Below are 144,179 nucleotides of genomic sequence, written 5' to 3'. Positions count from 1 at the left end.
GTGTTGTAAATCCATAAATTTACCGTGAGAGATCTATTACAATAAAGAGTAAGCCATTGACTTTGTATTATATATATACATTAAGCATCAAGGTGATCCTTTGAGACTTGGTCTAAATAACAGGTGTTAAAATAAATAAATATTGTCTGATTAATTATTATTTTAATTGTGATTTGTAAGTGATTTACAAACTCAGTCTAATTCGCATCGTAACAGTTATTTCTCATGGAATTTTTGGCCATGTAATTTGCGTCTCAACCACTAACGAACCTGTTATATTTCAACCGGCCTCCTGAGACGTGGTATTACGCGAAAGGTATTTTGGGCACTATGCCTGAGACATCGTTTGTTCCCTTAGAATTTCCTAAGTGAAGATATACTGATTTATCACAACGTATACTGTGTAAAATTTACTATATACTGATTTATCACAACAAATGTTGTGTTATTTTTACGATATACTGATCTATCTAATATGCATTGTATTATATTTACGTTGTACTGAATTATCACAACATATGCTTTATATTTACGATATAATGACTTATCACAACATACACTGTGTTGTGTTTATTATAAGCGCTTTCAAGACGCTGAAGCGGACAAACATAATAATCGCTGTAACAAGCAACACATGTTAGTTGAAGACACTCACTACAGTAATGATAAATTTAGTCTCGTTCATTATAATATGTACAACCTCTGACATGTTACGATATCTACTGTTTTAGGTACTCACTAACTTGGCCGGTTTTGTCTGTTTAATTGTTTTTGAATTTCGCGCAAAGCTACACAAGGGCTATCTGCGCGAGCCGCCCCTAATTTTGCAGTGTAAGACTAGAGGGAAGGCAACTAGTCATCACCACCCACCGCCACTTCTAGGGCTACTCTTTTACTGACATTATAACGCCCCCACGGCTGAAAGGGCGAGCATGTTTGGTGCAACGGGGAAATTGGTAGGTTTGGTTGTCTTGTTTAGAACCTAAAGTTGCACAGTGAACTACCCGCGTTATGCTGGTGGACAGGGATCGAACCCAAATTATTGTTTTACAAGCCCTCAACGTTAGCGTTGTGGCATTTGGGGGGAAGGTTATTTTGGTTTTTGTTACCGCGTTATGCTGGTGGACAGAGATCGAACCCAAATTATTGTTTTACAAGCCCTCAACGTTAGCGTTGTGGCATTTGGGGGAAAGGTTATTTTGGTTTTTGTTACCGCGTTATGCTGGTGGACAGAGATCGAACCCAAATTATTGTTTTACAAGCCCTCAACGTTAGCGTTGTGGCATTTGGGGGAAAGGTTATTTTGGTTTTTGTTACCGCGTTATGCTGGTGGACAGGGATCGAACCCAAATTATTGTTTTACAAGCCCTCAACGTTAGCGTTGTGGCATTTGGGGGGAAGGTTATTTTGGTTTTTGTTACATAACATTAAAAGTAGATCGATGATAAGTGACAAAATCTGTCTCATATCTGAGTTTTACTGATCTTCATAATCTGTCTCATATCTGAGTTTTACTGCTCTTCATAATTTGACTTGTTTTAAAGATTTATTATTACAAAGTTCTCTCCAAACTTTTCACCATATAGAAATGGACCTCTAGTACGAATTATAATAATATAAAAAACACCACTTCAAACTGTGAGTTGTATTTGACAAGTGCAGTGAACCAGAACCCTGCAGGGATCAGAGAAAAAAAAACCCAAAAAAGCTGCTGGGTGGTCATCATTATCTAGGATTTCTTCAGTTTCAAGTCTTGTTCCTGTGGCAACGACAATATTTATCTCTCCCCAAGACGAAACGATCTTTGAAAGTACCTGGTCCTTTACTTTCATTCAGCCATTTTTGAAGAGTTCAAAGAAGATATATTGTGTTGTACACCAGACTAAACGACAAGAAAACTATAATTTCCCGTAGAAGCAGTACATACTTCTCAGATGTGGGTGGTCGTTCTCTGGAAGTACGACTTATCTTTACTGGCGCCGGCCACAGATTTCTCCTTTTATTTTAATGCATGTACACCTGCTGCAATTGATACGAAAATTGTGAACCTTTTCAAAATTTACTTCGACCATCAAAAAAATAAACATTGTAGTGTCTGTTATATCATTAGAAACGATAGGAAACTAATGATGAGAATTTTGTTCAAGTTATATATATCTTTTTAGTATTGTCTCAGTTTCTATAAACTGGTAAATAAGATAAAATATAAATATAATTAGTGTTAGCAAATGTATGAACACCTAAATGTAGCTTATGTGAATAAATGGATGAAATAAATCAAAATATAACCAGAGTGCGTAAATGAGTCAACGTCTAAATACAGCGCATGGAAACAAATGTATGGAAAAATAACTAGTGCGAATATAGTTATGAAAAAAGCTAACTATAACCAGTGTCAGTAAATGTATCAACATCGAAATACAAACGTGTGAACAAACGTATCAATACGCAAATATAACTAGTGTAAACAAATGTGTCAAAATCTTAATATAACTAGTAGGGATAGTTTATCAAAATATAAATATAATTGCTGTGAACAAATGTGTAAAAAATATTAACGTTACTCGTGTGAACAAATATATCACGTAATTCTAAGAACGTGTTTATGGGACTTGTTTAATATAATTACAAATGTTTATTTCATTCATGATAAACAACCTGGCGTACCACGCTGAGACAGCGGTAAGTTTACGGGTTTACAGCGCTAAAATCAGAGGTTCGATGGACTCAGCAAATAACCTTATGTAGCTGTGATATAAGAAACTCACACACACCACAGTTAGCAATATTTCAGCACCTGAATTTTCTCCTTAGAGTAGAATTCAATGAATTTTTGTTTCATGTGTAAATGTTATTACTTTTTGAAATGATAATATCTAAAAATGGACCTTCAACAAGACTATCCGTCATCTTTATTTTGCGTGTAAATTGTAAACAAAAAAAAAAAAAAGTTTACCACACAAAACGACACAGAAAGGTCTAACAGTTAACTCAGTGAACTAAATCTACGAAGAAATGAAACACCTTAGGGCTAAACACAATATGAGTTACAATAAATTCCTTTCTCAATTACAAAAATAAAGAAATGTTCAGCCTAAATGCCTGAAAGAATCAATCTTGTGTGGATCTAGAACGACGCCATAACAATGCCTGGAGAAAGAGATTAGTAAACTATTTTAAAAATATACCGTGTGTTTAAATAAATCAAAAGAATGATTTTAAACAAAGTAAACAACATCCAGATAAAAGTAAACTCTTCCACAAAACTTATGAGAAGAAATAATATTATTCTGAGGCAAATGAACAAGTCAGGTATTAATCTGTTACCCTTGTTTTAAATACTCTTAACACAAAGTTAAACTCTTAATCATATATTGTGTTAATAATATGGAAAGGTTCAATGTGTGTGTCGTACTCATAAAACAATTAATTACCGACTTCAAAAACAGCAAGGAGTTTGCAGTACTATCGTTCTAAAGTTTTGTTCTACATATATTAAAGCATTAAGAGATACTTCAAACTCTTATTTGGACACTGACGAGGATGGTCAATCTAGAGTAATAACGATTACAGAGGTCAAATATCTGATAAGCTTTAAGCTACTCTTTGAAATCATTGACTATTTTGACTAAAATTTGTCCCCCGTTTGAACAGTGGTAAGTCTTTGGATTTACAAATGCTAAAATCAGGGTTCGATTCCCCTTAGTGAACACAGTAGCTAGGTCGACATGGCTTTCTGTTATAAGAAATAACGACATCATTAAAATTTAACAATCATTATACAAGAAAAGTGAAACCTATAATGATTAAATTGCATTGGATCGCCATCTAGAGGCCATCACTATTAACAAAATTGTTCACCATGCTCCCGATAATGAGACACGACATACGACAAAATTAGGAGAGTTAATTTAATTTTAAATCCATGTACTATGCTAACAATGCAAAGAGTAGTCTTCGCTGGTGTAATAATAATATTAACAATGAAACTAACATTAATAAATTACTTACGAACTGAATCAAAACCAGATCCTCACTCCTAAGTTTCGCATCATAAGTCACCAATATACTGGGTTTGAATAATACGTATAAGGGTTTGTATACGCCATTCTCTATAATTAATATATCTGAAGCCCAGGTGAGCATTTATCCTTTTAAATCGTTAAACCTCTCATAAACGGATCACTCTTTTATATATAGTTGTGAGGCAACTTTTAGATTTGTAATCGGCATTACCTCCAGAGAAATAAAGTTTTAAATTATTGTACATATATGTAAGTGGATTTTATTTATCAGTCGCAAAAATAAAAGCAAGAGAAGAGAGTTTTTATAACAGGTTGGATATTTAACATTTCTTTCTTGGTAATTGCAAGTGGATGTTACTTGTCGAAGAAGGACCAGTCTCGATTGGGTTGAAAAATATATTTGTAATTCACTGGTTACTTAATGGATTGGACCGAATGTGAACTAATGGATAACGTTTCAGGCTGGAAAACCAAAAGTTTTGGATCCGAAACATGGCATAAGAAAACACAATCAGCAATTTTAGCTACAGATGAGTTATGAGGGTGACAGTCATTCCTGTCAGTGGGTACTGCCGACCGTTTGTCTGCAGAAGTTTCTTATTCTGTTTAACTCATTTTGTGCCTAAAATGTCTTTCAGGTTAAACAGACCTTAATGGATTTATTTTATTTATTATATGATTGTTTTACTGATCCAAAAGAAGCATGAGATTGAAAGTTCCCTGGTAGGTCAAAAGTAAGATTACGGACTTAAAACTTTAAAATTCGGAGTTCGATTTCATGAGGTAGCACAGAATGCAGCAAAATGTGGCTTTGCTCTAAAAGTAACAAACAATCAAAATATTAGTTTGATAGATTTACATTTTCTTTATTTCACACACCAACGATTACTGACAGAAATATTCATATCTAACACTAGCCGCTAATGAGCAACAAGAAAATACATTATCCAGACCCGTGGTGGGCAGAGCACAGATAGCCCATTGTGTAGCTTTGTGCTTGATTCAAAACAACAACATTATCTAGACAATACAATGACCGTATCGTTCTCCATTATCAGGAAGACATATCACCGTTCTTAACCTAATATACACAGAACAATCACTGATTGATAATGAAAAAATACAATGCTAAACACACGTAGATCTATAACTTCTCTTTTGCTGAATATAATATACATTTTCTTACATTAGAAATATATAATTTTTTGTTTTGAATTTCGCGTAAAGTTACACGAAGGCTAGCCGTCCCTATTTTTTCCTTACAGTGTAAGACATAACGAACCTATGCAAGGCAACTTCATCATCCATAAGATCTTTGTTTGTTTTGATCACCACCCACCGCCAACTCTTGGACTACTTTTTTATCACCAACGAATAGTGGAATTGACCGTAAGATTATAATACCCTCACCTGACTTAACCCACCTGACCATGTCGGGTCTAGAAATACATGAACCTTAAGCCTTCAAACATATAAAAGTGTTATATGTATATAATAATAATTCAGACGTAGAAAAATGCTTTGATTAAACACGTAATATATTATTCATTATGCAAAATTTAAAATAAATATTTTTTTGCAAGTAGAGGTGTTACTAAAAATGTTAGATATAAGTGTAGATGTTTTATATTACTGAAATAGTGTTAAAAGGTGAAAAGGTAAATATTTTTCTCTCAAATGAATATCAAATGCTCTACAAGTGTAGAAACTATAATAAAAATGGTACTGTTGTTTATATAAAAATGAAAATAAATGTGGAAAATGTAAATATAAATATAAATGAACATGTATTTCATGTTCGAGTGTTTGTGATAAGGATATGTTTTCATTGGAGTTTATAGGTTGCGTATATTTATAATAGATTATTATTTTAGAGGATTTAAAATATAAGTTAATTATAATGAATATTAGAAAAAATAATAGAAAACACAGAACGTACAAATTTTGATAATTTCTCTCAAGAAAAATAGTTGCGTGGTTGTTTAAATATTTTACCTCAAATAGATTCGATTCTTATATAAGTAAACATACAAAAGTAACTTATACATCTAATCATTATATCGTATGAATTGCATTAAAAATTACAATATTGCATAATGTGTGTCAAAATAAAATATATGAAGCAGTAAGTAAACATATAAAAATAAATTATGAAATAATACAAAAAAATAAAATATACCAACTGACAAAATATAATGAAAAGGAAAGTATTAATTAATTATTGTTTGTTGGAAAACACGTTATTAAAATAAATGAAGAATCTAAAATAAAAATAAAGTAATAATAAAAAGAAATAAAACTAGATTTACTTGAGAAGTTTTAAATTTATACAATTAGTATTAATAATAAGATATATAAGAAGGATTAAAAGGTATTTAGAGTATTATTATTATGTTGAGAAATGTAAAGTATGAGTATGTAGTAGAAATATAAAAATCAGTTTTCTTATGTATAATACAAGAGAAATAAACATTATTTTTAATTTTGAGATGAAACGTTTGTTCATAGAAATAATCAATCGATGACACATTCTACTGTAGAAAGTAAGTTTAATAAGTATTTTATACGTTTCAGTGAATATCTGTTCGTAAAGAACATTTAACTGTAGATGAATGAAATATGTAACTAATTCTTATCGTAAAATTATTAATATATCCAACAATGCATAATGAAGTTAAAATAACATTAAACAGTTGAAAATAATTCTGGTATTGATAACTGAAATATTGAAGTTATAAATAAGTAAACAGATTATATCGATTGACCATTAGTATATATTTACTTTTTTTTTTTACAATTTGGAATCTTTCTTACAAAATTAATATAGCTCAAGCAATTCCTTTATGTAAAATTGGAGATAAAAATTGTAAAATTATCACCAGTACCATTGTCACTTGTTTTATCAAAAAGTTCTTAAATTACGATTATCACCAGTACCATTGTCACTTGTTTTATCAAAAAGTTCTTAAATTACGATTATCACCAGTACCATTGTCACTTGTTTTATCAAAAAGTTCTTAAATTACGATTAGTTTCGTTTATATATAGAAAAATACGGTTCACTAATTGAAACCCAAATCTGTTTTTAAGAAAATTTATATATTGAAGATGCTGTGTTACATTTTAGTCAAAAATTGTAAATTTTTAGTTGATAGTAAATAATTTGTTACCGTATTGTTTTATACTAATAACGATTTTGAAAACAGTTTCACCCAACATATTAAAATGTTAGAAAATAAATGGGTTTGAGGTATAGCTTTAAAATGATTTGAAGTTGTTTAGAAAATAAAATATAGTATGTATATTACAAGGGCATTTAGAAAAATTCACAAGTTATATATGGTGTTAGATGATATTTATAAATGATTTCTGCAAGCTAAGATCATATGTAAATATAACTCTTATTGTCTTTTGATGACATTAATGTAGCATATAATTCAGATACAGAAAAAAGATACGATTGCTTTAATAGAAAATAATATAAGATGGTTTAAATCAAGCAGAATATATTTAAATATTTCAAAAGCAAAATACATATATTATAAAGTAAAGAATAACTAAACCAAATATTTCCTTCTTATTAAAAGCCATGGTAGAAATTGTTATGACGTAAATAATTATAAGTAATTATTAATCGAAGAAATAAACAGTTATATGTATTTGAAACTTTATATATTGATAAAACATAAATTCGAAAATACATGCAAAAAACATAAGTAAGAGTTACATTGTGCATTTTTTCATTAAAATATATGTTGATATGAAAATATTAAAAATTATACGTTATTTTTGGGTTCATTCGATGTCACTATATGAAATAATGATTTAGGAATGAACATATTCTTTATGTATACAGAAAGTGTTTAGGGAAAAGTCTGTAAAACTTGATTATATAAAATTGAAATACTTTCTAAAAATGACATCAATAAAAACAGTTTATTGAATATTATTTCAATAAGACACCTATCTATTTATATACATATATGCGTGTTTAAACTTTAAAATCATAAAGTTAAATGCAGTACACCCTTGGAAATAAACAGTGTGTTTTCTTATAACAAAGCCACAGCGGGCTATCTGCTGAATCTAACAAGCGGAATCGAACACCTTATTTTACTATTGTAAGTCCGTAGACTTACCGCTGTATTAGCGGTAGCCCAAGAGTTGGCGGTGGGTGGTGATGACTAGCTGCCTTCCCTTTAGTCTAAATTAGGGACGGTTCGCGAAGATAGGCCTTGAGTAGCTTTGTGCGAAATTCAAAAACAAACAGTAACGATTTGTAAACAGTTCTTACTATTAAACAAAATATTAACTGAAGTTGAAATTTTCATACTCAATTTTAACGAAACGAATTTTCTTAAAACTTTTTTTTCTGATTCATTATAGCAGGAACACAAACTGTGCTTATTCTGTTTACTATATATGTAAATTCATTTATTGTGATTAGCACTGGAATATGTAAAATAAGTATAATCAGTAAATATAACTATGGGAGAACATTCAGTAATGTTGGTACTGACGTTGTTACTATGGAAGAACATTCAGTAATGTTAGTACTGAAGTTGTTACTATGGGAGAACATTCAGTAATGTTGGTACTGACGTTGTTACTATGGAAGAACATTCAGTAATGTTGGTACTGAAGTTGTTACTATGGAAGAGCATTCAGTAATGTTGGTATGGAAGTTGGTACTATGGAAGAGCATTCAGTAATGTTGGTACAAAAGTTGTTACTATGGGTGAACATTCAGTAATGTTGGTATGGAAGTTGTTACTATGGAAGAGCATTCAGTAATGTTGGTACTGAAGTTGTTACTATGGGTGAACATTCAATAATGTTGGTATGGAAGTTGTTACTATGGAAGAGCATTCAGTAATGTTGGTATGGAAGTTGGTACTAAAATTTGATACTGTGTATTCAGTGCGATTTGTTTGACTGATAATTTGTATAGATGGTCATATACTCTCAGATTTTCTTTCTCTCCTGTCACATGTTACAGTTTATAATTTTTATATCTCCTCTGTAATATTATGTTTCTATGTTCGATGGCTGGAAAATCCTGTAAGTTTTCAAGAAAGGCATGCAAATAACGATAATAAGACAAAAAACTTAAAGAAGGTTTTTGAGTCAGAAAGTCGAGCTTATTTATTCAATCTTGTTGAATTAGGTCTTTGATATAACCAAACAACCAAAAACGACAACTTTGATTTTTTTTTTTTTGCACTCAGATCTTTATTAATTAATTAGTCACCAATATGTTTTAAACTGTTTAGCACAGTAGAGTGTCTTTTTAATACACATGAAATAAAATGTAATTCTCCTAAAATATTTTATTTCTGCTATTATTTTATTTCTCAATAAAAGTATGTATGACTGTATTTCGCTCAAAGTCTATAAAACTTTCCTTGCAACTCCAATCTACTGTTGTCTACATTGCTACAAACACATGTTAAAGGAATAGTAGAGACTCGTCTTTCTTCCCGAGAGACATTAGATTTAGTTGAGTGTAAACCTAGCCTGTGTTTTGATCGATGGGAAGTACATTTCAGAGTGTGCACAGACGAACAGCGATCCTCTAACAAGTAACAGTCATAAAAGAATTGTATTTAAGGTTTTTAGGCTCCACACATTAAATACATTCTAAGGTTTCTTTTATTTATTTCTCAACAGTGTCATACGAACCAGATGATTTTTTCTTCAAGCAGACAAAACCTTCAAAAATGGCCTTGTCAACACAATTCATAAAACATGCGGTTTATCACGTGCAACAATTTTCCCAGAGAATGATCAGAGGCACAGCACCAGCTGCGAAGGCCGGTCGCACGTGCATAGAGAAGCGGTTTCTTTTCACAGAGGTTTAAGTTGCAATCTATGAAGATCATGGCCATGATCGAGCAACCCGGAGTAGTTTAGTTTGGGATTCTCCCCTCCATACTAGTTACGCCAGTATCAGAACTAATCCTAACTTTGAGGTCTGCTGATTCCTTTGACGTTGGCGAACGTGACTTGTCCTTTTCACTTCTCACAATACCTCGAAGCTTATCCTAACAACCAAATCATTTTCCTACGTGACAAAAGGTTTAATTTTATCGTAGCAGCAAATTACGTGTAGATGCGTGGACATTACATAGCACCAGTGGAAGTCAGTTATTAAATATCCAATTTGGTCATCCTCAGAAGAGTAGAAAATAATGTGCCATATTGAGAGAAATGCATCATGGGAGTGGTGTTACCTCTTTATATTAAATATTATTTAACAACTTTTTTCGACGCAAAATGTGAATAGGTTCAGATGGTACAAATGTGTTCTGATCGAAGATTTAGAATTTTGAAGATGGAAATATTTTTTAATGACACCGAAAAACAAAGAAATATGGATCAATTTAAAGAACCAATACCATCCAGTAAGAGATTTACAACTAGTCGTAACATAGCCGTAGTAAGTAAAGAGCAACGTTTACTAATAGATAAGAATCCACAGATTCATAACTAAGAAATATCTCCTTTAAGAAAAGCAACCAAGTTTCGTGTACACAAGTTGTTTCTGTGACATATCTAGGGAAAAAAAAAAAAAGACCAGCTGTAGAAAACCGTGTAAAAGATACTTAGCTGTGGGGAGGATATCAATAAGTGATAACATCTAACGAAATATAACCACATCTTTTTTTTCATCTAAGTGGTACATTTCAAACGTTCTGAGATATATTTTATAAGGACTCCATGGTCATCGCTGGATACTGTGCCATGATCAAGTTTTGAATTAGAAAAGTATATACAAAAGTGAACGTGAACTATGATTACTATCAGACTAAGAATGTAGTCTGTTTTTATCATGCAAAAATACCAACGAGGCTAATAGAAGAGTGGTTCACCGAGGGCTTTCATTCATACTTTCCGTTTACTGGTCCCATACATCAAGTACCTGAAGAATGGAATCGGTGTTCATGCTGTTTTATATGAATTCACGTCGGTGAAATTGTCGAAAGCAGAACGTATAGATTTATGTGCACATGGACTGTTGAAACTGACACTAGGAAACTATTATCCTCATATACTAGATGGATTATAGAAAGCATGGAGGGAGAAGTGATGTGCTTTTGATGTGACAGCCATAGAACATAGCCATTTGCAGGGCGGTTGTTAAGATACATGGTCGTCAAATAGAGCGTGACCAGATGTGGCGACATGGACTTTAATATACTCAACTCTTTGTATAATGTTCTTAAATACTCGTAATTTGCTTTCATGAGAACATCTTTTGAAATTAGCGCTGTCTATACTATATTAGCATTATTTAGTAGATTATTTGTAAGGTGAGAAATGTATCAATGTAATACCAATTAAGTTTTTAACATAAAATAAATATTTTTAATGTTTCTTTCAAGTTTTAAGTGTCAACTCTTCATCAGGGCAATACATTTAGAGGTAGCCATTCGTATACACTGTAAGTTCCGCCCAAATATTTTGTTTACCGCTTGTTGCTTGTTTATTAATGCATAAAAAAATATAATAAATAAAATCCTTAATAAATATTTTATTTTCTAAACTATGTAGAAATACAATAATATTACTACAATGAACACTACGTTAGAATTCAAGTTAAACCATCATTTGCCACGATTATAGGCCATCATGACCAGTTAGTTAGACCGCTCGACTCGTAATCTGAGGGTCGCGAGTTCGAATCCCCGTCGCATCAAACATGCTCGCCCTTTCAGCCGCGGGGGTGTTATAATGTGATTGTCAATCATATTATTCGTTGGTAAAAGAGTAGCCCAAGAGTTGGCGATGTGTGGTGATAACTCGCTGCCCTCCCTCTAGTTTTATACTCCTAGATTAGGGATCGCTAGCGCAAACAGCTCTCGTGTAGCTTTGCGCGAAATTCAAAAAAAAAAAAAAAGGTTTACCATATTATCATATTACAGTTTTAGTAGCGTCTTTCGTATACTCCGTTGGAGATAGTTGAATCCATGCCAAATGTTAAGAGAAGCAGTAAAAATGAATATACCATAACATTTGATTTATGTTATATGTTTATTCAGTCGTCTTTCTCTTTGTTCTATCATTAATGTTAGCCGGCTGAAGTTCGTTCGCTTTTGTTTGCCACGGTTGATAAGCGGTAATTATAAATTTTTAGAACGTCCAGTCATTGTTATAGGTCGTTGGTAAGCCACATTCCGAATGCTGTGTTCAGTTTTGGATTCCTTAGCTTAAAAGACGTATAACATTAATGGAAAATGTTACGAAAAAAGATTCTAGAATGATATCTGCGATAGAAAAATTGTCATATGTGGATAAGTTGAAATCTTTCAAATTGTTTCTTCTTGAAAACAAAAGAAAAGTCAGAGGGGATCTGATTAAGATGTTTCACATCTTTAAGGGAATTTACATTACTGAAGCATCATACTTTTCCATACTTTAGAATAAGAATAATAAAATTAGGGGATAAGTGAAGACGTTAGCAGGGTAAGAGTCATCTTCAACTAAAAGAACTTTATTTTTCTAAAAGAGTGGATGGCTATTGGCATGGTTTGCCTTCAGATGTTGTAGATGGGTACAGTTAATTTAAGTGCGTTTAAGAGAAGGCTTGATAAATATGTGAGTGATATGGACTATATTTTATTGTTTTTTTATTTTATTTTATTTTACAATTTCGTACAACGGTTGGAACAGCCCAGATGGACCAACACGTCCTTTGTTCTCCTTGAATTAGATTTGTATGTATTTGATAATAAAGCTTTTTCTTTTTAGTTGTGCATTTATTGTAATCTCGTTTTAAAAACTCAGAAAGATGTTTTCTTTTATCACTGCTTTCGAATTCTAATCATGACAGGGGTTTAGAAATTACATGACATGTCACATGAAATGTGCTGCAATCATGACAGGGGTTTAGAAATCACATGACATGTCACGTGAAATGTGCTGCAAGTTAGTGTGTGCAAAAGTGGATGACAGGATTTGCTGATTAAATGATTAACCATTGCATAAGAGAGCACAACAGGGATCTGAGCTTTGTGTTAAAAATAGCCAAATTCATACGAAATGAATAAAAGTAGATATAAGATAAGTAGGTTATGTGACTTAAGTAGCATAACTTAAAACCACTTTTAAAATGATGTACTATTCGCATCTTGTTATTGTAAGATTAAAAATAAAGAATAATCCGCAAAATTATCATTAGGCTGATATTTCATGTCCACTGGAAATAATTGTTTTAATAATTTATTTAAAAAGAACATTATTCTAATTTCTTCAAAAACTGAAACAAATGTTACTTTATTGTGTTAAGTGGGAAAAAAAAATCACTTGTTTCTGTTTTCTGAGCAACTGTTCCAAGCTCATAAACTTAACTTTTCTTATTCTAAAGTACTATATACCGTTTCATGTAATACAACTTTATATAACTCTTAAATACCATAAGTTCAACAAATAGTAGTTCGTTACTGGAGGTCGACAACAAGTGAAATAAATACCTCCGAACGAAATGTGTTCATTCACTTGAGGGTGAAGGAATCAGTAGTAGCTGCTTGAGTGTATAAACTTGTTATATTACGCACAGTCTGAGTTAAGAACACAAAGTTGAGTTCCCTACATCAAGGCCGTTGCAGTGCTTTAAGCAAGTTAATCTAAAAAAGCATTCCTTAATAAAAAGTAAACGAGTTGTCATCCAGTCTGGCTGCCAAGATGTGGTTAGTGGTGGTAGGACAAAGTACCTCACGTGTGTGTGAGTGTCTTTGGCTCTGCAAACGATTTTAAGTTATTCGTATCGAAACAATATCTTCTGTCTAAAAGCCGTGATAATGAACTTTGCAGAAAATACGAGTTGAGTCTTTGATAAAACTAAATATTTTTAAACTCATGGTAAAGTACCTTGAATTAATGGAAGAGTTGCACCCAATAAATCTACAGTGTTTTCCAGTTTCAAATATATATTTTATAATATTGACAACAACATTGCTGATTGCAAACGAAACAGAAAAAAAAATGAATATTTTTTGCTTTAACGAAAAATGTTTTTGTTTAAATGCACTGAGAGTTTTGTGCTTAAATGTATGATTTCTCAATGGAAATCAGCTCTTCCATTAAAAAACTTTCAGCGTGTTTGTGAGTCCGTTGATGGGATAACTGTAAGTCTACCGAGTCAGAACTCAAAATTCCAAGGTTCGATCTCTTCTCTGAAAAAACTAAGCTGTGTTTCTAAACGTAAAACCAAGTAAATGAGAAACAGATTAAGGGAGCAACCATATATTGAGTATTCCTTTACCCTCAAAACTAAAATATATGGATAACGTCTTCTAAAATACGGATCACAACAGACCAAAGGGTTAATGACCATTCAATATCATTTTACTGAAACTATATATTAATATTAACATTTTATTAAACATTAAAGCCATTTTTTACCGTAATGGTAGCTCTTAGTAATTTCTAATGCACCATCATAATTTAAGAGAAAAGGGATTTTGTATTGAATAGTTTTAAAATAATTTAAAAGAGGATCAAAGTGAAATTCCAAAACTCCATGATATCGATGTCATGAAATACTTAATTAACAGTTTAGCTCAAAACCTAAATAGAAACTTCCCACATGGTGCAATCATGCTATTTTTTATAAGCATAAACAATTTGCATTGGGTAACCAAAAACTTACAGTGAAGACAAACATAAGAAGACGACCAGACTTACGCAGAATTTATTCCTCCCACTGTGATATAGGTAAAAATCAGAATACTACACTTTGTAACGTTAATTATCATTTTATTATTTTGTAACTTAACATTATTAAAATTTAGAGCCAAAATAAAAAAAAAAAGTAGTGAGAAAACCATAGTTACGATATCTTTGGCTCATGTTTGGAGCCTTCACTTAAAACTTGAATAACAAAAAACTCTTCAATGTTATCAATCAGGAAAAGAATTGCTTAAGACTGGTGATAGGAAATGACACTGTAAGATAGTTATTCAGACCGAAGGAAGAAGACAATGTCCCTGAGGGAGAAACAGAGATAAAAACTAGTAAAAAGAGCAGATGTCGTTAGACAGCTTTGGTGGTCCTTTCCTTCCCCCACGATAGTATTTTTTTCTAAAACATTCCGTCAACTGACTACAGTAAGATCTGAGTCACCAACATTTTACTTTGTAATAAATAAAACGCTCCTCAAGAGGGTTCAATGTGCATTACAAATATCATTTTTGTTTGTATTGAGAAGAAATGCAACGTTCGCAATTTCTCTCTTTTTCATTTTCGTGTAAACATGTTGGATGTGACTGAGTGACATTTTTAGCACAATTCTTTCAATTTAGGAACAGACCCATATTTATCAGTTTATGTTGGCGTTTGTAAATCATTAGAAATAAAATAAAAACTCCTTATCATCGGAAGTTTGAAATATAGCTTTTGCTTGTAATAAACATGCCTAACATGTATGGAAACTATTGATTTTTATTTGCTTATGATTATCCATGAACAGTTTCAAAAGCTACATAGAGTTATTTGTTAGATAACTGACGAAATAGTTACTGGTATGTATGTTTCCATATGAAATATCTATTAAAAATTAATCTTCATATATACCATGCATATTTTGTATAAAAAGTTTATGAATTAGGCTTAGTAATACTTACAGTAAGATTGTGGTGATCGGCTCTCAATTGTTATCAGATTAGTATCTCAGTAATTAATCAATTACAAATTAGAATTAAGTGATAGTATAGGATATTAACTATGGCGAGAATTAGGCTTAAGGGTTTGTAGCAATTTCTTAATTTTAAATTGTGAAAAACACATGAAGAAATACCTAGTAGAATTTCTTGTCATCTTTAAGATACGCTTGGTGATACTAATTGCTTATGGCAGGTGGGACACACAGCGAACATAGAGCTGGAAATAAATCAAATATATATTTTTGACGTCCAAATGATATATGTAGATAAAGACATGTGGTAGTTAGCCGTGAGGCCAAAGCATACTGTGTATTATTAATTAGAGCGATAGTTTAGTAACATTCTACTTTCTGTAGCTCGGACTGTGGTACCCCAAACTAAAATATATTTTACACTGATGTGTGATACCAGACCTTTACTTCACATACCAAATTTCAGGACAATCGATAAAGAAACACAAGATATAAAATTTCCAATTTGATTGAATTTCTTCGACTGAAACTACTTGATAAAGACACATACTTAACTGTTATGGATTTTTTTTTCAAATTTGATACACTGACAGACCTTTACAATCTACAATTGTTTCAGATTTGATCTAAATATAAGCCACACCTACAAAGTAATTAAACAAAAATTGTTCAGTTTGACCAAATTTGTGTGCACGCTTTCGCGGAATGTCACGTGAGTTATCAGTCTGAAATTTTTATTACAGTTTCACCTTAGAGTAAAGACTAGTTTAGAGCAGCAAAAGAACAGTGAAAGGACGTGTAGATACGTAAGTTTTGATTAGGCCTAATAAACTAGATAAGCAGTTTCAAGCTCACATTGTAAAATTGTAACTAATTCTATAATTTTTATTTCATTCCTATAAATCACAAGCTCAATCGTTTTTTAACTGCGTCTATTTTTCACACCTAAGGTGTTTTTGATTATATATATATCTAATCGAGTTTTAAAAATAATGATAATAGTCTGGTTAAAGTTGTCAACCCATTTGTAAAAACAAAACAGAAAGCTTTAGTTCTCTCCCCAACTGCAAATAAACCCTACACGAAGCAGTTTCGCTTTTCCAGATAGTAAAATATAAAATAAAAAGTGAAACAAAAAGGGAATTTGTGTGTGAGGGTTTCTCCCAATTAACGTCTCTCTTCACCACCACCCCGACCCAAACCATTCAAAAAATCGATAAAGGAAGTTTGGCAAAGAAGAGACAGAAAATACGAAAAATAAAACAGGAAAGAAATAGAAATGGTTACTTTGGCTGGTTATTACAGTTCTAACATGACAGGAGTCTTTGTTCACGGTTTGGGGAAGGAGGAATTTGGCGCTACTTTTGGTAGCGTTTGATGATTTGTTTCCTGCTAGTAAGAATCTTCTTGGTTGTAAGCGGATATTCACTATTTGTGGTTCACAGATGTCCAGGCAATGGGTAGTAATAACCTTATCTTAAATAGTCACTTAGGGTCAGTAAAGGAGATTAAAATTATTGTGGCTTTTAACTTATTTGAGACGTCACGTGATATAAGTCGCATACTAACAATAAAAGGGGCATTTTTTATTTAGGTGTGTGTATTTTATAATAATGATTCTTTAATTCTCTCTTTTATGTACGTTTTTTATTTAACTAACCTCTTTATGTATTCATAACTTATTTTATGACTGAGTATATTTTAGGCGTTCGTTTGTATGTAATGGTTATTTTAAGTATTTATTAAATCTATATAAATATGCATTCACAATTCTCTCAGTTAATTTGTGTATTTCTTCATTATTGGCCAGGTGGTTGAGGCGCTTGCCTCATAATCCGAGGGTCTCGGGTTCGAATCACCGTCACTCCAAACATGCTTACTGTTTCAGCCGTGGGGGAGCGTTAAAATGTGACGGTCAATCCCACTATTCGTTGGTAAAAGAGTAGCCCAAGAGTTGGTGGTGGGTGTTGATGACTAGCTGCCTTCCCGCTAGTTTTAGACTGCTAAATTATGGACGGCTAGCGCAGATAGCCCTCGAGTAGCTTTGCATGAAATTTAACAACAAACAATTTTTCATTATAGTTAAGACTTGCATAATAAATCCTTTATTTTCATTCTAGGTGTCTCTATGGTAACTATTTCGATATTTTCCTTATTATTTTAAGCTGTTTTGCAATATTTCCTGGATAGGATAAATTTATATGATTTGGCTTTCATGCTTTTTTTTTAGTATCTCGTTTATCCTTCCTGTGTGCATACTTTATGTTTGATGTCGTGTGTCGGATGTCAGTCGGTGCATGTTTATTTTCCTGTGTTATTTCTATGTATTTCTATTTGAATGTGTTGTTGTCGTTTGTTGTTACTTTTTTTCCCTTTTCAGTTGTGACTTTTACGTTACAGTGGATTAAAGTAATGTATTTAAAGAAGTGGTTTTGTTCATTCTAATTATTTAACTACATAATCAGTTAACGTATGTCTACCAAGTACATGCGGTGGATGAGTAAGACTATTTGTATTGCTTTTCCGTCAATAGAAATCATATATGGGTCTGTTATGGGGTGAGAGCTTCTCGCACTAAGTCAATTTTTTTAGATGTAAAATTGTCTTTATATCAATTAAACATGAAGTTTAAGCAAATGACTGCCTAAAGTCGCTGTGTTTGTTTGTTTTTGAATTTCGCACAAAGCTACTTGAGGGCTATCTGTGCTAGCCGTCCCTAATTTAGCAGTGTAAGACTAGAGGGAAGGCAACTAATCATCACCACACACCGCCAACTCTTGGGCTACTCTTTTACCAACGAATAGTGGGATTGACCGTCACATTATAACGCCCCCACGGGTGAAAGGGCGAGCATGTTTGGCGCGACGGGGATGCGAACCCGTGACCCTCAGATTACGAGTCGCACACCTTAACACGCTTAGCCATGCCGGGCCAAGTCGCTGTGTCTCCTCACACCACAGAAATTTTGTGTGGACACTGAAAAAATAAGGTGTCAGATGATACAGAGATGTTTCAAGCGTATACTTCAGACAAATGCATAATTTGTTTCTTCGAAGTTAAGCACAAAGCAACACAATGGGATGTCGTGCACTTCCCACCAGGGGTATCGAAACACGGTTCCTAGAGTTATAACTCTGAAGACATTGATAGAGCGGATTTGTTTGTTCAAAGATGTCATTTGGGGAATCATGAAAGAATGTCTAAAATGACAATTTCTATGAAACATTTCTAGTCAGGAAAGAATAACATATATACATAAACAATTTAGGCCTTTCAGCTAAATTGGGGGTTCATAAAAGGTTGGTCTCCCACCCAAGCTTTTTGTGAAATGACGCTACTGCACTTATTTGTTTGCTGTTGAGTACAAAGTTACACAGCGAGAAGCGCTTTTCTCCTTCTAAACAAAGTAGGCCATCCAGTTTAGTTATATGAAAACAATTTTAGAAAATCCTGAATGTGTGAGAAAAGGCGACTGGATTTTACTAATATTTCTCACGTAATGTAAAAGTTTAGAAAATAAAATAAAACCACTTTTCAGTGCTGATTTAATGCAACTCCGAAATAACTCCGTGCAGATTTCATCAAAACTTGTTTACTGACTAGAACTTGAACCCGTGTTACAATAGCGTCATTTATAAGGAGAAATGACTGTCACAAAGTACGAGTTCATGGCTAAACTAACATAGAGAAGCGTTGACGTTCTTACTTTTCACACGTCCTTGTTGACTCTTCAATATTGTCATAGCTAGGTTTGTTTGTTTGTTGTTTTTTTCAGGCGTTTCTACTAAATCATTTGAATAAGCAGTTTAAAAGTAAAAAAAAACAGGTAATTATCTCTTGACACAAATCTCTGCATCACTTATTTATTTTATTTATTAATATTAATTTTGTCAGTGGGTTGTGAGGTACAAGAAGTTAAACTAAACCAAGAAGTAAGCAGGTGTTATTGGTATTCTTCAATCCTGGCAGATGAATTACCTGATACTAGATTCCAAGTCTGGATCATAGTAATGTGTTTTTCGATATATAACTATAAATTTTAATAAGAGAAAAAAGCAACAGAAACGTCATTGTTCCAGAGGAACAAAACGAATTTAGAGTAATAACACACCATAACATGTACTCTTCAGTTACTATGAAAAGAAAATATTACACCTTCCTTACAAATTATGGAGAGAAAAAAATGTTTCAAAGGTTTTTGCTTATAAGAAATCAACTAATATTTCTTACGTATCATACCTGAAAATATATTCAAACATATTGTGTTTTTTTATTTTTACACACTCTACTACAAATAATATTTCAGAATTGTGAAATAATTTGAAACACAACAACAAACGCGTCATGGAATTGAAAATAACGAAATCGTCTCAGTCAAAATTACATCACAAGAAACGACTATGTAAAAAACAAATGTTGTTAATACGAGCATGTGCTACATAGAAAAACAATGTAGGGTCTTATCGGTCTCTGAGTTATGAACCCTTTTGATGGTAAAGCCGAACTAACACGCTCGATAACAAGCCAGACATGGAGCAAAAGGAATAGATAGGGTGAGGGTGAAACGCAAATAATTGATTACACTAGGCTTAATCGTCACTATGGGAGAAGTGGAAAAGCAGGATCGGTCAGATATAATCACATACTTTTGACCCTAATTAAATAAAGATGTGAAAGGGCCAGCATAAGAGCTCAGGATATTTAAAGTCAAGATTATCAGATGAGCCAGAATTACGGAATTATCAGCAGGCTGAAAGAAATGGCTCCTGGTAAATATTTCTACAGCCTAGCTTTCGCAGTGTTGAATTTTAGTTTCTGACTTGTTATTGTGAGCATGAACCACCTGGTAACAAGTCTGGAAATTTAGGGTATGATGAGAACAGATTCTATTTCCAGCGTCCTAGAAACATTCGACCATACTTAGCGTCAAGGATTTTTGTTACTTTTTTTTTAACCTGTTAATGGAAAAATTAATAGAAATATAACCAGTAAAATGAGAAGTCATACAATATGGCAATAACAATTTTAATGATGTTTCTGGCGGAAAAAAGTTGTTACTTGGAAAATAAAACGACTATCAATGGGAAAACGAAACTTCTGACAAAGGCTGCCTTTATTATAACATACGTTGAAGAAAGTACTTATCATACAGTTAAATACAGTGAAATGTTAGTGCAGCCTCAGGTAAACGTTTAATATACTGTATATAATCGTAAGGTTGAGTTTGGCTTTCAGTGTTTTATCAAAGAATACTGTACGTAATGTCTTTGTTTACAATTTGAAACATTGCGATAAGAAAGTCGTGTTGTAGCGCATTAACGAATTGGGAAGATAAACTAGTTAGAAAGATAATCCATTCAAATTATTTTAGTTTTTCAAGGCTTCGACGGTGCTGTGGATTTGGATTGTGTAAAGCTTCGCCAAATGATTAGTTTAGAGAACCTTCTGTTCGACACAGTACATTAACTGTGACAGTTTCACTAAACGCTTCAAATCAGCCATCCCACTTTCCCCCCACTCGAATTTTAAAGGTATCACATTCGCCTATTTTACCTTCCCCAACTTAAAAGGTAACACGTGTGGTTAGTTTACCTCACAACATTAAATGTACCAAACACGGTTATTTTATCCCGCTCTCCTAACTTTAAAGGTATCACATGCAGATTATTAGGCTTATTAGTATATATTGTGGTAACATTAATGACAACTTAAAGAAATATGTCAACAGTTTTGCTTCGTTGAGTTTCGTGTATTTCAAAGATGTGTGTGTGCGTTTTCTTATAACAAAGCCACTTCTTGCTATCAGCTAAGTCCGCCGAGGAGAATCGAACGCCTGATTTTAGCGTTGCAGATCCTTAAACTTACTGCTGTACCAGCGGGAAATTTCGAAGATTGTTAAAATAACTCATGAAATGTACGTTATTAGTTTTGACAAACGTTGTGTCCCTTGGTTATACAGCTGTAACGTTAAGGATTTACAAAGATAAAACATGGAGATTCGATTCCCTGCAGTAGACACAGTAAATAGCTCAATGTGGTTTTGCTACAGAACAAACAACTGTTGTTTTAAACTTGATACACATTTCAAGTACATTATTTCTCTTGAAAAAAACATAAACAAATATAAGTTGTGTTTGAAAATGAAAATATATTACTAAAAGACGACTAGGAATCGAAGTCTGGAGTTCGAATCTCGAACATATTCACTCTTTTATCCTTTCACAACGGTAAATCCCCCTTTTCATTGGTAAAGAACATCAACAAAACTAACAGTGTACTTACTGCCTGACTAGCTAACTACCTTTTATGTAGATTACATTATCTAAATTAGGCATGATTAATGCAAATAGCCCTCGAGCAGCTTCGCGTGAAATTAAACAAGACAAAGTGAAGACACGTACATGAATTATTGGTTTCAAAAACACTCGAATTTTTTTTTGTCGTAAACAACGCTCGTTAAAGCGTAAAATTTCAAACTGGGTATATTTTATAGAAAGTATTTGTTTCAGTGTTAAGTGTTACATAACATGCAGAATAATGTCATTTAGTTAGTACTTGTTTCAGTGTTAAGTGTTATACAATGTACACAATAACGTCATTTGTCAGGCTATTGCATTTAAAATGTCGGACTTTTAAAAGAAATCTTAAACAAGTACATCGTTTCATTGTTTGATTTATTTACTCAAAATCAGCTCCTTCAGACTGAATACACTTCTGCCAACGAGTTGTAAATTTATAAACGTTATCTTTAAATAATTGGACGACCTTTGATGCAATGAAATCTTCGTAGACACTTTCAATTTACCTTTGGTTTGCGAACGTTTTTTTTTCCTTTAAAAAAATCTAGAAGTTTTAAAAAGTGATATTCTGTAGAGGAAAGATCTGGTGGATGAGGTAAAGTTTCATAAAGTCCGTTTAGTTTTTGAGCAGTAACGCGTGAGAAATGAGGTTGAGTTTTGCCATGAAGCAGTATGGGTCCACTGATACTAACTATTGCTGGATGTTGTCGTGACAACTTTTGATACATAATTTCAAGTTCACAACAATATTTCTCTGCTGTGATCGTTTCTTCTGGGTTTAAGAATGAATAATTGATCACATCTGTTGAGCACCACCAAACACTGACCATAAGCATCTTAGGGTAAAAAACTGACTTGGGTGTTTCTTCACAGTTAAGCCAATGTCCAGGTCGTCGTATCGTCGTGAAGAATTCATTTTTCATTATAGGTGGTAATTCTATGGAGAAAAGGGTAATTTTTTATTGCGAATAAGGAGTGATGAACAAATTTCAACTCGTCTTGATAGATGGTTTTAAGTCAATTCGTGAGGTATCCATTTAGCAAGCTTTTTACCCTTACCAATTGCATCAAAATGTCTGAAAGTTATTGAATAATGAAGAGTAACCTTTTTCAGCAAGTTCTCTCACGGTTTGGTGGGTATCTGATTCAACTGAGGACTTCAATTCTTCATCATTAACGACTGTCTAAGGGTGGCCCCCAGGCTAATTGTCGAGGCTTGTTTCACCAGAGCGAAACCAACGCTGTGCTGTGCGCTCATTAGCTGTGCCATCACCAAATACGTGATTGATAATACGAGCTACTGTCACCACATTGTGACCAAGCTTGAAATCGAAGAAGAAAATTACACGAATATCGATTTTATCCATGGTGACAAAAATCAGTATAAATATGATTTAGTTTCTGAAATACGAAAAATAAAGTGAACTTAAAATAAACCACACAACATACTATATTATTCTGACAAATTTAGGATAATACTTTTCTTTCATCCACTAAAAATCAAATTTAAAAATTTGTGCATTAAAATCCAAACATTTCACGTGCAATAACCTCATACCTAGTACTTGTTTTTATGTAAAGTGTTATACAACATACTGTCTGTCGTAATCTTGGATATGGGCCTGAGGTAGTGCACTATTAATCGATTTATTTTAGAGTTAATAATAAGTTGTAATTAAACTACTTCGAACACAATGCAATGCTGTCGAGTGGTGATGTTAGTGTGTGTATTAACGCGTATTAATACCGGTAAATGTAGGTTTGAACGATTTTTGAGAGGAATTAGTTCCACTTAAAAGTTTTGGTTAGAGTATAAACTGGTTTTGTAGTATATGCTGCGTGAAACAATGTGATATATTTTCATTCTTAAACCTCATTTTACTGGCATTAATTATTTTGTCATTGTGTGTTCCCCGATGAGACAGCTAATAATTTAGAACATTACCATCTGAGGTTCGATTCTCGACGGTGGACACAGCAGATAATTCAATGTGGCTTTGCTCTGAACGAAATTTTATCATTGTGACACCGTGTAACAGTTTTCAGCTTTCTTTCTTTTCAAGTATAAACATAATACGTATCTAAACCTACCTATATGAATAAGTTGATTTTTTATTTCTTTTTCCCAATGAAAGGAAATAAGTTTACATTTCGCATGAAAACAGCATGAATAGCTATAGAATTGTTTATTTTCTTAACTGAATAATCAGATTTATTGGCGCGTGAAAGATGATATATTATTTTACTTACCAACGATTACAGCTGTTTCATCATTTTTGTTTTATCATAGTAACATTTACAGTATGTGAAGTTAAAGATATATTACCTTTATATGTATGTATAGTTACGTATTTAGTATTTTCAACCTGGACTACATTTTACTTTACTAAACAGCCTGGTTACAGTTTATTTTTTTGTTTGTTTTTTGAATTTCGCAAACGCTATCTGTGCTAGCCGTCCCTAATTTAGCAGTGTGAGACTAGAGGGAAGACAGCTAGTCATCACTACCCACCGCCAACTTTTGGGCTACTCTTTTACCAACGAATAGTGGGATTGACCGTAACACTATAACGCCCCCACGGCTGAAAAAGCGAGCATGTTTGGTGCGACCTGGATTCGAACTCGCGACCCTCGTATTACGAGTTGAACGCCTTAACCCACCTGGCCATGCCGGGCCTCACAATATTAGTATTCAATGTGCATGCATAAGCAACAAATTAGATTAAGAATCAAACACCTGCAGCTTAAGATATAATTTTCAAACAACAAATAGTTGATTAATAGTTAAAGCTAAATAATTTCTTCCGATTATCTTTTTTAGTATAGTTAAGATTATTTTCAGATGTATTAAATTATTCATTACTTGTTGAGTTAGATTTACAAAGCAAATACGCCGTCTTATAAATGGTAAAACATTGTTTACGATCTTATGAAATGTCTTCGTGAAAGATGAGGTATTTATTATTATGGGATTCAAAACCTTTTAGGACTAATACACGTAAATCAGTTTAAAAAAATAAAAGCAAAAATAAATAATATCAGAAAATATTCTTATTATTAACTTTAGCCATTGATACTTAAGGCATGTTTAGTTTTGTCCTGTTATGAGTTTGTCAGGCCAAACATTTTGTGTAAAATTCTTACAAAGAATAACCCTGCTGCACTGAAGGCCCCATTGTGATTTACAGGGTCCCAAATGTACAGTTCAATCCTCTTCACTATCTCCAATGGTTTCCATGACATACTTCCATGTGGACAGTAATTGAAAGGAGACCATATTAGGACACCAGCACGTTGATGCATAATTCCCATGTGCACGTTTTTGACCACTCGCTCGTGAGTGTCTGTTTCAAACATGGCGCTCCTGCAATCCATAGGAAGGAAGCTTCGATGTCAGATTTAAGTTAAATGACTCTGAAATCATATTCTTACACCCCGTCATGTTTGATTGACCGCCGAGCGCGTTCTAGCCTCCTCCCCGTAGTAGGGAGCTGCCCTATAGAGAAAAAGATAGATCACTTGTCAAGTCTGAACCTGCTAGATCCAACACCGCTGGTAGAGTTCGTACACGAACAAAGAAATTCTCAAACATACAATGAGATCTAATACAGGTTAAAACATTACTCTGTACACGTGTGTATACGCAATATCTTCTTTTATATGATAAATATAAAACTATAGGATCTTGAAATGCTAGAGTTACCTGTTATACTTTTATTGAATCGAAATTTAAAGTCTTAGGAATTAGTAGTGAGATAATAATATTATACTCACTACCTTGAATTAAAATGTGTCGAATCTCACGTTTATGACGGATATTTTGTAATCTTTGAAATGTAAAGAATTTTAAAATTGTACTTAAACATGTTAATATTCTATTGTATAACAGTTGACAATGAAACAAGTACTGACTAAATAAAGTTATTCTGTATATTGTATAACAGTTGACACTTATACAACTACTAACTAAATAACGTTATTCTGTATATTGTATAACAGTTGACATTGAAACACTTATTAACTAAATAACGTTATTCTGTATATTGTATAAACAGTTGACATTGAAACAAGTAACATCTAAAATTGGTATTCTGTATATTATATAACAGTTGACTCTGAACAAGTAATAACTAAAAAACGTTATTTTCTATATTGTATAACAGTTTACAACGAAACAAGTAATATCTAAATAACGTTATTCTGTATATTATATAATAGTTAACCCTGAAACAAGTAATATGTAAGTAACGTTTCTCTGTATATTGTATGACAGTTGACACTGAAACAAATAATATCAAAATATCTCTCTTCAGTGCATTGTATAACAGTTGACATTAAAACAAGTACACTCTAAATAACATTATTCTGTATATTATATAACAGTTGACATTGAAACAAGTAATATCTAAATAACGTTATTCTGTATATTGTATATCAGTTGACACTGAAACAAGTACTATCTAAATATCGTTATTTTATACATTGTATCACAGTTGACACTGAAGCAAATAATATTTAAATATTGCTATTCTGTATATTATATAAAAGTTAACACTGAAACAAGTAATATCTAAATATTTCTGTTCTGTATATTGTATAACAGTTAACACTGAAACAAGTAATATCTAAATATCTTTCTTCTGTGCATTGTATAACAGTTGACATTAAAACAAGTAATATCTAAATAACGTGATTCTGTATATTTTATAACACCTGACACTGAAACAAGTAATATCTAAATAACGTTATTCTGTATATTGTATAACAGTTGACACTGAAACAAGTATTAACTAAATAACGTTATTCTATATATTGGATAACAGTTGTCTCTGAAACAAATACTAACTAACTAACGTTATTCTGTATATTGTGTAACAGTTGACACTGATACAAGTACTAACTAAATAACATTATTCTGTATATTGTATAACAGTTGACACTGAAACAAGTACTACCTAAAAAACGTTATTCTGTATATTATATAACAGTTGACACTGAAATAAGTAATATCTAAATATTGCTATTCTGTATATTATATAACAGTTAATAGTGAAACAAGTAATATCTAAATAACGTTATTCTGTATATTGTATAACAGTTGACACTAAAACAAGTAATATCTAGCTAACGGGATTCTGTATATTTTATAACACCTGACACTAATACAAAATAATATCTAAATAACGTTATTCTGTATATTGTGTAACAGTTGACACTGAAACAAGTACAAACTAAATAACATTTTTCTGTATATTGTATAATATTTGAGACTGAAACAAGTAATATCTGAATAACGTAATTCAGTATACTGTATAACAGTTACACTGAAATAAGTAATATCTAAATATCGCTATTCTGTACATTGTATAACACTTGACACTGAAACACGTACTAACTAAATAACATTATTCTGTATATTGTGTAACTGTTGACACTGAAACAAGTACTATCTAAATATCGTTATGCTGCATATTGTATAACAGTTGATACTCAAACAAGTAATATCTAAATAACATTATTCTGTATTTTGTATAACAGTTGACACTGAAACAAGTATTATCTAAATAACGTTCTTCTCTATATTGTATAACAGTTGACACTGAAACAAGTACTAACTGAATAACTTTATTCTGTGTATTGTACAACTGTTGTCATAAAACAAGTACTTATTAAATAACACGATACTGTATATTGTGTGACAGTTAACTCTGAAACAAGTAATATGTAAATAACGTTATTCTGCATATTGCATAACAGTTGACACTGAAACAAGTAATATCTAAATATCTCTATTCTGTACATTGTATAACAGTTGACACTAAAGCATGTACTAACTAAATAACGTTATTCTGTATATTGTATAAAAGTTGACACTGAAACAAGTAATAACTAAATAACGTTATTTTGTATATTGTATAACAGTTTACAATGAAACAAGTAATATCTAAATAACGTTATTCTGTATATTATATAATAGTTAACCCTGAAACAAGTAATATGTAAGTAACGTTTCTCTGTATATTGTATGACAGTTGACACTGAAACAAATAATATCAAAATATCTCTCTTCTGTGCATTGTATAACAGTTGACATTAAAACAAGTACAAACTAAATAACATTATTCTGTATATTATATAACAGTTGACATTGAAACAAGTAATATCTAAATAACGTTATTTTATACATTGTATCACAGTTGACACTGAAGCAAATAATATTTAAATATTGCTATTCTGTATATTATATAAAAGTTAACACTGAAACAAGTAATATCTAAATTACGTTATTCTGTAAGTTGTACAACAGTTAACACTGAAACAAATAATATTTAAATAACGTTATTCAGTATATTGTATAACAGTTGACACTGAAATAAGTAATATCTAAATATCGCTATTCTGTACATTGTATAACACTTGACACTGAAACAAGTACTAACTAAATAACATTATTCTGTATATTGCATAACAGTGGACACTTAAACAAGTACTAACTAAATAACGTTATTCTGTATAGTGTGTAACAGTTGACACTGAAACAAGTAATATCTAAATAACATTATTCTGTATTTTGTATAAGAGTTGACACTGAAACAAGTATTATCTAAATAACGTTCTTCTCTATATTGTATAACAGTTGACACTGAAACAAGTAATAACTAAATAACATTATTCTGTATATTGTATAACAGTTGACACTGAAACAAGTACTATTTAAATATCGTTATTTTGGATATTGTATAACAATGGACACTGAAACAAGTACTAACTAAATAACGTTATTCTGTGTATTGTATAACAGTTATTGTACAACTGTTGACAATAAAACAAGTACTACCTAAATAACATGATTCTGTATATTGTGTAACAGTTCACACTGAAACAAGTAATATCTAAAAAACGTTATTCTGTATATTATATAACAGTTAACACTGAAACAAGTAATATGTAAATAACGTTATTATGTATATTGTACAACAGTTGACGCTGAAACATGTATTAACTAAATAACATTATTCTGTATATTGCATACCAGTTGACACTGAAACAATTACTAACTAAATAACGTTATTTTGTATATTGTATAACAGTTTACAATGAAACAAGTAATATCTAAATAACGTTATTCTGTATATTATATACAGTTAACACTGAAACAAGTAATATGTAAATAACGTTATTCTGCATATTGCATAACAGTTGACACTGAAACAAGTAATATCTAAATATCTCTATTCTGTATATTGTATAAAAGTTGATACTGAAACAAGTAACATCTAAAATTGGTATTCTGTATATTATATAACAGTTGACTCTGAATAAGTAATAACTAAAAAACGTTTTTTTGTATATTGTATAACAGTTTACAATGAAACAAGTAATATCTAAATAACGTTATTCTGTATATTATATAATAGTTAACCCTGAAACAAGTAATATGTAAGTAACGTTTCTCTGTATATTGTATAACAGTTGACACTGAAACAAGTACTAACTGAATAACTTTATTCTGTGTATTGTATAACAGTTATTGTACAACTGTTGACATAAAACAAGTACTTATTAAATAACACGATACTGTATATTGTGTGACAGTTGACAATGAAACAAGTAATATCTAAATAACGTTATTCTGTATATTATATACAGTTAACACTGAAACAAGTAATATGTAAATAACGTTATTCTGCATATTGCATAACAGTTGACACTGAAACAAATAATGTCTAAATATCTCTCTTCTGTGCATTGTATAACTGTTGACATTAAAACAAATACTAACTAAATAACATTATTCTGTATATTATATAACAGTTGACACTGAAACAAGTAATATCTAAAAAACGTTATTCTGTATATTTTATATCAGTTGACACTGAAACAAGTACTATCTAAATCTCGTTATTTTGTATATTGTATATCAGTTGACACTGAAGCAAGTAATATCTAAATATCCTGTTCTGTATATTGTATAACAGTTAACACTGAAACAAGTAATATCTAAATAACGTTATTGTGTATATTGTATAACACCTGACACTGAAACAAGTAATATCTAAATAACGTTATTCTGTATATTGTATAACAGTTGACACTGAAACAAGTATTAACTAAATAACGTTATTCTATATATTGGATAAGAGTTGTCTCTGAAACAAATACTAAGTAAATAACGTTATTTTTTATATTGTATAACAGTTGACTTTGAAACAAGTTATATCTAAATAACGTTATTCTATATATTGTATAACAGTTGACACTGAAACAAATATTATCTAAATATCTCTCTTCTGTGCATTGTATAACAGTTGACATTAAAACAAGTACTAACTAAAGAACATGATTCTGTATATGGTGTAACAGTTGACATTGAAACAAGTAATATCTAAAGAACGTTATTCTGTATCTTATATAACAGTTAACACTGAAACAAGTAATATCTTAATGACGTTATTCTGTATATTGTATAACAGTTGACACTGAAACAAGTACTCTGTAAATATCGTTATTTAATATGTTGTATGATAATTGTTATAAATTATAATTATAATTTATCTTTGATTTATTATGTTACGTACGTTAAGTATTATGATTTCAAATGGTCGAACATTTTAATTTTAATTATAAGTGAATTCAGTCTTAGTATGCATCAAATTTTTGATATTGTCCAACAAAATTAATACATAAATTTTCTTTGGTAACACAAAATATTTTAATACACAAACAACAATTCAATTTATGAGAACGGTTATCCCAAATAGCTAATTACAAATAATGGTTTTTTATATATAACAGTTTTGTAAACTTACAAACAACACTGAGGCTTTTATCAAGTCTGAAACTGAATCTTTTATCGACGGTTCACGAGACGCGAATTAATTCAACGTTGATACACATGTGCAAATTTTCGTGATTGCGAAGCAAACAAGCTGCATTACACAGTTACTGATACATATTTGTTTGATACTCACAACGAAAGGAAGCTCAGATTTGCTACACGATATCACTATTAAAAAAGTTTGTTCAGAACAAAGCCACATTGGATTATCTGCTGTGTCCACTATGAAGAATCGGACCCACGATTTTAGCGTTTTAAATCTGTTTACTTAATACTGTCCTCTCTGGAACACACAATTATAAAATATTAAATTAAAATTAGTAAAATGAGGTTAAAAAATGAAAATATATCACATCGTTTCACGTAGTATCTACTAAAAACATGTTCATATTGTAACAAAAATCTTCAGGTAGAACTAATTTCTCTCATGTCAGTCTCATCTGCCAAATTTCTAATAACCTATAGAGATTAATCCGCTGAAAAATTACAATCCTAAGATTAGCTTCGGATGTGAAGATTACACATCATGGTTGTATGTGGGTGGAGGTAAACTACTCAACCAACATAACTTTAATTTGGTAAGTTTTCAAGGATCATAATTAAGCAGAAGACTGAAAGCTAGAGACGAGCCGTGGATGTACGTGAATAGAGTTGGACTAGTCAACCAGCGTAATTTTTCTTTTTATGACTTTTCAGGATCAAGTTTTATGAGAAGAGTAAGGTTAAAGACGAATTGTGGTTGTAAGTGTGTATAAATTGACTATTCAACCAGCGTAAGTGTCCTTTTGTGACTATTCAGAGATCAGATTCAAGTAGAAGAGTAAAATATGGAGACGAATCGTATTTGTTTGTGTGTAGTGATGGACTGTTCAACCAACATAACTAGTTTTACAAGTTTAGAGAGATCAGGATTTATGAGAAGAATAATGCCACATGTGTGGATGATAAAGAACTGTTTGGTGAATTTGAAGATTTGGGTTGTGGATTTGTGTTATTAGTTCTTAATTTACTGAACGATAAAAGAAATGTTTGACCTAATAAGTTTAGGCTTAGTGAAAGTCTAACATCACTGTGAGCCGCGTTCGATTCCCTTTAACCTAACCCTTTCTTACAGTTCGAAACAAATTAGATGAGAGATTACTAATGGTAAAACCTGCATTACCTTTCATTGCAAACTATTGCCCGACACCGAACTAAGTATTAATAATCTGAAAAGGCTAATAGAAAAATTGCATAGTTTCGACAATTAAAAAGTGCTCTTCTTATTGGCTGATGAATAACTTGAACGTTGCTAAAGCGCCAACTATTTAAATAAATAATTAATATCGAGTTTGTCTTTTTATGTAGTTATTGTATATTTATATATCAACATATGTTTATTTATAATCGTTTAGAAACTATAACAAAAGTAAACATGACTTCTGTAAGCATATTGATCATGGTTTGTGTTCTCGTACATGTATGTGGTTAGATGACGCTTTAATACAAAGCAAGAGATTGTTCGTGTTCTCATACCTAAGAATTGACATAAAATTATATAGTTGTTTCAGATTATTGAATTTTCCTTATTTTTGTTTCTGATGGTCTAATTATTCATATATTGTTCTTTAGTAAATAATCTTCAAATACGCTAAAGTTTGCGATAACGTTAAGAAATACATAACAAGAAGTTACTCTACTCTTTTAATAAATGTTTAAACGTATCCAAACTTAGTGGTCAAGTAATGTGCGGAAAAACTAATTCACCATCGTAAACAAAAATACATGTTACTCTTGAAAAATATTATTCAGGTGTTTTGCGAAAACCTATAACAACGGTAATAATTTTTTTGGGGGGGAATATAAGTGCTAATTTGCAAACCTAGAATATTTAATAATAGTTTAAAGAGAAATTTTTGATTTTTGTTATTTGAAACGATTTACAGTCAAACAATTGCAAGGTTTGAATACTCGTACAGCAAAATATTTTTTAGTAATACCGTATTTTTGTAACAAAGCCCCGAAACATGACAGTTGTATAACACGTTGCTTATTGAATCTGCGATATATTGATGTTTAAGAATGTTTTATTACATTTTTTTATTGGGTTTAACAATAAAACATAAAAATAATGTGAATTGAACAACTTTATTTTTTTTTGCAGAATACATAAACCTTTCATTAACCTTAACATTGTACTCGAACACACAGTATGCATAAAAATGAAGTTTTGAATTAATGTTTGAAAATTTAAATATCTTAACATGTCTTAAATACAGTACACTGAAATTAATATGTGATGTACAAAACAAAACATTCACCCCCGAAACTGTTAGATACCGTGAACATAGTTTCTTCACAATGATATGCTAGGATACTTACTTTATTACAGTTCTGTTTGTAAGTATATGTTTTATTAAACAAATATAAAGTAGTCTTAACTTGTAAAGTTTATTAAACGAACTGTGACACCATCAGTATGTCAATATTTTTTCCAGGTTTTTACTTAACGGTGTACGTTGTAATACAAAACTAACAAGTAAACGGATATCCTGCACTTCTCTGAACTTTCGAGCACAGAAAGCATACAGACCTGTTACTTATTGATGAACATGGTATATATTTATATAGTGTTTATTCAATAAACACGTCTCTTGAAGTTCCTTCATCATTCACGCATAATACGAGCTCCATGTGGTGCTTCTTTTAGTACATAGCTACGTAATGAGCTGTCTTCGCTAGGTACACCGTGGGGAATCAAACTCCGGATTCTAAAGCTTTAAACTTATCACTGACCAACAGAGAGACTTCTCTATTGTTGTATTGTAGGAATTACAAGTTTCATTTATGTTAGAAAAACTCGTCTTCAAGAAATAATATCAGCATGTTTTCCTTACTCCATTAAGTATTTCTTCCTTAGTACTTTAAATTATTAAAAACAACAACTAATAAACCAAAGTCATGATAACCTAATGAGATGCTTACTGCGATTAACACAAAGCTAAGATCACAAACATATTGTTGTTTAATGTACTTTACCAGTTTCTTTAGTTGTTGATTTCGATATAGAATTGACAGCCATGATTTTTATTATGCACTTAAAAATATTTGGAAAGATTTTATTTTTGTTACAACGAGTAATTAATTAATTAATGTTCGTGTGATTTAATTGTAAAATTTTTATTTTAGATTAAGTATTTCATTCTCATACTAATTTTTCTTATAACATGTATATCTTTCAATTAGATTATAGACCTCTTAAAACTCTCAATATCAAAACATTATTTTACCTCAACTGGAGTATTAATGTAACAAAATATTGATCGATATTCCATTTCAAGCCAAGAGTTAGAAAAGCACTCTTTTTTTTTTTGACAAATTGTAAAGTGGTTTACAATTTTTTCAATCGAACACAGTAAATATCTTATATTTATTCGTGCAAAGTTTCGTCATTATTGTTTAAGCAATTTCGAACATGTTTAAGATCATTCTTCGATTTATTTGAATGTATATTTGTTTATCACACAGATTCATTAATTATATACTAATGTTGGTTCTCGACCCAAGGCTTATGATCATCTCTGAAAACAGTGTCCATCAAAGGAAACTTGGAATATTTCAAGCCATTCTAAATTCATGCAGAAAAAAACAACAACTCTAATTTTAAATAATATAAAAGAGAGTTGATATAAACAAGGGTACGAATAACTATGAAGTAAAATAAATTCTAACTATAAAACACAAGTACTTGCATCTTGGCAATTATTTTAAAATCATAAACAGCCAATAAAACACTTAATGTTTTAAAATAATCCTGCATCACCAATGGTGATATTGTTATAGCAGATTGACGAATGATTGGTTGAGCCTCAGAAACACGTCCAGCGTATGGCTAAAGTCGCAGGTTTTTTTTTGTCGGTATATTGTCGACTAGGTTGAAACAAGTAATATAATTTAAATCGCTACATGCTAGTCTCGTTCAAAAAAGGCCCATCTATGATAATGACGTCTCTGTTTCCGTGACTTGTGTTTTTTTAGTTCATAGTTTTCTGGACGTTTGGAACACTTCCCACCAATGGCGTCATAAGGTCCATATTTGCAATCTGGTGCGTGGCAATATCCCTCCAGAACACATCTAATAAAGAAACAAAACACTGAGCTGTTTCAGCTATAACAGTAAGAAAATAACGGTTGTTTTTCTTCTGAAGTTTTATATACGTACAGATTCAATAAGTAAGCAAAACATTTCAGTTACAACTTCAAATGGCCCTGCATGGCCAGTTGGCTAGGGCGCTCGAGTTGTAATATGAAAGTCGCGGTCAATCCCACTATTGTTTGATAAAAGAGTAACCTAAGAGTAGTTGGCGGTGGGTGGTGATAAATAGCTACCTTCCATATAGTCTTATACTGTTAAATTAGGAAGTGATAGCGCAGATAGCCCTCGTGTAGTTTTACACAAATTAAAATAAACAACAACTTCAGAATTTGATGTGTTCGAAACGTAAAATGACCCGACATGGCCAGGTAGTTAAAGCACTCGACTCGTAAGCCGAGGGTCGCGGGTTCGAATTCACGTCACACCAACCATGCTCGCCTTTCTCCCGTGTGTTCGTGATAACGTTACGGTCAAACCCACTATTCGTTGGTAAAAGAGTATCCAAAGAGTTGGCGGTCGGTGGTGGTGACTAGCTGCCTTTCCTCTAGTCTTACACTGCTAAATTAGGGACGGCTAGCGCAGATAGCCCTCGAGTAGCTTTGCGCGAAATCCAAAACAAACCAAACAAACAAACAGAAACGTAAAATTCAGCACAATATGACATAGATTCGATAAATTATTATACGGCTTTTTTTAAAATTATATTCTGAGAAATACGTTGCTAACTGTAATCAGTGATGACGAGAAACCCACTTGTTGAGAAATTTATATGCAAAAACGGCTCGTTTGGGTTGAGAAAATATATTACGTAGAAGAGCGAACAACGTTTCGACCTTCTTCGGTCATCGTCAGGTTCACAAAGAAAGAGGTAACTGACCGGAAGCTGACCACATATTTGAAAATTTCGACACACAGTTACACAACCCCCCTTTCAAACATGTGGTCAGCTTCCGGTCAGTTACCTCTTTCTTTGTGAACCTGACGATGACCCAAGAAGGTCGAAACGTTGTTCGCTCTTCTACGTAATATATTTTCTCAACCCAAACGAGCCGTTTTTGCATATAAACGTTGCTAACTGATTCCTTTAGACACGCCAATGGGCAAGGAACTACATTATTAGCCTATTAATCCTTCCTTCATAAAAAAAACACTTCACAAACAATCTGCTTTAGTGACAGAACATTCGTCATCATCTCTAAACATCCTTGAAAGGAGTTTTAATGTGAAAAGCTGTGGTTTGGTAGCGCTTGACAGAAAATTTGCCATTGTTTCTCAAATAGCATTGTGCCTTAGATTTGCCCACCGATGGTACAATTGTATGTTTTCGGAATTATATCGATAGAAACCTGATTTCGATATCTGTGGAGGGCAGAGCACTGATAACCCATCGTGTAGCTTTGTGCTCAACTAAAAACATAAGCCTTTTTGATTATGAGATGTTTATCAGCAACACTTACCAATCGATGAACTAAAACTTACTGGAAAAAATTCTTCGATTACCTTAGAGTTTAAATCGCATGCAACAAGGCACCTTTCACTTGTTGAAAAATAACTTAAGAGTAATAAACAGAAAAGAATTGTAAGATTGGTCGTAAGATATAATCATCCGGGTACTTAGTGCCATGAAAGAACTCTGTGTCATTAAATTCAAATAGTTCGTTTTTTTAATTTCACCCATAGCTACGACGGCTATCTGCGCTAGCCGTCCCTAATTTAGTACTGTAAGACCAGGGGAAAAACAGTTAGTCAATACCACCCACCGCCAACTCTTGGGGTACTCTTTTTACCAACAGACAGTGGGATTATAACGTCTCAAGAAGTGAAAGAGCGAGCATGTTTGGTTTGACGGGGATTCGAACCCACAACCCTCATATTGCGAATGGAATGCTTTATCCGTCTGGCTATGCCGGGCCATTCGTATATCTCCTCCCCAATATCAGTTTCTTATAGAACCCTGTTAACTTAAGCTCTGTATTACGCTTAGAAAAAGACGATTCTGCTTCAACCTGAATTTCAGGATGATTGTTTATAGTTGTTTTTTTTAATTTCGTGCATAGCTAGCCGTCCCTAATTTACGAGTGTAAGACTAGAGGAAAGGCAGCTAGTCATCACCACCCACCGCCAATTCTTGGACTACTCTTTTACCAACGAATAGTGGAATTGACCGTCACATTATAATACCCCAACGGCTGAAAAGGCGAGAATTTTTGGTGCGAATGGGATTCGAACCCGCGACCCTCGGATTACGACTCGAGTGTTTTAACCACTTGGCCATGCCGGTTCGGTTCAGGATGAAGTTCGTGGACAACTGCTTGGAGCTACATATGCTATTTGTCTTCGATTGTGAAGAGACAGATTGGAAGGGAGGTAGCTACACATCAGCACCCACGCCCATTATATGGGTTACTATTGTTAGATTGAATTGTAATATTTAACTATCATTTTATATAGTGTATCTACAGTCTATAACTGCGGAGTGTGTTCCGTGGTAACGGAATGCGAACCGCAAATCTTTAGATTCACAGTCCGAGCACGCTAATAGATCACGTACTGTTCCAGTAGAAAACGACAACTTCTTTTAAGAATGTTAACACGTTTAAAAATGTTTGTTAAAAATCTTCACAAAATCTTTAAACTGAAATAACATAGTACTGTTTACAAAACATAAATTATTTACAGTTAAAAAGAGCACAAAACAACAATCCACCATAATTTCAAGCATTCAACAAAGCCTACGAAAGAGACATTACATCTAAGTTGGGTTAAAAAACGAATTCTTTACCGTTTTTCTGTGTCATCAAGAGGGTCTCGGCCTCTCTTGATTCTCAGACAGGGTTTTTGATGGTCAAAACAATCGCAGCTACATCTTCCATCAGGATACATTCGCTTGTAGAACGGAAAGGGACAGTCCTTACACCTGGTAGGGAAAAAAAGTGGGAACAAAGATAGGCCTTGGGAAAGTATAGTCTAAGAAAAAGACACTTTCAGCTAAGCCTGTTTTCTAAGAACTCCATTTTTATTAGTATAGTTACTGATTACTTTAATAAAGATATAATCAAACCCTCACGTACATTTCCAGTGAAAGTCGTGTTCGTGTTGTGAGGAGAGTATTTTTAGTTAAAACTGTGTTATGTGATAAATACATTGTTTTTGTGCGCATAGCATAGTTATTTTTCTGTCTGAATATTGAATATCCAAAGTGTGAACTTGTTATGGATTTTTGTTTGTGGTGCCGTTCAGTAGTCAGCGATGCATGATATTTATTATTCTGGTTGCATACGGAGATACATACATATGTACACGCTACGTCCGTTATAGTAAATTATGATTTAGAAATCAGCACACTGGATCAAACATAAAAGTTGTCAAGGTTTCTAAAAAAGATTCAAAACTCGAGCGCTTTTAAACAGTTTGTTATTATTCTTCAGGAGCATAAATGTAAAAATAAGATTGAACTGGTTCTTATTATTTACCTGCAAAATGAAGAGCAACTCTTCTGTTAAAAAGAAAAAAAACTCCTTTGTATATTGAAGATCCGTTGAGCATGTTCTTGGCATCATTATATGTTCTTATTTAAACTTTGCTGTAACAAATGTGAACTTTAATTGACGCCTGGTATGCACACCAGTCTCGTAAACATAGTGTCTACTTGCACATGCAAACATCTAATTTAGTCTTGGAACGAGGGTTTTAATATTGCATTGGACCAGAATTGACATACCCTACTTATAAATATTAAAATATATAAGATTTATTTAAAATTATATATTTTTAGGTTATCAGTTTCTTTTGAAATTTAGCATGCTTGTTGTTGAGGATTATATTCATCTTACCTAGGGTTTGCAAATTTATGCAAATATGATTCCTTGCGTAACAAGTCTTTATGAAATATTGCCCCAAACTGCATAAAGCAAAGGCCTAGTTTTTATAGATTACGAATGACGTTTGTAGTAGAAATAATGCCGGATTATGAATTTATTTTACTGGTGCTGACATTGGCAAGGATTTGTAAACTGTTAAAAGCCAATTAACTGAAAATGAAACATACAGAATCGTCCAACTGCTACAAGAGGGCTGTACTCAGACTTAGGAAGCACAGATCATAAGGGAGTATCACAAACTGTGGAAAGTAAATAGTGGTGGAGATACAAGGCCACAAGAGGATACATTAGAAAGCCAGATCATGGTCACAGAAGGGGCACAGGTCTAGTAAACGAGCAATATCTACAGAATTTGGCCCTTAGAAACAGCACCAGCAGCAACAGAAGCTTCTAGAACCACCTTCAGCAACTCATTTGAATGCATGTATTGAGATCATTGGCTAGGAACTGATTTTATAAGACTGGGCGCAAATCTAGGATACGAGTTAGAGCTGCTGCACTAACTTCAGGGAACGAAAAGGATGGACCCTTTAGTAATGGACTCCTGTACTGAACACGAGTGAGAACAGGTTTAGTGTAGTTTTAACTGGTTGACGTGTGAAGGCACGGAGATTTGAAGGAGAGAGATATTCGGCCTTTTTACATTGCCCATTATGATGCCTTTATGGCATTTCAACTATGATGTGAGGTGGCACTTCCCTGCAGGTGCATATAAACTTCCAAGTGGTGTATGTGGGGTTCCTGAGAGCAAGATGTCATGTTGACGACAATCTTCTACTCATTGTTTACCCCTTTTGGTGGAGCTATTGAAGATGAGTTCCTGTATCAGGATAAAGGAATAAAGAAACTGGACTGGACTACTAAATCACAGACCTAAATCTGATTGAACATGTGTGGGATTTGCTAGGCGTAAGAATTAATACAGAATTATTCTGTATTAGAATACAGAAAACTGTATTCTACAACTGTCCAAGATCTTAGAGCTGCCCTCATCCAAGAGTGGACTATGCTGACTTACCAAGTCATCCAAAATGTCATCAGCAGTATGGAGAAAGAGTGCAAAGAAATAATGAACACAGGAAGACTTATAAGTTACAAAATGCTCATTTTATTAAGCTTGTTAATCATATAACGTTTTATTTTATTTTATGTTTGTGCAGCAAAACATTGGTATTTTTCATTATTTTGTGTTTTGTGCATGACTTTTTAGGCTTGCTTAACGTGATGTTTTAGGACAACGTGAGACCTATTGGTACATTTAGGCTCCTTCTCTCTCTAAACTAAAGTAAAATTATTAATAAATGTGTTTTTTTTATCTCAACGCCAGCTCTTATAATTCATATTCTATTCAAGTCTTCTCTCAAACTCTCTTAGATTTACTGCTTCTACAATCACTCTGTTACAAAAATGAAACAGTCTTAGCTGAAGATGACTTCTACCTTTTCTAAATGTATTATTGTTTACGCTAGTCCTACTGTCTTCACTGTGAAAAAGGATGATGTATCAATACTTTTATAAGATCCTTCCAACTCTTATTTTTCAAGAAAAAATCAAGTTGAGAAATTTCAATCTTTTTTCGTATGTCAACATTTCCACCACAGGTACCACTTTAGTAACCCTTCTCTTAACCTTTCTAACAATTCAATGTCATTCCTAACGACTGAACATAATATTCCAAATGTGGCATAACCAGCCAATGAAATTATAACCTGTTCAGATTTGTATTAAATATTTCTGTAGATACAACCAAAAGACTTATTTGCCATACCACTAGCAACAGCTTGGTATTGTTTACGTGTGACATTTTTAGTAAACAAACTTCACATTTTGAAAAACAACGGTCGTCCGCTGATTTTGTGAATCATGTTTGTCTTGTTAAAGTAACTACGCCATTGGCTTAAAAATCGATCCACATTTCGTAACGACATTTAGAAAGGCTTGTGTTTAATTCACAAGAGCCTATTATAATTGGAGGGTTCCATTTATACTATGACTTTCCACGAGAGCGAAACTTTCTAATGTCACCTTTGGTGTCTATCCTTGGTTCATAAAACAATTTGAAGATCTTTCAGCTCGTTAACGCCATTCAAAGTAACAACAACAAAAAAACGGGATTATCCGAGACCACTACGTATAAAGTAAATTGAATGAATTTGAATTTCAGATATTAAGAGAGATATTTGATTTGGGTACCAATAAACCTGAGGGGTAATCATCATTAGTTTGTAAAGTTCGTTTACCTTGTCATATCTAGAACATTAAAACCTCCTATCACCCTTTTAATTGTTTTATTCATATACTTGCTGGTGAAATTTATACAGTGTGTAACTGATGTTGTGAACTCCTTATTCTTTGTTCAATGGTTAAAAATGAATAACCTCACATTAGACTAGAATTAGACTTAAATGAATCTTAACATAAACCTAGAATATTATAAATGGATCTTGGTTATATCACAAAACACAAAAAGGTTTTTCCTTCTTTTTCCCACCCACACATAACAATCGTAGACTGTTTTTTTTTTTTGGTGGGAGGGGAGGATTTCTTGTTTGTTGCTCTCCATGTAAAGCTACTCTAGGACTATCTGCGCTAACCGTCCTTACAGCCGTCGGGTTACACTAAATACAATAAGATCGTGATACGTCAAGCAATATAGAAAAGTAACATGTTCTTAAGCCTCTCTAACCCTGCTGATGGCAATAATACATGATTCTAGTCTGTTCATGATATCGACAGAGCAAGGTCATGAAACATGTGTTTATGGGTGATGACGTGACTTAAGTACTAAGCCTTGTCATGCTGTATAGAATTTTTTGACTGAGTATCGTGGTAACAAACAAGGATTTAGAACTGATGAATGCTCTTTAGTTAAAATGTCACATCTTTCCAGGCCCCATTTGAAACCAACAGCTTTTTGTTGTTGGTAAAATAGCTGAAGAAACTATATTACGACAAATCTATTTAGCCATATTTATCCAGTGCAGCTCCAGTAGATGTGTACCTTTGGTATTAGGAACTTACGTCCAGGTCAAAAGGAAATTTTCCGTGATATGTGGTTTAGGATTACTTTCTTCTTTTCTTTTTTTTTAATCAGAAACTTTTTACAATAGAAGTCGCAGTGCTGAGCAATATACTGCACTTAGAACCATGAAAACTGGCATGACCGACGATGGAAGAAATCGTTACTGGGATCACACGACACCAGGAATATCGTTTCTTTAAAGAGTATGATAACCCTCAGTGGACTTATATGATTACATTAGGCCTATTTTTTTCATTGTTTTATCACAAAATATAGAAAATTATTTCATATTTATGAAACGTTTTATATGTATTAATTATTTTAATAAAAGTTTATTGTTTAGTCCATTTTAACATTTTTTTATTTTGTAAAATAAAAGATTTATATAAAAGTCACAGGATTTGTGTTGGTTTCATCAATATAAAGTAAGTGTGTGCCATCGAAATATGAAGTTAGGATGCTTTCTCCTATAATTTGATGACTCTTTGGCGATGTGGTAGAGCTCTCAATTTGTAGCTAGAAATTCTGATATCATAAAGTATTCTCCACACTTAAAGCTGTGAGTGCGTTATAAGAATGACAGTTAATTCCTAGGCTTGGATTATAGGTAGTAGATCGCTGATGGCTGGCAGTCTTCCTTTTGGTAAGTTGTTCAAAATTGGAAATAGTAATATATAGCTTTAGTCACTTGACTATACATATCCAATGGAAATCCAACTATAAAAGTAATAGCATCTAAAATTACTGCTGACTTTCCAAGGTTGAAGTCAATGCTATTTTATCCCAGTTAAAAACAACTTAAGAAACATTTAATGAGATTTATTTCAAAGAGATTTTAGTTGTTTTTTTACGTTGAATGTGATTTGATTTCTTAATCTAAGTTCATTTACGTAACAAAATTTTAAACTTAAATCTTGTCAGTAAATAATATAATTCGTTTACGGTTTACACTGCACACAAATTGCCACAGTTTTATGTTTTTTAACTCAAATGTTGTTTTTTTTGTGAGCAGAAATTAAGCTAGTTATAAAATGCGGGGCGAGAAACAGAGCCACTGTATTACGTTAAGCTTCCTTTGGTTTCTTATAGTAATAACTGTACAAGTCAAAAAAAGAAACATAAGTAATGTTATACACCTTCTCACCTTTAACGCTTATAATATTTTACAACAACATTCTCAATTCAATAAAAATATTTACATTTAGAGTCTTATTAAACTAACCTCTCAATAAAAGCCTTTAAAGACACCTGAAACACATTTTAAGAAGTTGAAAAGTAGGTGTGTTTTTTAACATCCGCTGTTGTTTTCTTTGGTATCGATACGTCACTTCGTGTTTCGTTCTATGTCCTACATTAAGACTATCCACAGTGAAAATTTTTGTTAAGCAATTATCATTGAATATACCAAATATTTAGTACTTGGCCTTTGATATCACAGGAAACAGAATGGTAAAATCAGCGAGTGAGAATGTATTTTCAAAACGACTGGTATGGGTATTAAAACTTTAGTGAAAATAAAGTAGAAAACAACGTTTCGACCTTCTCAGATCATCTTCAGGTTAGCAAAGAGAGTTTGTAAGCGACCGTTGCCGGGTACATGTCTTGTTCTGTGTTTTATTTTAATTAAAGTTTTAATACCAATACTATCCGTCTTGAGAATACATTTTTCATCAAGAGGGTTTATCGTCAAGACGAAGAGAATCTGCTGTTTATTCAAGACTACATGCATATATTACGTATTCTATCTTAGAAACTCTATGTTCTGAAATACAAAAGGCACAATTTTTCTTTCACTCTCATTTAAAAAAAAAATAAATACATTTCCACGACACAAAAAGAATGGTGTTATCACATTATCCACCTTAGCAGGAAGATTAGTAGGAATTGGGGACACAAAATTGGATTTTGGTGTGATAGGAGTCATCTTCAGTTGAGACAGTTTTATTTTTATAGCAGGGTGGTTGGCCTTTGAAAGGATTGCCTTCAGATGTTATAGAAGCAGTAAATTAAAGATAGTTTAAGAAAATGCTTGGTAAGTATATGAGTAGCATGAGTTACTTTTAAGATATATATTTTTTAATTAATTTGATTTAGAAAATGGCACCGTCGAGATGGACCAATGAGTCCCATGTTGTCCCAAAACGTTACGCTATATTATTTTGGATTAAAGATAAAAGTAAGGTTAAGCTTTAAACGTTGTCCAGTTTTACTACTATTTGGTCTTTTTTTCAACTTAAACGTTATTTTACACAATGAGTTAAGCAGACATGTCTCATACAGATTTTAAACACAGATGTCCGTAATTTAGGCTAGCCTTAATGATAAATCGGGGCTTCAACTTTGGATCATTCGTACAGCAATAATAAGCACGCTTAACCCAGCTCAGGTTTTACTGTTAGAATGGTATGCTTAACTCACTTTGAATCCTTATCACTTGGACGGTGGCTGCTGTCAGATAATGGAAGATGGTGGTGGTGGTCTTCATGCATGCGCGGCCGATTGTTTATTGGCTGGCATTCACATTCAGTGTGATTAATAAAAACCAACTTTTCCACAGCGTTGTTTATACTTATTTCCATGTGGTGATTTTTAAGATGTAGAGTCTGTAACAATAAAGATATTTATATATATATGTATACGTATTTATAGGAATGTTTCATATAATAAGACAATAAAATGAAAAAAAAAACATGCGTAAAACAAAACAAGCAAGGAAACTAACCTGCACACAAACTATAATATGGACCGTTAAAATGTATCTAAAGTAGAAGAGGTATCTGTTGAATTACACACAACGGTGGGGATGAATTATCACAAAGTGCAACCCTCGTACATGAAAAAACAAAGTAAAAACAGTAAGAACTTAAATGGGCTCTGAAGCCTACATAGTTTCATATTTAAAACTACCACTCGCTGTTTCTAGCAAGTTCTATTCTCGTTTCAAAGATTTCTTCCTACTAAGATGTAGATTCTTGGATGAGTGTTATTTCACAAGACGAGGGAAGAAAAACTTGAATAAATGATAATAAAAAACAAATTAAATGTAGATACCAAAACTATGAAGGGATTAACCTGATAACTTGGCTAGAAACAATAGAACATAAGATATAATAACAGTAAAATTCTAGCCTATCACTATCCACTCAGTAGCATTTACAGTAAATTTCGACATGAATAATTTAAATCAGTGGTTCCCAACCAGAAGTGCGAGATAGCGTTCCAGGGTGTGCGAGAAAACATTTCAGTTTTTTTTTGTTTATATTAAGGGTACTGTCCTATATATTAAAAATTACGTTAGATTTTTATTTCTTATTTTTCTTGTTACAGACGTAGCTTTTTACCTCGTTACGATAAACTATCGTTTCTACCGTCACCGGCGCAGACCGAAATCTTAATGTAGAACTGTAAACAAACAACACACGAAACGTAACCTAAATACTCGGCACAACTAATTAGGTTACGTTCGTGAACGCCGTCTTAAAGTGTCTATTATTTATTTATGTTATGTATTCACGTGATCGTGACTCGAGAAACTTCAGAAGTATCCAGAATTAATTGATGACGTCATATGACGTATATTCGAGAATGTTTTAGAAAGTTTCGAAAAGTATATAAACCTATGCGTGATGCTATGGTAGTCAATGCATTGTTGATTTTGTGTTCGTGCAAAAAACTTCATTATGTCAAAAAAAAGGAAATGGAATGATGATTATGTGAATTTTGGTTTCACTTGCATCTGAATAACTGAGGATCTGCAAAAACCCCAGTGTATGCTTTGTGACACTGTTCTTTCAAATGCAAATTTGTAGCCATCTAAGCTGCAGGATCACTTCAACAACCGGCATGGTGGAGCAGCTGTTGTAGGCCATGATATTGAATCGTTGAAAGGTAGAAGGGCCCGCTTTGATTCTCGAGCAACCCTTCCAAAATTTGGTTTTATATCTGCTGACAAACCACTGCTAATGGTTTCATACCATGTGGTGTTTTAAGTCGTCAAATCAAAGAAGCCTCATACAATTGCAGAAGAGGTGAAAAAACCGTGTGCATTAGAAATGGCAACAATTGTTCTGGAAAAGGAAGCCTAAAACAAACTTAAATTAGTGCCATAATCAAATAATGTTATTCAAAACCGAATTGGTGATTTGAGTTCGGACATTTTGGACAAGGTTATCGCAGATATCAGGGCTAGTCCCTTGAAAATCTGTCTCCAATTGGACGAAACAACTGATGTTGCAAATTGCAGTCAACTCATCACACTAGTGAGGTATGTCCATGATGGTGCCATAATGGAAGATTTCCTGTTCTGTGAAGATCTGTAAACAACCACAAAAGAGAAAGATGTCTTCCAGTGTGTGAAGAACTTCTTTGCGAAATATGATTTAGATATCCAAATTATTGGTTCTGTATGTACCGACGATGCCCCTGCTATGCTAGGAAATAAATCAGGATTTTTTGCACTGATAAAACAAGAGATTCCGCACTTGCAAGGTACTCACTGTTTTCTTCATTTGCATGCTTTAGCATCAAAAACATTGCCTTCAAAGGTGAAAAAGATCCTTGACACATCTGTGAAGACCATCAACTGGATTAGGGGTCGCGCTCTGAATCACCGCCTCTTCAGGTCGCTTTGTGAAGATTTTGGAAGTGAGCATTCAGTTTTTCTTTTCCACACAGAAGTCCGCTGGCTGTCACTTGGGAGATCTTTAAGGCGCTTCTTTAAACTGCGAGAAGAAGTCTAAACTTTTCTGAAGGAACGTGGCTATGATCTGCTCGGAGAAATAGAATCACAAGAATTCAACCAAATGCTAGCCTATTTGAGTGATATTTTCACTCGTATGAATGACCTGAATGTATCTCTTCAAGGAAAAACATAAACATATTGAAATGCTGCGAAAAGTTATATGCTTTTAAAGAAAAGTTACACCTTTGGTGTCGACGAGTTAAAAGAGAGAATCTTTCAAATTTTTCATCACTCGAAGAATTGGTAGGTGAGAATGAGTCCCTAATTCCATGTGTGTGTGAAGAAATTGTGGATAAATTGGAAATACTATCAAAGTCATTTGAATTCATATTTTGGAGGAGAACTGGAAACTTCTGAAGAATGGATTATGAATCCATATTCCTTCAATTTGGATAATATGTCGGATGACGAAGAACTGAAGGAAGATCTTATTGAACTGCGCACAAATCGAGTTCTTGAAATGCAGTTTTAAAGCAAAACTTTGGAACAATATTGGTGTTCGGCAATGGACATGTTTCCAAGACTTTGTGAAAAAGCACTAACTGTGCTCATCCCATTCGTGACGACATACTTATGTGAGTTTGGATTTAGTGCCCTTCTGTCAATCAAAACAAGATCTAGAAACCGCTTGGGTGCACAGGCAGACTTGCAGATTGCTATCAGCAACAAAGTGCCACGCTTTGAAAAACTCGTAAGAAATAAACAGGAACAGAAGAGTCATTAAATTTAAATTAGCTTATGAACATTTGAACATTTCAAATTCAAATTGTAGGGTTTATGCAACTTTTAGTTTGTTGTAATATTTTTCCTTTTTTAAATGTTTCGTTTTTGTTTATATATCATTAAAAACTAATTATAAAAATTTGTTTTGGCCACCTTCTAATTTATTCTTAAATAAATAATTACTATGAGAGGTGCGAGAACATATTAAAAATTTTTAGGGGTGCGGGGCATAAAAAAGGTTGGGAACCACTGATTTAAACAAATTAACAAAATTTTTAGTAGGTCATAAAATTCACAGGGAGACATTTTAATACTCATTAGAAACAACTTTGTATTATTTTTGTTGTTTTGAAACATCCTTAATGTGTTTAATCACGTTGTTAGGAAAACAGACAGGTTAAAAAAATCAATTTAACTCGAACATATAATACCCTGTAACCCGAGAACTTTCGAAAGATAGACCTCTCTTCTTCAAAAGGAAACTCAATGTGTTTATTTTATCTCACAGCTTCAAACTAGAACACGAAGTATTAGATTTTATTAAAATTTTGTATAGTTCGTAACATATTTGTTTGTTTCTGAATTTCGCGCAAAGCTACACGAGGGCTATCTGCGCTAGCCGTCCCTGATTTAGCAGAGTAAGATTAGAGGGAAGGTAGCTAGTCACCACCACCCACCGCCAACTCTTGGGCTATTCTTTTACCAACGAATAGTGGAATTGACCCTCACTTATAACGGCCCCACTGCTCTAAGAGCAAGCATGTATGGTGTGATGGGGATTCGAGCCCACGACCCTCAGATTACGAGTCGAGCGCCCTAACCAGATGAACATGTCGGGCCATATAACTTTAGGTAATTGCTATCATCGTTTTTGCCCATATTTACAGCAATTATATGGGTCAATGTTTGTGCCACATGTAAAGCATTTATATTTAATTAGAGTATTACGCGAGAAAGGCAAACGCAGTATTGTAATCATACATGTGACCCTTGTAAGCTCCCTTATTTACCTCTGAATTATCAAATAATTTGTTATGTACTTTAACACCTTTTTATTATACACACATATAATTTCAAAAGTGACATAACAGTTTAATTTAATCTATCAACCTAAGTTATTTCAAGGACTCTTAAAAAATTAGTTGTGTTACACCTTTGGTTAACCTCAGAACTAAACCTTTAAGCTACTTCTATCACTCAGAGTGAAAAGTAATTGTTGAACATTTCAGTCATGCTAAGATAAACTCGACAATATCATACAGTAAATCTATATTTTTATTGTTTACGTTACATTACAGTTTGAAATGCAAGTGACAGTGTAATTAGTTCCTAACAAGTTAGTGTTCAATATCCTGGTTTTGATATAAAATTTGGCATCAACATTATTCATGCCTGTTCTCGTGTCATTTTAAAAGTGAATGTTGAGGTTTGTCTACGTGCACAGCTTTTCAAACGGAAGACAGACGAACGCTTGTACAGACACCACGATTCTCAATATACATATATAAGATGAAGCAAATATTGTTAATTTAGGGAAAGTCGTATTCTCTGTAATGTGTTAACTTTGTATCATGATCTACTGTTTCCACCTATTGCTCGTCTGTTCAGTTGGATTGTCATCGTCCCTCTGAAAATAATTTCATTGCCTGATGATTAAAGTACTCGACAAGCAATCTACGGGTTACGAGCTCGAACACCGTCTCTAAACAAGCTCGTTCTTTTAGCCGATGGGGCAATATATGTGAAGGTCAAACCCACTCTTTGTTGGTAAAGAGAAGCTCCAATATTGGCTTCTATCTAGTATATCACTGCTCATGCTGTCGTTGCCGGCTACAAGAACAGTAAATGAGATACTTACAACAGTACATGAAAAAATATGCTAAACATTTCCTGGAAACCGGATGACTTTATGACGTCACTCAGCTCCCTTAAAATATCACCCATTCAGCTACACTACCACCATTCACAGTTTGTTTCTGAAGAAGAAAGGTCCACTTTTCGAAAGGGCTCAGGTTATAGGGATTTTATCATTTCGTATCAACACTTCATGAATCTACTAATTTGTCTGGTATCAAATTAATGACAGCTTAGCTATGAATCCTCGAGAAGTTTTATTCCAAACTGAACAAAGAAGCAAACAAACAAATCGTCCCTTACTAATAGTTTTAACGTTGTAACCCACTCACTGACGCTACCAGCTAATAACGTTTTACATTAAATGTCTGTTGTAATGTACTTTATACAATAAATGGGACAATTTATTGTTGTAATTCGCTTAAAGCATGGTTCATATGATAAATAATTAGCGTTTTTTATAAATGTAAGATAATGGTTTGGGACAATCGAGTGTCACTTTGTATGTGAAATCATCACTTGGTTTTAACTTTAACTAGTAGATAAGAATAACAGTAGGGAATTTTTAATCTGTAACATCAGTTTAAAACTTCAAATTATCAAGTTTTGAATTCCAGTTCTAGTATAAATAAACTTTTCTAACAAAGTATTTCGCACGTAACCTTAATTGTTTGTTTGGGCCTGGCATGGCCAAGCGCGTAAGGCGTGCGACTCGTAATCCGAGGGTAGCGGGTTCGCGTCGCGCTAAATATGCTCGCCCTCCTAGCCGTGGGGGCGTTATAATGTTACGATCAATCCCACTATTCGTTGGTTATAACATTATAACGCCTACACGGCTGAAAGGGCGAAGTAACCTTAATAACCAGGGAAGTTAAACAAATAGGGAACAAATTAAATCAAAACTTTAGATATTGTACGAATCCTTCATATTAATTGTATACAATTAACCTTGTTCATCTTCTCTCACACAGTGCGTATAGAACTTCATTAATGGAAAGGAAAAACTGGTGGTAAACAATGTTAGCATGTCTAATAAACACATTCTCTACGTGCTCAAATGGCTTCAACGTTTCGTTATATCATTATCTTACAAGTTATGTTTTTGATAATCCGGCCCCCTGCTAGTACAGCGGTATGTCTCCGGATTTACAACGCTAAAATCAGCGGTTCAATGCCCCTCGGTGGGCTGAACAGATAGCCCGATGTGGCTTTGCTATAAGAAAAACACACACACACACACATGATAATCCGGATAAACATATAATTAGATTATTTTTAGTTATGAGTTATTACTAAATAACATATATTTCAATGAAGTAACATACAAAGTAGTTTTGCGTGCTTAAACAATGAAAACGATAAAGGTCAGATTCTTAGCAAATTACATAACTGAAGAACTGAAGTGCGTCTGATATTGCACACTGAGCTATACGTCTTGTTACTACAAAACATGTCCAGAAGCGATGATGTCGCTTCAAGTTTTTGTCGCTTTGCTCAGTTGATTTTGTTCACTAGCAACTAGTAACATCAAATATTATTTAGATAATTTAAATCGATATTACTTATTTTTTTTATCCTTTAGATGATTTGAAAATGTTTAGATTTTAAGGAATTACTAATATTAAGTTCGTCAGCTTTCTTTATATCACATCTGAACTTTAAATCATACTTAGATGTATTGGGATTACGGACAGAACAAAAGATACACATGAATAAATGTTAACCAGTTCGTCGGTTGTTTTCGATCTGAAACTTGGATTGTTTGTTTTTCTCTGTAAGTAAGCTTTGTTAAATTTGTATCATAAACGCATTTTTGTTAACTTACTTTATGGACTTACGACTGAAATACATTTCCTGAGCTGATCGAACCTCGTGAGAAACTGGAATTATGGAAGAAGTTGTGGCCATCAGTCAGGGTAACAACAACAATAAAACAAAAGAGTGCATGTATATTTAATTAGCTTTAATGTAAGTAGCTTGCTTGGTTCATAATTAATATTAATTATTTGTTTTGTCTTAAATGAATGGCTTGAAACCACGTGAGATACATCACCTTTTGAAGGATGATCTTCAGAGTGTGTTATTTTATCACGGAATACCTAAGTGTGAAATTTTGAAACATGCGAAGAAGTTGGTGAAAACTGTTATAAACATAATATTGTTTGTTTTCGTGTTTGTTTTGTTGTTTTGATTTTTACTTTATCAGCAAAAATTGCAAAATGTAATAACCTTTGTTAATACAATTTAATAAAACGAGGACAGCAAATAGGAAGAAAAGATAATGAGTTATTTCTAAGCTTTTATATTTACAATTATAATTAGGATATTAGGTCTTAAAATAAAGATAAACAGTATAATTTTCAAAACCTTACGTAGAAATACAAGGTGACCTCTTGAACCTGTAGAGGACCACACTTGTGTTGGTCATCATCACAGCAGCCAGTCTGGTCTGAACAACGATGTAGTATGGTACAGCGAGGAACATACTGCTTGGAGGTATCAGGAAATATATCTCTCACCCGAACCACCTGGGGGCGGGGGATCTTGCAGGTTGTTCTGCTCCTGACTCCCAGGAAGTGATCGTTTGCTTGGCGTACTTCTTCAAGCTCTAGACAAACAACAAATTGAGATGAGCCACAGCTGTTGACTTTATAGTTAGTTCAAACAAACATTTGAAGTCTAAAATATACGTGGCCCGGCATGGCCAGGCGTACTAAGGCGTGCGACTCGTAATCTGAGGGTCACGGATTCGAATCTCCTTAACACCTAACATGCTCGACCTTTTAGCCGTGGGGGCGTCATAATGTGACGGTCAATTCCATTATTCGCTGGTAAAAGAGTAGCCCAAGAGTTGGCGGTGGGTGGTGAAGACTAGCTGCCTTCCGTCTAGTCTTACACTGCTAAATTAGGGGACGGCTAGCGCAGATAGCCCTCGAGTAGCTTTGTACGAAATTTAAAACAAACAAACTAAAATGTACGTAAAACTCAGATATTTCATTATTGTATCTCTGCTACTGATTATATACAAGTAGATGCATATTACACATAAATTAGGTCCCTTTGGTGGACTCAGCAGGTAGCCCGATGCAGCTTTGCTATAAGAGAAGGCAAACACACACAAATTATGTCTCTAAATGGTAGGAGAAAAATGGGCAAGTAAGCAATGGGAAGCAAGACTTTTCTTAAGTAAACATATATTGATTATTTTTAAAAATCTTATGTCATAAAAATATTAGAATGGATCTTCAAATGCGTTGACCCATTTAAAAAAAATAACACTTAAATAAAAAACGGATTCCATATTTTAATAATTTGTTCAACGAATTATCTTACATAAAATCTATTCAGTTTATTTTTTTGGAACACAATCACTAATAGACGTCTTGTTCATGTGCTTATAGTAGAAGTGAAACTAGTCATCGTTACCACAATATTCAGTGAATGTGTTTCCGAACAGATATGACTACTTTTATCACACCTCATCAAAAATGTCTCATATCTAATTGTTTATCATGTGACTTACACCTTTGTTTCATTTTAAACGAATTATTTTACATAAAAGTTGACTATCGAACTGTACTCGAAACCGTTTTTCTGAAGCTGATTAAACGATTATTTCTGTAACTCTTCGTGATATTTTAAATTATGGTTATTATATGTCTCAAGAGATGGCAATATAATTCAACAAACATATGTTTATGAAGCACAGCAAAAATCACACGGTCTTAAAAAAATATGACGTGGAACACACGAATGATAACATAACTGTCTACTAAGGCATAGAACTTTGACAGCAAGATAAAGACCTGTAGATGAGAGACGTTTTAGAATGTATAATATTTCATAGAAAATAAGTTAAGGTATTTGAAGTTATTACTCAAAAATACCATAAAAATAAATGTTTACGTACCTTCCTATAGAGTGCGTAAAATTTTCAAAGATAAAAAGGAATTATTTCGAGGAAAAGTAAGAAATATTTCAATGTGTTAATTTTTTATTAATCCGTTTATTCTTATAAAAAAACGTAAGATTCGAATGCTGGATGTAATGACACATGACTTATGCACGTGCCATGCATAAATTTATATATACAGAAATGAATTTTAGCACTCAAAATTACTCATTTAGCCCCTAAATATACTTACTGTGTCAACTACATTGCATTAAAGTGCTATTAATACATAAATCAACAAATCATGTAACAATTATGTCCATTGTAGAGTATGCAGGGAAGGAGTGTCAGCTTTGAGCATGAAATCTTTATTACAAAATCTTTTACAATAAAAACTACGCTGCAAGTTTATTGCCATCAGATAGAGTACAGCCTGAGATGACGACATGGACTGTGACAGAACATGACGATGCTCCAAAACCATTTTGATATAATCTACTCAGTCTCTGTATGTTGTAACAAGATGCTGTCGACAGTTTTAGTTTCAAACATGTGAACAGATAAAATCACAGAAGCATTTCGGACGGTTATGAATTATGTTTATAAACTATAACCGGTTTTTGCTGTTTCATTAGAAAACACGTAAAAAGTGATGACGATAAAAGTTTCGACAGTATTTTAGTATTTCCACTTAATCTCGTTTTCTTTCTGACGAACGATTGTATCAAGTTAGGACTACGTCATCTGTAGGTCACCACATGAGGTTAAGATAAACAAACAAACAATGTTAACAAACTTTTAATGAATATATGTAAGCTGGTGGAAAAGCAGAATGTTTAAATAAGCAATATAGTTACATGGTCAAATGATATCCCTTAAGTAATATAGTTACATGGTCAAATGATATCCCTTAAGTAATATAGTTACATGGTCAAATGATATCCCTTAAGTAATATAGTTACATGGTCAAAGGATATCCCTTAAGTAATATAGTTACAACATGGTCAAGTGGTATCCCTTACGTAATATAGTTACATGGTCAAAGGATATCCCTTAAGTAATATAGTTACAACATGGTCAACTGATATCCCTTAAGTAATATAGTTACATGGTGGTCAAATGATATCCCTAACCAAGATATTCTTTCTGTGCATGCTTGTGACGTCAGTTTCTTTGATGACATTTTACAGTCAGGATCTTTATTAATAATTTTTGAGAACGTTTATTGTGGTTATTACTTCTCATGTCAAACTCCATGAATGACTCCTGGAGGCGTCTGTTAAAAGAGAATTTTCAGTGCTTTGTTTAGCAGTCTGATTCTTTCGTCGCCAAAGATCAAACGTGATACTTCTCACGAACTAGGACTCTACCACTTGAGATAAAGGATTAGCCTAGCGAAGCACTTTTTAATAATTTTATTATTACGATTTGCACGTCGTACAGAAAGCACGTGCTAAATCTGAAAACGTTATGAGATCACGTGTAAATGTCCGACAGCCATCAACTGTATCCAAAGAGATGAGTAACATATTCGTCACGTCACGACTTAGATAATCTACTTCATTGCTCTGTATATTACAGGCTATATGGTGTTATAACATCGCTTAAAATCATGAAGTCAATGTTGTCTACGTGCGTGGATATACCACGTACAAAGAAATTCGTGAAAGTTCATTCAGTGTACTAACTTGTCTCGTCCGGGAAGTCGCGATCTTCAACACCCATTATATGTGGGTGGGTAGAGCAAATCGGACTCTTACACGCCAATTACACTATAAAAAATTACATTATTAACACACGCAAAAAGCTCTCTAGTAGCCATTTTGGTTTATTAAATCGGTTGTACAATTTATGATGGCGAAACATTTAAAGGGTTTGGTTTGTTTTGAATTTCGCGCAAAGCTACACGAGGGCTACCTACGCTAGCCGCCCCTAATTTAGCAGTGTAAGACTAGAGGGAAGGCAGCCAGTCATCACCAACCACTCTTGGGCTACTCTTTTACCAACGAAAAGTGGGATTAATCGTAACGTTAGAACGCCCCCACGGCTGAAAGGGCGAGCATGTTTAGTATGACGGGGATTCGAACCCGCGACCCTTGGATTATGTGTCTAATGCCTTAACTCACCTGGCCATGCCAGGCCCACTTAAAGGGCACTTATACAAAGACGCAAAATCATGTGATGCCATTTTTTAAATGGGCTGCATAAACTGTAAACATTTTCATTCTCTTCCTTTCTGATTTTACACTTATCACTCTGAACACAATAATGTATATACAGGTTAATATTTGTATTTTTTATAGAACAAAATTACTCAATCAGCGGTGATTCTGAAAGGCTTAGTTGTAATCGTTCCAACAACAACAATCTTTTTCAGTGCTTTTAAATTTCATGGGACTCAAAACAGTTTTTTTAGTTGTTTTAGAACATAACTAAGATGTCGTGACCAGTTGGTCAAATAATATAAGCATATTCATTGAACATTTTAGGTATAATATGACTAAGTAATAACTTAGCCCTATTTCTAGGAATTTAGTATCCTTGAAAAAATTCGTAGCTATTTCTCCAGTTGTATGAATAATTATTCTTTGTTATCAACGTATAATAGAAACACATGTGTACGTATATAAAAAATATATATATAAATTACAAACATTGGCTATATAAAAATACTTTTATTTTCATCGTAGTATCGTGCTGGTTACTAGAATGTTAAAGTTTAAATTTGGCTTTTGGGAACGTAATAATGGGTGTATCGAATGTTATGATGAATGTCTGTTTTCAGCCATAAGAGCCAAAACTTTCTGTGTGGATAAATGAAGAGGTTATGCGTGTATGTGTTTTTCTTTCAGCAAAGCCACATGGGGCTATCTACTGAGCCCACCGAGGGGAATCGAACTCCTGATTTTAGTGTTGTAAATCCGTAGACATACCGCTGTACTAGCGGGGGCCGAAATGAGGTTGGTTTTTATTTTTATGATAAAGTTATGTGGTATTTTCAGATTTGCTCTTTTCTCCTAAGAATATTCAGGTATGATCAGCACGTGAAGTTTTCATAAAAATGAAGGGATTTCTCTAACTTTGAATAAATTGTAAAAAAACAAGACTGGAGAGAACTTGAAAACAAGGTTATGAAAATCTTTACTTTTGAAACAAGACAGGCTTTACTGGAATGATTCTGTAATGTAATATATATTAATAGTTGATTAAGTATGTTTCAGAATGGAAACCATAGCATTATATATGTATACCAAACTATAATACCATCCTTCTCGGCTTCATGTGCTACCTTCGTTACTGTTGGTGGTTTCCATCAAAATATAATTAATGTTTTACCTCAAGGTATCGCTTGACCTGTTAGTAAGATATCGTATAACTTTACCGAATTTTTTTCCCAAAGTAGTACAAGTGACACGATATGGGAATGACACAGAGTTATACAGTAAAACCTGTCTAAGGCGGAATCGCACGGGACCGAGCAAAATTTCCGGCTAAGACAGTGAACAATGCATTTCCTTAAGTATATATAATTTTTGAGCGGAACGTTATACTTGCTTCACTAAAAGGAAGTAAGACATTTGTGAATAAAGTTATTACGCTGTTTATGCTATATTTATTAGAATAAGAACAAAAATAGTCATTCAAAATATACATAAGTACACAAAATCTTATTCAAATTTAGTTGAAGAAAGTGTCCAGTTTCAACTTTTTTTTTTTTAATGAGCTGTCTCATGCGGTTAAAGGAGAACGTCAATTCTACAGCCTTTTCATGAAGTTCATTTTCTCCCTTCATTTTTTTCATACAATTTGATATAACTTAACACTTGCGATGAAGTAGGATTTTTTGTTTCCTCACTATCTTTTTAATTTTGTTCAGCTTCTGAATCTCTCACACTGTTAACATCTTGCGATTTTATAATAGATTTTAAATCGATTTCATCAGTTTCAAATAAAACATTCCTGCCAACGTTCACATAACTTTCCACGTTCACAGAATCATCTTCATCAATCTTCTCAACCAGAGTTTTGATTTCACTAGAATCATCATAACAAACAACTTTTTTGCAATCTCTTCCATTACCAGGAATAAATCCACAGTTTCGAAATCACTTTATTACGTATTAATATTTTATGCGTTTGATTGAATGACTTAAAAATACAATTGCATTTAACACGTCAATTTTCATGGTCATTTCAGATGCTCTCTTACAGTCGTTCATGTTTACAATAATATTCTGAAGCATCAATTTTCTGTATTTCAATTTTATACACTGTATAATTCCATTATCTAGTGGCTGTAGAACTGATGTTGTACATAGAGGTGGAAAGACTAAACGAACATTTGAAAGTTGAACTTTTGGGTGACAAGTTACATTATTTAGGAAAAGTAGAATATTCCTATTTTCTTCTTCCATTCTTATGTTTAATTTGTTCAAAATTCCTCGAATATAGCACTTGTCATCCCTGTTTTATTATTCACTTTTCATTCCACAGGAAGTTGATTCTTCCTTAAATTTTTGAAACAGCACAGATTTTCATTTTTACCTATTACCCATGGTTTCTCTAGTTTTCTATCAGCAAATGCAACCAAAAGTAGAATCAGTCGTTCTTTCGAACAGCGACCTCTGGAATAATGACAGCAGAAAAAAGAACAGAATATATTTAAACAATTCTTACTGCAACAAAATGTCCGAGAATTTATTAATATTTAAACAAATTATTAATTAAACAAGAATTTATTAATATTTAATCAAAAACATTTTTTCCGCCTTACTCAGGTTCTAATTCCACTTGTTGATAGATGAGGTAGGTGAAAGATATTTTTCTCCGTCTGCATTACGCAGGTTCAGCCATATAGAGGGCGTTTTATAAGAGAATTCTTGAAATAATACTGCAAAATTTTGATATTTCCAGTTTTTTACAGGTTTTACACTAGCCATATATACAGTATATGGGGTAGAATATTTCCCAGCGTCTGGTTCAATAGTCGAAGCACACAGAAATACACAGTTGATGAATTTAGTGATTTTTATCAATATGTCTTCTAGGTATATTACAATCGAAAAGATATGTCGTGGAAGCAGCTTTTAAACACGTGACCTGTGTCTTTTTTTTCCCGAAGAAAATTTTTACGGATTGCATTGGGCCCTGTTATGTGAGATAGATGGACGCTTTTTGCCACTAATATTTGCACTCAAGTGTTCTCATTTGTCACTAAAGGACCCACATTGGTTACCAGGGACGAGTGCCATTTGCTGCAGGTTTCTTTCTAAACGATTTTAGTGCTCTGAGTTGAGTCATATTATTTCGCCTTCCAATGTCACTAAGTACAAGAGATATCCTCATGCAAAGTGCAAAATCTTCATAGTTTGAGGATATGACTATTTTGCATCGTAAAGGAATGTTACATACTTTTTTTAAACATGGTCAATTTCCGGTCACATTACACTATTCACTGACGTCAATTTCAAAACATAGTTCTGATATATTCCGTTCCACTTTCACTTTGTACCTGCTGTAGTTGTCACGTTACTTGTTGATTTGCTTATTAATAATCGTTTTAATATAATATACTCATATGTTTCATTTTCGTAATCAAGGTTTATTTTCTGAATTTTTGTTGATTTTTAGCAATGGCACAGCGGCTCACAGAACGACTCTGAGTCTTTTAATTTCAAATACAAAATCTTACTTCATAACACAGTCATCTCTTAACCGATTTGAGATTCGATTTACAGTTTGATGTATCTGATCACGACCAAGGTCTCACAGACTAATTTATTCTAATCCTGCTTGAACTAATTTCAAATTGAAAGTAAGCTTGTGAGGGTCCATATGAGTAATGAAATCTAATCGGATGCACGTGAGACCCAGATCTGATAACACTAGCGAACAAAAATATAACTAATAAAAAGGCTGTTATAAAATATTCCCTTTTGTTTAAAAAAAAAACGCGTTATTGAAGATGTACCACAATTTTCTTCAACGATTGATATATATACCTTTCGAGTCCATTGTCTAATAAAGTCAAAATTAAAAACGTACAATTTTTTCCTGTCTTGATCGAATCGTTTCTTTAGTTGGGATATAGAACAAACATGGGTCGATGTGACTTCTTTCAATTTCTACTACCCTCCTTTTTGTCAGGTCCCCAGGTGGGAAAGCGGTAAGTCTTCGGACTTAGCACCTTAAAATAAAGGGTTCGATTCTCCTCGATAGACACAGCAGATAGCCCGATGCGGCTTTACTATACGAAAACACACACATTTTGCCATTGTCAGTCGTCCTGCTATTTCTTAAATTGTTCGATGCGTTATGAAAACAATAGTAGAATAGAACGCTAAATGTGCTTAGAAGTTACAAAAACAAACTAATTACCTGGTTCTAAATATCTTTAAATCTGTGCTTTTTGTATATTCAATAAAGGTATTGAAAAAATAAAATTTAATTAAGTATATTGTATCCCCGGTTGCCATGAAATAATGAAAAAAAAAGCATACATGCTTCGATAGAGCACATTATTGGTAAGCTGCTGCGTAATGAATAAAAAATACCAATAATACGACGATGTACATACATATCAACAGTTCCAATCAAATTATTCTACACAAATATTTTAATTTGGTATGTTAAAAAAGTACTTTAAAAATTAAAACTGACATAAATTACTAGAAGGACCTTTGTCTCACAAATAACATTAATAGCGTCAATATCAATAATAACAGTATGCCCGGCATGGCCAGGTGGCTAATGCAACAGACTCGTAATCTGAGGGTCGCGAGTTCGGATCCCCGTCACACCAAACATGCTCACCCTTTCAGCCATTGGGGCGTTATAAATCGATGGTCAATCCCATTATTCGTCGGTAAAAGAGAAGCCCAACAGTTGGTGGTGGGTGGTGATGACTAGCTGTCTCCCTTCTAGTCTTGCGCTGTCAAATTAGGAATGGCTAGTGCAGACAGCCCTTGTGTAGCTTTGCGCGAAATTCAAAACAAACTAAACTAATAACAGTAATATTTAACTAACATCAAAATAACATTAATTTTAATAGTTTTTAAAAGGGTTTCCGTTAAACAAATACGGTCTGGTAGTTAGGACTCTCGGCTCCCAAACTGGGGCTCCAGAATTTAAATTTTTATCATCAAATATGCTCATCTTTTCAGCAGTTTGGACTTTATAACGTGATGCCCTGTTTACTAGTAAAAAAAATAGCCTAAGAGCTGGCAGTGGGTTATGTTGACTAGCTGCCTTCTCTCTAGTTTATCGATACTAAATTAGGGTCGGCTAGCGTAAATAACCCTCGATTAAATTTGTCAAAAAATTAAAAAGAAACCCATAAAGGCTCATCAACTTTTATTGGCAACACTTGCTTTTTAAAAATTCTGTTGTGCGCTTAATTACATCAAATAACTATTACAAATATTTTAGTAATTTTTAGCCTTAAACATACAGAAAATGTACAGATATAACCCTGCAATGCTACATTATTAGAAATCAGTACATTCTCACTATCAGAAATAAAAACTGCTATTTCATGGTAAAAAAAAATGAAAAAGAACAGAAAATTGCTATTTATATAGAATCGTATGTTAATTTGTTGGATAGTTTTGTTTCATAAAACAGATAACTATGACCTTCAGGTTACTTTTAATTTTTAGCACATCAGTTTTATGTTCGTCAAACTGTGCCTTATGGGGTAAAACGCTCTGTAGGCTTCTTCAAGAGATGTCACGATATAACTGATTCAAAGATCCTTCAAAGTAGGGAGAACCCCTACCAAGATGCCCTGAACCTTAAGGAAGCCCACGAGATGTCAAGATGGGTAAAGTTCGTGTGGCCTCACACTTGTAGCTTATCTTAGACACAGAAAACAAGTCGCAACGGAACCAACTTAATGTATGACTTGAAGATGTTTTGAAGGTTTTGAATTGACACGAAACTAATGTTTGACTACGAAGACAATAAAAAATACAAAAACTAATATTCAGAATGACAACACAGACTCTGTGAAGGTTATTAATAATGCGCTAACGTAGCAGTTTAAAATCTTGTTCTTCTAACTTTATTCGTACACTAACTATAATAAAGTCGTTATCATTTATGAATGTGGTTTAGTATAATCTACGTTCCTTTGATCATAAACACTTATTTAGCTTTCGAGAGAGAAACTTTGCGAAGTGATTGAAACTTACTGGACTCTATACCTACAGGACAAAAACATACCTCGAAAGATGCGTGACTAAAACGTCAGTCCGCAGTCATTGTTTATTTGTTGTGAATTTTGCGTAAAGCTACACGAGTGCTATCTGCGCTAGCTATCCATTATTTAGCAGTGTAAGATTAGATGGAAGGCAGCTAGTCAACACCACCAGCAGCCAACTCTTAGGCTATTCTTTTACCAGCAAATAGTGGGATTGATGGTAAAATGATAGCGTCCCGAAGTCTGAAAGGACGAACATACTCGTTGTGACAGGAATTCGAACCCGCGACTCTCAGATTGCTAGTCGAGCGCCCTAGCCACCTGGCCATGAGGGACCCCAAACCATTAATAGTCAAACGTTAGATATTTTTATCTACACAAAGAGAATAACTGTCAGACTGAAATTTCTTTCTGTTTACCACTGAATGTGTATTTCAAGGATCTGATTTACTAATTTTTTAGGTCAACATTTCCATAAAGTTAAACTTTTTCGAGTCTAAATTAATCATGGCCACCATTACAAAAGTGCATGCTTGTATCTTTGCTTAGCGGAAAAGTACATGGGCTACACCAGTTTTTAGGTATTCATATATTATAACAATTCAAATACAGAGTCTTTAGAATCATGTATGATATACATATAATACAATAAAGTAATAACAGTTGATATATCCATTTCAGAACATGCTCTAAACTTCTTTATTATATCTAAGCTCAAATGATTTTTGTTGTACATCTTCTTAATGGGTCGTCGAGGTATAGATATAGATATACATCTGTTCAAAGTAAAAGAAACTGGTACAGCTGTTGTGCGTTATCAAAGCGTTTCATTTTATAAATAGTTGTTCTATGCCAAGTTGTTAAAAGTCTATTAAAAATCCTGTTCTAAAATAAGTCATATATCTTTCGTTTTAGCGAGATACTTTCTGACCATGAAACGCTTCAACTCTAGATATTACAAGGTAAATACAAGTATATTTGTTGTGTTTACCTCCAAGTTATGTCTTGCATTTGTATACGTTTAAATGTTTATAAACTAATGTCATCTTACTTTTATCCGATATTGTGGTGGGCCCCGGCATGGCCTGGTGGTTAGGGCGATCGATATCGTAATCTGAGTGTTGCGGGTTCGAGTCTCCGTCACACTAAAGATGCTCGCCTTTTCGGCAGTGAAGGTGTTATTATGCCACGGTCAATCCCACTCTTCAATGGTAAAATAGTAGCCCAAAAGTTGGCAGCGGTTGGTGATGACTAGCTGCCTTCCCTCTAGTCCTACACTGCTAAATTAGGAACGGCTAGAACAGACAGCCCTCGTGTAGCTTTGCGCGACATTCAAAACACAAAACCAACATATAGTTTACCTACTAAAATGCTTAGCAAAATAAATCCATGTTACTTACTCTATAAATTCATAAGTATGTTGTAATATAACAATCAATTCCACTATTCGTTGATAAAAGTAGGCCCAAGAGTTAGCGGTGGGTGGTGCTGAATAGCTGTTTTCACTGTAGTCTTACTGCTAAATTAAGAACGGCTATTCTTTAAATACGTAAGTAAATACGAAGCTCTTGTGGTTAGCGGTAAACAATCTATTCACCTTACACATCACTCAACTATTGACCAGACACAGCAGTGTGAGGACAATAACGTTAATAACACGTTTGAAAGTGCTCTCGCTCAAACCGAGAAAAACAGTATTAGGATGACGTCACGAATGAATGCGGAACTGCCTTCGTTACTTTAAGAATTATAAACGAACGAAGTAGTGAATGGTGAGTACTACGATTTTGAATGATAAATAGCGAAGAGCTACTTATGATAATTGATAAGTTTAATCTAATCGGTATTTCAAGAGGATTGGTTTGTTTTGAATTTCGCACAAAGTTCCACGAGGGCTATCTGCGCTAGCCGTCTCTAATTTTGCAGAGTGAGACTAGAGGGAGGGCAGCTAGTCATCACCACTCACCGCCAACTTTTGGGCTACTCTTTTACCAACAAGTAGTGGGATTGACCATAACATAATAACGCCCCCACGGCTGACAGGGCGAGCATGTTTGGTGTGACGGGGATTCGAGCCCTCGACCCTCAGATTACGAGTCGATTGCCTTATCCATCTGGCTATGCCGGGCCTTCAAAACAGGAACGTAAATGTCTGTAGTATCTTAATTTGGATTACTGCTGTTTACAAAGAAAACTGGACTTCTTCACTCTATTCCTGGCTATTTAGAAAGTATTTCATAACAAGCAGGGCAGCATGATGAATGTTTTTATTATTTTAAAACTAATGTTAGCTGCACTAATGCATATTTAGACCACTTTTAACGAGAGACTGACAGAAGCTAGAATGATAATTAATTATTGTGATAGTTTCCGTCAACTGAACTTCTCACTATTGTACAAGTAAGCCATCCGACCAACTGAATATGTTTTACTTTACATCAAAGACTTCTGATAATCAAGTTGAATATGCATGGGAATGTTTTTCTCATTATTTCAAACTATAAATTATGTGGTGTGCTTAACACGGGTGGGTAACGGTGAAGAAGTTTGAATATTGCAAAAAATAGCAAATATGTCCCATAAAATAATCATAACCCATAACGGTTCTCGACCAAAATTAACTAATAAAGTTCTATATTATTTTCGTTATCAACGAAATACCTGAACTGTGCTTACCTCGGGTATGAAACCCCAGTTTTTAGCGTTTTAAGCATTCTGACTTACTGGTGGTATCCCGACATTTCGCAGCCGCAATTTCACAGCCGCAACTTCGCACCCGACTCTTGGTAGCCAACAAATTGACAGCCGAGCTCGTTAGCAGCAGACAATTTCGCACCCAGGAAAATTTGCAGCGAATGATTACTCAGCCGAGTATTTACATCAACTATGATACTAATAACATGATCTAATAATGAAAACTATGATATTAATAATGCTATTAATATCATAGTTTCCGTCGCTCGATAATGTTATTAATATCATAGTTTTCATCGATCGGTAATGTTATTCGTATTACAGTTTTCAACACTTCATAATGTTATTAACATCATAGTCTTCATGCTACATAATTTATAATCAATCCATTGTTTCTATGATTTATTGTTAACACACTATTTAAAATAATTACGTTTACGAGAATGGCGATGAACGTTTGTATTTTTGTTTGTGGTTGAATGGGCTGTGATGGCTACACCGCTAATGTCGAACCTCAATATATAAGCTTGGTCGTTTTGTTCGTTTATTTAGCACAAAGCTACTGAATGGGCTATCTATGGTGTGCCCACTGCCATTGTTGAACTCGATTATTAGTAGTATGAGCACTAAGATTTACCGGTGAACCACGTAGGGCAGGTTAGATGATACCTTGAGATCATGTTATGTTTGGAGGATAATTACAGCACGTGAGCTAATCTCTCTGTTTCTTTCTCATCAACTCCGGTATTCTGATAAACTCAGTATTACTCTCTAACATGTATCTTGTCGCTCAAACATTTGTGAAAATACATCATGAGAGAAATGAAATTAAAATATATTGTTAAGAGTTAAAAATTTTGAACATGTAAAAATGAAGGAAATGAACAACAAAGTTCGATTGTGATGTTGGCTGCCAAGAGTCAGGTGCGAAATTGCGGCTGCAAAATGTCGTAGAACCCTTACTGGTGAGCCACTGGGGAGCAGTTGGTAAAGATCTTCATTCCAAACGTGAAATGAAAAGAAAGTGTATGTTTGTAGATTTACGACGACCTAATACTTAATGTTCTGACTGAAACAGGTCATACAAGGTTAGGAAGTTCATGTTCGTCGGTGTAGGAGGGGAGAGGACAAAGGGGAATCTACCCAGGAAACCACTCGGATGTGATAGGTACGTTTTGTTGGTTAAAATTAAGATTTGTAGTAAAAGAATAAAAATAACTACCTGTTTTCTACCGTTATAGCTCCCAACGGCACAGCGGTAAGTCAGCGGACTCACACCGCTATAAACCAGGTTTTGATACCTGTGGTGAGCAGAACACAGATATACCATTGTGTAGCTTTGTACTTAATTCCAAACAAACAAGCCTACTGTTCTCAATGGGAGGCTTACAAGTACTTGTAGTAATCATAGACTGGAACTTTCATTTCATTGACTTTTGAAGTACGTCATATACGTTTCTGAAGGAATTTCATGTTATATAATTTCAATTATTAGTATTCATTGACTATAGTGTCTGATTCTTTTCCATACGCACATATATCCTAACCATAGATTACACACTGTTTAACTTTGTTTGCTGTTCGGCGTATCTCTGTTAACATAATTGTATTTCTTGTATTAATTCACTTTACCCTTCCATGCAGTTATAGTGACCATTCTTTCGTCCTTTTTCAGGTAAAACAATGAATAATGTGGCCTTTTAGCTATAACCCTGGGAACGGCTTGCCATTATGATGTAATATTCTTTATCAATTTTGTGATAGAATAATTTTTCACCACGTCATTCACATAGTAATTGTAACATCTAAGCTATTGTATACTAACTGTAACATCTAAGCTATTGTATACTAACTGTAACATCTAAACTATTGGACTAATTGTAACATCTAAACTATTGTATGCACTCAAAGATTTTCTAGTGTACTTTCTCGTCGTTTTAAATACGTTCAAGTATAGACGTTGCAATTGTAATAGTGGCCTTTTTTTTGTCCACCCATATGTTATTAGGCGTTTCATAAGGACATTCTTGGCATTAGTAGTTCAGAACTTTGCATCATACCTTTTAGCAAAATGGTTTAATATATAGGGTAATTCATTTTATCATTTCCACCAATATACCTATCCTGCAAGTTTTGTTATACTCATCATGGTAAAAGAAAATCTCGTCCTGAAGATTTCTGTTTGTTTTTAATTTCGCACAAAGCTACACGAGGGCTATTTGTGATAGCCGTCCATAATTCAGCAGCGTAAGGGGAAAGTAGCTAGTCATCGCCACTTACTGCGAACTCTTGGACTACTCTTTTTACAAATGAATAGTGGAAGTGACCGTCACATTATAACGCTCCTACGACTGAAATGGTGAACACGTTTGGTGTGATGGGGATTCGAATCTGCAACCGTCAGGTTACGAGTCGAGCTCCCTAACAATCTGACTATGATGTGCCCAAAAATATACTTGCTTTGTTTGTTTGTTTTACATTAAGCACAAAGCTACACAATGGGTTATCTGTGCTCTACCCACCACGGATATTGAAACCCGGTTTTCAGCGTTGTATGCTTCGCAGATATACAGCTTTGCTACTGAAGGGCAAAAATGTGTGAAGTTATGTAACAATTTTTTTCAGTATTTAATGCAACTGATTATTACAATGAAAGATAATAATATCATTATAATAAAAAATACTTTAGACAAAAAACTTTGTAAATCAAATTCGAAAAAGGAATGAACAGCACTCTGATTAAAATTAAAGCCAAAAATCTGTACATCTTCTTGTTAAGACTATTTTAAATGAACAGACTTTGAAATCATTAACTTTTTCAATAAAGTTGTCTGAGATAATTATTTTTGTTCATAAAATGACAACTACTAAACTAAGAAAAATATATTAATTCGTTATGAATTAATTTGTTCGTTTGTTTCTTTCTCTTCTGACGCCCGGCATGGCCGCGTGATTAAGGCATTCGACTCGTAATCCGAAGTTCGCGGGTTTGAGTCCCCACCACACCAAACATGCTTGCCCTTTCAGCCGTGGGGCGTTATAATTTGACGTTTAATCCCACTGTTCGTTGGTAAAAAAGTAGCCCACGAGTTGGCGGTAGGTTGTGAAGACTAGCTGCCTTCCCTCTAGTCTTACATTGTTAAATTAGAGATGGCTAACGCAGATAGCCCTCATGTAGTTTTGCGCGGAATTCAAAACAAACAAACAAACCTTCCCCTCTGAATTATTTTATGTTTAACAAAGTTATCCTATATTAATTCACGTTCTGTGTTTTTTCACTTATTTCTACGCGAACTTCTCCCACAATTTAAAACCAAACCAAATTTGGCAGGTATATCGGGGTACCCGTGAACGTTTTTATTTATTCGGTGTAATCGCCCCGTATTAAGATGGACTAAAATGCGCCCGGAAGATCACACAGGCAAATTAAGGTCGAATAATTCGTTTAAGAGAGTGTTGAGCTCGAATAAGGCCTTGGATTTTGTATTTCTAATCCAATCGGAATCTCATGGAGCACTGTTTAAACCTATGTTCATACCCCCTTCGTAAGCTTGTGAGATTAGACAGGACAACGACATTTATCTTTCGCTTTATATTCTTGATGACGCAATCATAGAAATAGCTAGGGATAATGGAGGCGCCTGCTCTTTATTTTGGGGTTTCTAGGACCGTTGATTTCCAAGTAAAATGTGGGTATTTTTTTGTTAGTATGTTCAATACACAACAACCTGAAAAAGGCAGCTGCTACTAAAGTCTTACTTTCTTGTATATTTTCAGCAACTAAAGCTTCCCTAAGTCCGGCAGGTCCATAGTTCCTTTTTAGACTTTTCAATCTTTCAGGCGTGCCGTAATATGTTTGATAAAACTGCTGGTAGGAAGTTGACGGCTCATTTCTCAATCCTTCGTTAGATTCCATATGACTGCCACGTGGTGACTTGTCAAGTTGTTCCTATATTAAATACATATATATGATAAAAAATTAACAAAATACAAACTGGAGAGTCAGATAAATAGATTTTAATATAATGCCACGTTTAAAAAGATCTCGTGCGTTTTATCAGCATCTAACTAAAGAAACAGCAAACGCAACAAAAGAACGAAAAGAGGTAAATAGTTCATTTTAAAATAGTTTAAAGACAAGATATTTTAAAACAACTACGGATGCTTTAGTATCACCCACAAATGGGTCATTTCTACAAAATAAGTTTCGTCTAGAAATATCTATTATTAAGTGCAAAATATATTTCTTAATGTATCTCGCTCTCACAGTGTCAAAGGTACATGATACAGATTCTTGAACAGGAACAGTTTCATACAAATGTTTCTTTCTGAATAGTGCGCAAAGCTACACGAGGGTTATCTACATTAGCCACCCCTAATATGAAAAATAGAGAGATGATAATGATTGCTTCTCGAAATGATTTTAACATTGGTTTGTTTGTTTTTTTATTTCGCGCAGAGCTACACGAGGGCTATTTGCGCTACTCGTTCCTAATTTAGCAATGCAAAACTAGAAGAAAAGCAGCTAGTCATCACCACCCACCGCCAACTCTTGCACTACTCTTTAATCGACGAATAGTGGGATTGACCGTCATATTATAATGCCCCCACCGCTGAAAGGGCAAACATGTTTGGCGTTACGAAGATTCGAACCTGCGACCCTCATATAAATGACATTCGAGACAAATAGATTTAGAAAATAATCATAATCGAGCAATAGTGGACTATAAAAGCAATCTGGGAGATTGTTTTGCCAGAGTTTCAGAACTAGAAGTCTTATGGAAAACCTTTGCTGATAAACCTTACAGGTGTGGCGTATAAATTAAAACAAATATCCATAGCAGTAAAGTAATTGGTTAAAAGTGTGTATTGTTCAGATTTGTTTACATTTTTCTTTTGTCTGTGTGTATTCAACTACAAGGCTCGGCATGGCCAAACGCGTTAAGGCGTGCGACTCGTAATCTGAAAGTCGCGGGTTCGCATCCCCGTCGCGCCAAACATGCTCGCCCTTTCAGCCGTGGGGGCGTTATAATGTGACGGTCAATCCCACTATTCGTTGGTAAAAGAGTAGCCCAAGAGTTGGCGGGGGGTGGTGATGACTAGCTGCCTTCCCTCTAGTCTTACACTGCTAAATTAGGGACGGCTAGCACAGATAGCCCTCGAGTAGTTTTGTGCGAAATTTCAAAACAAAACAAAACAAACAAAGAAAAACTTGTGATCAATTAGATTTTTAATACTCCAAAACTAGACATGACAAAATATTGTTATTCGAAGGAATTAGGTGGAAATACCAGTAAAGAAAACGCACGCATTTTCTCTTATACAGTAAGAAGGATACTTTATTTGGTAGGTCTGGTAAGTTGTTCTTACTCAAATTACATTAGCTAGTATGTACTGTGTATAAAATAAAACTAACGCCAACGACTGGCTTTATCAAAGACTGGACATATAATAAACAAATAAAAAGTGGCAATTTCTATAGGTGCCACGTTTAGAAACAGTCTTAAGTTGTATCCTGTTTTTAACGTCAGCCCAATAACAGAATAAAGCCATAAAAGCCCAACAGACGATTTGCTTATTTGGTTTGTTTTGAATTTCGCGCAAAGCTACACGAGGGCTATCTGGGCTATCCGTCTCTATTTTAGCTGTGTAAGACTAGAGGGAAGACAAATAGTCATCACCACCCATTGCCAACTCTTGAGCTACTCTTTTATCAACAAATAGTGGGAATGACCGTCACATTTTAACGCCCCCACGGCTGAAATGGCGAGTATAGTTGGTGCGAAAGGGGTTCGAATCCGCGACCTTCGGATTATGAGTTGAGTGCCTAACTCACCTGGCCATGCCGGGCCCCCAGCAGACGAATAACAATAAGTGAGCAGTTTAACATTAAGGCGGTCGACTCCAAATCTGTAGTCGCGAGTTCAAACCACGTGACTAATGATAAGCGAGGTGCGTAGTCTTGGAACAGCGTGTTCCAAATAACTGTACGAAAATAAAGAAGGTACTGTGTTTGAAAAAGTGACAAAAGTCGCTTATACACAAGTTGGGTTTCCACGACGTGTCCATCAAACGTTATATACCCCTGTAAACTGAATAAAAAGAAATAGGTATTAATTCTGTCCATAAATAACATGCTGCTCAATTTGCTGTACTGAACGCCAATGTATTGCGATGCGAAAGGACTGTTGGAATGGACGCGCTTAAAACTGTCTTTCTCGTACACTAGATGGCTTAAGAAAAGCAAGAAACTAGTAGTAATGTGCTTTGAACATTATAGCTTTATCTTTTGGAAAACATATTGCATTACACGGTCGTCACATAAAGTATAGCTATACGTTTAGAGATGGTCTGTAACAACTCAATGAGGCTTCAAATTCAATTTAATATAAGATACCCAGGCCAGGCATGGCCAAATGGTTAAGGCACTCGCCTCATAATGTGAGGGTCGCGGGTTTGAATCTCTGTCACACCAAACATGCTCGCCCTTTCAGCCGTGGGGGCGTTATACTGTGACGGTCAATTCCACTATTCGTTGTTTAAAAAATGTTGGAGATGGGTGGTGATGATTAGCTGCCTTTCCTCTAGTCTTACACTGCAAAATTAGGGACGACTTGTGCAAATAGCTCTTGTGTAGCTCTGCGCAAAATTAAAAAACAAACAAATAAACCAATGTTAAAGTTATTTCGAGAAGCAGTCATTATTATCTCTCTATTTACCCGCATGTAAACTGTTTCGAGTTGAGAATATTTTTTTGTGTGGGCGAATCACTTGACCAAACTCAATTCTAGTCACCAATGAAGTAAAAAAAAATATGGTCGGTGAATAAAATTTCTTTATTTTGAATTTCATATTAAATTATTATATTTTGTTCAATGTTTCTTCCGTTAGATGGTGCAGACGCATGGAATTCCATTTCGAAACCAATCGCAAAGTAAGTGTTGTGTTATGTTGAGACTTTCAATGTTTTTAACCTCAGTGTTTTTCTTACTTCCACACAAAGTTTAGAATGTTAGAAAGGGTTTTGTCACTAGACTGCCAAGTTAAACAGACGATACATGTAAAAAGATGCATTTTTAAAATATTCATCTTTATCTTTTTCCACTTCCTTTTAATCTTTAATTTATCTGAGTGAGGTTTTCTCTAGTCAGTTAACGGAAGGACTCCAAGTCTATGACTTTCTGGGTCCCGACCTTTCGAAGTAATATTTAGTTCTAGGAATCTACCAGAAGTATAGCATTCCTAGCAGCTGTCACACAAGTGGGTTTGTGTATATATACATAAAGAGAGAGAGACATTTACATGTCTTTTTCCTGTTTACACGATCCAAATGTTGACATACATCATGAAAAATTGACTAGAGTAACTTGAGTGACATTAAAGAGAGTATTGACATATCTACAGAATAAAAGGAAATTCTAGCGTTTCGTTACAATTTTTCCAACCACTATGGTTAACCTTAGTACATTAAATTAACCACAAAACCATTTACAAATAAATCATATATTTCCAAAACATTATAACAAAAAAATTCTAACTCTAACTTTCAAACGTAATATTTCAAAATCTAACTCAGCTGTTTGAATCTTACTTCAGTAACTTTTGGCTTAGTATCATAAATTTCTCATAGAATCTATATAATTATAAAAATATGTTATAAGAGTGAGGTTGTGAGCCTGAAGTTTGCACTAAAAGTATTTCAATATGATAAATAATTCTTTTATTCAAACCAGCAGGCGCTCCGAAATATAAACCTCCATGATAATTGATATTTTAACTTCGTATATACATAAAACACCTCTAATTAATAACAAACTATTAGATTTCAATCCAAAGTATTAGATAACCAGATGTTGTTTACCACTTTTGAGGTTACAAGGTTTTCTATGAACAGACTGTGTTAATAGCATAAGTTTATCAGCTTTTGATTTGTCATAATGGTTTGGTTTGTTTTCTTGTTTGTTTGGAATTTCACGCAAAGCCACACGAGAGCTATCTGCGCTAGCCGTCCCTAATTTAGCAGTGTAAGACTAAATGGAAGGCAGCTAGTCATCACCACCCACCGCCAACATTTGGGCTACTCTTTTACGAAAGAATAGTACGATTGGCCGTCACATTATAACGTCCCCACGGCTGAAAGGGTGAACATGTTTGGTGCGACGGGAAATCGAACCCACGGACCCTCAGATTACGAGTCGAGTGCCTTATCCACCTGGCCATGCCGGGGCCTTTGTCATAATGGTTCACTAAACGATTATTGTGTTTAAGTTTTTTTTATTTATTTGTTTACATCTTTTTAAGAGCCACAGAAACATTTTCAGTCAAGAAAACGCCAACAGGTAGGAAATATAAGAGTAGCTCTGAAACTATTCTAACAAGGTTCTTATAGATGAAAATATGCATAGGTTATGAGAGTATATATTTATAAGATTTCAGAAATAACAACGTAGAGTCAGTGCAAAAGGAGACAAAGGTTACGAATTCTCGAACTGACATCAGTATTTTCTCAAACATTTTCCGCACCCTGTGGTTCAGTCGTAAGTCAGTGGGTTCCGATAACCATAACAGACAAAGCATAAATAACAATTAGTGTGGTTTTGCGCTTAACAGCTCACCAAACAACAAAACTAACTGAAAAATTATTGCTGAAACATAATAAACACATTAATATTAATTTCAGATCAGCACAAACTACCTAGTTATATCTAAAATCAACCTGATAATGAATATAGTTGGAGATTATACTTATTCTAACTTCTTACTTATAAAGATTACGTTGTTTTATTTCATCAGTTGCTAATGCTATGCTCTGCCATTAACTCAGTAATATCTCACAAGGTTCGAAAATCGACACGAGTCACGTGTACACAAGTTTCTATAACGACAAATTTATCTGTTTCGTACCTCGAGCAGCCAGAGAATGAAACTGGTATTCAAACCATTCTGCAAGAAGACAAACCAGTGAAGTCATCTGACGCAGCGTCAGTGGATTTCTCTGCAATGTAATTGTTCAAACGGGCGCTAGGAAAATGCAGTTGTCGAATTCTAGATTGATTATAGAAAGGCTGCAGGAGAAAGTAGTGTGATTCGAACATGACTTCGTTACGACTAAACCTTTGACAACGAAAAATACACCGGTCGTTAGATAGAACATGACTGGAAGTGTATTGTAATGATATCGTGAGCCTCCAAAATAACTTTAATGTAACGTACTCAACTTTTGTACAAGTTTAATTTCGTAAGTGTATTAATGTTACGGGCTAAAAGTTTAAAATTCGGGATGACGAGAAAACCGTTTGAAGTAAAAATATGTTCTCAAGATGGCTGGTATTTATTTTGTTTAAACTTTTAATACACACACCAGCCGTCTTGAGAACACATTTTAGAATTGTCATTTGATCCATATAGCTAATTACGTTTTTTTTATGATTGTGAAAGACACTGTTCTTTATTATGTAATTAAATCTCGAACATCAGTGTCTAATGGATGTTGCACTGATAAAAATGTCTGTGTTCAAAATTTATGTTATCAGTAAGTGCAATCGTTTATTGAGATAAACGATAATAATAATAATCGTTTATTAAATCAAAAAGGGATATGTACCAAGTCAAAACACATATCAAACAAACATTAAAATGTGAAGTTTAAACAGCATCGATAATTTATTATACTTATCTGCTGTACCACAGTCAACGTATTTTAAGCAAATGACTTGTTTTTGAAGGTACACAATTTTCTTTTCTTTCTTTGTTTTTTGCAGTAAACCCTGAGGTCTGTTTTGTAATTGATAACCAAGTGAAAGATATATATATATATATATCCAAGATTCGGCTTCAGTTTTGAATAATCTAATTTAATAATGTAATAATCAATGTTAAATAATCTAAGATATTTATAGTTTATTTTAGTATAAATAAAATACTTTTATTGAAATTGGTTTACTTCACTGCATCACTGAATGTACTTTCCCTTTGTAAACATTTGAAAACAAAATCCACATGTTAGGCTCAAATTTCGCAAAATTTTGTTGTTTTGCCCGATTTCTTTGTGCCTTACAACAAGCGAGACATGAAGCCTCAACGGGATAAACTTAGAAGTTAGTAAATTCACATTTTACGTGTTTATTTGTAGTTAAGTATTTAGTTATCGAAACAGGAATTCTAGAGTTGTATGTTTGCAGACATACCGCTGTGTTATGGGGGAGGCACATTTTAAGTGCAACATACTTTTAACAGCCATAATTTTTTTACTGAAGTAAATACGGTTCTGGCTGCTCGGTTTTATTAGAGTAGTTGTTTAAAAGATCAACTATAATCAGTGTTAAACTATACACGTTAAATGCTTGGGAAAATTCTTACTTTTCCCTGTTTCAATGAGTGGTTAAGTGTACTTATAACAAGTTTTGAAGACTTTTTTTGTTTCAAGTTGGTATCCCCTGGATGTCTTACATATTAGCTCAATGTTGTTTGAATCATGCAGATGCAGTCTTTGCATTTGACTTTCAGAATAAATTCTAAGTCATTTTAATGAAATGTTAACCAATTTGGTATTTTTTACATAATTAGCTCTTTACTTGTTACCAGAGATAAAATCTTATTTCCATCTAGATGTGTTGTGTTTGACTCAAAATAATCATATAGTTTAAACATTAGTTTCGTATTTGATCTTAAGGTCATTTTCAAGGTCATAATAATGAATATATTACCAAAATAATCAGTTTTTTTTTACAATCATTTTGACGTTTTATATGATGGCACACTTGCATCTTGTTTCCATTATTGTTTGCATTGCATCTGTATTATATTTACATTGTATCATTCCACCATTGTTTCCATTTTAAAGCATGTGACAAATGTTTTTGTTCTGCGTTTTTTAGGTTCTGATATGAAAATAGATCGCAGAGTTTAATAAACCAACATCACTTGAACTCAGACTGGAAGAAGATGAAACTTCCCACTGTATCATTTCTCGAGAGGACAGCAAGGAACCTTTTTGACCTTCTTCATCAGAATTTAGAAAGACTAGACTACTGAATGTTGCCAAATAAAGATAAAAACTTAAAGATGTAGATTCGGCTCATATTACTAATCATACAACTAGACTTTCTGAAAGTCAACTTGTGGCAAAGGGTCTTTTCAACTGGCATAAACCTTGCTACTACAAATTCACAGCTGAAAACAAGCTGTAACAGCTGAGAAGGCAATTTTTATCAAAGCATCAAACTGATGTTTACACTACTTGATTATATTGACTCAAATACAACACATTTATATGCACCACAACATTTTTTTACCTCTGACAATTAGTAAAAGAGTTAAGTTTATAAAAAATACAATATTACTTAATATTTCATAAATTGACCTTTAAGTTCAAAAGCAAAGACGGTATTTCCTCTTATTCAAAACCTTGGGTCATGTAGAAGACAACTGTGAGAGATAAGAACTTGTAATAAGAAATGACGCCAAAAGAGTATTGCAGTATTTTGGCCAGTCGAAGATATTGTAAACGCATTTACTGGTGGATATGTGTAATTTCTTTCCTTATTAGGAAACAGGAGGATAATACGTGAATTAAGTATGACGGCTGATGTAAAGTAACTGTTTTCAGACAGTTATTTTTTCTTAAAATGTTTATATATTTTTTCAGAGAAAAGTAAAAATGTTCTAAGTTTATTTGCTACTAGATGGCACTATTTCGTAAAACAAACCCATTGAGAATAAGCCAATAAAATATAATTAATATTAAAATTAAGTTAATACGTGACTTTTAACCGTACCAAATATCAACTGACATCTCTGCCTTCTCGTATAACGTCGATATACGAAATATGTATCGATGCTAGGGTTCAATGTTGTAGCCTTGTGAGCTTTCATCACTGCTGATACAAGTAATGTTTTGATTTATTACTAGAGACATGATAGCGCCATCTAGGCCGTCAGACTTTGGTTCCACTCGTTTTCTGTATACTTGGGAGCGTTCGTTTTTATTCTTGTATTTCTTAATGAACTCTACTTCTCAAAGGAAGACTATGTTTCAGAACCATCACCATGATAAATTCATTTCATACACATATGAATATTAATATAAAATGACTTAGTTCAAGATATAGTTCAAAGTCGTTAGGTCTCTTCAGGCTTTGGAGTTCATCGTACTAGAGTACTCTACTGGATTAATCGTATCATAACGTTACAAAAGACGTTTATCTGTACTGAAACAACATTATCATACGTTTGAGTACAGCAGTGGCGATGGTTTGATTCGTGATAATCGAGACTACGGGTTAACTACAGGAATTTCGCACAAAGCTACTCGAGGGCTATCTGTGCTAGCCGTCCCTAATTTAGTTGTGTAAGACTAGAGGGAAGGCAGCTAGTCATCACCACCCACCGCCAACTCTTGGGCTACTCTTTTACCAACGAATAGTGGGATTGACCTAACATTATAACGCTCCCACGGCTGAAAGGGCGAGCATGTTTGGCGCGACCGGGATGCGAACCCACGACCCTCAGATTACGAGTCGCACGCCTTAACACGCTTGGCCATGCCGGGCCGTATTTGTCGAAAGAAAAGCTATTAAATGATATGCAAAAGCTATGTCTCACAATCAGACTTTCTATAATTTTTTTTGTTCAAAGTTAATGTGAAGGAAGCGGTAAGAAGAAGAAAGATCTGTATTTTCGGCAACACCCTCCGCCCCTAAGTTTGGTTTGTTTGTTGTTATTTTAATTTTGCACAAAGCCGCATGAGGGCTACTTGTACTAATCCCAACTAACTTAACTGTGAAGACCCCAGAGAGAGGCAGCTAAACAGCAGTTAAACTTGTTAGAAAAGTGCGTACGATTCAGTTATTTCTCTATATATTAGCAACACGCTTTAGTTCATGTAAAACCAAGCATCGTTATCTCAATACACAACAAATGAAACCCTCATGAGCAGCTTGCATAGCACAAATTATAGCATAGATATCTTGTTATAAATAAATACATTTTTTAATGTTTTTAATTTTCAAGCAAATTAATTAATATTTCTTCTAAGTTAAAAAAAATGGGTTCGAATTTGGACGTAAGTGATATACAAGTCGTACTTTCAAGGCTTATAATAAAATAAACTAAATACAAAATAAATATGCTTTTGTTTACAACTGTAACAGCACTGTGGATAGCTATCTCATTCAGTCCAGGATGCTCTCTGGTGTCACTAAAGCAAATGATTCAACAAAGATGCTTATTTAGATATTTGGATGATGTGTCATTTGCACTTTACTAGCTTCTTAGCCACATTCATCATCTTTTACCCTGATGGGACTACACTATATTTCCATTCATTTAGACAATATATATCATTTATCAGCAGATGTGGACCGTTATGACCTCGCGTCTTCTATTCCCACAAAATCCACACGTACGCAATATTTTGGCAAAATGAGAGTAAAACATGAATAATGTGACTAATAAAGTGTAACTGTCATCTCTCTTTTGTGGCAAATTACACACCAACCAAATCTCTCTAAACAAGCATTTTTGTTGAATACTTTATTTTAATGACACCAGGGAGCATCCTAGACTAAACTAAGTGCTTCTTAAATGTAAATCAGCTGAATAACAAGTATTTATAAACTGGCATTGCCCTTGACTCGTAATCTGAGGGTCACGTATTCGAATCTCCTTCACACCTAACATGCTCGACCTTTTAGCCGTGGGGGCGTTATAATGTTACAGTCAGTCCCACTATTTGTTAGCAAAAGAGTAGCCTAAGAGCTGATGGTAGGTGGTAATGAATTGTTGCCTTCCCTCTAGTCTTGAACTGCTAAATTAGTGACGGGTAGTACAGATAGCCCTCGTGTAGCTTTGCGCGAAATTAGAGAAAAGTAAACAAGCATAAATTACTCATATTACCTGCATGACTTGTTAGTGTATGTAGCAGTATGTCGCTCCCAAGTGACACAGTGGTATGTCTGTGGGCTTATACCACTAGAAACCAGGTTTTGATACTCGTGTTGGGCAGTAGCTTTGTACATAACAATAAAACAAACCAAAAAGCAGTATGTAAATAAATAACTAACAGAGACGTGCGTGCATTATAACGACTATTATGTACAAATAATAAAATATTAAACAAACAAATTATTTTTAGATTATCTCAGCGACTAATAATAGACATTTTTAAAAGTTTAATTTTGCTCATCGATAAATTATATGGACAATATTAAAACATTTATACCACTTAATAACCACTTCGTATTTATCTCTCGTTGTGTAAGCAGAGCTAAATGATTAACCATTCCTACTAAATATCCAACTTCTGTCCTACCCACAGCTTAAAGTCCGGAGAATAATTTTTGGGAATTGGACGAATTCAAACCCAGCTCATTAGATTCGGAGTCCAAAGCGCGCCCGAAAGAGAGGAATGGTTTGGTTTGTTTTAAATTTCGCGCAAAGCTACACGAGAGCTAATTTAGCAGTGTAAGGCTAGAGGGAAGTCAGCTAGTCATCACCACCCACCGACAACTCTTGGGCTACTCTTTTAACAACAAATAGTGGGATTGACCACATTATAAATTCCCCACGACTGAAAGGGCGAACATGTTTGATGTGACGGGGATTTGAATCCACGACCCTCAGATTACGAGTCAAGTACCTTAACCACTCTTTTTATTAGCTATTTTTTCTGTACCAGCAATACTAAGCGTGGGGTGCACTTATATTTTATTCGAATTTATTACATCTTAGAAACTCTACCAGTCCATCTTCAAATTGAAATTATTTTAGGCAGAATAAGAGTGAGTTATTCTATGACACCTAGCGGGTTCAAGTATATCATTCACTAGTTGGTTTTCCACTTCCTGACTCGAAACCCTAATTATTTCTCAAATCAGTCAAGAGATAGCAGAGCTATGAGCTAAAAATGTGTACTTGAAAAAAAAATCAACTCAAAGGTTTTTGTATGAGCAGCTGGGCCGGGGCTAAAAACACAGAATATTAAATAGTACAAATAAAGCACAGAAGGTAGAATTCAATCTAAGAAACGTAGACAAAAATATTATTTCTTTTTTCATTCAACGCACACCTGTAAAGTGAGCTATCTACACTGTGACAACTGCAGGAATCGAAACCCAAACTTAAGTGATGTAAGATCTAAGACTTATCGATGGAAGAACAGATATGAAAGATGGCTAAAAGAGAAGCTAAAAGTTAGAACACGTAATTGAGAACGTAGAAGAAAACGTGAATGTGTAAATATATAGGATAAGAGATTAAACGTGTTAAATGTGGTTACATATATACGTGTATGCGTTGAGATGAAAACACTGAAGAAAGAACTTTACACTTTTGCCACAACGCATGTAAACATAAGAGTAATTTCTCACAACTGATATTTCTGGATGTAAGCTTAAATTTTGTGTTATCTTTGTCAGTCCTTTTTGTTTTGTTTTGTTTTAATTTCGCGCAAAGCTACACGAGGGCTATCTGAGCTAGTCGTCCGTAATTTAGTAGTGTAAGACTAGAGGGAAGGCAGCTAGTCATCAACGCCCACCGCCAACTCTTGGGCTACTCTTTCAAGAATGAATAGTACGATTGGCTGTCGCATTATAACGCCTTTACGGATGAAAGGACAAGCATGTTTGGTGTAACGGGGATTCGAACCTCAGATTACGAGTCGAGCGTCTTAACCACCTGGTCATGCCGGGCCTTGTCAGTCGTTAATGTATAAGATAAGCGTTTTCCGTTATGTTGCAAGCAAACGACATAGCACTGTACAGACGAACAGCTGCTCGAAATGTTTAACGTCTTCAACAAATTAATAAAAAGTTGGTTTTGCACGTGTTTAATTAGAAAGAAATTGTTTGTGTTTAGATGTCTTGTACACCCACAAAAACATGCGAAAACCTTGAGCTCAAGAGTCTACCAACTAATGATGTCTGTCTACAATGTACAGTGTATTTCTTTACACAATCATTTATTTTTTTGTTACATTATAAGACATTTAATGTATTATTTATGTTTCGAATTTTGAGCTTATAGAGCAGCTTTATACCAAACCAAAACAGTACTTAGGTATCTAAATTTCTGAGATTGTAATTTTTCATTGATATATTTGTTTCTCTCAAGCTGCTTTAATAAAGATCTATTTTTATAGTTAAAGTGTACATATAATGAAACATATGACAATTAATCTCAGCCTTGAGACTCATATTACACTCAGCCAGCCCTAATTAACCACTATAATAACTGGCTTGTCGTCTGCCGATTTCAAACCGCTTCATTCTGTCTTACTTTGTGCTATTGTGACGAATTTACTGTAGAGTTAGCGATAGTAAAACCTTGCAGGCAGAAAAATCATAATAGGGATATACAACGCAGGGAATTTTCCCTTTAGATTTGCCTTTCTGAGAAATCTTATATAATAACACTACAAATGTGAATCTCATAACAATTATTGTTGCATTCTTTAATGTTTTTTTAAACTAATTTTATTTCTGAACATTCATATTCCTTGCTTACCTTTGGTAAATATGACAATTAGATATTGCAGTATGAAATTACATAACTTTTTTATGTGAAAGTTAAAAAACGGATTTCATCGAGTTTTATTAACTTCTTTCTTAACTTTAAATACCCCCTCTAGTAGAGCGGGAAGTCTACGGATTTACAACACTAAAATCAGGGACTCGATTCCCCTCAATGGGCTCAGTAAATAGCTCGATGTGGCTTTGCTATGAGAAAACACACATTATATTTAAAACTTCCACGGCTCGTCTCTTTCAGTATAAGAAATACTAAATAATAAAAAAATGCTAAATTTTGAAATTATTTAAAAAAAATAAACTGAGTAAAACACAGAAAAATAATTTTAAAAAGCTGTATGCGTTTAAAACATCATGACAGTTCTTATTGTTTATTTATTTATTTTAGTAAAAATAATTTTAAAAAGCTGTATGCGTTTAAAACATCATGACAGTTCTTATTGTTTATTTATTTATTTTAGTAAAAATAATTTTAAAAAGCTGTATGCGTTTAAAACATCATGACAGTTCTTATTGTTTATTTATTTATTTTAGTTTTGTTCACCTGCACTTCTGCCAGTAAATAACTTTGTTTTTGTCCATGGTGCTTGGAAAAATCTCAACCAAACATGATAGGGTGCATTGATCAAGTGCATGTCATAGGGTAATTACTGTTCGATCCAACGCACCCTGAACCATGTCTGTTACAAATGTATGTTTGTTTAGTTAATGAATCCACAGTCTTGAATCAGTTTTTATTTCTGTACTATTTTAGTTTTTCTTGGAAAATTTGGAATCCTTTCGTTAAAAGTATCAAACATTCACAAAAAGCCCCTCGATGACTTAACTTCAGGCTTACAGGCTTATAACGCTAACAGTCAACTTTCAATCCCAGTTTTGGGCACGGCAAAGATAGCTCATTGAGCAATGTTGTGTTTTAATATCAAACATACAAACGCAAGATATAAACAAAAGCAGAAAAGCATTACCACGTGTTTTAAAGTATGTACAGAAAACATGCTATTTCTCACCGGTGATGGTTGTGTCCACTGATACGCATAATGTATTGGTACATATTTTACTGAAAATATTTGAGTTTGAATGTAGTCACGTGACGCAGCTGTTACGTACAGAAAATAATTTAAGTAACTAGGGTTTAAAATGTTTATGATAACTAAGCATTCATCTCTTTTCCTCAAAGTCAGCATTCTGCACATTTTCTGATGTTTTAACAGTGTGACAATTCGTATATTATGAACTACTTTTGAAATGCTTTAACATTTATTACCAATCGTATAAATAATAGATGAAATAATTAGTATGTGTTTTATTGCATATTGTATTAAGATATGTGAATTCTGAAAATATACCTTAACGTACTGCTTGTTTTCTCTATTAACTTTAACTGTGGGGTTTACTCTAATAATTGTTGTTTTCGTAATTTTGAAAACAGCTGTTGATTCCCAGATATGATTGGAACTTTGGGAATGTTTAACTTACGAGCTTTCTTGAAATTCAATTCCACACTGATTATCTTGTTAACTGCACGAGGTGTTGTTCTCAATTTCATCACAACATTATTTAGCGTTGGAAAATTTTCTTTCCATAGTAGTCTTCCATTTGCGAAAGAGCAGGTTTTTCCGAACTAGGTCGTAGTGTGGTTTGAGAACCAGTTAATACATCGTATATTGTGTTGGAACTAGGTCGTAGTGTGGTTTGAGAACCAGTTAATTAATCGTATATTGTGTTGGAACTAGGTCGTAGTGTGGTTTGAGAACCAGTTAATTCATCGTATATTGTGTTGGAACTAGGTCGTAGTGTGGTTTGAGAACCAGTTAATTCATCGTATATTGTGTTGGAACTAGGTCGTAGTGTGGTTTGAGAACCAGTTAATACATCGTATATTGTGTTGGAACTAGGCCGTAGTGTGGTTTGAGAACCAGTTAATTAATCGTATATTGTGTTGGAACTAGGTCGTAGTGTGGTTTGAGAACCAGTTAATTCATCGTATATTGTGTTGGAACTAGGTCGTAGTGTGGTTTGAGAACCAGTTAATTAATCGTATATTGTGTTGGAACTAGGTCGTAGTGTGGTTTGAGAACCAGTTAATACATCGTATATTGTGTTGGAACCAGGTCGTAGTGTGGTTTGAGAACCAGTTAATTCATCGTATATTGTGTTGGAACTAGGTCGTAGTGTGGTTTGAGAACCAGTTAATTCATCGTATATTGTGTTGGAACTAGGTCGTAGTGTGGTTTGAGAACCAGTTAATTCATCGTATATTGTGTTGGAACTAGGTCGTAGTGTGGTTTGAGAACCAGTTAATACATCGTATATTGTGTTGGAACGAGGTCGTAGTGTGGTTTGAGAACCAGTTAATTCATCGTATATTGTGTTGTGCAAAATTTTCTAATTCTCTTTAGGAGACTGAAGATTCTCTTTTTCAAAACGTTATTTTGTTTTCGATGGTTATTAAGAAAGCTTACATTAGAATATCCTTCCTTTGAAAGAACTGTTAGCTCCAAATATAAACCATCGGTAGAAGTATTCAACTGTTCAATGGTTAGGAATTCACTAAGTATATCTTTCCTGGAACCACAGCTTGCTTTTTCGGCCATATAACATAGCTATACGAAAATCATTCTTTTAAAGTGCCTGGCATGGCCAAGCGCGTAAGGCGTGCGACTCGTAATCCGAGGGTCGCGGGTTCGAGCCCGCGTCACGCTAAACATGCTCGCCCTCCCAGCCGTGGGGGCGTATAATGTGATGGTCAATCCCACTCCTCGTTGGTAAAAGAGTTTCCCAAGAGTTGGCGGTGGGTAGTGATGACTAGCTGCCTTCTCTCTAGTCTTACACTGCTAAATTAGGGACGGCTAGCACAGATAGCCCTCGAGTAACTTTGTGCGAAATTCCAAAACAAAACAATTCTTCTAAAGCGCAATTAATCTTCTGCATGTTAAGAAATGATCATAGAACAAAAGATCGCGAAATAATAAAATGATACGACATGTAGATACTGTCTTTCTATTGTGAGTAAGAAATGCAAAATACAGTTGCGTGAAATGTGCAAACTATATTGTACGAAACATTTTAGTACTTAGTTTGCTAAATAACACAGACTCATCGCTCAAACCTGTGACGTTGTTTTAGTTTTGATATCTTAGGCAAGTTGCCAGGTGTCACTAAACTTTATTTTCGAAGTTCACGCATAACAACTGTGAATATTCATCAAGATAACATTGAAGTAAATATAACAATTGCTTGGTATTGTCTTTAAAATAGTCAGTTTGAACATTTTTTTTCCAATAACATAGATAGAATTTTAATGAAAAATGCTCAAGTGGTATTGAATGGGATTACTTGGAGTCAATAAATGGTTAACGTGGTCTAAATAAACACAGAAATATATATATATATAATGCTTCACTGATAAGCGTCTCATGTCACTGACTTAATAGAGTACAATGTACGTTGAAAAATTTCCTTTAAAAATTTTATTGTTTTAAAATGGCAAATAAAACGCTTTTAAAATAATACTTCCTTATGTGTTTTATTTATTTATTTACAATACCTCTAATATAGAACATTTTAAAATAATATAGTCTTTAAAAAGAAGATAATAATTGTTTAGTTGAAGAACATTACAGAACAAAGTCAGCCAACACGAAATCGAACAAAATCCACAATCGAAATATGTATTACCAAGTTTATCAGAATAGGGAGTTAAAGCATGGAAGATGTTACAAGTATTTTATTGCCGATATATCAGAATGTTTGTTTTCTTCACAATTTTTTTATTATGTAAAGATGTTCCTCTAGTGTTTTAAATTTTAACTTTTATTCACTTAAAATATCATTTTGTAACGAATTCATATTAAGGACTTTAATTACTTTTTAAAAGTTTTGTTTGTTTAGAATTAAGTCAAAAGCTACCCAACAGGTTATATGTGCTATGCCAACCAGGGGTATCGAAACACGGATTATAACCCTCTAAATCCGCAAACATACTGCTGTGCTACTGGGGAGATACTATAGATAAAATCTGACATTATTTGAAGTTAAAATTTGTTTCAATGCTTCTCGCGCATCTTGAGGTTTTCAATTGGTTAGACGGATTACGTTCTTGAATGGCCCGGAATGGCCAGGTGGTTAAGGCACTCGACTCGTAATCTGAGGGTCGCGGGTTGGAATCCACGTCACATCAAACATGTTCGCCATTTCAGTGGTGGGGCTTTATAATGTTACGGGCAATCCTACTATTCGCTGGTAAAAGAGTAGCCCAAGAGTTGGAGGTGGGTGGTGATGGCTAGCTGCTTTCCCTCTAGTCTTACACAAATAAATTAGGGACGGCTAGCGCAGATAGCCCTCGTGTAGCTTTGAGCAAATTCAAAAACAAAGAAACGTTCTTGAACAAAACATTTTCAGAACATCAAACACCACGCGAGGTAATCCAAGGTTGAAGCTTTGCATGAGTGTCACAGTAAACACCACTAATGTTATATTTTACAGAAGGCACTATAGCCGCGCAGGATAAAACTAAAAGTGTGTTGTTGACAGAGAAGTTATATCACGTAAATACATTTGACGTAAGTACAGAGGCACGACTTGTGGTACATAGTCAGTATCATAATTCTATTATTTTTTACCACTGAACTGTCAACCAACATAAATACAGTTCTTTTACACATAATTTCCACAATATAGAACATCCTTAAGTAAAACAATATCATTAATATATGAACTGATACTGGTACTTCAAAATCATGAGGTACATCGATTTCTTTGTTTGTTTTGTTTTGTTTCGTTTTGAATTTTGCACAAAGCTGTACGAGGGATATTTGCGCTAATCATCCCTAATTTAAGCAGTGTAAAACTAGAGGGAGGCAGCTAGTCATCACCACCCACCGCCAACTCTTGGGTCGCTCTTTTACCAACAAATTGTGGGATTGATCGTCACATTATAACGCCCCCACGGCTGATAGGGCGAGCGTTTTGATGTGACGGGATTCGAACCTTTGACCCTCGGAATACGAGTCGAGTGCCTTAACCTCCTGGCCATGCCAAGCCTTCTTTGTTTGAAGCTAGGCACAAAGCTGTACAGTGGGCTATCTGTGCTCTGCCCACCACGAAAAACAAACCCCTTTTCCTAGCGGTGTGAATGTGCAGAGATACCGCTGCACAACGTGAGTGAGGTTGGGTGGGAGGTGGGATTTGTCTAAAAAATACGGTATGTGTTCAGATACCAGGAGAAAACTTAATTATTAAAGAGAGTGTTTATTTGTCAGACAGGAAAAAGCAGGCAAAGTAAAACATGTTTTCATAAATATACACACACTACATGACCACTATTATGTGGACACCTTTTCTAATTAGTAGGTTCGGCTATTTCAGTCACACCCATTGCTAACACGCACATAAAATCAACCATACAGCCATGCAATCTCCACAGACAAACATTGGTAGTAGAATGGGTGGTACTGAAGAGCTCATTAACTTTCAACATGGGACTGTCAAATGATGCCACCTTTCCAACATGTCAGTTCGTCATGTTTCTGCCCTGCTAGATTTGCCCTGGTCAAATATCAGTGCTATTATTGTTAGGTGTAAACTTCCAGGAGCAACAACAGCTCAGCCACGAAACGGTAGGCCAGAAAAGCTCACAGAATGGGACCGCCGAGTGCTGAAGCTCGTAGCGTGTAAAAATTGTCTGTCCACAGTTACAACACTCACTACCGAGTTCCAAACTGCCTCTGGAAGCAACGTCATCGCAAGAACTGTTCGTCGAGAGCTTCATGAAATGGATTTCCATGGCCGAGCAGCCGCACAAGTCTAAGATCAGCATGTGCAATGCCAAGCGTCGGCTGGAGTGGTGTAAAGCACATAGCCATTGGACTCTGGAGCAGTGGAAGCGCGTTCTCTGGAGTGATGAATCACGCTTCACTATCTGGCAGTCTGACGGACGAATCAGGGTTTGACAGATGCTAGGAGAACGCTGCCTACCTGAATGCATAGTAGAAACTGTAAAGTTTTGTGGAGGAGGAATAATAGTCTGGGGCTGGTTTTCATGGTTTGGGCTGGGTTCTTTATTTCCAGTAAAGAGAAATCTTAATACTATAGCATACAATAACATTCTAGAGAATTTTGTGCTTCCAACGTTGTGGCAACAGTTTGGGAAAAACTTTTTTTTTGTTTCAACATGATAATGCTCCCGTGTACAAAGCGAGGTCCATAAAGCCATGGTTTGACGAGGTTGATGTAAAAGAGCTTGACTGGCCTGTACAGAGACCTGACTTCAACCCCATCAAGCACCTTTGGGATGAATTGGAACGCCGACTGCAAGCCAGGCCTTATCGCTCGAAATCAGTGCCCGACATCACTAATGCTCTTGTGACTAAATTGGAACGAATCCCTGCAGCCATGTTCCGAAATCTAGTGAAAAGCCATCCCAGAAGAGTGAAGGCTGTTATAGCAGCAAAAGGGAGACCAACTCCATATTAATGACCATGGATTTGGAATGAGATATTCAACAAGCACATATAGGTGTGATAGTCGAGTGTCTGCATACTTTTAGCCGTATAGTGTACATATACAACACGTAATAACCAATACACGCCGCCATCCTTCAATAGGTGTGATAGTCGAGTGTCTGCATACTTTTAGCCGTATAGTGTACATATACAACACGTAATAACCAATACACGCTGCCATCCTTCAACAGAATCTCAATATTACTATTTTTTTTATATTCACTAAGACGTAAAGTTCTTTATGTTAAATTGTTTATCGACAACTACATCAATGTTTTAGTTTCGTTTCATGACTTTCGTGAGCTATAATTCAAGACTGACAAAACCCTCAAAAATAACAGAAGAGTGAAGATAGAAGGGGTGGAGTTTTAGGTTTCTTATGTCTTTATTTCTTAAATTAACAGACATAAGAAATATTGTAACGTACTATTTTGCAAAACGATGGTTATTTAAATACATACGGTCAAACTTTTTAACCCATATACACTGTAATATGAATTCATGCCATATTTCCCTCGTGACGTTCTTCAAAATTCTGACAACGTTAAGAAAACACGTTTACTAAATAAAACATCGTTCATTTAACGAAGTATATAATTAAGGTCATTATGTTACACCTTAATTTTTTTATATATCTACTCTCGTTGCAACACATTTACTATATACATTTTTCTCTTCTGGTAAACAGTTGCTTTACGTAACTTAACTGTAATTATGTCCTCAAGATTGTTATACGAATTATCGTCTTTCTTTTAGTAATGACGAGATCTATTTTTGTTTTCTGTTGTTGAAGTATTCATTTAAACATGATTCTTCCAACAACTATCTTCTTTCTAAGCGGTGTCCTCCAGTAGCATAGCGGTATGTCTACAGACTTACGATGCTAGAAACCGGATTACCCTTGGTGAGAGGAACACAAACAGCCCATTGTTTAGCTTTGTGCTTAACTTCAAACAACTAAATAAACTTTTTTAAGGGAAACTAGTGTTCACACGTTAGGTGTGGTAAAACTACGTTAGCTGTTCTCTCTTCATAAATCTCACAACGTCATTCTAGTCCACAAACATCCTGCTGTTTTGAAGTGTTTCAGTTTTGTTTTCAACCATAATTGTGGTAATACAGAACAGAAATCCCCAATCTGTGGTCCACAGACGCTTTTCTGGAAGTATTATATAATTATGAAGAGAAAGTTGTGTCAAAAATAACATAATGAACTCGAAATTTGAAACCTTGAAAACTAGACAGAAGGTAATGAAAAGGTACTACATAATACGTATGTATATATGGCAAATATCTCAAACTGATAAAGTGTAAGTTTCCCGTCATACTCTGGTAGGGTAAAAAATGGTGTTTCAAAGGAAATATGTTATCATTTTAATATATGATCCGTCAGGATAAATAGAAAATAAACAAATGGATAACCTGTGATCAAAATACGTTTCAAAACTGCCAATCTAGAGTCATAGTAGATCGTTGCATGTTCAACGTATTCGTGACGCGTTCAGCCTCGAGGCAAAAGACCTTCAAAGCAATAAAACAGATGCCACGTATATGTTTCTATTAGCAACGTAATATATGAAATGTATAAAAAGAAAGTAAAATGTTGCAGTCAGAAGGTGGGGTAGGTAAATACGGAACTAAAAGTTTGAATATGTGTTTCTTCCAACTTCCAAACAATATTCCAACAATTCATGTTATATTACGATATGTATTCAAAGTTTCAAAGTACCTCGGTAGAAGTACCACAGTGGACGAAACGCGTAAAACTACATTTTTATGTTGTTTCAAAACAGGCGAATTGAGCTCTTTCGATTTTTGTTGTTGTTTATGCTCTTGTTCTCTGAATTCCAAAGAAATGTTCACTTAAAGAAAAGCATTACATAAAGTTCACGGTTCGTTTATCGAGGTCAAAAAGAAGAAACGTGTGCAGGTGAATTTTACCATTTCTCTTTTACACACGTTCATAGCCTCAGGGTGTGGAGTGAGATTTTTCCGTGATTATTATAGAATATTCATAGTGCTATAGTGTGGAGTGAGCTTTCACTGTCAATCTTATGGAATATTCATACTTCCAGAGTGTGGAGTAAGATTTTACCATCATTCTTATAGAATATTCATAGTCCCAGAGTGTGGAGTGAGCTTTCACTGTCAATCTTATGGAATATTCATACTTCCAGAGTGTGGAGTAAGATTTTACCATCATTCTTATAGAATATTCATACTTTCAGAGTGTGGAGTAAGATTTTACCATCATTCTTATAGAATATCCACAGTCCCAGAGTGTGGAGTGAGATTCTACCATCATTCTTATAGAATATCCATAGTCCCAGAGTTTGGAGTGAGATTCTACCATCATTCTTATAGAATATCCATAGTCCCAGAGTTTGGAGTGAGATTCTACCATCATTCTTATAGAATATCCATAGTCCCAGAGTGTGGAGTGAGATTCTACCATCATTCTTATAGAATATCCATAGTCTCAGAGTGTGGAGTGAGATTTTACCATCATTCTTATAGAATATCCATAGTCCCAGAGTGTGGAGTGAGATTTCACTGTCACTCTTATGGGATATTCCTAGTCCTAGAGTGTGGAGTGAGATTTTACCATCACTCTTATAGAATATCCATAGTCCCAGGGTGTGGAGTGAGATTTCACTGTCACTCTTATGAAATATTCCTAGTCCCAGAGTGTGGAGTGGGATTTTACCATCATTCTTATAGCATATCCATAGTCCCAGAGTGTGGAGTGAGCTTTTACCATCACTCTTATAGCACTTCCAGAGACTTAAAGTGTGGCCCTGGACTTTGCACAAATAGAAAGCGTATACCATGAGGCCTTGAATCATAGCCTTAACACAGCTATTGCTAGGCTACTCCGACGTCTTTACAATTGAAGCTTACCTTAGACATGTTTATTTCCTCTATTTATTTTTATAGCTTAATTATTATATTGTCGATGGAAATCGTAACCAGTAAACTCCAATTGGTTTCAAATTTCAGTTGTTTGCTATGCGATGTTCTGCTCAATGTTAAGCGGCTTATACCGCTAAAAATTAGGTTTCTATGCTTGCTATGTGCAGAGCACAAATAGCCTAATTTGTAGCTTTGTGCTTTGCAACAAACAAACGAAAAATAGTTTGGATATTGTTCGTTCATCTAGTGTAGTTTGTTTTGTAAATAATGCTAAACGATATGTCTTAGTATAATAATTATTCCTTATGGTTTAGTTACATCCACTAAAAATATATATATATTAACTCTCCTCTTGCAAATTGTTCCCTGTGTAATTGTATGTGACATCAAAAAAGGAAACCTCTTACATCTTAAACATGTTCGCTGAATCCGCGAGAGGGCGCACGAAGGTGAGATAAAATGGAAAAGATGCATGCTCTCTATTAAAGGAGAAGTAACCAGTTAATGTTTATTTGTCTCTTCAATTACAAGTTTGTATAGTGTAGGAGTACAAACGTTCCAATTTAGAATAACAAAAGTAGACAACTGTAACATACTGCAATTATTATTTAAACTTACAGTTTTGTTGAAATTTGGTAAAATGCTTAAAATTTCAAAGTAGACACTTGCTAATTTTCGATGAAGGTTTTTAGTTTTTTGTATCGTTACAAACCTAGAAATAAGTTACTATAGACATAATTACACATGTGACAGTTAAAAGTAAACAAAATTTTGTTTAATTTTATCAATTTTAATAACTAGGATGTTACTCAACGAGAGTCAATGATGAATTTACGGACTTTCAACGTTAAAACTTAGGGTTTTGTACCCCGCCACGGACAGACTCAGATAGTCATTCGTTTAACTTCGTATTAAGCAAAATAAACAAATACAATAATTGCTATATATATATACATACTCGTAATTTAAATGTAAATCTGGAAGCTTATAACGCTAAATGTATATATATAGTGAGATTGAACACTCTCTCTTTGTAAATACACTGCTGGCCAAAATCTTAAACCCAATGATGTTGTTGTTGTTGATTTGAATTAAGCACAAAGCCACACAATGGGCTATCTGTGCTCTGCTCACCACAGGTATAAAAACCCGGTTTCTAGTGTTGCAAGTCCGCAGACATACCGCTGAGCCACTGGGGGGCTAAAGCCAATGAACATAAATAAAAAATTTGCATTTTGCGTTGTTAGACTCAACCACTTATTTGAGTCGAGCTTTGAAAGATGAAAATAAGAAAAGGGAGAATAAAAATAAAAAAACTTTTAACATTTAATATGGAAAATGTGAACACTATGGAATTAGTCTAAATACTAGCTGGTCAAAAGTTTATACCATACTGAAACGAAGCGTTAATCCGTAAACACGTAACGAAATTTAGTCATTTGTGTTCAAGCATTAGCGTCGTCAACATTTCCCACTAACATCTCCTGTGTTACATTGGGTAAAAACATGACAAATTTTTAAACGTTGACAGAGTTTGAACGTGGCAGAATTGTCGAGCACCAAAAGCAAGGTCTCTCTCAACGTGCCATCGCTGGTGAGATTGGGCGTAGTAAAACTGCTGTTGCAAATTTCTTAAAAAACCCTGAGGAATACGGAACGAGAATTTCAAGTGATCGGCCCAAGAAAATTTGGCCGGCGTTGAGCAGGGGGATTCGACGGGTTGTCCGGCAAGACACCAGCTGATCGTCGAACCAGATTGAGGCTCTTACGGACGCAGAATGCAGCTCAAGAACAATAATACGGCATCTACAAAAGAAAGGCTTTAAAAACGATAAACGTCTTCAAAGGCCACGCCTCCTTCCACACCACGAAACAGCTCCGTTAAACTTTGCTGAGAAGCACCAAACATGGGACGTAAAAAAGTGGACGAAGGTTTTGTTCTCTGGTGAGAAAAAAATTTAACCTGGATGGTCCAGATGGCTTCCAACGTTACTGGCATGATAAGGATATCCCACCGGAGACATTTTCTACATGACACAGTGGAGGAAGTTACATCATGATTTGGGGTGCTTTCTCCTTCCACGGAACAATGGAACTTCAGTGGCGCCAAACAGCAGCTGGCTACACTGGCATGTTGAAGAGAGCATCCTTATTGACTGAAAGCCCTCGCTTGTGTGGAAATGACTAGATCTTTCAGCAGGACAACGCTGCAATCCACAATGCCCGCAGGACAAAGGACGTTTTCATAGCGAATAACGTGATTCTTTTGGACCATCCAGCGTGTTTGCCCGTACTGAACCCCATTGAAAATGTTTGGGGGTGGATGACAAGAAAGTCTATAAAAATGGACGTCAATTCCAAACAGTTCATGATCTTCGTGAAGTCATCTTCACCACTTGAAATAACATTCCAGCTAGCCTTCTGCAAACGTTTATATCGACCATATTCAAGTGAATGTTTGAAGCTATTCGCAATGACGACTGTGAAACTCACTACTGAGACCTCTTTTTGGGCATTTCCTACCCTGTTTAGAACTTCTTTTTGGTATGGTCTTAAACTTTTGACCAGCTAGTATTTAGACTAATTTCATAGTGTTCACATTTTCCCTATTAAATGATAAAAAAGTTTTTGTTTTTATTTTCCCTTTTCTTATTTTCATCTTTTGAAGCTCCACTCAAATAAGTGGTTGAGTCTAACAACGCAAAATGCATATTTTTTCTTTATGTTCATTGGCCTTAAGAGTTTGGTCAGCAGCAGATGTATAGATTGTTATAGCCTAAAATCACGCCGAAACAAAGACAAATTAAAAAATAATAAACAAAAACTCTGCACTGATTAAAAAGACAATTCATTTTAAATTAGCTTGTACCCTGGGATCTTTCTAATTAGTACAAACAAATATAATTAGTCAAAGGTTTGGATTTGCTGTTTTTAACGCAGTCTTTCCTTTTCATTTTGTTTACTTAACTTTATCAGTGTTACTTTCTAACATACATTCAATGTATGTGATTTGTTGCTGACAACGTCGCACTTTTCCATTACTTTGTTCAATGTTTATAAAATTGAGTGTAATATTTTGAAACTATGATTTAGCCAAATGAGGTGATTATAGTAAGTATACTGTTGCAAATGTTATAAAATGTAATAGCAAAAGATGTCTCACATGTCCTGTTCTAAATACTTCTCATCCTATTAGTTATACAAATTCATTTTGCAAAATAAAAAATGTAATGTATCTGTTAACAAGTACTAAATTTAATATGGAATATGCGGGTCAAACTTCAAACCCACCGCATATACGTAAAATTTGCATAGATCTCAAATTAAAAAGAATTTAATGAAACCTATAGAATTAAAACATTTTATGATTCACCCTTTTATCTCTGCTAAGATAACTATATTAAAAATTGTTAATAAAGACATCAACAGACTTCAAAAAAAAGTTCTACATTTTGAAACTAAGAACATTATATACCTAGGGATTAAACCAAGATTGTAATAATTCTACATATCTGAATTTGAGTAATGATTACTTTGGAGTAATTAAAATGGGTTGACTTTCAGAATTTTGTTTTAATTTGGATAATATTTTTCATTCTAGTATTAGTGTATGTAAATTACTTTTGAAAAAAATTTATCAACTTAATCTTCCCAAAATAAAATAATTAATGAATGTGATAAAATTTTTGATTTTCGAAATAATCATACAAAACACTTGTAGATATAAAATATTGATTAAAATTCAGTGATTTATCAAGTTTTGAGAAAAAGAAACTGCAAATCAAATCTTCGTATTTGGCAATTAATTTTAGACATAAAATGTTCAATGACTTGCAGATTTCTAAAATCATTCATCAGTCTATAAACAAATTATATTTTTCTTGTACCAACTTGAAGCCTACCGTTCAATTATAAATACAAAGTTCCAATTGGTCCATTACTATATAATTATAAAAGATTTTAACTAATCAAAAGGTAGATGAAGTTAATAACTTACTTTGCGAGTGTGAAAATAGTTTATTTATTGATACTTTTCATAAACATGTTGTTACTAGTAACTTGAAAATAATAAGAGATAAAATATTACGTCAAATACTCAAAAAAGGATCTAAATACAGAATAGTCACAAAATGTAATAAGAATAATATTCTAAAATCTATTGAAAATAACATTGATGAATATATTTTAAAACTTAACTATATTACATCTTATCCACCTAGATGGTTTCTGGAACGAACGTTTTTTACTTAAAAAGTAAAAATAAAATTATCCCGTATAAATTAAAGAAATACCATACAGATTGATCGTTTCATCAGTTAAAAAATAATACTCAAGAACTGCAAGAAAAATGTATTATAGTTCCCATTGATAAGGCTAACTGTAAAATTACTACCACTGGAAACAGTTTTATGCATTAATTATGACAAAAGAAATCGATGGTACACAATCATTTAAACTTATTAACCAATCCAAAGATACAATAATTAATAATTTCATTAAAGCTTATAATAAACTTTATTCTAAACAAAATCCTTATCTATATCTACCTTTTTTTGTGCTATTCCCAAACTCCATAAATCCTCAATTAAATTTAGATTTATTTCTAATTTAATAAGAACAATTATTAAACAATCGGCTTTATTATTAAATAAATTACTTAAAATATTACTTGATAAAATTAAAAACGTAAGTGTTAATAATAAAAGTATACTTTTTTGGTAATAAAAATAATCAATCTATTTTAAAATATCTAAAAAATTGTGAATGAATAAATAATATTCAAATATTTGATTTCACCACATTGTACACCACAATTCCAATAAAAGATTTAGTCTTTGTTTTAAATTATTAGAACAGTTTTGTTATCCTTTTATAAAACTGGAACAAAGAAAATTTAGCACCAAAAACATAAAAGATGTATTTAGTTTCTGTATTTACAATAATTATATACTTTTCAATAACCAAGGTTTAAACAAGTAATAGGAGTTTCAATGGAAGCTAACTATTCTACTTGTATAGCAAATTTATATCTATATTTTTGTGAGAATATATTTATTGAAAACCACACAAATCCAAATGTTTTTATCTTAACTAATAGATATGTAGATGATTTAATTAGTATAAATAATTCAGAAATAAATAATGTTATCAATACTCTTTATCTAGTAGAATTAGAAATTGAAAATACTTAAACATCTAATACAAATCACATTATTTAGATGTAGAAATTTAAATAATTGATTAGGATTTCAATGTAAATGTTTTTGATAAAAGAAAATATTTTGTCTTTCCAATTTGTAGTTAAGTTTTTTTTTAATAGTAATACACCACACCCTTCTGTTATAAGCATTACAACTTCACAATTATTCAGATATTGTAAAATCTGTAATAAATTAGAATATTTTATCAGTAATTTTGAAATGCTGATACAAAAAGTAATAATTAATGGATTGAATAAAGAAACTTTAAATAAAATTATTGAACTATTTTGTAAAAATATAAGAACGTGTTAAAAATATAAAGAAGTAAAAATGATAGAGATTTTACTAAATATTTTGTATTAACTATTTTTGGTTATGAATAAGGTATTTTAAAAACTTGGCTCTACTTTATGCGGTTATACATCCTGCAGCGTATAAAGACTTGTTTAGAACGTGGTAGTCACAGCAGAATAAATAACTGGGTGGTGGTTGGGAGCTATATTAGTTTATTCAGATAATTGGATGGGGCTCTTCATACCAGTATAATTTGTTTAATGGGCTACCAATTTGTGCCTTTCTACCATAATTGTGGCTGGAATGCTAACTTCAAAAGGTAAGTTTTTAACATACTTACCCCCAAATGGTGGTACCTTATTTTTCCTATTTTTATTTTCCAATTATTTTTTCTTCTTTACAACTGTGTGCAGGCAGTGAAGGATGACAGATATCTGACGTTGTGGAATTGAGTATCCATATCTCGCTCTCCTAATTTCTATTTCTATATCTATTGTCACTCCTTTATTTTATTTCTTTATGTGAAACTAGTGAAAGGAGGTTAAGATTGATAGACGGTGTACCCTCATCGCAATGTAGGACCTACTTCTGCAGTCACCTTCAAGACCTAGGGTACATTTTATATCCCACATCATAGCTTTTACCGTGGGATCTTTTTAATTAATGCAGAGTTTGTTTCCTCTTTTTGTTCTTATTTTTAATTTATTTTTGTTTCGGCTTGTTTTTATGTTATAACAAACTAATGTAACTAGTCAAAGGTTTGGAGTTGCTGTTTTTCACGCAGTCCCTCCTTTTGATTTTGTTTACTTAACTTTATCAGTATTAATTTTTTTTAGAGACATACATAGATTATACGGAGTAGCGTCATCTGTTGGGGCAAATATATATTAAGGAATAAGAAACACATGTGGGAAAAAATATGTATTTAATACAATCAATAATTGTTATCAATATGTAACAGTTTGCATTGTTTTGTTTGTGTAAGGGTACTCCATGAACATTTGTTTAACCATATCTGTAAAGCTAAAATGTCGGATACTGTGAATGTTAGCTTAAATCATTTCAAAAAAATAAAATTTAATTGGTATCATTATATCCTGCACAGGAACACAGTAAATAAATTGAATTATATATTTTGATACAAATATATATTTGCAAGAAATATTTTTTACTAAACACGTGTCTGTGATTTTCCAGTCCGATTTAACACTATTTACACGACTGAAAAATATTTAACAAATATTTGACACTTCCCTTGTCAAGTTATCAGTAGATAAAATTCATTAAAATAAAGGCAACATATTAATACTTTTCAGATATTGTCTTTCAATATTCCTTTTATAAAGATTCCGTAATTCGACCTCAAAATACCAGCGAGGGAAAATATTTGTCAGTAAAATACATAGTATAAACTACCTATACACTACGAACTGTTGAAACATAAGCTATTATAAGCGATCATTCGAGGCAGCATTCATTTTGCAGCTGGTGCTGTTTGACTAAATAAAGCTTAATGTTCAGCGTGCCAGGAATCTCAATCTGATAATTTATAGTTCGCAACCCATTACTTCATAAACGCGCTACGCTCTTTGTGGCCTGTGATACGCTATAAAAAGGATGATTAAATTTAACTAGTCTATAACAATTGCCCAGGAGTTGGCTGTATGTATTATTGACTAGCTGTTTTCAGCCTAGTTTACTATTTTAGAATTACAGGGTGCTAGTGCATATATGCGTCGAATACCTGTTTATATTTTTACTGAATGGTAGTTTTTCTATATTTTCCCACTTCTGTTTGTATTTTTACCTAATGGTACATACTATTCATAAATCTATTTCTGTTTCGGTTTTTACCTAATAGTAGCTGTCGTTTTTAGCTATATTTCCGTTTGTATTTTTACCTAATGGTATATATTATTTATAACTCTATTTCTGTTTCGGTTTTTATCTAGTGAAGCAAAAAACAGTGTTTATTTTCAGATAGTCTTTTTGTAGCCTTGCAAAAAAAACCTGTTGATCATTATGAGTTTGCTTGACCAATACAGATACAAAAACGTTTTGAATTTGTTCTTGTACTCTTGGTTTTACAATAAATTTACCTATTTATTTTCAAACCAACATATCAGGACGTACGTTCTGTAACACTTTACATATAATTTAAACACATTTATTCTTATACTGAATGAAAGCGAAGTTATGAATAATTTTAAAAAATTCCAGTTTTAAACTCGAGAGTGATCTTTCATCTATATGAGTTCTACAGTGTATCTTCACGCTTAAAATGTATAAATTATTAATTAGAGTCAATATTTTATTACCTAGATAACACTAACGTAAGTTGTAGTGTTATGTAATTTTTATTACAGAGAATATGTGTGTGTGTGTGTGTGTTTCGTATAGTAAAGCCACAAAGGGCTATCTGCTTAGCCCACCGAGGGAATCGAACCGCTGATTGTAGCGTTATAAATGCGGAGACATACCGCTGTACTAGCGGGGTGCTACAGAGAATAAAACACTACCTTCACTTTTTTATACCTCTATCACTAATGTAGCCAATTGTCAGATAATATTTAAATGGTTGTTGGTAAGTTATAATCGATTTTCTTTTTTTTTTACGTAAGTCAAGGAAGAATCCGTAGATGCTGGCCCGGCATGGCCAAGCGTGTTAGGGCGTGCGACTTGTAATCTGAAGGTCGCGGGTTCGCATTCCCGTCGCGCCAAACATGCTCGCCCTCCCAGCCGTGGTGGCGTTATAATGTGACGGTTAATCCCACTATTCGTTGGTAAAAGAGTAGCCCAAGAGTTGGCGGTGGGTGGTGATGACTAGCTGCCTTCCCTCTAGTCTTACACTGCTAAACTAGGGACGGCTAGCACAGATAGCCCTCGAGTAGCTTTGTGCGAAATTCCAAAAAACAACAAACAACAACAAACCGTAGATGCTAGACTTGTGTGATGACAAGAAACCCACTTGAAGTGAAAATGTATTCGCAAGACGGTTGGTATGAGTATTAAAACTTTAATTAAAATAAAGTGCAGAAAAACGTTTCGACCTTCGTTAATTAAAGTTTTCAAACCTATACCAGCCGTCTTAATAATACATAGATGTCAAATTTGCTTACATTACCTTTAAACATTTGTAAAAGTTTTGCACTAATAAACGAACAAAACTTTAATTCTTCTTTTGAGAGAATTTTGAAGAGAACGAACATCAGAATAAAGTTGTCGAAGTGTATGGTTTATTTGAAAAATAACTAATAATGTCTTATTAATCTCTTAACTCTCTAATGTTCGATAAAGTAAAGGCCCGGCATGACCAGGTGGTTAAGGCATTCGACTCGTAATCTGAGAGTCGCGGCTTCAAAAACCTGTCACACCAAACTTGCTGGCCCTTTTAGCCGACAGAGCGTTATAATGTGGTTGTCAATCCCACTATTCGTTGGAAAAAGAGTAGCCCAAGAATTGACGGTGGATGGTGATGACTAGCTGCCTTCCCTCTAGTCTTACAGTTCTAAATTAGGGACGACTAGTGCAGATAGCTCTCGTGTAGCTTTACGCAAAATTCAAAACAAACAAATGATAAAGTAAAGCCTGGCAAACAACGTCAATTAAAACATTTATCACTTCAAAAGAAATATTTGAAAGGCTTCTAATAAGATTAAATGTTTCGTTTTTATGAAAATTTGAAATTTTAACAGGAGGAGGGAAAATTCTTAAGAATTTCGATACATGAACTGAAGATCAGATATATTTGTGGATTAAATATACTAATTGTTTGAATTGAAATATTTAACAACTATTGATTTTTTAATTGTACTTTAAAAAATTTAAAAGTTCTTGTTTCTCTTCAGCCCCACATCTAGCAATATAAAATTCATTGTTTGAAATTCAGCGCAAAGCTACAGAATGTACCTATTTGTACCCTGCCCACCACAGGTATCGAAACCCGATTTCTATTAGTGTTCGTGCTTAGTCATACCGCTGTATCATTGGAGGGAACTTATATTTGACCTGTTTCGTGGTTTCGTATGTCACCAGTTCGGTGTTCTCGTCATTTATCTGGCGTATACTATTACGGGCGTCTTTTCGTCAGAACACTTCACATTTACGTAAACAAGTACATAGAGCACGAACGTTATAAATCACAATATACTGGTAAAAAAAAACGTTATAAATCACAATATACTGGTCAAACAAAACATTATAAATCACAATATACTGGTCAAACAAAGCATTATAAATCACAATATACTGGTCAAACAAAGCATTATAAATCACAATATACTGGTCAAACAAAACGTTTTAAATCACAATATACTGGTCAAACAAAACGTTTTAAATCACAATATACTGGTGAAACAAAACGTTATAAATCACAATGTACTGGTCAAACAAAACGTTATAAATCACAATATACTGGTCAAACAAAACGTTATTTATAAACGCGGGGTTGATAATATTGACCAGGTTGAGTGTCCTTAAAAATAGTAATAAAAAGAACCATAAGGATATTAAGTGTTGCTTGAAGAATCTTCGCAAAATATCATATCTGCAAACAACATCCAACCACGTGGATGTGTGTGTGTTTCTCTTATTGCAAAGCCCCATCAGGCTATCTGCTGAGCCTACCGAGGGTAATCGAACCCCCTGAGTTTAGCGTTGTAAATCCATAGACTTAGCGCTGTACTAGCGGGTGACCCAATCGCGTGGAACGTTTAAAGCGCATAAATAGAATTAAACTAGTATATTGTAGTCGCCAAAACGAGTAACACCAGAAAAACAAAGGGTAAGCTAAAGACCACTAGGTTAATAACAACCTCCACGCAGACCATGGGAAAGCTAAGGTTTCAGTAAAAATCGTGTTTTCGAAGAGCACACCTAATATTGTTATTCATTGTTACTGCTCATGTGTTAATAATCAGATATCTAGTTTTATATAAAAATATTGATTATTCTACTTTGTGAAATGTGGGCTTTACTTTAGATCAGCGACAAATTAATTTACTTACAACAATAAAATCCGGGATTCGTTTTCCCGCTTTGGACAGAGCCTATCGCATGGCTTTGCACTAAAAACATAAAAGCGACTTTCTGACTGTGTTGGTTTTGATCAGTTTTTTCAACTACCTCTAGACAAAACACTAAGACCCCAACGAAGAAATAACTGTTTATTAAACATTCATTTTTGACTCAAACCACTTACACTACAGTAGAATTTTCATTATTATCTGACAACTAACCTCTGATTCGGGCTACTTGTTTTCAAATCGGTTTCTTTCTGGTCTGATTACCTAACTACAGATAGGCACTCAAACTATAATTGCGCTCTGACATACGCTACCTTTCTCCTATTAAGTATCCAATCTGATTATCTGTGTTTCACCAAACCAGACACTCCGAGCTTAGTTATGTAGACTGCTCGCCACCTGTCTGATCTTATTTCCTATCTCAAGACAACAATCATACAAAATATAACCTATGGCATTCCTTTTATGTGAACACTCGAAAAGTTTCTGTTCCTTTAACTTAGGTTGTTCTCAGATCATGTTTCATTGGAAGATGCTCTCAAAACATCTGATGACTCACAAAGGTACATTCTATGGTCTATAGATTAATGTTTTGAAGAGCTCTCATACAACACCATTCCTCTACGTTAACCCGTTCACAGGAGAACGCTGAGGCACATTTTCCTAAATAGATCTAGCTTGGCCCAAGTATTACTAATTATTAATTATAATTAAAATAGATAGAGCCTATTTAGTTTCACAAATCCCTAAAAATATAAATACGTATATGTTTGTATATAAACAACAAACTTTATATTCTTGAGTAAATCTTGGAATATTATAATAACATTTTCATTTTTATTAATACACCATTGAAAATAAATTTTGTTTGTGCGAGCTAAGAACACCAAAACCAGAACTGGTTTATAGTTATGACTTTTAAAACCTGTTTATTTTAGTTGAGTGTGGTAATTAAACAAACATACCTTGTTCTCTGAAGCTGAATAACCAGAATAAGGTGACTGGTTCAGTAGGTTCTGCAAACGTTGTCTGCTCGAACTGGCAGATAATACCTGTATGTGTTCCAAACGGAAACATAGCCACGCACTGAAAACAAGAAATACAGTTGGTGAAAACATGCTCTAGAAGCTGAGCAGCACTCCTTGTGGCAAGATTGATAAACACTTAGTTATATATACACGTATATATACTGGAACATAGAGTGGTCGTGGACGAACCTTGAGGATATGCCTCAGTTGTACTTCTGAGCATCGAGGAGCAGTTCGAAACTTCAAATCGCTGCTGGTGATGCCATATCCACAAGCCTAAAACGTCACAGTCGACTGTATAATATCAATTTTCCAAATTTTAATCACGGTAAATGGTACTGTTTAAGTGTTTTAACGGTTAGCCATTTTAGTTCGGCCACAATGCATCATTTTCTTGCTCTCAGAACTGCTTGCTAACTTTACCCATCCCTTTGTTCTTTCCGCGTAAAACATATATTACTATCGCTCGAACAGTGCCGGTCGCCTTGTTCCCCTGCTTCAAAGCGCCAAATTTGATTTGTTACTTTTCTCTCGTCAAGTGACACACTCTTTGTTGTTATTTCTTTTTATTGTTGTCGCTTTTTAAAGTTCTGCGAAAGGTCGTAAGACTAACCGCTGTCAGAATAAATGACATCAAACACTGTCACTTGTACTGATTTTTTTTCTTTCTTTTTTTTTTGTATTTCCCACCAGCGTTCTACATCCACTGTAACAGCAAAGAAACAAAACGGGGGAATATCTGCCTCTACCTAGCTGATCCATAACATCTCTTGCCCCGCGCGAAAAGACCGCGTATTGGAGCGTGACATTGCTGCGCGTTCTGCTATCCCGGCACGTGCTCTAAACTACAGTTCGTTGCGTGCACTGAAACTAAAACTATTTACATTGGCACGTCTGCTGCAAAACGTATTCTGGGAGAAATCCTAAATCAGTAGAGAAGAACTGTTAATCGTGTTAAGATTGTCATACCTATGTCATTGAAATCTTCTTTTCTGAAAAGCGTATACGTAAACTAGAATATTACAAACAATTATTGTTCTCAGTTTAACTATTAATATAAGTGTCAGAAGTTAATACATAAGATAATGTATAAGTTAGAAGTTCCACAGAAAGCAATAATTCTATATCTTTTCGTCTGATTTTATACTTATCGGTAATATTCCATAACTGTGGTATCACATCATACTGACTGGACGATCAGAATTCTGGAACACTTTGATCAGATATTTGTAGATTTCTCTCTATCTGCCTTTTTTCATAACAACTTTGAATTAATTAGTAGAGCGAATCGAAAATAAAATAATGTGTAATGGATGAACGAGGATTATCGAACAGTTTAGTAAAGTATCAAAACAGGTAAAGATCCAATATATATATTGATCAGATAAGATAACATTATATTTGTATACTTAATTATAACAAAGCCAGTTAGGCTATCTGACCACGTCCCTAATTTTGAATTACTGATCAAATAGTTTGTTTTAAATTTCGCGCAAGAGCTACGCGAGGGCTGTCTGCGTCAGCCGTCCCTAATTTACAGTGCAAGACAAGAGGGAAAGCAGCTAGTCATTACCACACACAGGCAACTCTTGAGCTACTCTTTTACCAACGAATAGTGGGATTGACCGTGATATTATAACGCCCGCCACAAGTTAAATGGCAAGCATGTTCGGTGTGATCCTCGGATTACGAATCGAGCACCCTAACAACCTCACCATGTCGGAACACATAACCAAGAGAAAGCGGCCAGTTAGTACCTCCTTACCACCTACCATCCATGCTAAGAAACTGACTGCCACCCTTAGAACGCTTAAAACACGAAGAATATTTTGTGATACTTTACGAACTCGAACCTGAAACCATAGCTCCCCCACAGGTCAGCCCACGCCTGACTGTAATACACATCCCCCGCTGGTACAGCGGAAAGTCTACGGATTTATAACACTAAAATCAGAGGCTCGATTCCCCTCAGTGGATTCAGCAGTTAGCCCGATGTAGCTTTGCTATAAGAAAACACACACACTGTAATTCAGCTGTAGGACACAAATCATGAATTGACTCTAAATTTCCATTTTTAAAAAATTAGTAATATAAACGTATTTGAATAAAAGTAGCACATTGTTTTGAATTCAGCACAAAGCTACAACATTGGGCTATCTGTGTTCTACCCAGCACTACTATCGTAACCCATACTGTCAGTCTGCAGACATACCGCTATGCTACTGGAGAGCTACCCTTGTTTTAATTACAGCAACCTTATAACTATATTATTTTTCTGTCCCACAGTTTTTCGTATTCCAAAACTAACTTATAATTTATTTGTAACTGTTATTATATAATTAAAATTATATACTGGAAGAATATTTGGTGATATAGGTAATGTGTTTTGTATTAACAGAAAATATTTTGTTTGCTTGTTTGTTTTTGGAATGAATCACAAAGATGCATAATGACATATTTATGCTCTGCTCATCAGGGACATCAAAACCCGGTTTCTAGAGGTGCGAGTCCGCAGACATGCCACTGTTCCACTGAGTGGCTAGCCCCAAAAAAAAAGCCCTCGGATTATTTTATTCTGTCTTTGGTTTTTAATTTCGCGGAAAGCTACACGAGGGCTATCTGAGATAGCCGTCCCTAATTTAGCAGTGTAAGACTAGAGAGAAGGCAACTAGTCATCACCAATCACCGCCAACTCTTTGGCTACTCTTTTACCAACGAATAATGGGATTGACCGTCATAGTTTAATGCCCCCACGGCTGAAAGGGAGAGCATATTTGTAACGATTGAGATTCGAACCCGCAACCCTCAGATTACGAGTCGAACGCCTTAACCCACCTGGCCATGCCGGGCCTTTTATTCTGTCTTGTAGTTTCCAAATATCAAACTACTACAAAACCTTTAAGTCACAAAGAGTTTATTCAATGAAAGTGTTCAGAACTTCATTTTTATACACTTAATTAATGTTTAACTGAATGATGCCCGAAACATAATTTGCAACGTAATCTACTTTTCCCACGGTTTATGGCATGTAAAACATTTTGCACTAATGTTTGGCTTACCATAGATACCAAAATTTTAATTTAATGATGTAAATCTATTTCAATTCAAAATGTATTTGAAAGCGTAGTTGAACATGTAAGTAAACTAACAAATTATAGAACTCAAGATTAAAGTTTTATTTAAAATTTCGTGACATTAAAATTGTTTGTTTCTTATCCATATGTGTTTTAATTAAAATTGATAAAAAATATAAACTTGCTGAAAGAATTTTTTACTAGTGATGGTAGATTATTCGGCGTGTGTTCCTGTAGGGGACAACGGTAAGTTTATTAACTTACAACGCTTAAGGCCCGAAACGGCCAGATGGTTAAGGCATTCGACTCGTAATTTGAGGGTCGTGGACTCGAATCCCAGTCACACCAAACATGCTCATTCTTTCAGCCGTGGGGGCGTTATAATGTGACTATCAATTCCATTATTCGTTGGTAAAAGAGTAACCCAAGAGTTGGCGGTGGGTGATTATGACTAACTGCCTTTCTTCTAGTCTTACACTGCTTAATTAAGGACGACTAGCGCAAATTGCCCTTGTGTAGCTTCGAGCGAATCTCAAAAACAAACAACACTTAAGTTCTTGGTTGAATTCTGAACAGTAACCAGAGCTAAGATGGTACATTGGTTAAGACCGAAAAATAACAGTAATGCTTTTGTTGATATAATGTGAAATTGTTAATTTTTTCTACACGAACATATTTAGTGTGAGTGGTAGAAACCGACATAAAAATTAACATTCCATTAAACATTTTCATTTAAAATATTTCATAATATACTCGTGATTAAGTCATATTACCAAAAGTTAAAAATTATTATTCCAATCAAAATAAATCATAAAAATAAAGGAATAGTTCTACAAGGACACAAAGTTCTCCTAACAGTCCTATTTTCCTATAACATATAATACCTTGTGTTTAGCGCCATCTATCAACAAGTTTTACACAAATCACCTTGCGCATACACACAAAAATGTTTTGCGATAAACTTTTTTCTGTGAACATTTGCAGCGCCAACAATATCAAAATGTGTTGTTTATAATTATATGTGTGAATAAAGGCAGAGTGCGAACCAGAACAATATTTTGCTAAAGTCTATGATGCCATTTTCTTAATAAACTATTATAAACCTCATAGTAAGTAAAAATATGTTTAATTTGATTGTTCTCTCATGATTATATCTATAACCAGGGGCTTATGTGGGGGTATGATGCATACAATCATCCCCCCCTACAGTTTGGTCTGTTGAATTGTTTTATTGCATCACAGGCCTACAAATTGTGTGTTTGTTCTTGGGATTCTCGTGTTCTTACCAATCGAATTACATAATTAGGCCTAGATGTAGGCTTTTTCAGTAGCCGAAATGTACGTCTTTAATATAGGCATGCTTCTAAGCTTTTCGATCTGAGCGATAGTTCGTAAGTATCAGTCAGTAAACCTAAGTATACATGCAAGTATCGTGGCAACAAGATTACTCTGTGACTGCATGTTTACAGCTTTCAGGTTCATGTAATCAGAGATTACCAATTTGTAAACTGAACAGTCCACATAAGTGGTGGCAAGAATCATCCCCCCCCATCGAATGTAAAAAATCTACACCCCTGTAGACTATAAGGTACTTGTTTTAATTCAGAATTCTGATAAACTGGTTTCAGTATGCAAAGGGCCTATTCCTTAAACTAAAACTGTCAGTAAATGATGCGAAACTTGAGTCACAATGCGTCTGTTTAGCCAATTAGACTAGACAAGGCCTAATAGTGTACCACAATATGCCTTGGAAGACTCAGATTTTCAGTCGTAATATGCTACTGAGCAATTTCAACTGTAAAAGATTTATAGCTGTCATAATCAATCCCGCTATTTCTTTAAAAATCGCCTTGTAAGCGGCGAGTGTTGCTGTCTGTTTGCCATCTACATGCTTAGCAGTTCTAAATTCGGAATTGTTCTGTCTGGGCATTGAATTTTTTTTACCTACACGCTTAGCCAATGCGTCGCGTAAGAATAACTTATTCTTTTGTATTTAGTATATTCCATTTTCATCTTTTTTGTTTAATTATTTTTAATTATCACTTTTATGAGTAGTCTTTATTTATCAAGTGCCATCTAATAATGTTTGCAATAACAGTATTGCTCTGCGAATAGCAAACAAGTTCCCAAGTGTATTGAAAATTTGGATGAAAGCATGTTAAAATTTGTTTGTTTAAAATTAAGCACAAAGCAGCACATTGGGCTATATGTGCTCTGCCCACCACGGGTATCAAAACCAGGTTTTTATCGGTGTGAGTCTGCAGACATATCGTTGTGCCGCTTGTAGGTGTACGTTAAAGAAAGAGATAGAATAGTCAGACTATGCCTGCATCCCACAAATCTAATACTTTGACCAGGTAAACAACAGTAACAATAAATTTGATGTGACCTTGTAAGAGGATGTATTTTTGTTTTTGTTTATTATTAAGCGAAACGTATACAATGGGCTAACTGTTCTGGGTGTCGAAACTCGATTTTTAGCGCTATAAGCTTGGTTTGTTTTTTAATTTCGCGCAAATATACATGAGGGGTATCTGCGCTAACTGTTCATAATTTCGCAGTGAAATACTAGAAAGAAAGCAGATAGTCATCACCACCCACCGCCCACTCTTTGGATAGGTTACTCTTTTACCAACGAATAGTGGATTGACCGTCACATTATAACTCTCCTACAGCTGAAAAGGCGAGCATTTTTGGTGGGACGGGAATTCGAACCCACAACCTACAGATTGCAAGTCAAGCGCCCTAACCACTTGGCCATGCCAGGCCCAATGTTATAAGCCTTCAGAACTTCTACTAAGTGACTAGACGGCTACAGAGTGTAAACAATCTTATAAGAATCTTTTACCCTTCCATTACACCCCCCCAAAAGAGAAGAAAGTTACCAAACCTTTCCTTTAGCAAGCAACTAATTTACATTTTTCAAAAATAGTACGTGTTTCATTGCATTTAATTATTATTATATATATATTTCGTTATATTTAGCACAAATCGAATCCGCATACAATTGTTCTATGATGGCGGTCTACATCTGCGGTTAGCCACATTATTTGTTTGTTTTGCTGAATTTCACGCAAGGCTACTCAAGAGATACAAATGTTTTTCGTCCATAGTTCTGGAATGATATAATAACGCCACCTGCTGTCAATTCGAGATCCACCGGAATCGAATATTGAAATTACACTATCATTCTTCTAAAACACCCACGACGTTTGTGATTTCTTTACAGCAAAGCCACATCAAGCTGTCTGCTGTGTCCACCGAGAGGAATCGAGCCCCTGAATTTAGCGTTCTAAATCCGTAGACTTACCGCTGTTCTAGCGAGGGACAAACACCCACGGCCTCAGAGTGCAGACTACTCTAATGTCACAGAGAATAAAAATTAAGTTCACAGTCACGTGACTACATTCTCTCCTCTTTTTAGTTTTTTTTTTAACGTATACTTGTGTTTAACCCAGATATACGATATATTATCTGTTTTACTTACTGTGGTAAAAAGCTCAAGGGTACGTTGGTCCGAACTGTAATTAGAGAAAGAATAATATGGCAATAAGGCCAACCCAGCTAAAGTTTTAAATTTGGACATTCTGAGCTATTATTAATATTAACTTTCAATCAAAACAATGCATGTACTTAAAATAAAACAAAATCAATCTAGCAGTCGTTTTAGCTAAGTAATAACACTTTTTCTTATATTATTTCTTATAAAGGTTATAACGTATTGCTTCATCTTGTGAAGATGTGTACCTTCGCTCTTAATGATAGCTTTGGACGTGATCACAGTAGCATCTCACGAGGTGCGGCTAGCTTAGGTTATTTAGGTTATTCCTAAATACATATACTAAGATGACAATATTAGCTGTAAAAGTAGTACAATAGAAATTAAGTTAGAAAATAATAACACTCCGTCTATTACACATCCTAACTACAAATAAAGTGCATAAAATTTGCTACACATGGAACACAAAATGTGTTATATTCATCACGAATAACTGAATCTTCAAATGCATACAAGTGATCAAAACACAGTGACAAAAATGAGTATCTTATTTATGGTATTTCTATTTTCGTAACTTATAAAAGAGACATATGTCCCCATAGCTGTTTAACTAGCTTAAGACAAACACTGACATTTATCATTGCTATCTGATCAACTGACGTAAGACGAATACTGTTATTGGTCGTTGTTATCTGATCAACTGATGTAAAACGAACACTGGTATTGATCATTGCTATCTGATCAACTGATGTAAAACGAACGCTGGTATTGATCATTGCAATCTGATCAACTGACGTAAGACGAATACTTTTATTGGTCATTGCTATCTGAGAGTAACCAATAGAAGATTAGCTCATTTACAGAAATCAGAAAACAGAGTTAAAAAATTGTGGTAGGGGAATATGGGGGTAAATGTCGGTAAGTTATTGTATGTTGAGAATTTAGTTGAACCTGGAAATAAACTCAACAAAATATCGTTTCTTTCCCAAGTGTCACCATCTTTCATTTACCATCAGTACCTGTAATTCACAAGGTATGTTTATTTTATACATTGAACTGTGACATAATACTCACACAAACACCACTAATTTACTAAATACATCGCTCACTAGGAACAAAAAATTAACAATCTTATAAATTCATTGTCTAGATCACATTAAAGTGCACACTATAACTGAATACAATGAAAGGACATTTTATGAAGTTGGTTTTTTTAGAAAATGCTTTTGTAGGAACGGTTTTATGCAGACAGATAATCAACTGTGCGGTCATGTTGCATTAGCACAACTTGACTTATTATTCTTCACGCAAAAACACACTTACATAAGTACAGATAGTTAAAATTTGTTGGTTGAAAAAGAGAATGTAACGTGCAGCCAGTAGATGTCCATATGGATACACAAGGCACGGCTGGTAGCCAATGACAAGGTTCGGCTAAGATATCAGAATGTTGTATATTTTGTTTGAATGTAACTTTATCTGCGTAGTGTTACAGGAATATGGCCAAGTGATCCAAATGCTATCTTATATCGCACTGTAAATTGCTTACTTGGTTTAGATATAATACAAAGAAATACAGTGATGTTATTCTTCTGATGTATGGTTAACAAACCAGCGTATATAAAGTACAGATACAAAAGGAATGTGTAAGCTGGGATTCACACTCTTTACTTTTCAAGTAAAATATATATTGAATAAACATACTTAATGAAGCCAATTCTTATAACTTGTTTAGAAATCACAACCTGTACGTGCAAGAAACGTCTTAAAACTCCGCCTTGTGAATGCAAGAAATATTCTTTTGTTGTAATGAAGTGTAAGGATGGCAGAAAGACGACAATGTGGTTGGTTGTACGAATAAATAAGGGGTGGGAGCTTCATGGGGTCAGTACATGACTTTGGAGATGACGAAGACGACAAATTTTATTTTTGAAGCCTTTCCCGAAAGGTGTATTGTTTTAATAAGTTGAATTCACACCAACTGTACATTATTATGATTAGTACAATGGTGTGAATACATGACTTTGAAGACGAGGAAGACGACACTTTTTATTTTTGAAGTATTTCCCTGAAGGCGTATGGTTTTGGTAAGTTGAATTCATACCAATTTAAATTAATATAAAATCGATAGTATGCAACTTTTACCCAACTAAAATAAATAAGTCAAAATTTGAGTTTTGTTCCATGTTTTGGTTTATAAAGAACTTAGTTTGATTCGTTTCTCCTGTGCACATGTTAGTTTGTAACTGAATAGTGTTCATATTAAACCAACATTAATTCTTTTCCGTTTTTCAACATCCATAATTATATCATCACAACGTGAATAGTTCACTGTATGGAAATACGCTAATTTAAAGTAATAAAGCACAAATCTCTTGCTTCATATTCTTAAAAGGAAACATAATTAATGTAAAAACACTTAATTGACGGTTTTCGAAAGACAACCTAAACATATCTTTTATTAAAATTATAAGCACAATCGACTGTCATATTTTGTTCCTAAATTTTCAGCCTTTTCGAAAAAGTAAAAGTTGATAATCTAGATAGACATCCACATTCAGCTGATCCAAGTTAACTTAAAACAAAACATGGCTACCAAGGTTTACTCACAGAATGACTTTACCCAATTTCTGGCTTATGAAGAAAGTCTCAGCGTAGATGCCGAAACAGGCAGTTATAATACAGGGGATCCAACCTTTTGGCACTCGCGACCCCTTACCTAAAAGTTTGAAACCCATGTGACCCCCTACTTAGGGCTTACTATCAGCAGCTTAATTTTTCTTTTATTTTCTGTGAAGGAGAGGGAAAGAAACATCTAAAAAAAATTTAGAAATTCTGTAATTATTTATTAGCAAATTAAATCACATTGGTCCAACCTGAATTCACAAAAAGAACATATATTTCTTAAAATAACATTAAATAGGTTTGAACAGCTATCCAGCACAACTAGTGAGATGCCTGATGTTGCATTTCAGCAGCAAGCTTTGAAATTCGTGGCCGAGCGTTTGTTAGAGCCAGTCTCATGTCATCTCCAACATCCAATCTGTTCCTATTCTTTGTTTTTATATTGACAAGAGTTGAAAATCCTGCCTCACACAAGTAGGTAGAAGCAAATGGAACAAGGACACGTAAAGCTATCATGCTGACTTTTGAGTATGACTGATACATAGCGCACCAAAACTGAGTTACGGATTTCACCTTGAAGAGATCACGAGCTGAAGAGTCGTTCCTTAGATCCAGAAATTCATCTTGGATATCATCTGGGATGCTGGATACATCAAGTTCAGTACAAAATGGGTTCCTTACCAGGGCCTCCTGTTCCTGTGATAGCTCAGGGGAAGTAACGCTCGACTTCCTATTCTAGAGACTGAAGATGTTCGGTAATCTCATCCTTGAGGAACTAATCCAGTTGGATCTGAGACTCATCCGTCACTCCACAAAGTTTTTCAAACATAGCGATGTTTCCAAGATTGGTTTTCCGACGCCAGTTCTGCAGTTTGGAAACAAAGGCCCGAAGACTATCTTGAAAAAGGAGAACATGTGTTTCCCTTCCTTGAAGCTTCAAATTGAGCTTGTTCAGCTGGTCAAAAAATGTCAGCTAGGTATGCAACCCTTTTATTCCATGCTTCATCTTCGAAGTGAGCTACAAGATCTTTCCTTTCTTGAGTCTCCATGAATAGCTTTATTTCATCTTTCATTTCAAAGACACGATTAATAACGTTTCCTTTCGACAACCAACGTACTGCTGTGTAGAAGAGAAGGACTTTGTGGTCAGCATTCGTGTCTTTGCATAGTTCTATGAATAGGCGAGTGTTGAGTGCTTGAATCTTCACATAATTTACAATTTTGATTACAGATTCAAGCACTTCCTGCAGAGAGGCAGGGAGAGTCTTACTGGCGAGAGCATATCGGTGAATCATGCAGTGGATGCCCTTTGCTTGAGATGCTAGCTTCTTCACTCTCGACTGGAATCCTGATTTCGATCCCAGCATAGCCGGTGCCCCACCCGTACAAACCCCACACACGTTTTCCCATTAAAGATCTTCGTCTTGAAAAAAAGTTGAAACTTTTTCCATGACATCATCAGCTTTTGTTGTGGTTTCAAGTGCACTGCAGAATAAGAATTCGTCTTTGATGTCACCTGAATTAATGTATCTCACGAAGACAAGCAACTGAGAACATGAACTTACATCTGTTGACTCGTCGAGCTGAAAGGAGAACAAAGGGGAACCCTTGATTTCAGTCAAAACCTGTTCCTTCATATCCATAGACATTTTAGAAATGCGCCTCTGTATAGTATTATTTAACAAAGATACTTGCTGCATCTTCTTTGCACTGGCTTCTCCAAGAATACGATTTACTGCTTTCATCATGCAGGGTTTAAGAAGTGTTTCTCCAATCGTGTGAGGCTTTTTTTGTTTAGCAATTTCGAATGCAATCTCATATGAAGCTTCCACTACGGCTGCACTTTGCTGCTGAAACTACCCACTTCTATCGATTCTTTGGCTTTTAAGACACCGTTCATGTCGTTTGAAGAAATCCAAACCCTTCTTTGCGTGTTCTGGATGTTTCAAAACACACTGTGGTTTCTCGATGCCGTCGTTGGCGAGCACAGTGGTGAAGCCAATGTTGAGGTAGCATTCTGAGTATCTGCGCCGTTTAGCCATGGATACAACTCACCTCTACTGCTTACTTATCTCCTTGTTAAAATAAAATAAAAATGTTGAATAATGAACGCTTTGGCAACTGTAGATCTTACACTGACTACTTGTGGGGGGTGCAGGTAGAGTAATGATGGGGTAAGTATTGGGAGGGAAGGGAGCGTGGCCAGTCGCGCGATTCGTCATCCACCAATCAGCAACGGACATGTGACTCACGTGCCGACAACGAGCACACACCCACTTAATCACAGCTAAACAGACACACAAGCATACGTACATGCGCGTGCACTCACATACTCGCTACTCACTAGTACACACATACATACAGTTGCAGACACATACACATTCACACAGGCACATTCACTCACAGGCACGCATACATACACCCATAATATCACCTAATGACATTGAACTAACGTAGCACACGTTTTGCTTTGCACCGAAACAAAAAAAATGTAAGAGCATGAAAATTTAATTGATGAAATAAAATTAATGTTATCCCAAGCTACTTCTAACAAGGCTACGCGACTCCCCTGTCAAGGCTTCGACCCCAGGGGTCGCGACCCACCGGTTGGGAACCCCTGCTATATAACATGAAACTCAAATTTTCAAATACTTGTTTGATCCTACAAAGTTGTGGTTTAATGGACAATTGGAAAACGTTTGTGAATAACATGCATAATCAATTCGGACACTAATATAACTCAACATCCATATGTCATCCTTAAAATTAATAAATTAACCAATTGGAGCAATATTGTCTGTTCTTCCATCAGAAATTCTTCCAGTTCATTAACATTACTTGCAGGTAAATCACGTACTTCTAGAAGTCACAGTCAACTGAATTACCATATCACAATTCGATGGTTCCCTAAAATGTTGCATTGGTGAACCTATTCTGCAGAATGTAGACGTTGAGCAAAACCATACTTCTATCACTGTTATATGTGTCACGTTTTGTATAAAACTTAGATTTAATATTTTAATTTAGTTCATTCTTTGAAAAATAGTATATGTCTGATAGCTGGCTGTAAGATACAGTGCTTGTCATCTAAACAATAAGCATTGTTTCAGGCGCCATTAGTATCCTGAAAGTATCCTATGAGGACATGTGATGTGCCTTGCTATCCTATGAGGACATGTGATGTGCCTTGCTGTGAGTAGAATACACCTCATTCGGCACCTGACATGTGGTCTTACTTTTGGAAGTATGTTTATACTCGTCTTTATATTGGCGTGGAGTCCAGTTGCAGCTACGAACATTTGTTTCAGTCATGAATTAAGTATCCTACGAGTGCAACGGATAGCTCTCCCCTGCTGGTGCTGTGAAGGGTGTTCCACTTTGTCTGGTCAATTGCGCCATTGCTAACAGTAATTTTAAGTCTCTTTTAGCTAATTCACAACAACCTACTGTGACTGACTAGATTTCAGACATTAAACGCTTTGTAAATGCCTGAAATATATAATGTCTCTTAGGTCTAATCATATTTTACAAATAAAATGGAGCACCTTAAACTTTGTTATTTTCTTTAAAGTAATAAGTATGAGACTAGTATACATAACATAAACTAAAGAGTAGTCATTTGTAACTCGGATCATGCGATAAATTATCTGATGCCTGAATTGTATAAACATTAACTTTGTATAGTTATCAGATTTATCGTAGTTATAGTATTAGATATTTCAATTACTATTTAATATTTCAGGGTTGTGTAGTTGTACAGGACAATGTTGTTACATTCAGAAAACCCAAATAAACGAAATGAATTAGTATGTATGCAGGTGTTATAACTGAATTTTAATTTTTTCATTATTTTTCAAAAAGTCTCGAGATACTTCAAATAAAACGTGAGCAACCGATTTCTGTATGAACTGACGCCATAGCGTTAAGTATTGTTTGTTTGTTTTGGAATTTCGCACAAAGCTACTCGAGGGCTATCTGCGCTAGCCGTCCCTAATTTAGCAGTGTAAGGCTAGAGGGAAAACAGTTAGTCATCACCACCCACCGCCAACTCTTGGGCTACTCTTTTACCAACGAATAGTGGGATTGACCGTCACATTATAACGCCCACAGGGCTGAAAGAGCGAGCATGTTTGGCGCGACCGGGATGCGAACCCGCGACCCTCAGATTACGAGTCGCACGCCTTAACACGCTTGGCCAAGCGTTAAGTAACAGATGTATAGTAGCAAATTAAACGCAAGTTAATCTTTAACGAAAGAAAAATACGTTTATAAAGACGTGATATAATTATTTAAACAAGTAGCGCACGGGCGTCGTCATGGTGCATGTTTCTGAGATATGTGTTCGTGTTTAAAAGTATGTTTACATACGCGCGTTAAACTGCACGAGCTGTAAAAACACCACGAGGAACAAATTATGTAAGTTTTACAAATAAACTTGGTACTATCACTTCGTTAGTTAATTGATGTTTATGTATACGTCATTATTATATGTAAGTTCCTTTTTGATAATTATTTTGCACTTTATTATAAAACATAATGTAAACATTCTACCATTCGAATACTTCAGTATCGTACTGTATAAAACCAGTTAGAGGTATGTAGGTATGAACAAACAACCACAGCCTCTGGAGCTTATTTAGCTGTCTTAGCATAAATGAAAATATGGAAAGTTAGCCCTGACCAAAATATGATTTTACAGTATGAAATTTTCCTTGTCAGAAATGTAACTTCTAACCCTTCAGTTCGTTTATTTTGTGATTCACACATCCCCTCTTGGTGAGTGAGGTTACAACTTAGATAATTCAGTCATACACTTAGAGTGGGAGTTTTAGAACAGGTTTTGTCTAGTTTTAATTGTTTGTCTTTCTCAACAATCGACGCCAACAGTTTACCTTTACCATGGTATCCGAGAGCCAATTAGAGAGGTGATAAAAAACGAGACTAGTGTTAATTATTGGAAGGCTCAAGACCCGGGAGTCCACCAGTCATTTAAAAACCTGAATAATATCGACGTTAACAGTGACTCATATATTTGACAGTTCTTGTGTTTCTAATCAAGTCGTTCCTTTTTACTAAGCATTTGCAACTCGCTTGCCACAACAATAGATACATGTAAAGTTATACACTTGAAATTTACCTAAGTTTTCATTTTAAATATATTTTTTCTAACTATCTCTTCTTTTTTTCTTTAAAGCCGGATAAAACCATCTCATCAGTACACTGAAATCCATAATCGAATCTCGGGACTGAAATAAGTGAGTATTTATTAGCTTGTGCTTTATTTGACTCGTTTATAGATTCAAATGACTTGTTAAAGTGGAGTCAGGCGATGGTTTAACTTACTATTTTCACAGATAATCTTTTCCACTTTTCCTTAGGTCAAGTAGGAGTGATAAAGGTCAAGGGAATAAACCCTGACAGAAAATCCTAGGTGAGTCCCTTAGATGGTTTGACGACAAACTATATCACATTCCGGCATTTCCTACATCTTGACTCATCTTCCAATCGTCTTGACTAGGTCTTGCCATTGGTATCTGATGCGTCCTGACGATAGAGTAAGGTTGATGCTGTGCAGCTCTCCTTCACTTTAATCCATTGTTTTTTTCAGTATTAAAGATTATTTCAACACATTTGGTACATATAAAAGATATTTAGGTATGAATTGTCCTGTATTTAAGGCAAAGTTGTGTGGTCGAATATTAATCGTTGTTGTGATTAGTTTAGTTATCTGAGCACCTAAGTCAAATTCACTATTACATTTTAATACCAGTTACTGATGACTTATAGTACTGCGCAAAGGTGTTCACCGCTAGAAATCAGGTTTCGATACCCGTTGTAAGCAGGGCACAGATAGCCCATTGTGTAGCTTTGTGCTTAATTCAAAACAACAACTGTGCAAAAGTGTTAGGACAAAGTCAAAGATTGGATTGCAACTTACATTCAAAGAACAATCGAAGGTAAATCACAGATGAAATATCAAAATTTTATTAACATTCATATTTAGTACAACAGAAACTGAGTGAAACTCTTAATATTTTGTGTGCAACCCCTTTTGGTTTAACAACACAAGCAGACTTTTAGGCATTGTTTCAACATATTTAATCAAAACGTTCTTTTGGATTTTATTCCAAATGTCTCTAACACACTCATATAAATTTTTTTTCTGAAAGTAACTTTCGATTTATTAAGTTTTTGATCTATCGATTCCCATATCTGCTCAATCGAGTTGAGATGGGGCTCTGTTGGGGCAAGTGCATCATTTGAATGACTCCAGCAGCTTCTTTCTCAACCAAATAATTTCTCCATACGTTTAATGAGTGTTTGGGATCATTATATTCTTGATAGTAGAACCTTTTACCAATAACACACAAAACACTGGGTATACCATGACAAATCAATATCTGATGGTAATTTCGCTGGTCCATTATTCTATTGACTTTCCAAATATATTTTGTCGCCTCAGCATAAAAACACCCCTACAGTAAGTGCTATGCATTGAGATAACTATATTTTACCTTTTTTTTTCCGCCGGATATGCAACCTACACGTTGAACCAAATACTTAAAACATGTACTCAAACGTCCACAGCGTTCTTTTCTAAACATTAAAAGTCCACTTGTTGCACTTTTTAGCACATTTCAGTTTATTTACGATATTTGAAGATCAAAGTAAAGGTTTTAAACAACTACACAATCAAATAATTCATTCTCGTTGGGTCTTTCTTCTTGATACTGTGTATCTGGACAGTTTTCTATTATTTGGTAATTTTCGTTTATCTCATGCTTAAAATCAGTAACAGTCTTCCTTCTCTCTTGAAGGATGCATAAACAAAGATACCTGACATCAGTATCATTGTGTTTAGGTGTTCAGCCTCTTCCTTTCCTATTTTCAGATTTACCTGTCACAGTCTCACTATCTGGGGTGTACTTGACAGTATTTGGGGAGCATTTCAAATCCGCAGCTATATGTCGGAGAGTCCACCGCATAACATAAAGTTCTCTTCATTTCTGGGCCGTGGCATGACAACAAAATTTAATATATCAGGTCATCCCTTAAGTAATGTCCGATTTTAGATTCAGAAAAAGAGAAATGATTTCAAATGCTTCTAATATTATTTAATCAGTAATGTGTGTTACATTATTATTTATTATTCCCTGCCAATGATTCACAAGCTTCTGAATGCCACTTCTATAAAATTCTTGGGGTTTGGAGGAAAAGGATGTAGAGGTAGTTTTGACATCTTCATGAGTTCCAAGCTGTTTTCCATCAAGATAGTTCTGCAAACTTCGAAATAGATAATAATCAGATGGGACTAGGCCTGGAAAGCAAGAAGGATGTCAAAGTTTTTCCAAGTCTAGCTCTTCAATCTTTACAGATGTGATCCTTGCTGTATGAGGCCGTGCATTATCCTGGTGTAACACAACACCTTTACGATTGATCAAAGCAGACCTCTTTTCTTTCAGTGCAACATTCAAGCGCTCTAACGGTTGACAATAGAAGTCTGATGTAATCGATACTGAGTGGCAGCAACTCAAAGTGGATCACACTAACAATATCCCACCAAACACTTAACAAGACTTTCCTAGAGTAGAGGTCCATTTTGGGCTGTGCTATAGCCAGTTTACCTGCACTAAGCCATTACCTGTGGCGTTTAACATTTTTACAATACATCAATTTTTTATCTCCAGTCACTGACGTATCCAAGAAAGATGAATTACGTTCACAAGAGTGCAGAGAAGTACAAATGTCTACTTCTTCCTCTAAGGTTGACTTCTGTCAAATCATCATATGGAACCCATTTTCCAAGTTTTGACACCTTTCTAAGCTGTTGCAGATGACGGTAGACTGTTGAATGGCTTAAATTAAGCTTCTGTGCTAGTTCTTCAATTGTTACAACACAATCCTCATCAAGTACAGCCAACAGCAAGTCATCATTAAACTCAACAGGATGACCTGAACGTGGCGCATCACTTAAGCTGTAGTCACCTGATCTGAACTTCTGAAATAACCGCCGACATGTTCTTTTATTGAGAGATTCTGCACCGTAAACACGTTGAATGTTTCGTGCAGTTTCTGCTGTAGGATCTTCATAAAGGTTTATTTGATTAATGACCTAAAAAAGTGGAGTTGGGTTAGTTTCTTTTACTTGTCTAAACATTTTTGTACACGTTCTACTACATATTTTAGTCATTAGAGCCTTCTAGGAAGACAGAAATGATGATGCACTTTCCATATTAAATTTTTAGACATTGCCTGTGGAATGACCTGATATATACTGTAAAACATTATTTTTATCAAGGTTTATTTGTGAAGTGCTAATAAATTGGTTTCTTCTAAGAAACATCGGTACCATATACTAATTTCTTTCTGTATAATTAAGACACTGTTTATGGTATCGTGATAGTTATTTCAGACCATAAATTTGATCAATATATTCATTCAAGCAGAAATCTTATGGCATGCCTTTGGAAGACGTATGTGGGAATTCTAAAGAATGATAAGTATCCTCACCTTGGCTCATTCATTTGTCAACAGGGATCAGTAAATAATTACCATAATGTTGAAATTTAAATTATATAATGGCATGGAAGAATCAGCTCCACAAAATGGAAATAATGACAAAATATTCTGTTGTCCCAATATTTAGGTGTGTTATCAATCTTATGTATTTGAGAAGCGTCTCATATTTTTTCCTTTTTCATATTATTTCACAGTAATAGTTTATTAACGAGCCATATGACTCACTCACATAGGACATTTGGCCCACACATCAGTGAACTAAAATCTGAGTTTACTGACTCAGTACACTGAGTTTACTGATCAATGACTCACTTAAAATAAATCATACAAACCATCGGCGACTCAACTGGATTTCTCATTAGAGTGATAGCTTCCTTATAAAAATTTAAATTAGAATGACAGTAGAAACAGTTATAAAGAAAAGCCGCAAAACACATGCTTGTTGTGTTAAAAAAAATAAACATGTCTTGTCCATGATGACGAAAAACCCACTTGAAGTAAAAAATGTATTCTCATGACAACCGATGTGAGTATTAAAACTTTAATTAAAATAAAGAACATAACAACATTTCAACCTTCTTAGGTCATCTTCAGGTTAACAAGCGAGTTTCTAACTGACCTTTGTTAGGCACATGTTTCAGGAACGAAAGTGTAGAGGGATACAGAATTGTAGGGGGCGTTGCAGTTAGATGTTAAGTTATTAATTAGCATGCTCACCCGATAAAATTAACGATGAAATCAACAAAATAAAACAACACTTCATTAACATCAATCAATAAATTTCTTCAAAAAACCGTTGAATAAATTATATTCACGCCCTGGATCAACAACACAGTCAACAACAAACAAACAATAATAAATCCCAAAATACAACAAACTTCAAAACCGTACACTGCTTCATATCATATATTATCGACATCAGCGGGAAAAATAACCTACATTTGAAAAAAAAAAACTTATAACAAAACATAACATTCCATTAAAAACCAAATATATTGAAAAACCAGGTACAAAACTAAAGTCCATATTATGTAAAAACTACACTGGCAAATATAACACCGACATTATTTATAAAATACAATAAGATAACTGCCACGACCTCTATATTGGAGAAACAAGCAGTAAAATGGGAACTAGATTCAAAGAAAAACAACACATTCACACGTTTTTGAACACTGCAAACAAATAAACACAACATAACCATAGAAAACACCAGATACTAAGTAGGGAAACAAATATAAACAAACACAAAAATCAAAGCTCTATTTATACAACAACTCCAACCAAAATTAAACCAATATAAAGGAACGCCTTTATACCTATACTAATTAATAACCAAACATCCAACTGCAACGCCCCCTACAGTCTCGTACCCGTTTACACTCTTGTCCCTAAAACACGTGCCCAGCAACGGTCAGTTGCAAACTTTCTTTGTTAACCTGAAGATGACCTAGGAAGGTCAAAATTGTTCTGTACTTTATTTCAATTAAATTTTTAATACCAACATAAGCCGTCTTGAGAAGACTGACGTGTCTTGTATTTAACACAACCTACAAGTAATACTTAAAAGGGATTTGTAACAGTTTGATAACGAGTGCAGAAGGTACGAGGGTTGTTAAAAAAATACGCGGACTGACGTCATAAAAGAAAATGTACTTTATTTAGAAGTTACAGATCTGGGACCCCTTCAAAGTACTCTCCTCCCCAACGCACACTCTTATCCCAACGGTGTTTCCACTTGTTGAAACAGTCCTGGTACGCTTCTTTTGTAATGTCATCCAGCTCCTTCGTCGCATTTGCCTTAATCTCGGGAATCGTCTCAAATCTTCTTCCTTTCAAGGGTCTTTTGCGTTTGGAGAACAAGAAAAAATAGCAAGGAGCAAGGTCAGTTGAGTAGGGGGGTGGGGAAGAACAGTGATCGAGTGTTTGGCCAAAAACTTACGAGTTCTGAGGCACAAATTTCGCAGCAACGCGGTGCATCTTCAATCTTTCGGTCAAAATCTCGTAACAAGATCCAGCTGATATCTCACACTCTTCAGCAAGCTCCTTGACAGTCAGACGTCGATTTGCCCGCACCAGGGTGTTGATTTTGTCGACGTGTGGGTCGTCAGTTGACGTGGAAGGACATCCAGGACGCTCATCATCTTCAATGGACTGTCGACCATCCTTAAAACGTTCATGCCACTTGAAACATGCCGTACGATTCATAGCAAAATCACCGTAAGCCGTGTTAAGCATAGCAAAAGTTTCAGTCACAGATTTTCCAAGTTTAACACAAAATTTCACAGCAAGTCGTTGCTCCTTCAGGTCATTCATTCTGAAATCCGCCAAACGAAAAAATCGCACTTCACTTAAAATCGCGTAGCTAATACATAAATGAAGATATCTGCAATCGAGAAATGGCGTCGTAATCAGCTGATCTGTGCAAACCTAGCGACACCAAGCGGATTCCCCTGGAACCAACTGGAGCCGCGCAATTCAAACAGTCCGCGTATTTTTTGAACAGACCTCGTACATTAAACCAGATATTTTGAAGTAAAACGACACGTCTGTACAAAACAAGTATAAACACTTATAAAATCCACCCCATTCAGTTTCCTCTTAACCTTTAACGAAAAGCCTGCAACAAAAAATATTTAAATTTATTAATTTCATTCAAAGCTAACCAAATATGTCAAACATTCACTTAATGTTTTAGTTATAACTATTGAAAATTCTGGTATTCAAGGTTGAAAATTAAAACTATAAATTATAATTTTTCTATCTTACAGTTTTAAGGTTCTAGCTCCACTTTAAACATGGCAAGTAAAAATTATTATATTCGATATTACCTGTATTGATTTCTTAATAAATGCACTGGTTTGAAGCTTTATCTTACAACATACAAAGTCCATTTACAACAGATAAATACATTAGTTTCGTTAAATGGACTTTCTTCATGAACTGATCAAATAGCTGATAAATATAAAGTAAATTAGCTATGGCCGCTAATTTTTATTCCAAAGCTGTGTTCTCATTAAAAGATGTGAGAGAAATATTGTTAGCGAGGTCTTTAAACCTTGAAAGTTGTTTAGAATATTTGCCCTAGTTACTCATGTTAGCTATCTCGGCATAATTAGATTGAAATGTTCCTAGTAATGTAAAGGTACACGTATATGCGTGTGTGTGTTTGTGAATAAGAGTAATTTTTGAACAAAAATTATACAATTTTAGATCTAGAATGTTTCTTTCATAAAACCTATTTTCAACGTTTACTTTTCATCCTATTAAGGATTCGTCATTATTTTGTTACCCTTTAACTTTTGAACATTATCGATTCTCAAAGTACTGTGTGTACTTTATATTTTGAAAGAAGCTGCTTGTAGACGTAAACTAGTAAGAAAATGTATTAGGGTTAGTAAACTGAAATTCAACTACAGTCATCTGACCGAATAGTAGGATTTAACAGTTACACTTTTAATACACTTTAGCTTCTAAGAGCGGACTTCCAATCTGACAACCGAAGAACATTGGCTCATTAGCCTAATCGCTCTTTTATTGTAATTTGATCATATCTAGTGCGTGTTTTCTTATAATAAAGCAAAATCGGGTTATTTGCTCTATCCACCGAGGGAATTCGAACCCCTGATTTTAGCGTTGTAAATCAGTAGACTTACTGTTGCCCCAGCGGAGACTGATCATATCTCAGTATGTGATAAAAAAAACTTTCTTTTTCCGTATGTCTCTCATATTAGCAACATTTCAAACATAAGTTAGCTTATTATACATATAGCTCCATTATATAGGTTCTTTATTTACCAAAACTGGATGCTTAATAATGCAAGAAAAGCATTCATTTATAATAAATATGAATAAATTTAAAATAAGACTTTCTAATAAAAATCATGGAAAAGAGAAGATATACAGCGACTGGGATTTCTGCAAATCCAATTTATTTTTTACTGTTATCCGAAGTTATTTTTTAAAAATTGATACCAGCTGACAGTAGAATCCTCACTCTGGTGAAAAGTAAAGGCATTTGTAAATACTGTTGTAATGATACAATGTCGAATTAAACGGAAATATAGATTTATAAGTTACTCCACTTCAGCAGGTCTAAAAGGTTCCTTCAGCATTGATAAGCAAGATGCAAAGAATATATAAACACGAGTATTTCAAGACAACTGGTATAGGTATTAAAACTTTTATTAAAATAAAGTACAGAACAACGTTTCGACTTTCTTAGGTCATCTTCAGGTTAACAAAGAGAATTTGCAACTGACCGTTGCCGGGCACGTGTCTTAGGGATGAGAGTATAAACGGGTACGGGATTGTAGGGGGCGTTGCACTATGTTAGGTTATTAATTAGTGTAGTTATAAAGGGTTCCTTTACATTGGTTTAATTGTGGTTTTAGTTGCTGTATAAGTAGGACTTCTTTGATTTTACATTTGATTATATTTGTTTCCCTGCTTAGTGTCTGGTGTTTTCTATGGTTATATTGTGTTTATTTGATTTGCAGTATTCAAAAACGTGTGAAGGTGTTGTTTTTTGTTGTTGTTGTTCTTTGAATCTTGTTTCCATTTATCTACTTGTTTCTCCAACACAGAAGTCGTGGCAGTTGTTGCATTGTACTTATAAATAATGTTGGTGTTGTGTTTGTAAGTGTAGTTTTTACATTGTATGGACTTTAGTTTTGTACCTGGATTTTGAACAAATTTGGTGTTTACTAGAATGTTGTGTTTTGTTATAAGTTTTTTTTCAAATGGTGGTTATTTTGTCGCTGATGTCGGGAACATATGGTATGTAGCAGTATAAGGTTTTGTACTTTGTTGTATCTTGGGATTTATTATTGTTTGTTTATTGTTGACTGTATTGTTTATTTAGGTGTATGCGTATAATTTTTAAACAGTTTGTGAAGGAAATTTGTTGATGTTGATGAAGTGTTGTTTTATTTTATTGATTTCATCATTGATGCTATCGGGTGATCATAGTTTTGTGGATGTGTTTATTTGGTTCTTAATATGTTGAATTTTTGTTTTGTTTCATGTGCTGAGTCCCAGGGAATGTACAGTCATTTTTCTGTGAATTTCTGCTTTGAATTGTGTGTCGGTTCTTGTGATCTTGAGGTTGAGAAATGTTATTTGGTTAGGTTTTTTTGTATTCACAGGTAAACTTAATGATGGGGTGTATAGAGTTAACGTGGTTGAAAAAACTAAGTGCGTGTTCTGTAGACGTGAATCCAGCAATTGTATTGTCAACATAACTGTACCAGTGTAGTGGTGGGTGTAAAGCTGAATTGATCGCTTCAGATTCAATCTGTGTTACAAAAATGTTGGCTAGAACTGATGACACGGGATTCCCCATACTTAGGCCATTTATTTGAAGGTACTTTTGGTTATTGAACGTAAAGTTAGTTTTGGTGGTAGTGAATTCTATAAGGGCTGCTAACTGGCTGCTGGGGATGTGTGTCAATGGGTTGGGTCTTGGATATAAAGTTCTAAAGCTATCTTGTAGGCTTCACTAGTCGGGACTTATGTGAAGAGGGAGATTACATAAAAACTGGCTATTAAAGATTTATGATTTAGTTGATTAAGAATATATTTAGAGTTAAAGAATTCTTTGTAAAAGGATCCGGTTGATGTTATATATTTAGAAAATGCCCACGCTATGTATTTACCAAGGTTGTAGTTGAATGATTCGTAGGTCGACATTACGTCGTAGTGGACAATCGAGTTTGTGCGGTTTGGGGGTGTCATATAGTTGTAGTGTGCGTGAGTCGGTCTTAATGAGTAGGGATGAAGGTTTTCTAAGATTGTGTTGGTTTTATTCTTTTGTAGTAGCATTTTTGTTTAACTGGTTTTCATGTGTTTTTTATTGTATTTATGTGTAGTGGTTTAAATTTGTTTGTATCTGATAAGATGTGATTCATTTCTTGGATGTATTCGTATTCATTATAACTATAGCACTGCATTTATCTGCTTTTAGAATTTTGATGTTGTTATCTTGTTTTAGATCCAGTGTCTATTTCAATAATAGTAAAGAACTGTGTATTATAAGGACGTTTAATTCTAGTTTTAAAATACATCTTACGAGTCAATATGCACTACAAGTGTTAAATAATGCTATTAAAAAGCGTGACGAAACAATTATGTATTCACTTTTAGTTGATTTTTTCTATTTAGTCATAAATAAATAAATAATCTCTGGATTCACGCGGACTGATATTTATATACAAGCAACCACTAACAATTCCCGAATTTAAATACGTTGTTAGATTGTTGAAGTTCTCCACTGATAGAGCGTTAAGTCTTCGATTTACCCGCTAAAATTAGGACTTGATTCCCCTTGGTGAACACAACAGATAGCCCAATGTGGCTTTGTTATTAAAAAACACACACAGACTGTTGGATGTTGATTTAAAAACTAAACATTTCTTCACCATTAACACTTGTTTACTTGAGAATGGTTGCACCAGTGATTGGAATATTGTACCTGTTGTAAAAACAAATTTAACTGTAAGAGCTGTAACTTGTAATATAATATTTTACAATAATGATAGTATAGAACAGTATTAGTGGGTTATTTTATACGTTTCTTTAGAAAACAATGGACGGTTAATACTTAATATTAAATTTTAAATGAAAAACTCGATAAGTTAAAAATAGACTTCCAGGGCCGGGACTTTAACCCAAGACCTCTAGCTAAAGAAGATCGTGTTCTACCCAAGAGTACAAGCCATTTGTAAAGCTTCTTACCTCCACAATACTACGTTTACAGGCACACACACTAAATCATAAACACTTTATCCAGAAACTTTTTATTTATTATTAAATTCCAACAGGAAACAATGAAATGGTAATATTTAATATGAAAACTTAGTAGAAAAGTAAAAAAAAATCCAGGTAATGAACTAAGGACCTCTGGCTAACATGACCGGTAGTCAATGTATGTACAATCTAATAACTGAAAAAAGGCAGTGTTATTATTAACTCAAATAAATTGTGAAAGTACACTTTTTAAACGTAGTGTATCATTTAAAACATATAAGAAAGTCAAACGTCCATTCGGATATAAAATCACTTGCTTACATATTTGTAAGTGAAATAGGAAAGGCATATAAGGCTGTATGTGTGTTTTCTTTTAGCAAAGCCACAAAAGCTATCTGCTCAGCCCACCGAGGGGAATAGAACCGCTGATTTTAGCGTTGTAAATCCGGAGACATACCGCTGTACTAGCGGGGGCCCATGTAAGGCTACATAAACAAAGAAGCAAATTTATTTCAAGGGACTGTTTATTTAGTTTCCAGCTTAAAAATTGACTTATATCCTCCTTTTCATTCTTGTCAAATGGCAATGCCTTAGAGCATAAACTTAAAAGTCAGATAATATCTTTTAATGCTAACAGTGATACGTCTTCGCTTAACATATGTGTCACTTACAAACTAAACAAGTGAGTTTATTCAATTTATGAACGTTTCAGTTAAGTCACTATTTTTTTATTCTCTACATCATGTGACTTTCTCAATTTAATTAGTTAGTTAATTATAGTACCGCTTAACGTTATTCATTTTGAACAATCTACTGCTGTAAATATATTAACACCACGCTGTTAAATCATACTGCTCAATGCAAATTGATATTTGTGTTTGGAGTTAAGCACAAAGCTGAATAATAGGCCATCTGTGCCGCACCCACCATGGGCATTAAAACCCGGTTTCTCGCGGTATGGGTCCGAAGGCATACCGCTATGCCACTGGGAGTTTAGTTTATGTTAGTTGTGGATTTTTTAAACTCATCTGTCAAATATTTGTTTGTTTGTTTTTTTGAATTTCACGCAGTGGAAATTATAATTTCAGTTAGGGTTTTACTGTTATTATTGTTGTATAAAACATATATGCTCCGTTTAGTTACTTCTAACAACCACCTGATGTATTTGAGTTCCACAGAAGGTGGCTCTGGAAATAGTGGAAACAATGACTCTGGTGATAATGACGTCGGTAAAATTACCACCAATACCAAACTTGCAAAAAAAAAAAAAAAAACGTGACATTATCAACTGGAGGGAGGAAAATATTATATGTTTATGATTCTTACACATTAAGCAAATCCCGCTTTGAGTTGTTTCATTTTTATTTGCCAGTTATTATTACTGTGTCATTTTAGTATGCTCTTCTCCCGTATTCTACGTTACTTTATTGTCGGTGTCGTATTCCCGACGCCTATACTTCCTGAAAAAGAACTTAGACTCGAATCGTTGAAGAAGGCTAGAGTGGTCTTTAGTGGCCTTATGCAACTTTCAACATAATCTGTTAAGCCTGACGAAGAACATTTGCCCCAAACGTCGCTTAAATAACTTTACCCACCCCTTTTAATTCAACATCGTACCATCAGAACTTTTTCTGAGAGCTTTGAATATTGATATTATATGTTGATGTATCTGGCGCAGCAACTGATATCCTTTAGGTGATAAACGTAAACTTTGTTCCAGTTAGATTACCGTTAAACACATTATTATTTATATTTCTTTTAGTGCAATGAACACTATTCTTGCATTTATTCCAGCCTGTAGACTGTTAAACGAGATCAGGCCCTGTGAAAATTACGAAGCAACAGTGGTGGCCATTTTCATGTAAATGAAGAAGCAGTTATGGAATATTATGTTTGTACGTAAAGTTCAAAGATCAAGGTAACTATATTTGTCTCTTCTACCAAAAGGTGACTAAGTTATATTAAAACATTTTCGAAAATACAGGTCAGAAAATCACATAATAGCCACAGCCGATGTAAAGTCGCGGTGAGACAGATTGTATAAGAACTACATTTTGATATTGTTTAGAATTTCGTGGGGTAACGTCACTGAAAAATTATCGCTTTGGGGGAAGAGTATGTAAACGCCCTTTCTGACACAAAATATTCATTCGTTCACGAAAACAAAATGTCTGTAGCAAAAGAATAGTATGCGACATAACCCAGAAGTATTTCCAATATAAAAGCGACACGAGTCACGTACGCACAGACCATTTCTACCACATATAATTTCAACCGTCGCATATTTAAAGCAAACGGAGAATGAAACTGGTATCATACCATACAAAACCATGCCCGTCCACTCTTCAGATGCAGTGTCTGTGGACTTCTGTAATATCGAAATATCGAAACGGACACAGAAACTATTGTCCTTGTACTCTAGACAGGAAGTAGTAATGCACTTTGGCCAAGAAAACCTCAAGACAGGGCCTTTTCTAAAGGAAATCATATATAGACGTGTTTGTTTATTGTCAAGATACATGGTCGTGAGATAGGATGTGGTGACATGAACTCTAACGACGTGGAGAGGTTCAATTTCTACATAATGAAGACAGGTGATGAAGAGAAAGCAAAAGAGGCGATCGGTGAGAACGTGCTTAAGAATGTTTCGGACATAACTATATTACGTAATCCAGTATTCTTCTTATAATATGCAAGTTTTTTTTTTTATTTTATGGTTTTAGGCTGTGTATGTTTCTATGGCAAACAGGCAAGCCTTAAATCTTTGTTTGGACGAAAACGTACTCGTAAGAACTAGTTGACAATATTCTAGAAAGGGTAGTTATATTTGAAAGCATTTAATAGATATACCGAGTGTTGAACTTATGATTTGCTAAATGTGTGTCTTCTTCCTGTAGATCTACATACAGAATCCATACTTTAACAAAATTAACACAAAAAGTATATTAGTTTGTATTTTGGTATCTGGGACAGTTCCTCTATAAATGATTTGTATGTTGTTCGTTGAAAACATAAAGTACCTTGTGTTAACACAACTTGGTATACGTTGTACATTAAGAACATAAGATAAGTTGTGTTCGTACAATTTGGTACATTTTGTACTCTAAGAACATAAGGTAAGTTGTGTTAATACAACTTATTACATGTTGTACTCTAAGAACATAAGGTAAGTTGTGTTAGTACAACTTGGTACACATTGTACATTAAGAACTTTAGGTAACTTGTGTTAGTACAACTTGGTACATGTTGCACACTAAGAACATAAGGTAAGTTGTGTTACTACAACTTGGTACACGTTGTACATTAAGAAAATAAGGTAACTTGTGTTAGTGCAACTTGGTACATGTTATACATTAATAGCATAAAGTAACTTGTGTTAACACAACTTTGAGGTTAAAGCTATTCTATAGAAAATATGAGGACTATATCTGTGTTGTTACCCTTCCCCGTGGTTCAGCTTTAAGTCTGGGGCTTATAGCAATAAAAATTAGATTTCAATACTATTGATGGGCAAAACAGAGATAGTCTATAATGTAGATTTATTTTTAACAACGAGCAAACAGTACAGATTTTTAAAGTTTGAATCAGGAAATAGTATTGACGTAGGATTAGATGCAGTTTGAAAATAATCTTTTAAAACTGGCGAAGAACTTTTACTTGAAACGTCACTTAAGCAAATACATTCTTTTCTTCAGTTCAACATTGCGACATTGTAGTATTTTTTATTTGTATGTCGACAACTGATATGTTGTGCTTACGTGTCGTCGCATCTTTTGACACCCTTCATTTATTTCTTCGGTAAACTTGGTAATATATCACAAAGAAGCGAGAAAAATAAAATGATATTTAAATTCACTTTATATTTGAAAACTTGAAATATTTTAATAAAAATGTAAAGAAAGCATTGGTCTGATTAGACATGAGAGGAGTGAGTCTGAGTGCTGAAAGAAGCTTGACCGACTGCAAGACCGTGACGTGGTATTTAGACTGTTTTAATCTTGTTAACAAAGTTTATTTTAACATAAACATCTTGTTATACTTGGAGGGAAAAAAAGTTTTATGTTGTTCTTTTACTGAGTGGATTTCTTCGCTCCTGTGTTATTAAGATAAAAAGCTTCATTCTTGAGAAAATGGAATTTTCCATGAATTGAAGGATTTATAACAAGGAAGATAAATTCATCACTGAAAATCAAAGAAAGTTTTCAGGTTTCAGAGCAGTCCTCTTATGGATGACGGCTCGGCATAGCCAGGTAGGTTAAGGCGTGCGACTCGAATCTGAGGGTCGCGGGTTTGCATCCCCGTCGCACTATAACGCCACTACGGCTGAAAAGGCGAGCGTGGGGGCGTTATAATGTGACGGTGAATCCCACTATTCGTTGGTGAAAGAGTAGCCCAAGAGTTGGAGGTGGTTGGTGATGACTAGCTGCCTTCCCTCTAGTTTTACACTACTAAATTAGGAACGGCCAGTGCAGCTAGCCCTCGAGTAGCTTTGCGCGAAATTCAAAAACAAACAAAGAATCTTATGGATGATGAATTTTTACTGATGCTGCATAGGTTCGTTATTTCAATTCGCTGCAGCCACGGTAAGGAAAAAAAATGTCAGAATTTGATAAATCCAGATCTTCTGGTTAAGTTCTTTCCAGGATGAACATGTGGCCTGGGTTCCTGTCGTGGTAACGTGAAGGTCAATTTGATAAATCCAGATCTTCTAGTTAAGTTTTTTTCCAGGATGAACATGTGGTTCCTGTTGTGGTAACGTGAAGGTTAATCCGAGATAGAACAAGATGTTCTCTACAAGACTCCAGAACATTTATTAACCAGACTACCCTCGTCCGAGCTCCAGCCAATGCTACCTGAAATCAGCCATAAGAGGCTGATGGTGTCACTGGTGAACAACATCCACCAGCCTGAGATGTTTAGTCAGGAGTTCAAACAATGGATATTAACAAATGGCTCTACCCTGAACAAATTGTCAACAGAACTTTCGCGAAGTATAAAAACAAATCAATAACAAAAGAAAGGCAATCTCTTCTCATGATTTTCTTGTTTCGGACATTCGTTTAGTATTCAAAACTTTCCTGGTCGTCTTGAGGCTTCAATTAGTCATGCTTCATGCACATGTAAGCCTCACATGCTTATCGACATTCCCTCGACCTAATATTCACATTGTACCATTTAAACTCAAGTAAGTACCATTAGTTAATTTTTCATCAAGTTCACCTTAAAATAACTTCATAATTCCGAAAGTGAAGTGAAAAGAAACATGAGTTTCTGAATGCACGTCGATATGACACAACACGAAGAAAAGAAAGGATGTGTGATTTTTTTTTATAGCAAAGCAACATTGGGCTATCTGCTAAGTCCACCGAGGAGGGTCGAACCCTGATTTTAGCGTTGTAAGTCTGTAGACATACCGCTGTACTAACGGATGGCTTTAAAATGTCATCATCACCAGTATTCCCAGAAAATAAAGGAAAATATTATGCAAACTCTCAGAAGAAAATAAATCAACAAAATTAGACACACAAATAGGTATCTTACCAGAATATGGTTACGTAACCAAAAACACCACACGCCTTTAGAAATAAGTATTAAAACGTAGAACATAAATAATAAAATTATTTTCATTCAAAAACCTAAAATTAAAATGGAAGATAATCTAAGGAAAGTTTATTCTGAGAATTTCAACGATGGAAACATATACAGATGTCAAAATGATCGATACGATAGCATTTATGTACGGGAAAGGGAGCGCAGTATACAAATTATGATAAAAGAGCATAACAATATCTCATCACATATTTACAAACACAGCACAACGAATCAGCATCCAAATAATATTAAAAACTTTAAAATATTACCCAGTGAGAACAACATTAATAGAATAAAAACTAGAGAAGCACTAACTGTTTGCGAGCTAAAAGTTCATTGAAATCAAAGAGTAGATACCACCCTGCATGTTTTCTATATTGCAACTAAATGTTTCCGCGACTTCTTAATATTTCATACAGTAGATGACATTTTATTTCGTGATGATAAGACGAGTGACCGAAACGTTGTTATGAGGTAAAAAGAATAAGACAGTCCCCTCAAAAGGCTGTGTTTCTGGACTTCCATTTAAACTCACGGTCCTGTTATGGATATGATAAAGGGGTGGAGGGTTACTAAAACACACTTTATGGAATGAAATGTTGCTTCCACTTCTTATTTCGCTTAAAATGTTTAATGAGAGCATAAATTGGTAAAAGTGGTCTCAAAATGTCTAACTAAGGTAATGACAAACATCTTGTCTCATCATAGCTCCATGCTTGCGCTTGCCTGTCCAGTTAGTTAAGGCTCTCGACTTGTAATCTAAGGGTCGCGGGTTCGATTCCCCGTCACATTAGACATCTTCGCTCTTTCAACCGTAGGAGTGTTATAATGTGATGGTCAATCCCACTATTCGTTCGTAAAGTAGTAGACCAAGAATTGGCGGTGGGTGATGATGACTATTTACTTCCTTCTAGTCATACCGATGGCCTTCGTGTATCTTTGCGCGAAATTCAAAAACAAATAAACACCACAAATCGATAATAGCTTCACAGCACTACAACTTTCATAGGGTCAGTTTAAACGTTTCTCCCCATCTATGTGACTGAGAAATTATATTTGTGTGCCTACAAGTGCACACTTTTTGGTTTCAACTTTAATCATACTCTTCTTGCCCATTGCAATACCATGGTTACATTCATGGCAGCAGACCCAAATATAGGACCAAATACCAAGACACTCTCCACATAGACCAGGATTTTTTTTTTCCTATTGAAACCTTTTAAAAACAAGCTCCATTAGCTCTTGAAAGTTGCGAGAGCATTACGCGGACCGAATGTCATGACCTGAAATTCATGGAAACCACTTCAAGTGCTGAAAATGTTTTTTGTACCAGTCTCGTTATCCAGTTTTGGCTGACAGTATTCAAAAGTCATGTCTAAAGTACTGAACCATTGAACATTGACCAATACATCCAGACATGTCTGCCTACTGCAAAAGAAATGCATTAGTAAGCATCATTGTGTTTACTTACTTTACTTCAACCTATACTCTGCTCTTTCTGATAACACAGGGCTGCGATGGTTTTATTCTCTTGAATTTTTTATACGTTTTACAATAATTCCTGTACGCTGAATCTAAAAATATCTATTTTTTTCCATCACGTACAGCTTTTTTAACAAAAATTCATATGCACTTTTACATAAGTGAATCAATTTCATTGAAATCGGGCCAGTTTTCTTATGCTTAAAATGTTGACAACCATTGTCTATACGTTTCTCAAGAAGTCACGAAGTAAGAGTCATAGCGATTATTCTAGAACCTACGAGAAACACACCGCTAGTATATAAGCAGTTAACAGGCAGCATGACGTGTCATTTCTAGATAGCATTTGTTCGGCGTGCACTTCAACATTATTTTGTTCATTTCAATAATATTTATTCGTCACTATGGCAACAAAAGTTTGTGCAAATGACCCAAACATATTCTGTTATATCTGTGATAAATTTCTCGTAAAGAAACAAAGGCAAAACATTAGAGAATTTGTCAAACAAACGTATTACGCGTATTTTGGAATAAAACTTGTAGATCGAGATGAATTATGGACTCCGCACAAAGTTTGCACGGTTTGTATCAAAGAGTTGAGACAACATAATAAAGGTCCTTTGCCGTTTGGAATTTTGATGGTCTGTTAGGAGCTGGAAACCATGGAGATAACTGCTATTTTCGCTCATGTAATATGCTGCAACTCTCAAAATAAAAACAAAGGAAATTTCTTATCCAAACTTTCAATCTGCTATATAAGACCTGTTGCTCATGGACATGATGTACCTGTATCTTTTCCACCGGGCGACTGTTGATACAGTTTTCATGGACATGATGTACCTGTATCTACTCCACCGGAGACTGTTGATACAGTTTTCATGGACATTATGTACCTGTATCTTCTCCACCGGAGACTGTTGATACAGTTTTCATGGACATGATGTACCTGTATCTTCTCCACCGGAGACTGTTGATACAGTTTTCATGGACATGATGTACCTGTATCTTTTCCACCGGAGACTGTTGATACAGTTTTCATGGACATGATGTACCTGTATCTTCTCCACCGGAGACTGTTGATACAGTTTTCATGGACATGATGTACCTGTATCTTCTCCACCGGAGACTGTTGATACAGTTTTCATGGACATGATGTACCTGTATCTTCTCCACCGGAGACTGTTGATTCAGTTTCATCTTATTCTGTATCAAATGACATTAAAATGATGATAGAGGAAGCGTCTGAAAAGGTTTAATCAAGACATTGGGTAAATGTAGCATGACAGCTGATTACTGCTGGTCATTGTAACGAGGTGCTTCAGACGTAATACATAAAAGAAAGACTAATGCGTAGTTTTGAAACAAAAAGGCGTATATTTCACAAACGAAACATCAGGATGAAAGATGATGCATATTCGTTTGGCATCAGTGTTCTTCCCTTTTATTAAGTTTGTTTGTATTTTTGTAAAGAATAATAATAATAAAAAATGTTAATTGTGGTAAACTAAATAATAAGTAATCTAAGTAAGATTTATAATTCCCGTTTTGTGAAAAATTATTACGTGATAGAAAAAAAGAATATTATTTTCGAAATCTGCATAGCTATTTATTTGTTCTTGTGCACAAAGCTACACAAAGGGCTATCTGTGCTCTACCCAACAAGGGTATCGAAACCCGGTTTCTAGAAGTATAAGTTCGCTGTGCCACTATGGTGACTTATGAAAAATTTGCTATTAGCTCCAAAAAACCTTTATGAAGTTTAAATTCTCAGATCTGTGTTAACAATACGATATGATTTATTTTTAAAATTACACGTACAGTATGAATGTTTAAATAAATTAATTGCTAATGTTAACTTGCTAATGGCTGAAAGCTTCATGGTTAAATACAGTTCGTCAATAACCTACTTCGTTTTTGTTGCTGGTTAAAACAGAATTAACCCAACATGTCATCAGAAGGTGGTTAATGCTAATACAAGGATGTTTATAAAAAACAATAACTGTCTGTGTAATTGATTCTTTCTGAGGTAGCTCTCACAAGTTCTAGCTGAAGTCTGGTCGAACATAATACAAACGTGTATGTTTCTATATATGGTTTGGTTTGTTTTAAATTTCCCACAAAGCTACACGAGGGCTACCTGCGCAAACCGTCCATAATTTTGCAGTGTAAGACTAGAGGGATTACTACTTGACCCCTCTAGTCACACCAAACATACTCGCCCTTTCAGCAGTGGGTGACGGAGATTCGAACCTACCACCTTCGAATTACAAGTCGAGTGTCTTAACCACATGGCTACGTCGGGGCCTATATACAATATAAGAACTTGTACATATATTCTGACATTATGTGATTGTTGTACGAAACATTGTAACATTTTTCCTACAGAAATGACTGACATTTTACGTTTACTTTTGATCATAAAATTCTCTTTTAAAATAGGTATAGATAATATTAATATAAATATGTACTAGATGATATGATTATAAATGTGTATAGATGGTATTATTATAAATATGTACTAGATGCTATTATTATAAATATGTATAGATCATATTATTAAAAATATGTATAGATGGTATTGTTATAAATATGATTAGACGATATTATTATAAATATGTATGGATGGTATTGTTATAAATATGTAGTAGATGATATTATTATAAATATTTGTAGATGATATTATTATAACTATTTGTAGATGATATTATTATAAATATTTGTAGATGATATTATTATAAATATTTGTAGATTGTATTATTATAAATATGTGTAGATGATATTATTATAAATATTTGTAGATAGTATTATTATAAATATGTACTAGATTTTATTATTATAAATATGTACTAGATTTTATTATTATATATATGTACTAGATTTTATTATTATAAATATGTACTAGATTTTATTATTATAAATATTTGTAGATGGTATTATTATAAATATGTGTAGATGATATTATTATAAATATGCATAGATGGTATTATTATAAATATGTATAGATGATATCTTCTAATATTATATTAATTTTAATTCAAGTTAATTTTAATATGTTGTAGATATTATTAGAGACATTGGAATTTATGTAAGCATTTACTTTTAATTTCATCTTGTTCATAATTTATAAAATCTCAGGTTCAGAAGGCCAGCTTTCAAATAACTTCAGAAATAATCTTGACTAAGATTCAATAAAATTATGACATGAATATAGATTTTATTTCTGACATGAATAGCTGATGCCACTAATTTACTTATTTCATTTTTCTTATCATGATACCTGAAACAACGTTTGTCATTTGCGAAGAGTAAAAACTAGAGTGTGTCATAAGTAAGCAGTAAACAATCAATATTAACTAATCTCTTATATAGCATCTACAGTTTGTTTTTTGAAAAGTACCCACTTAACTTACGAACAATATGAAATTTTAAAACAGCTATATATGGGACAAGAAATTTATTTATTTACAACGTTTCGTCTCTAAGAACGACATGAACACCTACAAAATCTGAGGTACAAGTACCGACAAGTTGCAAATATATGTAGTCAAATAAATTGGTTTATAATACTGTCTCTCTGGTGTTATATGTAATCAACTTGATATATATATAATGGAGCTCCTGATGTTTCATTAATGTTATGTTTTAGTTCTTTGGTTCTTTGTGCTTACAGAATTTTTCTTTAGTTTGGATTTTCTCTGTATTTGGTAAGTTGGTATTTTGAAAGTTTATTTGAAAAATAAAAACCTTAATAATAGTATATTTATCTTCGGCATGTACACTCAAATACCTAAGATAAGAAGCCATTGTAACAGCATTAAACAAAATAAACAATGATAAAAACAAAGACATGAAAATACATTTAGAAGATACGAAACAGATATTTGAATTAGAAATTAGCAATTATTCTATGTTTGGACAAAATGTCTGTGAACCAAGATAAGTTTAGGAATGGGAGGTCCATTACTTCCAATTATATCAACATTATTCCTTATCAGCACAGAGACAAAAATCATTACTACAGCTATATTTCAACCATTTTTCTGTTAAGGTTTAGTAAACGACTTATTGCTTTAACTGATAAATACTAATTTCCAGGAAAAGAGATAAAATAAATTATGTAATTCGTATTCCAGTCACTTATTAAGGAAACTATTCAAGTAATTTGCGTATGAGGATATCTTATTTGTGAATTCTTTATCAAAGTCGACAACCTTTGCTTGATCCATTTCACGCAAGTGTGCTTACAAATATAAAAAACAAACGTTGTTTAAGCTCTTGCTTATTTGCCAAATATGGATAGCTATGATAAATGCACGTGCTTGTTTGTTAATGCTCTCTATAACATTAGAGAAAAACAAAACACGTAAGACGCCATGCAATTATTTTAATAAACTTTATATTTTAAAATGTCTGTACATTGTAAAGTTTAACAATAAAAAAAAATGTTAACACGCTACATCGAAAAGCGGGAAACTGGTGAATCGTTACCAGATCTAAGTATATTTTACTCGTGCATTTTTCATACGTAGAAAAGCAAAATAATATATAACCATCTTACAGGTTTGAACGTTCTTACATTACTTTCAAATAAAAATATTATATTTATCTAATAGTCTATATAAATATATACATATAAACGAAAGGTTTTACTTTTTTATTGTAGGCTCTTTCAAGAGATAGTTCTGCATATTTCTACAAATAAAACGGTTTTAAAAACAGTGCTATTATCAAACTATTTTAACGTTGCTATTACAGCACCCCATGACGGCCCAGCAGTAACTCTGAGAGCTGCTAATGCTGAAAACCTCGTTTCAATACCTGAGAAAGGGAAGACACAGATACCCCATTGTTCATGTTTGTGTTTAGAACAAGAAATAAAACATACTTACAGTACATGTAATCATTGGGGGTAAATGTTAAAATGAATTTTAAGAAATCGTATAAATCCTTTTTTTATATAACACTTTTCGGACTTTACGTTATAATATCGGATTTAATTCCCTGCGTTGGACAGAGTGCATATAACCCATTGTGTAGATTTGCACTGATAAAAGGAATATCACGTGCAAAAAACAGGAAAAAGTTAAGCCTTTATCGAACGCGAGTTTACTTAAAACAAATAAATGTCATATCAAACAAAAATTCATATAAAATATGTGTCTGTTAAAAAACAGTCCCTATCCTATCCTTACAGTTTGATTTATCACATTTGTACAATGATTTGTTGATAAATTCCTTCTTCAATGTCCCCACAGGGGCTCAGCAGTAAGTTTGTGGGTTTATATCACTAGAATTTGGATTTCGATACCCGTTGTAGACACAGTACACACAGTCCATTGTGTAAATTTGTACTTAATTACTAAGAAATAAACTTTCTCCAACAATACGTTCTTGTAACCTTCGATGCTGTTAGCTGCTCCATGACATTGTTATAGCAACGTCTTTGTTTGTTTGTTTATTTTTTTTAATTTCGCGCAAAGCTATTCGAGGGCTATCTGTGCTAGCCGTCCCTAATTTAGCAGTGTAAGGCTAGAGGGAGGGCAGCTAGTCATCACCACCCACCACCAACTCTTGGGCTACTCTTTTACCAACGAATAGTGGGATTGACTGTCACATTATAATGCCCCCACAGCTGAAAGGGCAAGCATGTTTGGTGCGACGGGGATGCGAACCCGCGACACTTAGATTACGAGTCGCATACCTTAGCCCACCTGGCGATGCCGGGCCAGCAACGCCTTTAAATGAACAATTTGCTAAGACTAACCAGTCTTTACAATTATCTTAACTTGCTGGAGTGTTCTGTGTTGGTTTTTTTTCAGTTAGGCTTTTCTACATTAATATTTTTATTTGATTTCCAAGACGGATTGCGATGAACTGATAAGGGATATTTTTTTTGTATGAATAACCCAATTAAAGTTCGTGGGGAAAAAAAAATCAGTTAGCCTGTAGTTAGCTGGCTCTAACTGAATATCATAAAGTAAATCTGTCAGCCTGGAAAATGCTGTATCATCAAGGTAATGGCATTTTGAAGCTAATGGTGTTTCTGGTCTAAAAATTGTTTCAAAAATTTAAAATACGAAACGTATATAAAAATTATGCAATATTTTAAATACAAATATTTCTTTGTTTGTTTTAAACACGAGCTGTTCCTAATTTAGTAGTGTAAGACAGTTAGTGATTACATTTGGTTAGTGGTTTATGTGTATAAAGGAGAAAGGAAGTGGCTGCCTTTCACCGTCACCCAATTAGCTTACAAGAAAAACAACTCTTTCACAACATTACAAGTTTTGTTTCTCATAGGAGGGCCCGGCATGGCCAGGTGGGTTAAGGCGTGTGACTCGTAATCCGAGGGTCGCGGGTTCGCATCCCCGTCGCACCAAACATGCTTGCCCTTTCAGCTGTGGGGGCATTATAATGTGACGGTCAATCCCACTATTCGTTGGTAAAAGAGTAGCCCAAGAGTTGGTGGTGGGTGGTGATGACTAGCTGCCTTCCCTCTAGTCTTACACTGCTAAATTAGGGACGGCTAGCGTGGATAGCTCTCGAGTAACTTTGCGCGAAATTTAAACACAAAAAAAAACACTCTCATAGGAGAACACAGGTGACAGTCAGCAATGAACATATATGTATTATACACCAGCAAAAACAGTAACTTAATTCAGAGCTTTACTACGTCCAAACTAGTAAAGAAATATGACATAATTTTAAAAGTTTTAGATATCAACTAAGGGGCAAATTAATGAATCGTAAAGTCCTGTATCACATATCTTCTTTCTGGCTCAGTCAGCCATTTAAAACTACAGAAGAAATTTAAAAATTAACCATGTTGCACTTTCAATAAAATTAAAATAACTCCCTCAAACTTGACCCAGTGAAACCACTTGCTCTAAGCATTTGCATTTACTTAAACAGGAACAACACTACAAAAGAGAGACATAATTTACAACACATCTACCTCCTTTTGAGAGGAGTCATCCAGCAAACTATGCTCACACTCTATCAAAAAAGAAACAAAATTTATGAAAATAGTCTCTATAATAAAATACATGAAATAAAACCCTTTAACGATGAAACAAATACAAACTTGTTCCCATTGACAAAAATCTCGTAAACAAAATACACTCGTTTGAAAGGAAATGTATCAAAAATATGATGTAACAATTGGAAATAATGTACATACAGTTAATCCATAAAACAATTATCAAGTGAGGACTAAACCACACTCACTGAGGAGAGAAGACAACGTTACTCACCTAAAGAAGCTCAAACGCAAGTCCTTTAATATAAACATGAGCACTTGATGCTCCATGGTAACCTGCTGAGTAATCTCCCTGTCTCTCACAAAATACCTCTGATTTTGTGCGAGATCTTCTCAGACATGCTACACTCCCTCCTGTGTTGGTCACTCTCCGCACTTCAAAGATTAATCTTTCTCGTGAATATGTAACATCCAGGTGTTCATCCATTTTGTCTCCTGCTGTTGGCAGTGGCATTTTAATACTGTTAACTTCAAGAATAAGAGCTGCTCTTTTACATCCAGTTGGGTTTTATGGGGAATTTCATATCTTCATCTCTGCCTGTGGAACCACTGGTATACAGTGCTGGTCAAATTATTTCCATATTTTATAACAAATAAGGTTATTATTATTAAGATGGAATACAAATATAGTTATCGCTGTAAAACTGAGAAATACTTCTTATATTAAACATCTATATATAGGTCGTATAATAAGGCAGGTTATATAGACATAATTGAACTATTTATTACAAGAGTAAACAATGTGGGTCTCGCATCGCCAAGCGTGTTAAGGCGTGCGACTCATAATATGAGGGTCGCGGGTTCGCATCCCGGTCGCGCCAAACATGCTCGCATTTTTAGCTGTGGGGGCGTTATAATGTGACGGTCAATCCCACTATTCGTTGGTAAAAGAGTAGCACTGCTAAATTAGGGACGGCTAGCACAGATAGCCCTCGAGTAGCTTTGTGCGAAATTCAAAAACAAACAAGCAAACAATGTTATCAGACACCTGCTGAAAGATGTGTAATTAATATTTTACCTCTCACAACAAAACCTTACAAAAATATGTGTATCAACAAAATATAATCATGTTATTATAAACAGAGTCTGTAACCTTATACCAGTTCTTATTAAACATTCAGTACTTGGTTGGTCCTCGTCGTACTCTAATAACCTTCGCAAGGCGATATCGGATGCTGTTTTTCAGATTATTGATGTAGTCTATTTCTTCCCAGTTTTTTTCTATAAAATACTGAAACTCAGCTACAGTAGCTGGTTTAGATTCGTTGTTTGCATTTTTCCCAGCTCAGTTCTGTCCAACAGTTTTCAACAGAATTACAATCTAGAGATTTTTCTGGCACTAGCAATCTTGTAATGCTCGGCTGGTGGAGATAATCCTGTACAAAACACACACTGCACACACTGTTGGTAGTAGCATTGACATTCTGGAACACAAAGTTATAGCCACACTTTGTTTTAGCAAATGGAAGAAATATCATCTCTGTGAGATGACTATAGTAAGTACCATTTACGTTTCTCTGGAGGACACGAAGAGCAATTTTTGCACCATTACAAATAGCTGCCAAAACATATTCTGCATCACCTACTGTGTATTTCCTGTGAGGAAAACAGTCTTCCCTCATCTGTTCTCCAAGCAAACGATGAGCACATCAGCCTCAACAAGCCGGAAACATAATTCACTCATATGAAAAGATGGTACGTCACCAGTGTTCTAACTGTAAATTGATATGCTGTCTTACCCAAGTAACATGGTGTCACTGGTGATATCTGGTTAATATGAATTTGTAGATAGACCTTTTTTGCAAAATAACTACGTTTGGTTATTCTGATATTGACTATTTTTCTGGATAGCCTGGAATAAATGTACTTGTGAAATTCCTGTCATAAGGTGTGGCAAAACTTTTTTCTCTCTTCACATATTAACTTAATCAACATAAAACACTATGCAAACATTTTGGCTAATACTGTAGATGCTAATGTCTAGATGCACATATTAGGTGTTACTATCATAGCTGGTGAAACTTTTGCAAGTGTTGCCATACTAGTAGCTGCCACTTTGGTGCTTATCTGTGGGGTCATGAGCAAAGAAGTTGTAACCATGAAGAGGTTTTCTGTTTGATCAATCATTTCTGGTGTGGAAGTTGTGGAAAGGACTCGTTAAAGTGAATGATACAGTAGCTCCTTTAGAAGTTTGTTGTTATTTTTTTCCAAGACGTTCTCCAACTAGTACATTTTTGCCTATTGCTCTGTAAGATCATTCTATGTTTTGAATCTTTTATAATTTTTTACTTGGTCTGCTTATTCGTTCCAAGTGAGGCTGGCATTGGCTGGACTGGTTAGACAAATGACATACTGGACGTTGTGGGATCATGTTAACCTAGAATACTAGTCTCACTACCACAGCTTTCAGAGCCTACATGTTGAATACTTCGTTCAGCAATGTGTCTGTATTCGTTCAAGGATTCGGACATCATGAAAATAACGTTTAACTTAAGTGAGGTAGGCAATGTTGTAAACACCAACACATCTGAAAAATCAGACAAAAATAGTTTATTACTAGCCCTTCTATTGCACAGCAGTGATTGGAATAGTTTCTTTGCAAAAGAGAATACTGGTTATTCTAATTGATTGCTTGAAAACTGAATATAACCTGAAGAATTAAGAACTTGTTTTTAAGTAGAGAAGTCGAGATTGAAAATTCAAGATGAAAACTTCAGTTGTTCGGATTAAGTCATTCAAAAGTATGGATTGAAGTCGTAAAGTCCTGGTTATCAAAATATTTGTCTTGAGAAACCTATTAATATAAAATGCGAAAAGTCAAAAATAAACCTGTAGTCAAGCTTTGTATTTAGAGGCTTACACGTACCTGTGATTAAAATACCTGTAAAACACAATATGTACTACAGATTGTTATCAATGGAGGCACCTTGGATCTGGAGATTGAACTAAACTTCAGCTGCATTCTTTAAGATCATCATGAGCATTCAAATGGTCCATGGTAGTCTGTAACCTTACCACATTACCTCCACTATCTATGCTCTGATTGCTATACCAGAAGAGCTCAAATATGGTTGGAAAAAATGGGAGGTCAGTGTGCTTACACTAGTAAATGATTTAGATTTTTAGATTTAATATGACTCGCGTTCTGTCCTAATCCCTCAGATCATGAAAATTATTAGCACCTACAATATCAGAACGTAGGAGAATTGCTACACCTCACATAAGTATATTATATATTTCTTACAAAACTGCATTCACAATTTATGTTTTCGTACATTTTAACTGGTTTTGTATTGAAACATATGTTAAGAATATATTTAGACAACTATGTTCCTTGCAAATATTTCAATCTGTATGATCAAAAATATTTTACACAACAAATACCTAGTTTATTATATTTAGTAAAGCTGTTTATTAATTTAAATTTCTAAGGATGATTTCATCAGACTCAATTTCATTTTAGTCTGACCTTACTGAAACTGCATCAGTCAAAACTTGTAAAATACAAAATAAATTGTGTTTTCCTGAAAGTTTAACCTGGTCTATGTGCTACTTTCATCTCTCTCTGAATGTTTTAGTGTAAAAACAGAAACATGCTAATACGTACATTAAAACAGTCTACAAATAATTCACTACAGACCAATAACCACAATTAAATTCATAACTCAACGTTTTAACATCCAGATTGAATTCTCGTTCAAAGTTGGCCTCAGGTTGTGTTCTCAGTGACTGATATATTTTATTTAGGACAATATTTATAAATTACATTGTGTAAGGTTTTATATGTTTATGAAAAACCTCGTACACACATGTATAATAATAATAAAAAAAACATGCTGATGTATTTGAAGGTTTTTAACTTCAACACATTACCGTACACATTAATATAACTTCCAACAAATCACCTCACACATGTGTAATATTACAATAGTAACACACAAATGCCATATTCATTTACGGACCTACAATGCTAAAATCCGGGGTTCGATTCCCTATAGTGTATCCACAAGATAGACCGAGGTGGTTTTAAAACAAACATCATAATTTGGCAGTGTGCTGCCATCTGTGAACAATTATATTCAACGAAATGTTAAGAGCTTTCTGAAATAATAATTCCTGGAAAAGTTTAATTAAACTACACTATTTATCCAAACTTCCTAGCTTGGCAT

At 34.3% G+C, this 144,179-nt stretch overlaps 1 protein-coding gene and 2 long non-coding RNA genes across 3 annotated transcripts; 2 read left to right on the top strand and 1 right to left on the bottom strand.

Annotated features, from left to right (window-relative positions):
• Nucleotides 1-32,909: 32,909 nt before the first annotated feature.
• On the bottom strand, nucleotides 32,910-102,298 carry LOC143229849 (uncharacterized). The gene is made up of 6 exons (XM_076462685.1): nucleotides 101,370-102,298; nucleotides 67,700-67,889; nucleotides 51,527-51,762; nucleotides 44,255-44,439; nucleotides 37,716-37,850; nucleotides 32,910-34,912 (listed from the first exon to the last, which is right to left on the bottom strand). The coding sequence occupies exons 1-6, from the start codon at nucleotides 101,520-101,522 to the stop codon at nucleotides 34,747-34,749; spliced, it is 1,065 nt and encodes a 354-aa protein (XP_076318800.1). The 5' UTR covers nucleotides 101,523-102,298; the 3' UTR covers nucleotides 32,910-34,746.
• Nucleotides 64,232-75,154, top strand: LOC143229850 (uncharacterized). Its single transcript, XR_013016101.1, has 3 exons — nucleotides 64,232-65,108; nucleotides 70,832-70,874; nucleotides 74,818-75,154. It is a non-coding gene; the product is annotated as an uncharacterized LOC143229850 (long non-coding RNA).
• On the top strand, nucleotides 95,565-138,282 carry LOC143229851 (uncharacterized). Its single transcript, XR_013016102.1, has 4 exons — nucleotides 95,565-95,699; nucleotides 115,825-115,885; nucleotides 127,692-127,815; nucleotides 137,727-138,282. It is a non-coding gene; the product is annotated as an uncharacterized LOC143229851 (long non-coding RNA).
• Nucleotides 138,283-144,179: the final 5,897 nt, after the last annotated feature.

Source organism: Tachypleus tridentatus, chromosome 10 (genome assembly GCF_004210375.1).
Source record: "Tachypleus tridentatus isolate NWPU-2018 chromosome 10, ASM421037v1, whole genome shotgun sequence".
Lineage (NCBI taxonomy): Eukaryota > Metazoa > Arthropoda > Merostomata > Xiphosura > Limulidae > Tachypleus > Tachypleus tridentatus.
This window is presented reverse-complemented; position numbering and strand designations above follow the sequence as displayed.

Excerpts from the sequence above, each read along its gene's own strand:
- LOC143229849 (XM_076462685.1), bottom strand. The coding sequence starts at position 101,522 with ATGTTTTCACCAACTGTATTTCTTGTTTTCAGTGCGTGGCTATGTTTC. Across the intron at positions 67,890-101,369 it reads ATTCAGCTTCAGAGAACAAG|GAACAACTTGACAAGTCACC; the intron begins GTATGTTTGTTT and ends TATTTAATATAG. Across the intron at positions 44,440-51,526 it reads AGGTCACCTTGTATTTCTAC|ACTCTACATCTTAAAAATCA; the intron begins GTAAGGTTTTGA and ends TTATTGTTACAG.